Genomic DNA, 144,179 nt, shown 5'->3' with positions numbered 1-144,179 from the left:
GGCGAGACTCAAATAAGTTTACATTCTTCCACTGTTTGTTGGAATGCTTTCAGACAGGTTTACAAGTGTCTCTCTCTCTCTCTCTTTCACTCGCCTCGCTCGGCTTCTCCCCTCTCCCCTCCCTTCACTTCTCTCTCCTGCCGTCTCTCTCTTTCTCTCCCCTGTTTCTGTTCAGTGGCATGTTTTATTATACTCTTTTGTAGAGTGTTTTACTTTGTGCATTGGTGGCCCCCAAGTTGAACCATAGGAGGCAGTGCTTTGGAGCCTGATGTGGGGGGAAACAACACCACTAATAGAGGTAAACAAGACCTTCTCAATAGACACTGATTAATCAGCCTGAACTCCGCGAATACCATAAATGAACAGAAGAGAAGTTACTAAGTTATGTCTGAATTTCTTAGGACATTATTATAGTCATAAGAGAGTTTTATAATACACACATTATTATAATATAATTTTTATAATAGAATAAATTATATGATTTATTTGAATATTCATATTGCAAAAGAGGTTTAACATTCTAATGTTTACCTGAAGGGCATTTCAACTGCTAAAAAAAAATACAAAGAGAAGCATTTCAAACATTGTCTCATATAGTTGTGAAATAGTCACTACAAACATCATTTAGGACCATGAAAAAGGGAACCTCCCCTTCCCTAAATATCCAGACTTACTTTGTAGTGCTGCCAGCACCCAACCCCTGGATTTTAGTTCTGAGGAGTGAGGAAGGCAGAAGGGACCAGGCATAGGTGAAAACCAGCATCAAATAGCCAGTGAAACATCCCATTGCAATGACATCGCTTCTGCTTTTGTCCTGGCTTTTTTTGTCTTACAACCACACACATAAAACATGTGTCACTCTACATAGGCAAAACATTGGACGTCAGGCACATCAGAAAAAGAGCTCTCGGCTACTCCGAGATTGATATCACAAGGTCTGTTTCTCCAAAAATGTGTCCCCCCCACCCTCCTTTCCCCCCCTCCTGGGAAAACAGCGACAACAAATTAGCCTTCTTTTATGTCAGAGCCTAAGGACGACACTTGGACAGCCCTGAGATTGTCCGCCCGAGTTCCCATGAACCTCACTAACCTTCTCTTTCAGTGCAGAAGGAAGCGGCCATTGTGCCAGCACCTGTTTCTGTGGAAATTGGTGAAATGATGGCTTTGTTAGGCATTGCCCAGGCAACCAGGAGAAAAGAGCATGAGGGTGAGCGAGGAGGAGGTGGGGCAGCGGAGGTTTGGGTGGGGGGAGGGGCCACTGGACCTGGAGGGCCCACTCTTGAGGAGAGGACTGGAGGGGACGTAAGAGCTAAGTTATAATTAGGCTTATCAGGTTGTTCCACTATATACTATGGCCTTAACTATGTTACAATAAGTGGCGCATTCAAGATATCAAAGAAAATATCTTCTTCTTTTTTTCTTTTTTTTGAAAGAAATTTATACTTTTATTTATGAAGGAAGCATTCAATTTATCAAAAGTGATGATAAAGACATTTATAATGTTACAAAAGATGTCTACTTCAAATAAAGGCTGTTCTTTTGAATTTTCTATTCATCAAAGAATCCTGAAAATATTTCCACAAAATATTAAACAGCACAAACTGTTTTCAACACTGTAAAAAGTAATACGCTCTATCTACTCCATAAAAGTTTGGCAACAGGTTACAAGCAATATTATTAATTAAATTCAACAAATAGAATTGAGTTAGAATTAATCAAATTAATCAAGTCAACCATTAAAAAGGAGTAAAATTTAAACAAAAATACCTGAATAACAGACAAACGTCAAAGATGAATTAAGAACTCTTTTTTTATTGCCAACATTGAAGACACCTGATGATAACAAGCAGAATCACTAAAGAAAAGAGAAACACACAAATTAACAGAGGTTAAGATTTTATTGAAACTGTTTGGTCACCATTATGGTGATCAGTGTTTCGTGTAGTTGGGCAGTTTGACTCTGCTTTTTATGTCAGTTTGGGGTTTTTGTAGTGGTGTTTGCAAATTTTACACATTTTAAATGGTTGACTTTTAAGGAATTAATTTGATTATTTCTAACTCAGTTCTTATATGTTGAATTTAATTAATAATATTGCTTGTAATCTGTTGCCACAATTTTATTGAGTAGATAGAGCGTATTACTTTTTACAGTGAACACTGATAATAAGAATTGTTTATTGAGCAGCAAATCATCATATTAGAATGATTTCTGAAGGATCATGTGACACTGAAGACTGGAGTAACGATGCAAAAAATTCAGCTTTGATCACAGGATTAAATTATATTTTAAAACGGGGGAAAAAAGTTATTATAAATTGTAATTTTTCACAATATTACTGTATTATTGTATTTTTGATAAAATAAACGCAGCCCTGGTGCGTTTATTTGATCAAAAAATACAATAACATAAAAAAAAATTTACAGACCCCAAACTTACAAATGAAAGTGTGTGTACAGGCCTATATGAATTATTTATCCATTATTTACTTAAAAGTTTAATATTTTGGTGGAGTCAATCAAACAAGGCTGAAGTGAGCACTTCACACTGCTGCTGGCTTCAGAGCCAGAGGAGATGTAAAAAACAATGAATGTTAAATGAATAAATAGTTTAAATAAATATGAAGTATATCAATAAAAAGAAAACAAATAAATAAATAATTACATTATATTACATTACCACTACTATATGTTCATTCAAATAGTTAAAATGCCATAAAATGTGTTACAGAAATTTTATATTAATATTTCTTTAGTATGCCTCTGTGCATTTCCCTGGATCCTGGTTGAAAACCCATGGATTTACTGTAGATCATAATAACAGAGAGAAGAGATGATCATTTCTTGTCAAGGCACCATATGAGTGGAGCTTCTGGAGGCATCGCCTGAGTCTCCCACCAGAGGGCAATCATTAATCAAGAGTCACAGCGCTGAATGGAGCAATGATGTGAACTGATGTGACCAGGCTCATTATGCTGAATGCCAGAGGATCTTCAAGCTTTAAAGCTCTCTCTCTGTCTCCATATATATAATGTATATCCATATATGTATGTGTATTCCTGTGATGCCTAAATTTTCAGCATCATTACTCCAGTCTTCAGTGTCACACAATCCTTCAGAAATCATTTTAATATGCTGATTGGGTGCTAAATAAACATTTCTTATTATTATCAGTGTTGAAAACAGTTGTGCTGCTTAATATTTTTATGGAAAGTGTGTTTTGTTTTCAGAATTCTTTGAAATTGAACTCTTTTGTAACTTTATAAATGTCTTTATGTAGCGGTTGTGTTGATTTTTGACTGTCACTTTTGATCAATTTAATGCATTCTTGCTTAAATGAAAGTATTATTTTCTTTCAAAAAAAAAAATCATACTGACCCCAGACTTAGTAGAATGGTAGTGCATATTTATATAAATAAACAATAACTGTTAACATATTTTATAACACACAATTTACTATGGCCTTATGTCAACAACCATGCTGAATAACTTGCCTTTAATTCTGAATACATTTACTTTTAATAAGCCAAAGATATGGTCAGGCAGAGAGAACAGCGTCAGTGCAGTACAGTCAGGTCTGGAAAGTCCCGACCGCTTCACTCAATCCGAGCAAATCCACCTTCTTGAACTGACCGCATCTGAGCCATTGATTGGTTGACCATTTCCACTAATGACAGCCCTCAGTCTGAGCATAATCAGAAAGCTCTATCTGTTGCTCCAGTTTGAAAAAGGAAACTGGACATGATTCGTTGAATTTTCAGGAACCATTTAGTAACCCACAAAAAGTATATTTAACTTGTCCAAAAATATAAACGCAGTCCTAGGTGGACAATAACATGCATATATACTGTATGATACCTCATATCTTTCTCTTGGGGACGATTTGTGAATTGTAAATGTGGTCAGTTAAAGCAAATAATATATTTTACAGACTCACTCTGGTGTTTATATTGCCTAAAACTTGGCATTTCTCAGCTAAGCAAATATTAAAATGAAAGTCTTGGGGTTAGTAAAATAATACAAGTCTTTGAATTATATTATATGCGTGTTTATACACAACTGTTTAAAAGTTTGGAGTTGTTGGGATTTTTTAATGTGTTTGAAAGAAGATCTTTATACCAAAGCTGCATTTATTAGATTAAAAAATATGGTAAAAACAGTAATATTTTGAAATATTATTACAATTTAACTGAGAGAGAGAGAGAGAGTCAATCATTGTTTCAGTTTCAATCATTTGCTACTGTAATCCAGTGGGTTGATGAGCACAGGGGATGGTGCACTGAATTGGGGTGGTCTTTGTGTCACTCCCACTGGCATTAAGTCAACGAGGTGATGGGAGTGCTGTTGGCATGCCAGCTGCCAAGCAAACCCACTGCACCCTGCTCTTGTCTCATTCCCATGCGTCCATTCAAGAAAGAGAGAGAGAGAAACTGAGACAAACAGAGCGAGGCCGAGATGGACAGACCGTCCAGACAGAGATTTCACAGATCCAAGCAGAGACAAATAAGGAAACCTTTTTGAAAATATTTCCATTTAGTGACACTATAAACACAAAAATTACACATTTTATCAAAAATGTTTGATTATGACATGATGTTTTTGTTTAATCAGGTAATAAGATCATATTGAGGTAAAAAGTTAAAATTCAAAAATTAAAATTCTGTCATTAATTACTCACCATCATGTCGTTCCAAACCCGTAAGACCTTCGTTCATCTTCGGAACACAAATTAAGTTATTTTTGATAAAATCCGATGGCTCAGTGAGACCTGCATTGACAGCAAGATAATTAACACTTTCAGATGTCCAGAAAGCTACTAAAGACGTATTTAAAACAGTTCATGTGACTACAGTGGTTCAACCTTTTCAACCTTTTTGTGACTACAGTGGTTCAACCAGCTGAAAAACATTTTCAGCGGGTTAAACTTAGAAATGTAAGTTCACCTGCTGCCTTAAAAATGTGAGTTAACTCAACTAAACATGTTTACTCAACTTGAAGATAAGCTTTGTTTCAACTCACAAATAGTCAAGACAATGCATTTCTTTAAAGAGATAGTTCACCCAAAAATTAAAATTTGATGTTTATCTGCTTACCCCCAGTGCATCCAAGATGTAGGTGACTTTTGTTTCTTCAGTAGAACACAAATGATGATTTTTAACTCCAACCGTTGCCGTCTGTCAGTCAAATAATGGGAGTGAATGGGAACTTCTACTATAAGAGTAAATAAAACTTGCATAGACAAATCCAAATTAAACCCTTCGGCTCGTGGCGACACATTGATGTCCTAAGACACGAAACGATCAGTTTGTGCGAGAAACTGAACAGTATTTATATCATTTTTTACCTCTAATACACCACTATTTCCAACTGCGTTCAGCACTCGCTTAGTGAGGTCTGATCGCGCTCTGACAACGGAAGTAATGTCTGGCACTCATTGAAGTATAAGCGCGAGACATCACTGCCGTTGTCAGAGCGCGATCAGAAGCGTGAGTTGGAAATAGTGGTGTATTAGAGGTAAAAAATGATATAAATACTGTTCAGTTTCTCGCACAAACTGATCGTTTCGTGTCTTAGGACATCAATGTGTCGTCACGAGCCGCAGGGTTTAATTTGGATTTGTCTATGCAAGTTTTTTCGACTCTTATTCATCGAGTTCCCATTCACTCCCATTATTTGACTGACAGACGGCAACGGTTGGAGTTAAAAATCATCATTTGTGTTCTACTGAAGAAACAAAGTCACCTACATCTTGGATGTGCTGGGGGTAAGCAGATAAACATCAAAATTTCATTTTTGGGTGAACTATCCCTTTAAGTTTAAATTTTAACTTAAAGTAATGTGTTGTCTTAACTATTTTTGAGTTGAAACAAAGTTTATCTTCAAGTTGAGTTAACTCACATTTTCAAGGCAGCAGGTGAACTTACATTTCTAAGTTTAACCAGCTGAAATGTTTTAAAAGCGACTAGAATACTTTTTGTGCGGCAAAAAAACAAAATAACGACTTGATTCAACAATATCTAGTGATGGGCGATTTCAAAACACTGCTTCATGAAGCTTTCTTTACTAACCTTTTGTTTTGAATCAGTGGTTCGGAGAGCGTATCTAACTGCCAAAGTCACATGATTTCAGTAAACGAGGCTTCGTTACATCATAAGTGTTTCGAAACGTTTCGAAATTTCAATAGTTCACGTGACTTTGGCAGTTTGATTCACGCTCCGAACCACTGAATCAAAACAAAAGATTCATTAAGCTTTGAAGCTTCATGAAGCAGTGTTTCGAAATCGCCCATCACAAGATATTGTTGAATAAAGTCATTATTTTGTTTTTTTGGCACATAAAAAGTATTCTCGCCGCTTCATAACATTAAGGTTGAACCACTGTAGCCACATGAACTGTTATAAATATGTCTTTTCTGGGCATCTGAAAGTGTAAATTATCTTGTTGTCAATGCAGGCCTCACTGAGCCATCGGATTTTATCAAAAATATCTTAATTTGTGTTCTGAAGATGAACGAAGGTCTTACGGGTGTGGAACGACATGAGGGTGAGTAATTTTTGGGTGAACTAATCCTTTAAGAAAAGTCTCACTTTTTTGTGCATACAATGAAAGTCAATGGTAACCAAAAATATTTGGTTCCTGCCTTCTTTCAAAATGTCTTGGTTTGGAAAGACATGAGAGCAAGTAAATAAATAAAGTAAATAGTTTTCATTTTTGGGTGAACTATCCCTTTAAGCTAAATCGGAATGCTACTATTACTATGTCAAAATCAGTCAAGTACATTTACTCTTACAATCTTACAATCTAACAGTCACCCTACAGGTTTCCATGTATGTGTGCTTCCCATTGACTGAGAGAAGGAGGAACTTTTCAAATGACTGCATGCTTATGAAAGCTACTAAAAGTGTCCTCACCACTGTCATGCATGTGTTATTTATAAGTGTATTGCACTACCTTCTTTTAAGCCCAAGACAGATGGAAAAAGACTATATGGGGTAGAAGTCGTCAGACATACAGTAGGCTATCGTTTGTACAGACTCTTCATTCAGACACAGCATAAAGCACCCCATGCGTAGGAGAGGACCATTATTCCAGGGAGTGGAATAAAAGACAGATCCAGCTGCGTACACACACCTACACTCACAGACACTGCTACACATGTAGACCCAGAACATATGTGCACATTCACACACACCAACAGGGCTGAAACACATGCCTGATTCTGTGCCGCAGTATGGTGTGTGAGGGGGCTAGTTAAGAATGATTTATTTCCGCGTGGGGACTCACAGGATGGCTCCAGTTCAACCGATTTCCCAGAATGAGCGGAAGCTGCTACCAGCCATAGCAGGCAGGAATTCTCATCCCCGGACCCCCCTCTTTGGGCCCTCCTCAGTCCCAAGGCCCCTCGGACCCTGTGCAAGCAGACCCTTGAACCTGGACACAGCCTGGTGGAAATCACAACCTGTCTGCTTCTGACGCAATACGCGAACTGACCACAAAGTGGCGCTGTGCAAAAAGAAAATATCAAAATTGCTACAGAAGCAAAGTTGTACAAGATGCATCATTGGAACTTGGCAATTTCTCCTCTTTTTTATATAATAAAAGTCTCCTAATTCACACAATTGCTTCCACACATTTTATGGTGTTGCTTTTACAGTCTCAATGGAACCTTCTTACTTTTCCATACATGCAAGCACATGTGCTATCTGTTTGTATGAATGAATAGACATTGAAAATATATTCTTCCTAAAATTAACGTAACAAGGTTCTCAGTGAAAAAGCAGTCTTTTTTTTCTTTCTTGTAAAACAGAGTATTTAAAATATCTAAAGTGCACAATTGTACAGTAAGTGCTAAAACAGATGTTTTGTCCCCCCATTTTTTAATTGCATGTGTGTGTGTGTGTGTGTGTGTGTAAACTTTGGTTAAATAGTTATGAGACTCACATGTGCAGACATCCTCCCACACACATAGACTCAGACATAGTTCTCTCTCCCTCTCCCGAATACATATGCGTAACCACACACAGGTAAAACAAGCAGGCGCACAGAAACACACCTTTACAAGACATCACCTCTCACTAGGTGCCGACAGGACCACACATACTGTCTCACACAAAATGTTTGGAATGCTGTAAACATTTATTTCAACAGAAACCTAAATGGTTCCATCTCAAAAAGTCTTCCGGGGACATCTTACTGCACCTGAACTCAATAATAAACACAAAGGTGCACGACCACAGTGAAAACATGAAAACATTGCTTGGGTGGCTTTACTACAGTTTGGGTATGATTATTTTAAGATGTGCGTCATCCTGAGATGCTTTTCAAACATCACCCTGTGCGTTTACACTAAAGGAGAAGTCGCATAAAAATAGACCCCGAATCTAATGTTTGCTCAGGTATATGTATAATAAAGAGTTCTTTATTGAAGTATGAATTCAAATATCATTTTTTTTAAGTTCTGCATTGCTGACCCATTCGCAGCTCATTTTACTTCCATGATGTGAAGCATTTTGAAGTAAAACAGGATATTCAGTAGGGCCGATAAACATAATCAAAGACATCTACACTGTGAAAATGAGACTTTATTCCAAAATAAAGTTACAGTGATTATTTATTGGTATATTGTTAACCAAAGGATTAATCAGAAAATAATCAATAGATTTATCAAGAATAATAACTGATATGTTATCGAGATTAATTTGACAGATTAATTGATTGAAAAATAATGTTCGTTGGGACATTGGAATTGATTGGATTGTGAAAAGTGGCAGCTACTTATCAGAATGGAGCTAAAACTGAATGCTAATGGTAAACATTAGCCATGTGGCTATTCATTAACATTATCTAATAATCTGCTTGCCCTGAGTGTAGGATAATGTCATTGGAAGGTCATTTCAGAGGAATGCAAGTTTAATAAAAAGGAAGAGCAAGTTACATTTCGATTAAATAATACAAAGCTATTTGGAATAGATAAATAGCTTTTCCTACAGCTCAAACAGTAGAGCTTGGTGCTGCATCATTTGATTGAATGCATTAGTTGATAAAATGTAAACTTTGAATGCACTGTAGCTTGTTTTGGATAAAAAAGTCTGGCAACACTTTAGTTTAGGGTCCAATTTTCACTATTAACGAGTTGCTTATTAGCATGCATATTACTAGGATCTTGGCTGTTTATTATAAAGTATGTGCTTATAAAGTATGTTTCTTATAAAATAAGGCATTAATATGTGCTTTACTTATAACGCCTTATTCTGCATGACCATATTCTATATCCCTTAATCCTACCCAATACCTAAGCTTAACAACTACCTTACTTACTATTAATAAGCAGTAATAGGAGTTCATTGAGGCAAATGTCATAGTTAATAGTTAGTTAAAGGGATAGTTCACCCAAAAATGAAAATGATCCTATGATTTACTCCTAGGTGTATATGACTATCTTCTCTCAGACAAACACAATCTGAGATTTATTTAAAAATATCCCAGCTCTCCCAAGCTTTATAATGATAGTGAGTATGCATACTGTGCAAGTCTAGTTGCGCCACAACCGTGACGCAATGTATGATGTAGAATGTATGAGTATTGTAAGCTTATATGCCTCTTGCGGTTCAAACAAATAGGGCTGGGCAACAAACTCAAGCTCCTCTTTTCTTATATCGAAATCCTTGGACATTTCTCTTTAAAAATGATCGTTTTAGACTTATAATTTGTGATCTTCTGCGCTTCAGCATTCATCATTATGTCATGCGTCGGGTCAGGGGTTACTCTTCCACTGCAAATCGATGCGTACACTCTAAAAAATGCTGGGTTAAAAACAACCCAAGTTGGGTTGAAAATGGACAAACCCAGCGATTGGGTTAAATGTTTGCCCAACCTGCTGGGTAGTTTTATTTAAACCAACTATTGTTTAAAAATTGCTATATGGCTAGCTTAAAATGAACCCAAAATAGTTGGGAAATTAAAAACCAGATGCAATTAGAAGCAACAATAATAGACAAAAGGTGAATGTTTATTAATAAGCTTTAATATTTTATTAATATAAATTTAATAGTTTAATAGTATATTCATATAAATGTATTAATAAGCAATTTAATAAATGTTTATTGTTTAATAATTATTCGTTGAACATTAATAAATGTTCATTTCCAACATACTTTGGGTTAATTTTAATTAAGCAATACAGTCATTTTTAAACAATAGTTGAGTTAAATAAAACTACCCAGCAGGTTGGGCAAACATTTAACCCAATTGCTGGGTTTGTCCATTTTCAACACAACTTGGGTTGTTTTTAACCCAGCATTTTTTAGAGTGTATGGCCGTCTCTCGGAAGCTAGTTATTATAGTTAATCAAGTTTTAAACAGGGGTTAAATTGGGCCGTGGCCATCCGGGGCTGAGCCCCGGCACATCAGGGTTTGACATTAACGCTTAATGTTTTGAAGGGGCAAGAGAAAGAGTTTTACTTGTCCTGATTAAAACATCAATAGCAAAAATAGCTGGGGAATCACCAAAATGCAAGCAAGATTCTATTACATTTAGTGTAAGTGGTGATTGATTGGATAATAATAATAATATATAATGTATAATGTGTTAACAGTAACAAGGGTTGCACTGTTGAGGCTCGCGCTGCCTCTCGAGGAGAAATAGAAACAAATGAGTGCAGCACAAAGAAAAGATGCTGCTGTAAAAATTCAAAATGTGGAGGTTTTTTACATTTATAACATATAATAGCCTACAGTTTACGTAACATCACACGACAAGAGTGCTGTTTTCTGCGTTATTGGAATCACAATTAAAAATGTGACACTACTTTTATACATTCAATAATAAGTTAATTAAGTAAATTCAATGCAAGTTAATAAAGTCACTTACATTTTAGACGTATTACTGACAGTTTTTGTTCTATTTCAGCAGCGAAAATAGTTCCAAACAAAGATCACAGCAGAACTATAGCGCATCTCTCTCTCATTTATTACTGAATGATTCAGTGTTTTGAATGAATCGGTTGAGTCAAAGATTCAATGGCCCAATGAATCAGCCGTTTGAACGAATTGTTTGAATGAATGACTAGGACAGTTACTTGCCGCCACCTACTGGCGGTTCAGTTTCATGTTTAAATTTTCCTAACATTTCTTATTTGTATATTCAAAAATATTAAAAAAATCATAATATTATTTAATGCAGTTGTAATTTTTCAGTGTAAATTATTTAATTTGATTCGTAACAGTCCTGCTTTATTTTTCTTATTGAATTTATTGATCAAATGTAAAAAAAAAAAAAAAAAAAAAATGAAATAAAAGATGAAGCATGTAATAAGATTAGGGGGAAAAATGCCCTTGAGATAAATATCACAAATATGCAGATATAAATATGCAAAAGCTGATGGAACATTGTTGAGATTATAGCTTCAGAATATATTATATTTACACCAAAAAGACAAGCAACTTTTTTGCTCGGACAAGTGACCAATTTACTTGTCCAAAGGACAAGCACATGACAAGGCTTAATGTCGAACCGTGTATTTTGTATTGATATGCTCTCCTTTAGGCCTACAGAAAGATATTATTGTTATCAGATGTAGCTTTGCACACTGCCAGCATCTAGAATGATTTTGATCTGTATTTTAGTGTTCATATCAGAGGGCTCTGTCGACTTATTTTTTACAGTTTGACAATTGATAAGATTTTGTAGGCTTTGCATACACATGTGCACTCCTCGAAAGCCTGAAACCACAGAGCCCCCCACATAACAAATCCAGTTTAACCCCTGGTTTTAAATATGGATATTTTTCTTAGAAAAACCCATCGCTTCGCTTCAGAAGGCCTTTATTAACCCCCTGGAGCCAGGATTACTTTTATGATGGATGGATGAATTTTTTTTCTTTGCTTCAAAATGTGGCCCCCCCCTTTACAACCGTTATAAAGCTTAAGAGGAGCAAGTGATTGTGTTCGTCTGAAAGAAGAAAGTCATATACACCTAGGATGGCTTGAGGGTGAGTAAATCATGGGATCATTTTCATTTTGGGTGAACTAACCCTTTAAAGTTGCCCTAGAACTTTTTTTTAAAAGATGTAATATAAGTCTAAGGTGTCCCCTGAATGTGTCTGTGAAGTTTCAGCTCAAAATACCCCATAGATTTTTTTAATTCATTTTTTTAAGTGCCTATTTTGGGGCATAATTAGAAATGAGCCGATTCAGGGTGTGTGGCCCTTTAAATCTCGTGCTCCACGCCCCAAGAGCTCGCGCTTGCCTTAAACAACATAAAAAAAGTTCAAACAGCTAATATAACCCTCAAAATGAATCTTTACAAAGTGTTCGTCATGCAGCATGTCTAATCGCGTAAGTACAGTGTTTATTTTGATGTTTACATTGATTCTGAATGAGTTTGAGGCTGTGCTCCGTGGCTAACGGCTAATGCTACACTGTTGGAGAGATTTATAAATGAAGTTGTTTATGAATTATACAGACTGCAAGTGTTTAAAAATGAAAATAGCGACGGCTCTTGTCTCTGTGAATACACTAAGAAACGATGGTAACTTTAACCACATTTAACAGTACATTAGCAACATGCTAACGAAACATTTAGAAAGACAATTTACAAATATCACTAAAAATATCATGTTATCATGGATCATGTCAGTTATTATTGCTCTATCTGCCATTTTTTGCTATTGTCCTTGCTTGCTTACCTAGTCTGATCACATCAGCTGTGCACATCCAGACGTCCTGCCCTTGTCTAATGCCTTTCATAATGTTGGGAACATGGGCTGGTATATGCAAATATTGGGGGCGTACACCCCGACTGTTATGTAACAGTCGGTGTTATGTTGAGATTCGCCTGTTCTTCGGAGGTCTTTTAAACAAATTAGATTTATATAAGAAGGAGGAAACAATGGAGTTTGAGACTCACTGTATGTCATTTCCATGTACTGAACTCTTGTTATTCAACTATGCCGGGGTAAATTCAATTTTTGAATCTAGGGCACCTTTAATAGTGAGAATTGGACCCTAATTTAAAGTGTAACCAAAAGTCTGAAAAATATAAATGTAAATGACCAGTAATTGACAATAAGCTGGGGGTCATAAAGTTGCAATGAAATGGAAGTATTTTTTCTTCTGTATTGTGACGTAGCATGAATGTAACAGATTATCAAGAAAGAAAAAAAAAGTGTAGGGTGGGGACTTTGTATGCATTGGTTGTTGATTGTCTTGTGAGATGTGGTCATCGAATTCAAAAGTAGAGGAAGATGATTGCGAGCTTTCGGGGGCGGGGTTATGTGGACTAAATTATTGGAGAAAGTCCGGCATATGTCACCAGAGAGAAGTATGCCGTGTTCACCTTAAAGGTGCCCTAGAACCAGTTTTAACAAGATGTAATATAAGTCTAAGGTGTCCCCTGAACGTATCTGTGAAGTTTCAGCTCAAAATACCCCATAGATTTTTTTTAATTATTTTTTTTAACTGCCTATTTTGAGCCATAATTATATATGCACCGATTCAGCACGCGGCCCCTTTATATCTCGCGCATATTAAAGATCCCGACTGTTACGTAACAGTCGGTGTTATGTTGAGATTCGCCTGTTTTTCAGAGGTCTTTTAAACAAATGAGATTTACATAAGAAAGGAAACAATGGAGTTTGAGACTCACTGTATGTCATTTCCATGTACTGAACTCTTGTTATTTAACTATGCCGAGGTAAATTCAATTTTTCATTCGATGGCACCTTTAAGGTCCAGTTATGATATTTTGTAACCATTAGAGGTCATATTAAACATATCTACAGATGTGTTACTGTTTTGTTTTTGTTTCTTACAATAAGATCTATAACATGCATTTAGAATATGGACTTTGTGGATTTTCATTTCATGGAGACTTTAAGAAAGTTTTTATCAATTTTGATTTAATGTTGAAAATTGTGTCAATTTTGACTAATGTTGATTTAATGTTGGCTAAAATTATTAGACTACATGTTACCTCTAAAATTCATAATCTACAATCAAAAGAAGAACTGAACACATGTTCAACGGTAATAGGAAGAAAAGCGCTTGGTTCACTTTGGAGCGTAGAAAAAGAGACGGTTTAGCCATGACTCAATCTGAGCCCTGGCCTCATTAGCCTAGTAAATGAAATCCTAAAGTGTGATTTGAGAAAGCCTCTGTGTGTGTGGGATGTGTGTCCGTGTGTGTGTGTGTGTGTGGCAAGAAGTCCCACCCATATTTGTTCTGCCAGCAGACTGCTCACACAGTGAAGGTGGACCTCACACAGCGCTCAGCCAAAGCCGCAGCGTTTCCGACAGTGTTCCGAGCCTGGCAGCCGCTGCAGGGAGAATGAGGAATTCTCTGAGAATGGAAGAGATGCTGCCAGATATCAGCCCAGAGGCCGCAGAGTAAATTTCTCAGGACAGCCAGCTGGGTGTCTGAGTCTGACAGCTCGCTCACAGTGCCCGCAGAAGAAATCTCCATCAAACCACAACGAGACACTGAGGACTTTTCTGACACTCTTCGGTCTAATTACGACGAGAGAGAATCAAAAGCCCTTCAGTGTGTTTGGGACAAAATGCCAGCGTTTTGCCCGGAGGCATTAGACATTCAAAAATACAGAACGGCAAATATATAATTATTGTCGTTGAGGGGCGTCATTATACCTGTCATCATTACACAGTGTCTTCCCTCATTCATCTTCTACGTTCAGATCCAAGCATGTTGAGTAATTCATTACAGACACATTAGAGTATTACTCAGGCAGGTGAAAGATGCTCTATTGATACAACAAAACTCAAACCACACATCGAAAATTCATCACAAAACCACACTGGTATTATGTCCGTTGTGTTTGGCGTGGAATCCGCAAGCTATTCCCTGTCTTGTCGTCCAAGGATAAATCAAACCTTTATAAATCTCCTCAAAGCTTTATAGATTTTTTCTTTCTTCCAGATTTAGCCCAGTCTAAAAGATGGATCGAGTCCAGCTGGATAAAACGGGCACAAATACGCATAGACGTGAGTCAACCACCACTGAACTGTCTCATCAGCCACTGTGGGAGGAAGATATCACAGGATGCCTCAACTATGACAAGTCGGCCATAAAATAGTGATTAAACACTGCTTAGATGCGCCTCGATCATAATTAACAGAAAATTCCCCAACCGTAATGAGCCACTGCAAGATATAACGCTCGTTTTTCTTAAGAAAGTCCCGGTGTTCGGTGCCTGGAGGCAGGCTCCCCACGTGCAGAGAGATAGTGTGGGCACGGCGTTGGAGACAGCAGGGATGTTTGAAGCGGCGTGGGGAGCATGTGTGGTCACAGACCTCACAGACCGATGGGTTTGGGGTGGACACAGGCAAAGCAGACACACACAGAGATCACAGGAACCGGGCGGACTGATGTGTGCAGTGAAAAACATTATTTTTAGATCAAGTAAATAATGTTGAAAACAAATATTAAAGATTTTTTTTTTTGTATTAAAAATTAAGCACATGATGTGCAGGAGAAAGTATAGTATAATGTAAAATAAAATAAAGGATGAGAGTTTTTGCCTCATGAGTATTCATGTGATGTTTTCAATAGTTTGAGACAACATGTACCCAATGACGTAAATTTCTCATAGAAGACATGATCTTGTAATATTAACAACTTAAAATAAATATAAATTTAATACGAATGCTCAAAACAATTAATTGGTTTGAGTAGGGTAAACTTAAATTAAACAAATTAGTTCAATCGAATGAACTTTTATGAGTATTTAGAACTTTCTTTTTCTTTTGAGTTCACAAAACTGACACATTTCAAGTAATTGTTTCATTGTTTTGTGTTTTATGACTTATTTCTTTTAATTTAGACAAACTTAAATTTACCTGAAACTGGGCTGGCATTTCTATTTCCCAGCATGCTTTGCCCATGGCACTCGAAAAGGATAGTAAACACTAAAATTAAGTGTTATATAATGTTTTTTTAATGTTTTTTTGTTGTTGTTACCTTCATAAATAATTTTCTAAGTCCTTACGATGGTTAATTGACTTGTAGTGATGTGTTTGAGGCGTGCACTAACCCCCTCTGGCACGTCTATGCCAGAAAACAGCACTTGCAAGTTGAGCTGCGCCGACCCGACACAATCTCGCCTCATGTTCACGTTCACGCGAGAGTGACGAAATGATTTACGGTAATTCAAAAACAATGTATATATTATGACTTTATAAGACAATTTTGAAAATTACCCTCCATCGAGTTTACTGTATTTGCAAATTACCCACCTCCTCTTTCTTGTACTGTATTTGCAAAACTACTGCTCTGGTGAGCGTTGTAGTCGTTGTAGTCCAGAGCTGCGCTTGGAGTATTTACGACAGTGTGATTCATTGAAGGAACCTGTAGGGGGAGCTTCGCAAATCTTACTGAGTTCCGCTTTAAATGTTCTTTATTGCCGTACTCATTCAGCAATTGCTGTGCTATGCGATGCTATCAAAGCATTGTGCTACCAATTAGCAAGTTAGCATTTACTGAATTAGCTATTACCTACTAAAATATTTAAGTTGAGATTACATGATAATTTTAATATGAGATATGGATAAGCTTACTCAAACGTTTAAAGTTAAAATCAATTAAAATGTATGAGTACAAAATAAAAATCTGCCAGTTCTGCTCACTTAAATTTGGAATTTGTTAACAATTATTTAAAAAAAAATACTTTAACTTTTTTTACATTTAAATTAATGGAAAAAAGGAGACATTTTAAGACAAAAAAATAAACGAATGAATTTAACAAAAAAAAAAAAAAAGCCATGTAAAATCCATTCTCAACCTGGGGGCCTCAGCAAACTACTAAGGGGGCAGCAGGATGACTTAAAATTATTTAAATAAAATAAGAATTTTATTGTATTGACTATTCACTACTATATTACTATTCACTACTAATGCGGCGCCAGTTCCGTTTTTTCCGTAAGTAGAATAGGGAAGGTATATGACATACAGCGTAAGCTTTTTGAAGAATACAGAAGGTCTGGCGGAAGCACTTGCAAGGCGATCATTTGTGTTTATAAAGCATATAAATTTTTTTTTTTTTTTAGAAAATGACCGATCGTTTCGCTAGATAAGACCCTTATTCCTCGTCTGGTATCGTTTAAAGCCCTTTGAAGCTGCACTGAAATTGTAATTTTGACCTTCAACCGTTTGGTGTCCACTGAAGTCCACTATAAGGAGAATAATCCTGGAATGTTTTCATCAAAACCTTAATTTCTTTTTGAATGAAAAAAGAAGGACATGGACATCTTGGATGACATGGGGGTGAGTAAATTATCAGGACATTTTAATTTGAAAGTGAACTACTTTAATAACTTTATTATACTTTTTTTTCTCTCTCTCCCTATGCCCTCCTCTCCTCCCTTTCATTACCCAAGTCTGGCCCTTGACTCTCTGCCTGGACCCTGGCCACAATTAGGAATTATAGCAATCATTAACCAAGTGGGATATGAGGCAAGCCAAGTCCAGACAGCATGTAAAACAGTCAAAACCCTGCCACAGACACTCACCTAGCACAGGGAGCCTGGCACTTTCAGGGCCCAAACTCCGGAAGGGAGCAGCCTTCCAGACTGGCCTGTAGCTTGGGACAACTGGGATGTGTCTTACCACTGCCCCTATATAGCGCCAGAGTGGAGAATGGTCTACATAAGCTTTACAAGGAATCTGAAGGGTTTTATGAAGTGTCACCCTGCAAAGTCTGTGTTTAAAGCCAGCGAGTTAATGACGACTGTCGGTGCCGTTATCACAAATTACAAATCTCTGGGGAGCACAGTCTTTCAGCATGTGATACCAGCATTAATGAAGTCCTTAAAGAGCAATAGAGCTACTGGACGGATTGCTTCAATTCAACAAATAACTCCAAAACCATTTAAAACTGCAGGAGTAATACAGTGTACGGGATTTTTACAGTAAAATAATGCTATTTCATGGGAAGTTAGCTGGGGTATTAGTCAATGAAGGACACAACTCTTTATTGCAACAAAACCTGCCCAATTGCTACTCAAAACTAGCCCAAAATGGGTTTCAGATAGGGTCCCCAGGTCGCTTTGACCCGTGGACATGAAAAACAACCAGCGACAGCAGTGTTAAAGTAGCCCAACTGACCCTTCGCAAAGACCCGACCCCCCTTAGTTACTGTTGCTTTGTCCGACAAGCCATAGAGTGAAAAATATATCACGAAGAAGAGGACACTGACAACACGTCTACAGACAAGACAGAGCAGGTTACTTATGATATTAAACAAAGTCCAAGCTTTCAAATTGTGTAATTTTTTAAAAAAAATTGAACAATAAAAAACTTTTTGTGGGTCTTTAACGTGACGTGACAGATTGCTGTAGCACCTCGGCTCAAGCGGCTCGTGAACCGATCATCTCTTCCTACTAGTTAATTTATAGCATCAAATAAACACAAATGAACATCAGAAGGTATGTTGTTTCAAACGCGGAAAGACGTCAGTACACACCATTTTTCAAGTTCAAGTCCACCAAGGTCCTGACTGCTTTGTCGGACAAAATGGCGGATTCAGAATTATGATTGGTTAGATTGCTTGTCAATCAAACTCCCGGCGAAGGGTCAATCCCTGACAGCAACATAGTGTCGACCCAGATCCGGCCCGCATCTGGTCCGTGTGTAATCCACATGTACCAGATGTGGGCCGGGTCTGGGCCACACTATGTTGCTGTCTGGAAAACCATGGACTTGGCAACACTGACACACAGCAGCACAATACAGTTGCCATTCCTGTATTTGAGTGCTTCATATGTTTACTTTCACACCAAATTCGGTTATTTATATGAGACTGAAAACTGCATTCAACATTTTCTCACAACCGCGAACATCTGCTGTGTGAATGGACAATGGACAGCAAGTTCTGTCACTTCTTATAATAATGAGAGAGTCACTCTTGTTTGTCGCGTGTTTTCATGAGTGGTGTCAATAACCGATGAGATGTAGTATGTCTGAAGGATTGATTTAGATCCAGTCACTGTCTTGCACTGGAGCTGCTCCTGTTAGTTAAGTTCCATCACATTTGCAAAATTTCGCGAGCTAAAAAAGGTAACATTAGCGCAGTGATGAATGAATCACAGCTCACATAGAATTCGTCAACTTTAAACTGTTGCGAAATCTAAATGGGAAATCTTAATGGGAAATTCCCAATTGCATGGATTCCTATTGAAATAACTGAATTTTGGTAAATGTAACCGCACAATGATGAACTCGCGCATCGCATCTAGGCTGTCACCATCTTTGAAATTTCCTTTAGTCACTGCTACTTACAGGTGACAAAAATGGGAATGGCGTTGGTTATTCGTTAGATTCGAATAGCTACTCAAATACGTATGTAACGGTATGTTTTGTGAATGGGACAGAGATCACACCTATCAATCCTAAACAATGACGAAAGAATTTTCAGAATTTTACATTGTAAAATTATCAAATTATGACTTCAAAAACGTGATTGGCATTTTTTACTGCAAGGTGCACTTTCATTCCAGATAAAGCGTTACTTTCCTCCCCATTTGTTTCCTTTTTTCTGCTCGTTATCACCATCATACATTGTAAAAATTGTGAATATTATACTATTCCAAAAGAGCTAGGTATTTTAAAAGCTGTGTGATAATATCTTCGGGGCAACACTAAAAAGCTGCCAATAATGTCATTCTGTTGTGTAAAAGAGTGTAAGATTAGATCATCCCTTTTAAAATGGTTTCATATTCCTTTTGCAGCTGGAAGGTCATAAAAGCTGCTGTGTGAGACAAAACACAAGCACCAATAATGCATGCATATTGCATACTGTAAATTAAATCCTGGATTTGTTACGTCGCAAACAGATCCACACCATTTGTACCTACAAGTATTTTTGCTCGTCATGATTTAGAAATTAACAATTATTCTGCATGTTCTGCATGGAACCAAGCGAGCGTTTGTGTGGTCATGATTTATGCACCATTATCAGTTGCTAATGGGACTGTGAATGTGTATTCTCACAGTTCAACCTCCATGTCAACTAGCACTCACTGGGAGACCTGCTACAGCAGAGTCCAATTGTGCATTAATGAAAACCATGTGCCCAGACTCTGTCAAACTCTAGGCTAATTCCTCAGTTCTTTTAACCCAATACTTTTGAGTCAAGCAATGCCTCACTTGCACACTATACTCAAGACCACACCAACGTAATCCTTAATCTCTCAAGTAAACAACACAAAATGTTTTTCTGTTCCTTCGCTTGTCATAACAAGAATCCTTTTCTGTTTCCACATGCATTATTGTGTCTTTGAAGCCATCCTGTAAAGCCTTGTGAATGGCACATTTCTTTTTTTCCACAGGAGCAGTGAATGAAAAAGGGCTTTCTGAAATGCACAGGACAGAGGAGTATGGAGCCCGTGGAGCCCAGTGTGTTTATCTATGTCACAGTCTATCGGTGGCTGACCGTGAATAAGTTGGTGGGGTGGGGGGGTGTTTTTGTTTCCATGGCAGATGGGGCCCTCTCTCTCACTCTCTCTCTCTCTCTGTCGCTCTTTCTCTCTCTCTGTGTCCAGGAAGTGCCGCAAACACAAACCACACTGAGCGTGTTGTGCTTTCGGCCTGGCCATGGCTTGCAGCGAGGCAGCGGTCAGGCCTGAGTCTCACTCCCTGGGTGGTCTGGCCCTGCAAATGTTTATGATCTAAACCAACCTAATCCAACTGGCTTGTTTAAGGGAATTGAGAATGATTTACAAGATCTGCAATGGCCAGGAATAGGAAATCAGAGGAAATCGAGGCAGAGCTTCAAGTCTGTGGTAGCCTTATGGCTCTGCTTTGCTTCTATCTATCTGGCCTCATTATCCCATGCTGGAACATCTTTATGTTGCCTACTCCATTGGCAAATTGTCTGGCTTAGTTGTCTTGATAACATAAGGCTCACTGGATTTGCCACAAATTTAGCAGTTTTACACCTAAATGCATATTTAAACTGCATAAGACAAGTCATGCAGTTTTACAAGTCATGCTGCATTTTAGAGATAGAATAGTGGAATTTTCAATCATGCTGATAAAAATTATACTGTATGCATATATATATATATATATATATATATATATATATATATATATATATATATATATATATAGTATATATATATATATATATATATATATATATATATATATATATATATAAGTATATAAGTAAATATATATATATATATATATATATATATATTACAGATGGGGCCCTCTCTCTCTCTCTCTCTCTCTCTCTATATATATATATATATATATATATATCAGTGTGTGTGTATATATATATATATCACTAGTGCTGTAGGTACACACATATGATACACATATATAGAAACGTTTATGTTAAATGTGATTAATCGTGATTTATCGATTTGACAGCACTAATATATACACATTCAATTACATGTATATATATATATATATACACACAAATGTGATTAACCATGATTATTCGATTTGACAGCACTAATATATAGCACTAATATATACACATTCAATTATATATATATATATATATACACACACACACACACACACACACACACACACACACACATATACACACACACTAGTGCTGTCAAATTGATTAATCACAATTAATAGCATCTAACATAAACTTTTGTAAATGTGTGTGTGTGTGTATATATATATATATATATATATATATATATATATGTACACATACATACACACATATATACAAACGTTAATGGTAGACATCATTAGTTGTGATTAGTTGATTTGACAGCACTAGTATATATACATTCATATATATATATATATATATATATATATATATATATATATACACACACACACACACACACACACACACACACACACACTAGTGCTGTCAAATTGATTAATCGTGATTAATCGCATCTAACATAAGTTTGTAAACATGTATATATGTGTGTGTATATATATATATATGTGTGTACACATATATACACAAAAAAATTGTTAGATGCGATTAATCACGATTAATCGATTTCACAGCACTAATATAAACACATTCAATTATATATAAAATAATATTTTTATTTTATGCTTGATTATTTCATGATTATTTTAACATTATTCTGAACCTTTCTAAAGTATTTTAATTGTTTGAGTTACTGAGGTTGAATTTTGAATCAGATTGCATCACTCTAAGGTTTTATGAAAGTTTTTGTGCATGTTCATCTCAAATAGCACTCATCAAGGACTTTGTTCCACAGTGCAACACCTGTGCCACATTTCCTTTCTGTGCCCCATCCCTCCATGCCATCATTAGCACAATCATGTCTGCCTTTAGTCTTAAGCCCTCCATAGTTTGTTATGGTCACAGGTTAGTGCTGTAAAAGAGCAGATAATCACTAGAGAAGTGTCAGTGGCCTGGACTGACTTTTATTACCTCCTATTCTTGAACCAGAGCCCACTGCTGTAATGACAAAAATATTGCCATCTGTATGTAGTGAACAGCTTGTAAATAAAGATGAATCGCAGGTATTAGAACATAAAAACTCTTATTGCTGGATTGCAGAGATGATGGTTGCCAGATTGCATGGATGTTAAAATGGACCCCCTGACCTTCACTTTGAAATTTGAAGAAGTGAGAAATTATGGTCAAATACAGAAATTCATGCAAACATTTGTGTAGGAACGTTTTTGAGCTTTCAAAGTTTTATTACCGATACAGATGATTTTATAAATACAATGTCAAAATTAGGTGTTCAAGTAGTGCTGAAACCCTATTGTAATTGTAAGGATTTTTATTATTTTTCTTGCGCCATAAAACTGATCATGCAGACCAAACCATAAGGCCTAGAGTCTTGAAACATGGTAGGTCTCAAATTGGAGAGAGACTGACAAGGTATGACCCCGATCCTACACAATAGGTGGCGCTACAGTGATCAAGAATGCGAAACTGCTCATAACTCCTAGACTGTTTGTCTTGGACTCAAGTGCCTTATATCATTGGAATCTCCTATTTCATTTGCCCCATTTTGAATTTTATCCAAAACCTACTTTTGTGAACTAGTCCTAGGTTTTTTGCCTGGTCAGAACCAAACCAGTGCAGAAATGTTCAAAATCAAAATGGGTGGGGCCACTTTTACTAAAATGGCTATAACTCTTGAACAGAATGAGAAAATCAGGACACATGTGTATGGCTCAACCTTTGGTCACAGTGAAAAAAAATCACGTCGATTGGACACTTGGTGGTACTATAACAGGAAAAAACAGGAAAACAGCTATAACTATGCAACCGTAAGTCCGACTGAATTGAAATTTGTTAATTGATTCATAATTGTCTATGAGGACATTGGCATATGTCAAAACATGGCTGCCATTGGCCAATGAATTTTGAGCACCTATTAGAAAAGGTTAATGAATGCCGATCGGAACTAAACTCTAGAGGTCTGTAAGAATTGTGAAAGAAATCAGCCACTAGATTGCGCTAATGAGTTTTATGCCTCTAATCGCACAATATGCATATCTTTTGATAGATCTTCTCCTACTGAACAACTTTGCCTCATGAAACACTGCTGTCAATCAAACCGTTCATTAAACATTCGTGATTTTGTAAAAAAACCTACTTTTGTAAAGTCCTAGGTTTTTCACTCAATCTAAATAAAACCAATGTAGTACAATTCTTTGGAATCTCTAGATCAATAATTATCAAAAAGAAATTGTACTTTACCCTTTGGATAGCTATAACAGGATCATTTAGAAAATGGATGTGTCAAAAGATACTCAAAAGCCTATAAAACATCAGAACTTCATGAAAATAGGTGAGCACATGCCACATGATTCTAAACAAGCATGCAAACTTTTATGGATATTGGACTATAGGTGGCGCTATAACTGTTAAAAAGCTTTAAAAGCTATATTTCCAAAGTTAATTTGCCTGTATTGGCTGTAAATGGTCTTTTCCTTTTATAATTTAAGTGGTTACATGCTTGCTAAATAAAACATAAAATCTTTTTGCGCAAATGCTCAAAGACCTTAAAGCACTTGAACCCCGATATTTGCTGCTTGCAGCTATATTTATTATTATTATTACTGCCATTTTATATCAGCAATTAAGCACTCAATGGTTTATTGTCCCTGTTATTTTATATGCGTATACATTCAACAGAACATCTGAAGAGGTTTCAAAAGAGTTAAATAACAATGGTTGAATATCTAGGCTCATTTTGTAATGCACACATCTGTTTTAACCAATCTAGTTTCAATGATGCACATCACCAACTTATCATTTCCCTCACTGAGCCCAAACAAAAAGCAGATTTGCTTGTTTAGCTGGACATAAAAATGTAAATGAGAATGCTTGTTTTTGCTCTCTGTTTGTGATCATTTAACATGACCCCACAGCAATTGCAGCGGTCCGTTCAGGCAGTACACCAGATGTTAAACTTGGGTCATGTAATCCATATGAGATTTCTCGGGTTATCCTTTAAAAATATTGCTTCGCCTTACAAAAGAAGAAAAGATAAGGTGGCCAAAGTTTTTGGAGAGTGTGAATCACAAACAGTTGGTGTTAAGGAACATAGCAAAGGTGTGAATTCAGCACACAAACACTCAGTGCTTTAACATCAATATTTCCTTTGCTTTAACTTTTCTTTCTGCTTTTTTTGTAATAGAGGCAGCCTGCCCTGTTATTCCAATGTTTCTTCTGCAGGCAGCGACCAATGAAGCTCATCTCCTGTCCAGAGAAAACAAAGCTAAGCCACATTCCCAGAGTTCAATTTGCTGTTACATCGGAGGTCTGTGAATTGGGGTTTGGGCCATGTCTGTTGACTGAGGGGATCTGGGTGCGGGAACTGGGCTTGAGAAAAGACTTTAAATTTTGACTGTGAAACTGGACAATTTCTTAATACACTTAGGAAGCCGGTGAACTTTAGGACAGGAAAGCATTGTTGATGTGGGAAGGAAAAATCTATTATAAAAATGTACCATTTATATTCTTCCAAAATAGTTAGCTAAAGTTATTGTTACTGCTGTAAAACCATAATAAATTTAATGTAGGGCAGGCAATTTTATCTTTTTATAATCACTTTTTGTTATACTGCTTGAAACTCTTCACATCCTGATAGCAATCAATAATAGAAGTGGTCTAAATATTAAAACAAGTACATATATCTTCTGTGGAAGTCTCTAAAGGGAGGGTGGGATCTACAGGCTGATTTGTTTAATGCTTTAAATGTAATTTAACTGATTATTTAATGCTTTCAAATAGGGCTGGGCGATATAACGCATGCGATTCTCACGCGCATTTCGTCAGTAAAGCCGGTTCCCTGATTACCGCTAAATCGCCATCACCTGCTTTCAAATGGAGCGCCATTTAACAGACAGAGCCGTAGTTCACTGATAAGCCACGCAAATATCGCGTTCATTATCGAAGGCGATTCATCTGCGATATGAACGTGATATTGCGTGGCTTATCAGTGAACTACAGCTCTGTCTGTTAAATGGCGCTCCATTTGAAAGCAGGTGATGGCGATTTAGCAGTAATCGGGGAACCGGCTTTACTGACGAAATGCGCGTGAGAATCGCATGCGATATATCGCCCAGCCCTACTTTCAAAGCTAGCTTGCTATCGCTAGCCTGTCTGAAATTGCCTACCCTACCTTTAATATTTGTCATTTAAACACTCTAAGCATTCAATAGTCTTTCTGCCAGTTTATGTCATCATGGTTAAAGTAATAGGGGTGTTAGATGCTATGAAACTGGAAAATGAATGTTAAATGCAGTAGGCTATCTATTACATGACATATTGCATTATGTGTAAAAGTTTTGTATTGCTATAATCCGTAGGCTATTTTTAATTTTCAGCACTTGTTTTCTTATTAATTTTAACATAAATAGCCTATACGTATTACAACCCCTTCTCAAATTATGCAAAAAAGTAGGCCTAATAATAAAAAATCATTCACTGTATAACGCATACACTAAAACAATAATATTATGCTATAAGCGCCTCTCTTTTTTTAGCTTTTACATTTATACAAACATATAAATCCAAAAATCAATTCAAATAATCTTTGCATATATAAAAACTAAAATAAACAAATAAAACTGACTATTTTCACGCTCTCCTCTCATTCTTTTTCAAAAAGAGGAACTGATTCTTTATGCGGAACCAAAGTTTCTGGTCGTGATTTCTGTACGACCCATTTGAAAGTTACAGTCTTATGTCATTATCTCGAAATACCTTGTTAGTTATTGTAGACTGTTATATACTAAACATTCAGGGGATTTTTAGTTATTTGTATTCTTTGTGTTTAAATAGTTGGATTCTCTCGGTTTTAGCAGTAAGTGTTTGACGATAGCGAGTCGATAGTGACAGACTGACCCACATGAGCGTCTGCTACAGTGCTGCAGATTTTCACGTGCCCGGACTCAATACTTTACAAATCATAAACATTTGGACGCCCAATAGAGGTAAGTCGAATGTGTGTGTTTCTAAACCGTTATAAACGTTAATAAATAGCGTCAGAAGCCGTTATTGTTTGCATTACGTCTCAGTAAACATAGTGTGGATGATGAAACAAGAGTCCTGTCAGGAGTAATGTCTTGAAAAGCATGTTACATAAAAGATGGTTCAGTCTGATTCAGTGCTTTCTGAGTGCTGCTGTAGGAAGACTGAATGTGTTGTTTGTTTTGTCCTGCAGGTATTTGGGATGGAGCTGCAGGCGGTGCTAATGGCAGCAGGTGGAGGATCCAGGATGATGGATCTCACCTATAACACCCCTAAACCTCTGCTACCTGTGGGAAACAGACCCCTCATCTGGTACCCCCTCAACCTGCTGGAGAGAGTGGGCTTTGAAGGTAAACATGCTGTCATAGTCATAGCAGAAAACAAAGTTCATTAGAAAGTGATATTATAGTATCTATCTAGCTAACAATGCAGATTGTTTAACAGCTGTTCATAACATTTTTTTTTTTTGGTCTGTTTTAAAATAAGACACTGTGGCTTGAAATTACATTTACATTTACATTTATTCATTTGGCAGACACTTTTATCCAAAGCGACTTACAAGTGAGGAATACAACAAGCGAGTCGTCATGACGAGGCAAATAGACAAGAAGTGCTCATAATACAAGTTATAGGCAGTGCTCAGATTATCCTAAGCTACAATAGAGAGGAAGTGAAAAGATAGGTATAAGAATTTTGTTTTGTTTTTTTTTTGTTTTTTTTTTAAGATGAGGTTAAGTGCTCACGAAAGAGATGGGTTTTCAGCTGTCTTTTGAATATTGGCAGGGATTCCGCATTCCGGATGAAGGCAGGAAGATCATTCCACCAGCAAGGGACAGTGAATGAGAATGTTCTGGAAAGTGATTTCGTGCCTCTCTGTGATGGTACCACAAGCCTTCGCTCCTTTAATGAGCGCAGGTTTCTGGTAGGAGTGTAGACTCGTAAGAGTTAGTGGAAGTAGGAGGGTGCTGAGCCTGTGGTAGATCTGTAAGCAAGCGTCAACGCCTTGAATTTGATGCGAGCAGCAAGTGGTAGCCAGTGAAGAGAGATGAAGAGAGGCGTGACGTGGGCTCTTTTGGGCTCGTTGAAGACGAGACGTGCTGCTGCGTTCTGAATCATTTGTAGAGGCTTGATTGTGCATGATGGCAGTCCAGCCAGAAGAGCATTGCAGTAATCAAGCCTAGAAATGACCAGAGCCTGGACCAGAAGTTGTGTTGCATGTTCTGTTAGAAAGGGCCTGATTTTCCTGATGTTGTAAAGTGCAAATCTGCATGACCGAGCTGTCTTTGCAATGTGGTCTTTGAAGGTCAGTTGGTCATCAAGGATTACTCCAAGATTTCTGGCCGAATTTGATGGGGTAATTGAGGATGTGCCTAGCTGAATGCTGAAATCGTGATTTAGAGTCGGATTGGCAGGGAAGACGAGAAGCTCAGTCTTAGCCAGGTTGAGCTGTAGATGATGTTCTTTCATCCATGCCGAGATGTCCGCCAGACAGCTTGAGATTCGTGCAGCTACTGTGGGATCATCTGGTTGGAATGAAAGGAAGAGTTGTGTGTCATCAGCATAGCAGTGGTAGGAGAAACCATGTGCCTGAATGATGGGACCAAGTGATGTAGTGTAAATGGAGAAGAGGAGGGGTCCAAGAACTGAACCCTGAGTAACACCTGTGGTCAGTTGATGAGCTTTGGATACCTCCCCTCTCCAGGCAACCCTGAAAGACCTACCTGTGAGATAGGATTCAAACCAGAGAAGTTGAGTACCTGTGATGCCCAGTGACGAGAGGGTGGACAGGAGGATCTGATGATTCACCATGTCAAAGGCAGCAGATAGATCGAGCAGAATGAGAACTGATGATTTGGAATTAGCTTTTGCAATCCGCAGGGATTCAGTGACCGACAGCAGTGCAGTCTCAGTCGAGTGGCCACTCTTGAAACCAGATTGATTGACATCCAATTGGTTGCTCTGTGAGAGGAAAGATGACACCTGGTTGAAAACAACTCGTTCAAGTGTTTTTCCTATGAATGGTAGGAGAGAAACAGGTCTGTAGCTGTCTACATGTGTAAATTACTTTTAAAATATTTTTTAAAGGGGAATTCTTGAGATATTGTATGTCATTTTAATTTTTATTTTATCAAGGCCCACAATTAATGTTTGTCTAGTGCCAAATGGGAGTAGAAATAGGTTTTCTCAGATAAAAAAAATCTATATTCTTTAATGAAAAACTGCAAAATGCAGTTTCTTAGCATACATGATGTCAGCTAGTTCAGTTTCTGAAGTATTTGGTCTATTTTACATTGTCTTCTATTATTAAAGGGGGTAAATGCTATTTCATGCATTCTGACTTATTTACACTGTTAAAGAGTTGCATTCTGATGATAAACATGGCCAAAGTTTCAAAACACGAGTTGGACGTATGACGGAGTATTTCTGTGCCAAATCCACTACTTCCGGTTTTGGTACGGGATTCGGAGAGTTTTTTCGAGTGTGTCTGTATGACGTCAAAAGAGAGCGGAAATGCTTGTATAGGCACTTCTCCCTGATAAGCGTGCGCACACACATCACCCAGAGCAAGAGCAAGAGCACGCCCATCAACGCGTTTCATTTGGGATACGGAAGCCCAGAGATTTTTCAACAATGGCTGTGTCCCAATTCAGGGGCTGCACCCTTTGAAGGCTGCATACATCAGAGGCAGTCTCATTTAAGAAAAATAACCGTTAGATTGCAACATAAGAAAGAAATTAGAGTGTTTTACACCTCACAATGAATATCAGTCAATTTTATTACAGTTACTTTTCTTAAAAATGAAAGTTCTGTCATTTATTACTTACCCTCATGCCGTTCCACATGTGTAAGACCTTCGTTCAATCTTTCCCTCACAACCAAAAACACACTCCTTTGGTGACAGGAGCTGCGTCTCATTTCGGAGGTTGTGTCCTTCGAAGATCGTATTTGAAGGCTGAATACTTCATCAAGGATGTCATTTAAGACGTCATACTTAAAGGGTTAGTTCACCCAATAATGACAGAATTTTCATTTATTACTCACCCTCATGTCGTTCCACACCCGTAAGACCTTATATGCATAGGGAGCAATGACATTTCCTCTCTCAAGATCCATTAATGTGGATATTAATATTATAAAGCGATGAGAATATTTTTGGTGCGCCAAAAAAAACAAAATAACTTATTTAGTGATGGCCAATTTCAAAACAATGCTTCAGGAAGCTTCGGAGCATTATGAATCAGCGTATTATGATTCGGATCGTGTGTGAAACAGCCAAACTACTGAAATCACGTAACTTTGGTGCTCTGAACAGCTGATTCGACACGCTGATTCATAACGCTCTGAAGCTTCCTGAAGCAGTGTTTTGAAATCGGCCATCACTATATAAGTCGTTATTTTGTTTTTTTGGCGCACCAAAAATATTCTCGTCGCTTTATAATATTAATATTGAACCACTGTACTCACATGAACTGATTTAAATATGTTTTTAGTACCTTTATAGATCTTGAGAGAGGAAATGTCATTGCCCCCTATGAAGGCCTCACTGAGCCATCGGATTTCAAATAAAATATCTTAATTTGTGTTCCGAAGATGAATGAAAGTCTTACGGGTGTGGAACGACATGAGAATGAGTAATTAATGACAGAATTTTCATTTTTGGGTGAACTAACCCTTTAAGTATGACGTCTTAAATGACATCCTTGATGAAGTATTTAGCCTTCAAATGCAATCTTCGAAGGACACAGCCTTCGAAATGAGACACAGCTCCTGTCACCAAAGGAGTGTGTTTTTGGTTGTGAGGGAAAGATTACCTTTTTCAGCTTCCCAAAGAACCCAGCATTAAGGGAACAGAGGATGAAGATTATTTTTCCGGGGCAGCAACAGAGTTGTGCACGTATGTTTGTTTGTTCCTTGGAATTTGGTGATGAATACTTTGCAAACAAGTCCCAGTTCGGCGCAGAGTAAAGCTGCGTCAGATATCTGTGTTTTGTTGACAATCGGCGCGCAAGTGCATATAATGTGAACAACACGAACGTTTTTGTTCCCTTGTTATTTATAATGATGTCACAGCTAGCATGCGATCTCTGCGCAGAAGCTGTGCGCTCGTGACTCTTTAGCTCCGCCCACGGCACTGTCAGCAGACACGGCTTCAGGATCTTGTGGGTTTTTTTTCGGAAAGACTTTAGGTTTAGCATATCTATACAAAATTAAAAACTTTTTGGAGATATGAAGGATGCATTGTTACTCTATATGTACTCAAGATTAACATGAGATTGGCAGAAACTGTGAGTGATACCCCCCCCTTTAAATGACAATGTAATGTCTTTTACTATTGCTTGGTTTTAATTTCCATTTTTTTGTTTTGTTTTTTGGTTATATTCATTTTATCATCTCTTATTATCATAAAGTAGGTTTTATCTTTAATCTTATGCTTTATTAATTTTTATTTTTACTTGTTTTTATGTGAAATAGTAAGGCGCAATATGTAAGATTTTTGGATTAAAATATTCAAAAACCACTAGAACAATGTTATATATTTTTGTTGACTTGTGTACTTGCATTATCCCAAATGTTTCCAAGAATTTTGAAATCCAGAGAAATAAGCAATTTTAACCAGGACACGGATCGTGTCCGTGTGTCGCCTATCAGTGACATCATACGTTACCCTCGATTTCTGGTTTTATTTTGTAGAAACGATGGAAACACCAAAGACGCTTTAATATATTATGTGTTATATTAGACGGGTGAGCAACTGTTTGGATACATTCATCACAGAAAACTAATCATTGTTATATTGTTTAAATCTCATTGTCTTGATTTACAGCGAGTACCATGCTTTACCATGCCTAATTTCGATCTAGCTTCCTGCAGTCTGCAACAAGTGTCTCATAGTAGCCGTAGAATGATCGCAGAGTAGCACTATAACAACTTTCAACATACAAATGTATCCAATATGATAAAACAGCGATGTGTTACCCCACATACATACGCTTGGACCGGAAGAAGCGGAAGCAGTGACTGCGGCATAATAAAAGCTCCACTGCTCTCGAAACGTGTCGCGCTCGTCTCTCATTAGCAATCACTCCAGTGGTCTCGTTTCTGCTCGCACAGCACTCGGCCCTGCTCTGTTTCTTACTATAGTAACGTTACTAAATTCTGTTAATGATTTCTGCCTAAGTCCTGTCCTGATTCTTTTCCACCGGCTGTAGATGTGAAGACTACACCTCCCATGATTCCGCGAAATCAAGGCGTCATCAAGCTATACCTTTGTTTTGAATAAGTGACCTCTGGTGGTGAAAATTTACATAGTGTGCCTTTAAGGCTTTCTTTTTATAAAGTATTTTGAGCTGCATTTCTTATATGAAAATAAAGTTTTTATTATTTCTAATTTTTGAATTAACAAGTAATTCAGGATAATAACCTGTCAGTGTCTTGAGAGTTCTGGACTCTGTAATATAGCCAGAAACAGAAACTCTCTGTCTGTGAGTTGCTTTGCATATAGGTTTGCTGACATCGGATTGGATGACATGTTTGGAGGTGGATTTGGGAGAGTGGGTGTGTGTGTTGGAAGTTAACAAAATGCTGAAATTGCTTACAACACATTTAAGCTGCAGGTGGTAATAATTTGCACAGGCTGCTTAAATTGAACTAATAAAGTCCTTATTTCCTAAATAGGAAAGGTAGGGCAGTTTTAACAACTGGCATGCTATAATGGCATGGTTTCCACGTTACACCCACCCGCACAGACCAGCACCCATGTTGCTTCTCATTTTTAGTGTTGAGACTCTTTTTGTCAGAGAACAGAAGCTTGATAAAACTTTTTATGTTTTGTGTGTGCTAAATTCATGCATTCAAATGGAAAGTTTGTGGAGGTGGATGTTTTGCCTTGTTGACATTATATCTATACAACTAACCTAGTAAAAGACAAATTAAATGAAGCCAAGTTACTGTGGTCTTTTCAGTCAACACAACTGCTATAGGCTGGAAGGACACTGAATGACAAGATACAATTACACAGTCAAATACACCTCAGACAACTGTAGGATAATTTCAACTCTAATAATTAACTGCAGTCTAGTACTTGAGGATAACGGCCTGCTTTCCTACAGATATCTTAGGAATAGGAGACCTTCAGCAGGCCCATGCAACTTAAAACTGTTTTGGGCTAACATAGCAATATGCAATTTAATAGTGTTAGTATGTTGAATTGAATAATTCAAACATAAAAATGGAAATGTGCTTTAAAAAAAAAAAAAAAACTTTGGTAACACTTTACTTGAAGGGGTGTGCATAAGACTGACATGACACCTTCATAATCTTGACATGACACGTGTCATGAATATGAAGGAGGTTTTATGCATGTTTATGACAACTGTTATTAAATGTCATTCGCTCAATTATGTCATTTTTAATGCAAAGATGACATTGTTTGAGATGTCTTTGTTACGACAACTTGACATAAACCAATACATCATAACCTGTCAGTGTCTTTGTCATGACAACTTGACATTAGCAAAACATCATAACCTGTCATAAACATGACATAGCAGATTAATTATCAAACTTAAAAAAACTACTTAGCTTTATGGGTTAACATTACATTACATTATTTTGGTAACACTTCAGTATAGGGAACACATATATAAACGATTAACTATGACTTTTCCCTCAATAAACTCTTAATTTACTGCTTATTATAGTTAATTGTTAGGTTTAGGTATTGGGTAGAATTAAGAATGTAGAATAAGGTCATGCAGAATAAGGCATTAATATGTGCTTTATAAGTACTAATAAATAGCCAATATTTTAGCCATATGAATGCTAATAGTAATAAGCAACTAGTTAAAAGACCCTAAAATAAAGTGTTACCATTATTTTATAACAGTGTCATCTTTTTTACGAAATTTGAAATTGTCTATTATCTGACCTTCTGTTAGAGGAAACTTAAAAAAACAAAAAACAAAAACAAAAAAAACATGAAATGAAAAATAGTCATGACGCTGTTATAAAATTATTTGTCAGAGTATTGTCACTTAAGCCGAGTTCAGACTGCACGATTTTAGCCCCGATTTTGGCTCGCCGACAGGTTTTGAGAAATCGCCGACAAATGCCTGAAATCACAGGCAAATCGGTGCTCGTTCACGCGAGTGACAATCACGCAGTGTGAATGAGCAAAGACGTGATCTGAGAGAATCGCCAGACGAGTCGCCGACACCCGTGAGATATTTGGCATGCTAAATATCTGGACCTGTCGGCGATTCAAAATCCTGCAGTGTGAAAAGTGTTCTGACTGAAAACTGCATCGGCGATGACCGACAGCCAATGAGAGAGCAAGATACAGAGCAGCGGAGAGTTCGGGGAGGAGTTATAGACCAAAATATCAGCAAGCATGGCTTCGTTTCAGATAAACATTACAATTTTATCATACAGAAGCAAAGCACAAACATTTGCTTGACCATCAACAGCAGCACGTTGAAAAGTTATGTATTTTGCTCCAACTGTCGTTGCAGAACACACAATCCTTGTTCTTCGCGTGCGTCTCCCCAAACATTTCCTTCTCCATATTCTTCTTTTCTTTATGTTGTTTTCGCTGCAAATCAGCGCACAGGCAATTCATATTTCAAGCTTCTTGCGGGCTACTATTTTTAATAATAATCCCACCGTGTGTCTCAATCAGCTCCCTAGTTCAGCAGTCAGGGCACTGATCAGGGTATCAGCCACATTCGCTTACATTATATACTGATTCACGACCTAGGGAGCTGATTGAGACACAGGGCCAGTCTCACGTGAGAACTCTGGTCTTGCGCGCGTTGTTTCCTTGTCATGTCTCGCGTGTGTTTGGTTGTGAAACGTAGTTTGCGTGCCAGACAGAGTTGTCGGCGATTCTTCCTATTGTAAAGTCATGCAGTGTGAAACCTTCTGTCGCCGATCCATCGTGCAGTATGAACATAGCAGCGACTGAATGCTGGCCAAGATAGTCATGCAGTGTGAAAAGAACAGTGACCCGACTACTTTGAAAATCGTGCAGTCTGAACTCGGCATTAATGACATTTTAATGACAAGTTCAATTTGTACCACTGTACTTGAGCTCAAGATACATATTCATGACACTATTATAATGGCCTCATGACAGCCAATGTCAAAACCAACCACATGACAGTTTAATGCAATGTTAACCCATAAAGCTAAATGATGTCAAGTTGTCATGACAAAGACACTGACAGGTTATGATGTATTGGTTTATGTCAAGTTGTCATAACTCGGACATCTCAAACAATGTCATCTTTGCATTAAAAATGACATAATTGAGTGAATGACACTTAATGACAGTTGTCATAAACATTCATAAAACCTCCTTCATATTCATGACATGTGTCATGTCATGATTATGAAGGTGTCATGTCAGTCTTATGCACACCCCTTCAAGTAAAGTGTTACCCAAACGTTTTATTTATGCAGTTTTAAATATGTCTATTAATTTGTACATTTAGAATGGGGTTTATTTCCATTTTTATGTCTAAATTATTAAAGGGTTAGTTCACCCAAAAATGAAAATTGTCATTTACTCACCCTTATGTCGTTCCAAACCTGTAAGACTTTCGTTCAACTTAGAAATACAAACAAAGATATTTTTAATGAAATCTGAGCGATTTCTGTTCCTCCATTGAGTCTACGCAACTACCACTTTGACATTTCAAAAAGTGATCGTAAAACTAATGAATTGAGTGGTTTAGTCGAAATTTTCTGAAGAGACTCAATCACTTTATACGATGAACAGTTTTAATTTAAGCTTTTATTCACATACAAACAATTCATCAACTCACACATCAGTTGTGGTAAACGAAAGCTCAAGCATGTTTTCTTGATGCGCGAGAACCAATGAGGTTCATTCTCATGTGTTACTCATCACGTTTATGCTTCCACAAGAACCAATGAGATTCATTCTTGTTGGTTAAAGCATGTACGGTTGAGCTTCTGTGTATATTTGCTGATCAGTGTTTATATGTGAATAAAAGCCTAAATTCAGTCTGCTGTTTCAAATAACGTGATCAAATCTCCAGAAAATTTGGACTAAACCACTCAATTCATTTGGATTAGTTTTATGATCTCTTTATGAACTTTTTGAAGCATCAACGTGGTAGTTGCGTAGACTGTCAATGGAGGAAAAGAAATCTCTCAGGTTTCATTAAAAATATCTTCATTTGTGTTCCGAAGATGAACGGGTGAACTAACCCTTTAAGTGTCATTCCTGATGCTCCATACTAATGGTTAAAAAATTAGTTTTAGGCCTAATGCCACATATATTTGAATTTATAGAATTTTATGCTAGAATACAAGAAAAAAAATGGAAATAAATCCAAACCACTAAACTTAGAACCCTCTGTTCACTTCATTGCTTTAGCACATTTGAGAACCAGTAGAGGAGGCATACCTTCTTGAGTATCTGTATTTAATGCCTTCATGATGATTAAATGTTTATTGTTCACACCTAGCTGTATTGACTAACCGTGCGATCCAGCTGCAATGGAGTTTGTGGGTATGGCCCTTTGCCTGCCTAGCAGTACAGTATGCACCTTTATGTGTGGCACAGTCTGTCCTGTTAACAGCCAGAGTGCAGCCAACAAGGCCCTGCAATTAGCTTTTACAAGTTTTAGCACAAACTATGGTAAGTAAGCTGCTTCGTTAGAAAATATTTATGCAGTAAAACAGGATTTTGGGACAAACTTCTTCCAGTTGGCCGAAAGTCTGTCTCACTGGGTATACGGTGAATAATTCACAAAGACTCGATTGAAGGTGTCTTGTCTAATATATTTTTTACAAGTCTGAGGTGTCACAGGTAAAATGTATGCTGTGTTCAACCAATGGTGTCATTGGAAAAAGATCTCCTCTATTTTCCCCATAAAATCCCACAGTGAAAACTTTTGTCATGTACGTAGTTTGTTTACAGTGTATTGTTTATAGTGAAGTAATTGTATTACTCACCGTGTCCTTATTATGTTATTGTCATTTTTCTAAACTGCGCTACACTCCTAGTGAAATGTTTTGTTCCACTGTATATGGCTGGAATTACAATAAACTTTCTCTAATCTGAAGTTTATAAATTACACTACTGTTCAAAAGTTTGGGTCAGTAAGATATAAAAAAAAAAAAAAAAAAGAAATGAACACATTGTTCAGCAAGGACGCGTGAAATTGATCAAAAGTGACAGTAAATGCATTCGTAATGTCTTCTGTTTCTTATAAATTATTCTTTTGAACCTTCTATTCATCAAAGAATCCTGAAAAAATTTAATGGCTTCCACAAAATGTATTTAAGAAATGTTTCTAAATCAGCATATTGGATTTCTTAAGGATCATGTGACACTGTAGAGTGGAGTAATGATGCTAAAAATTCAGCTTTGCCATCACTGGAATAAATTACACTTTAAAATATTTTAAAATAGAAAACAGTTCTTTGAAATTGTAATAATATTTCACAATATTAAGTTTGTTTTTTTTGTTTTTACCCTTGTATTTTTAATCGAATAAATGTAGCCTTGGTGAGCACTCGACATTTATTTTCAAAAACATTAAAGAAAACAAAAATCCTACTGGCCCTAATTTTTTGAATGGTAGTGTACATAAAACACGTTTTTATGCTCCTGATTTAATCCTTGATTCACCAAAGTGTTATCATTGTTCTTTTCCAGAGGTGATTATCATCACTACTAAAGAGGTTCAAAAGGCCCTGAGCACCGATCAGCGGCTGAAGACAGACGTGAAGATGAGGTTGGATGTGGTGTGTATTCAGGAGGAAGCTGACATGGGCACCGCAGACGCCCTTCGACACATCCAGCAAAAGATCAAGGTGCGTCAAGTGTCAATATCGTAAGATAACACTGAGGCATAACATTTCTTACATTGATAATTACATAGACTTTCCAAAAACAGGATACAAAAAAGGCCTGAATTAGGAAAAAGGAACAATAATTGGATTTTAAAGGAGTGGGAAGAGATAAACATTTATGTTTAAAACTAGCTACTTTTCATACTTGTTTATTCGTATGTGATAGATTATCTAAAATATCCAATCGTTATCACAGCTAAAATGATGGGATTCGTGCCTCTAATTCTTTAAACATGCTTCCACTAGTGATTGTGTTGTAGTGATAGTGTTGTCACACCAGACAGTAACATAAGTGCTACATTGTGTAATTTTGAAATTGAGAAGTACAAGCTGTGATTTTGCTTAGTAAGTGGATCAAAATCTTTTGTTTGTATTGGAACAACATTCCTCTCAAACTGACATAGTTTATAGTTAGGGTTGGGGTTAAGGATATGGATAGGTCTATCTAAAATTGGGAAATGATATGAAGCCCCTAACCCTAAGATCTGATTTGTTGTAAGAATAATCAACAAGGATGTTGTCTTTGCAAAATCATTGAGATTATGAGATTTTATTTTTTTCTTTCTGGAGAAACAACATTTAGGGCCAGATTTACTAACAACTTGCGCCAGAGCAAACCCTATTTTGGTGTTAAAAAAAACAACTGTCAGGATTTACTAAAGACATGCAGTGAAAAATTAGTGCTGAAAAGGGGTTAAATGAATCATCCAAGGCGATTTACTAAGCTTTGCGCTAGTCAATTTATTGGTATTTGTGCCATTATTTACCACCCAAATAAAACTTGCACTGCTCTATTGCGTTGGGCATTATGTAAATCATCAGATTGACAGAGGGGCGGCGCCAAAATCAAAAGTGCATTATGTGTGTTGAAGTTTTAGTCATCTACAGTAGCACTGTTTCAATAAATGTTTCACTTATCTACTGCATAGACAGCCCAGTAATATTAAAAACCCATATAACCAGCAGTGAAATTCCCCTTTTTCTCCATTGCCAATGTGAGGCATTTCTGGAAGATTGAGAGAACTTTTCTGGTTTGCATTTTGAAAGATTGTTCCACCACCATGGAACAGTGAGTGTGAATGCTCTGGAAAGCTATTGATTTGACATGTGAGGTGTGCTCATTGATGAAGGAGGGTCATAAAAGAGTTAGCAACACAATGATGTGATAAATTTTCATCACTGTAAATCATTGTGCTCGGAGTTAACCATAGCATGGTGACTAAATGGAAGAAACATAATTGCAGCATGAGCATGCACGTCCATGTAAGCATGAGCGTGTGCCCAGAAGCGTGTAAAAGCCTGGCAGGCATACACAGCCTCACCTGTCTCCCATGTGAGCTGGCCTGGGGTCAGTGGAATGATGTGAGGGGCAGATCCTGTGTTCCACAGGGGGATCTTGGATCCGTGCTGCCCCGCACTGATAGGTCCAACTCCACAGAGTGCCTCATTTCTCCTGCTGAAAGCCCAGCGGCCAGAGACCACTAACTTCACAAACACATGATGTCAGAACCCTTTCTCAACCCTTACTGACGTTCATGGGCCTGCTGGTCATGTGTGAGAGTTGTTGTGTAGATGGAATGGGGCGGTAAGTTGAATAACATCCTGGTGATTTTTTTTTTTTTTTTGGGGGGGGATTTGCTGTTCCTTGGGTGTGCTTTAATTTAGTGGTCATTTAAAACCAGAAATTTCCATTTAAACTCGGAAATAAACTACATTTTTGGATTTTGAATTTTTTTAGACAAAGAAGCATTTATAATAAAATGTAGAAGAAATATTTAGGCAGTTTATGTGACCATAGTTTTAACTTTCATTGTCACATTAAATTATTTAAACAGATACACTTCAGTTCAAAAGTTTTTCTAGATTTTGAATTAACTATATTCTATTTAATGTATTTAAATATTTTTAGTATTTTAATGTAACTTATTCCAGTGACGGCAAAGCTGAATTTTCAGCAGCTATTACTCCGGTCTTCAGTGTCACATGATCCTTCAGAAATCATTCTAATATGATGATTTGGTGCTCAAGAAACATTTCTTCATAATAGTTAAAAACTGCTGTGCTGCTTAATATTTTTGTGGATATCATGATACTTTTTTTCAGGGTTCAAAATGGAAATCTTTTGTGACATTTATAAATGTCTTTGTTGTCACGTTTGATCAATTCATTGCCTCCTTGCTGAATAAAAGTATTCATTTCTTTTTAAAAAAATCTTACTGACCCCAAACTTTGAAACGGTAGTGTTAGTATTTTTGGAATTTCATAAAAAAAGAAAGTTTTTTTTAAAATGTATTTATCAATTATTGGCTTTCTCAATGTGTCTCAATTTCATGATGTAATTTTGAGAGAAATATGAAAATAAACATTTCCTTGATCTGTACTTATAGCACAGTCTCATTAAATTTATAATTTAGATAAAAAATTACATCTGTCTAAATATGATTCATTCATACATAAATAAATGAAATATTAGTTTATTTAAAATTGTCCCCAAAATTTTCTCATTTGAACTGAAATGCCTTGAATGTGTTTTTTTTGACGGGCATTTTTTCCGGCACAAATACTTAATTTTATCTAAGAAATCCATTGCAACCTTAAAAAAGGTGTTTCTTTTATTATTTTTAAATTGTAAAATATGTAATGTCATTGTATGTTTTTCAGGACAACTTTCGACCAATTTGTCATGCTGATAATATGATTTGCAATGAAAGTAGGTGTATTAAATTAGAAAAATGCAAAATAAAAGTTTTGCACCCCACTATACACTCAAGTCACTTTGGATAGAAGCAGCTGCTTAAAGATTACTTTCTTTCTGAGCTCAAAATATTATGTCTATCAGATGCATTAGTGCATTTGTTCATTTGTATCATACCTTTGCACACTTATGAAAGTGTAAAATCTCTGAGAGTGGGATGTCTTAAACATGTGCAAACGCTCATCACAGGAGATTAACTCTCAATACATATCAATGCAGTGGAAAGGGAATGTTGAGGAGGATGGCTTGCTGGAGCACGCTAACGGCACAGATGCGTTTATATCTAATCCTAGAGAGAAATGAGAGATTAAAAGCATTGAGTTGCAGAGCCCTCCAGTGCACGAACAGCCCTACTACGTGTTGAGAGATGAGCGCTGGCAATAGGGGCCCTAAATCCCCGTTTATTGTACAGCGTAAACACATAGTCTACTCCCTTGCTTCAGCAAACAACGCGGACATAATGGAAGCATCTGACAGAGTGCCCAACTCTTAAAGCTCTCTTTCATTAGCCTGTGTTTGAGTTCATACTGATGCATTGAGTCAATGTTTGTACAGAAACTGAATAATCTTCGTGTTGTGTAGCGTTCTGCCGGCTTTTGTTAGTAATAAGGCTCCAAGTTCACTGGGATCAAGTCATTCCCGATCGACTTGTGTACTCATTTTTCCTGAAAAATGCATGCATACATCTTTGTTTGCACCAGGTGGTCTGGAAAAAGTAAATATGAATGGAATTACTTTATTTTTGGCTTTTCATGATGATGGCTTTATGTCTCAATTTCAGCATGTATTTTTGAGAGAAATATGGAAATGTACATTTCCTATGTACATGTTCTTGGTGTTGAACAGCACAAGTCTCATTAAATTAATCTGACAATATTTCATAGAGTTTTTTCACAGTATATAAAATTCATAATGTAAATGTGTATTGTACTCAAACACAGTCATGGCAGACAATTGTGAGATTAACAAGTGTCTGTAGTGGCAGATGAGTGTGAGCCGCGTTTCTCCTTCCTTCTTATTCCCTCTTATCCTGTCCTCCTCTCTCCACCCTCTTTTTCCCGTCTCTTCCTCTGCTCTCCTCTTGGGTGGTCTCACCTGGCTGGCCCAGGGGGCAGCCAAGCAGAACTGGAAGTGTCTGTGGGTGGCCTGACCTCCCTGTGCCTCTCCTCCAGTGCAGCGTAGAACCAAGGCCTACTGAAAGGCCCAGCGTCAGCAGCAGCGGCGCTCAGATGATCCAACAGCTGACGCCCACTCCAGACCTTCAGAGGCTCTGCAACTAAGACAGACCGCTGATCCAGCCTTCCTGCCTCCCTCCCCTCTTGGTAGCCAAGAGGGCACAGCCGTTGTCAGGCCTCAGGCATTTGGCCACTTGTCGAGTCCCCTCAAAAATAGAAACCCCGGCTATGAAATGTTAAGTGGTTAGAGCTGCAGCGAAGGATCGATTTACTTGGGTGGTTTACGATGGGTGGGCTGGCATTGGTCGCATTTTTTGCGTTTCATCCATGTACATTCCTGGTTGACTGTGAAGTCATGGTAAATGTTTGAATGTTTTGGCGATAGCCATTATGTGGTTGCTTTGACTTCAGTCCCAGAGTAAATAAAAGAAGCACAGAGCGGAGTACACATTTCCAGACGTCCCCTGCCCATTGGCTACTTCGAACCAAAGCAGTGACCAATCTTAAAGGGATAGTTTACACAAGATTAAAAAAAAAAAACCTCAGGTTGTTCCAAACTTGTATGTCTTTCATTTTCTGTTGGATTTCAAAAAGATATTTTGAAAAAATGTATCATTGTTATTTTTTGCAAACTGTGAAAGTCCAGTGTTTTTTGGACCCCAGTGACTTTCAATATATGATCAAAATATCTTCTGTAAAAGAACAAAAGTCATACAAGATTGAAAACATGAACATGAGTCATTTTGTTTTTGTGTGAACTACCCCTTTAATTCAGTGAATGGGAAAAGTGTGTGTTTAAAATGTGTGTACAATTTTTCCATTTTGTTCTACTTCTGGAATATGAGGGATGGATTTTGGCTTTTTAGGATCAACAAAATCTCACATTTGCCACCATTGATCTTTGTTTCTGTCAGACAGGTGGTTTGTTTCCTTTACTCAACACTTGCTGTCCTCCTTTCAACTTTTCCATGAAATGTGCACCCACAGAAAAGAGTCATTATTTACAAAATAAAACAGTAAGTCGTGACGGACCATTGGTTCTCAACCAGGGGACCAAATGTCCAAGGGGGCCTCAAGATGACATAAAATTATTAAAAACAACTTTTTATCAAACACAATTTATTTTTGTCTTTGTAGAACCATGATTCTTATGGTTTTGGTAAACCTGGTATATGAAGTATGCCAAGTTTAAAAGTGTGATTTCTAAACCTGTAAAATGTATGTTTAAAAAAAAAAAAAAAAAATCATATAACTCTATGGGCATTGTTTATAATGAATATACATTTTTCTTCCTCTAACTTAAAAAAATACTTATACTAAATCTGTAACCAGTAAACTATGAACTGGAAAATTATAGGGCCTTCGAATATTTTCGTGGACAATTGGGGGTCTTGTAGTCAAAGTGATGAGACATGGTTATTGTAGTAGTTAATCATAAAAAAATTGTGAAATAAATTAAACGTTAACTGAAATAAAAGTAAAATACTTAACCTTTAACTTGTTTTATTTCAGCTTGTTGCCAAGGCAACATTTCTCATTTTCATTTAACTAAAACTAAAATAAATATTTTTAAAACTAGATAAACGTTTAAAAAAACAAAAACAAATACACAACAAAATTACTTTTTAATTACTTTTAAAAGTAATTTTTGGCCCTCTGTTCAATAAAATACCTTACGCCATGACCACATCGCTTTTACACTTCAAATCCAGTTCTCAGCATCTCTGAAAAGCCAAGCCCATGTTGATTCTTGTTTTATTACGAGCTCTGTCACACTCTCTTTTTGCCAGCAGACTCTTCTCGGCTCTGCATTTTTTTTTTTTTATTAAACGGGTGATTCCCAGAGGTTCGACCCAGAGGTTTGGCTGCTCCATGTCAATCTGTCATGTTTAACCTACTGTGTTTGGTTGGATACTCATCAAGACGGGCATGTTGACATAATTTTTGTGTGAATTTGTCCATTCAAGCTCAAGACTTGAAAGGGAACTCGATATTTGCGCACTGTCTGAGACACGGCTTCCATGTGAAGTCGCATCTTGCCAATTTAAACATTCAAGCGCAAGGCTTAAATGAGTTTAGTTTAAACACTGTGTGCTGTGCTCACCTGTGCTTGCGCGCTATCAACCCCTGGGTGATGACTGCGTAAATGACTGCTCATATTACAGCACACAGCACTCGCATTGAACAAAGTTTAGGGGAAGCCAGAATGTGTATCCATCGACCGAAACATACATTAGCCTAACTCTGTCTGCCTGTTTTGCGCATTATTTTCAACAAACGATATTATAGATACGTATGCGGCGTCAGATTTGAGATGAACCGCTGTGCAAGTGCGTGCCGAACCGTGGGTGGAGAACGGTACGGTTTTTATTTATTTAAAAAAAAAAAAAAAAAAAATTCTGAGAACATTTATACCCCTAATATGTACTTATAATAGGCTTACCATAGTGAATTAGGGTAAGACACAAACATGCTTTAGAAAAAGAATTGATGTATTGACTTTTTTAAACAAAAAAGTTACAGTGTACCTTTAACGAAAATGAAAATGGAAAATATAAAAATAAAAAACAATCCAATGTATTAATAAAAACTATAATAATATCTCAATGATACTAAAATAACACAGGCGTGAGAACCACCGTGATAGACTTCGCTGAAAGGCACAGTCCCTCGGGTCTGATTACTTTAATTAAATGCCGGCAACAGTATTATGATATGCTCAATATAAATAATTAGAATAAACAATTCTTCTGCCAAGTAGTGTAGTTCATTATTCTAACTGTAGACAGTTTATGGTTGGCAAACGATGTAGTAATTTAAGTAGATGTGTGATCAGAGGTCTGCGTGTTTCGGCTGTTGTACAGCTGCTTTGAATGCTGCTTTGAATTGCTCATCAGATTTTTGAGTTTGAACTGTCTTTTATAATTCTAAATATATTATTAAATTAATTGCATTTAAATGATATGGACATTATTTGTGTATTTTTGTATGATTTTGAACAAAGAATGTCTTAAGTACTAATACATTTTACAATATTTGAAGTCTGAAGCGTCTCATAGATATGTAAACATTAGTGCGGAATGTGTGTGGCTCTGGCGTTGCTGTTGGTTTGTGAGAATTTATATGTGCATTAGCTTGAAGTCATTCTTGGTTTTCAGTGTTCAATGGTGAGGGATTGTTCTCCTTCCTCAGTAGCACAGTTAGCTCATTCTAAACAGACAGCGCTGTGCACCCTGTTATCTTTTGAGCATGTGTGCTCCTGTGGCTCCAGGGCCTTCTGCCCCAGGGCCAGAACTAGAGAACCGGAACTGTATCGGAGCAGAGCGTCACGGCAGGGCCTCTCCCTGGGCCTCCCCAATGAGGCATGCAGCTTTCCCTGAGCCAGGCACGCTGTAACGGGCTGTTCCCCACTCCCGCTTCCATGTTTATTTATCCACAGGCCTTAGATGGACAGACCAGATGGGAACCAGACAACTCAAACAGAAACAATGGCAAAGGAGAGCAGGATTTATCACTGGGTTCCCCTCCATGCCTGTGCTCACTCATACAAACTCTTACGCATGTGTGCACGCAAACTGTGACAGAGCACAGTGCTTATTCGAGAGATTGTGTCTCTCGTTTTCTCACATCATTTTCTCCTGACATATCATATTCTAAACTTTTCTTTTGTAGTTTTGACCATCGCCATGATTCTTTATACATGAAGTTGAACTTCTTAGTCTATGGAAGTGTCTGTTTGGTCTGAAGCATTGTAACAGTGTTTTGCATGGGCAAGCACCTCTTACATTTTCTTAAAATATGTGAAAACCTGATTGTTGTTTTAATGTACCAGCCAGTTTTAAGAGAACAACATAACAGTAAGTAGTCAATAGTATGTTGGGCTACAATAGTATACGTATTATAGCCTAACAACTTGAGGTAATATGTCTGATGTGCGAAATATTGACCTGGGCCATGGCAAGATAAACTTAACATGATGTTAATGTGCTGATGGCAGACTATTCAGATTAAACCGACCCAAACCGACTATAAAAATAACATTTACTGAGCTTAATTTGACCACACAGAACAAGCTGTGCTCCAGGATCACTGGCACTTTTTTGAATTCTTTGATTTCTGTTCTCTAGTGCCATGTATCTTCCATTTTACTAGAGCAGTTAAAGACCTTTAGAATTAGGCAGGTAGGTTTTGCTACTTTATTACTCGGATCCTACTTAAGTAGCAGGGAATACTACGTTACACTGGATACCTGCACCTCCAGGCTTTACGTCATATCTTATGGTGTTCCTCAAGGCTCAATTTTGGGTCCTCTGTTATTTAACCTATGCATGCTTCCTTTAGCTGGTGTAATTAATTACTACAATATTTTGTTTCACCAGTATGCAGATGACATGCAACTATCTTTTACTTGCACCAGATGCCCACAATTCAGTTTCCACCCTGCTGGACTGCATAGAGAGCATAAAATTGTGGAAGTCTCAGAACTTTCTACAGCTAAACAAAGATAAGACAGAGGTACTTGTTATCGGTAATGACGCATGGAGAACATCTATTGCTCCATATCTTGACTCTCTATCACTAAAATCCAGTAATCAGGTCAAGAACTTGGGGATCATGTTTGACAGTGACCTCAGTTTTAAAAAAACATATTAGCAATGTTTCTAAAACAGCATGTCATCGCCTCAGAAACATCTCCAAAGTACATGACATTCTCTCCCTTTCTGACAGTGATAAACTTGTTCATGCATTTGTTACATCTAGACTTGACAATTGCAATATCATTTTTGCTGGGTTACTAAAGAGCTCTATTAAACACTTATAAAGAGTTCAGAATGCAGCTGCACGAATGCTAACTTACTCTAAAATGAGAAATCACATTACTCCGATCCCTTCACTGACTGCCTGTATAAATCAGAATTTAATTCAAGATCCTCTTTAAATGTTTAAAATGTTTTTATGCTATTGCCCCAATATACCTTATATATATATACCTAAATAAACTCCTGCAAGATTGCTCCAAACATCCAATAGTAACTTGTTGGTTATACCAAAAACATGGCTAAAAATTGAGTCAGCCTTTAGTCATTTCGGTCCTCTCTTCCTGACAACCTACGAGCAATCGACTCACAATGCACTTTTAAAAAGTATCTCAAAACACATTTGTTCACTAGGGCCTTCCCTTGATTTATTTTATTTTTGTATTTCATGTTATTCTTATTTAAGTTGTGTGTATGTATGTTTTTCTTTTCTGTGAGTGCACACATGTATTTGTCTTCTGTAAAGCACCTTGTAAACACTATTTTTAAAAGGTGCCGTATAAATAAAGCTTTACTTAATTACTTACTGTACTTTTAAGACTCCTGTATGTAAATGGCCTCTGGTTTGATCGGCTAATCTCTGTGTACTGGCATTATTCATACTGCCGTTTAACAGTCATTCTATGTTTCTGAAGATTAAATTGCTATTGATATAAATGTTGGCGGTCATATGTCATGACGAGTAATGAATGGCTAGTTTGGGCAGAATGGACCTGTTGTTGGAGATTTATGTTCTGATCGAGTATGTCTGCATAGTATATTGAAATATTTGATGCTGTTTTTCAGTGTCTGTTGCGAATACTTGGGAAAAACTTGCCCACTGGCACGAAAGAACAAAATTTTTAAAAAGTATTTCAACCCAACTGGTGATTTCAAAACCTGAAAGTAATCTTTCTAATTATGTGTTGGAAACATATTGTCCTTCCAGTGGACATTATAATCAAATTGTGGGTGGAAAAGCTGGATTGTTCTGTCTTGATGGTGGTTTAAATAGGATTTGTCTTTTTTTTTTTTCTCTCCCACAGACAGACATCGTGGTGGTGAGCTGTGATTTGATAACAGATGTGGCCCTGCACGAGGTTGTGGACCTCTTTCGTGCGCACAACGCCACCCTTTCGATGCTCATGAGCAAAGTGCATGAATTCACAGAGACTGTCCCTGGCCAAAAGGGCAAGAAGAAAGGAGGTACTATCACTTACACAGATGTGATTGACAAGGAAATAGATGGTCTGGTTTTGAAAGAGTGCTGTTGTTGCACTGTTTCCAAACTACTATTTATTGACCATTTCACTTTTACTAATATGAACTGAAAAATGTATCCCAGTGTACTGTATACTTTTGCATTCCTAAAGGTCTTTCAGGTTGTTGACTGTCTGTCTGTCTTAAGCCAAAATACAGTTTGATTGTACTATATCTCACAGTAGTATTTTACAAGTTCACTATGACAGATTGAAATTGTGCCTTGTGGCAGGAGAACAGAGGGACTTTGTGGGTGTGGACGTCACAGGGAAACGGCTTCTGTTCATGGCCAATGAGGCAGACCTGGAAGAAGGCCTTGTTCTCCGGAAGTCAATCATGCGGAAGTAAGTGTCAACATCACTTCAGGGCTGCGCTTAAGTCCAATTTTTCATGCCTTTCCCTCGTTAACCGTCTTGTTTACTCAAATGCACATCATTGCTTATGTTGCCCACTACTGGCTGAACCCTTGCAATGGGTCTAAATGGAACGCCCTAAGCCCTTGATCACTTGCATTCCGCTATGGAGCTGATTTATTATTTACATTTTTCCCCCCTTATGAATTGTTTTATGCAACATTCTATAGGCCTGTGTGCATGCTTGGGCTGTTGGAGAAAAAATTAAAAAATTAAAATAATACAATTAACTACTAAGGTAGCTACAAGTATTATGCAGTTAAATGTCAATATAACTCCAATAATCATACATTAGATTGGTCTGTGGATCTGCCTGAACTGTACAGAATGAGTAGACCTGGGGCCTGTACCATGAAGCTGGATTAGCTGGCTAGCCAGGTAAGTTTCAGATTAGTTTGCGCCAATCCTGAGTTTTAGGTACCATGAAAGTAACTTGACTTTTAGCAGTGTTCATCACCATGGTAACTTAGGCTCCACGGCTAACCTGCTCCAGGGCAGGTTATGTTCTGGTTCAGAGATCAAACTGAAATTGGACCAATCAGATGTGAGCAAAGTGACACTGACACACCCAACGCAATAAAGTCACTCCCCCAGTTTCTCTTCCTCCAAATTAAAGGTCATTATGTAGTAAAAACAAATATTTAATGATGAAATTGTCTGGTTTTAATGATAATTACCTAGAATTATTTTATGATTTATATATGATTTGTATAATTATATGATCTATATTTTTATTAATCCATTACACAAGTTTAGTTTAACAGTTGTTGTTTAGCATTTAGTTTCAATGAATATTAATATATATATGTAATATAAATAAGCTGTAAATAAACTTTAAATATGACTACATGTGACCTTGTATGTTTAAGTCTCTATCGCTATATATTATCAACTATATAAACTAACTTCACAACTTTCACTTGCAATGATAGAGAAAGATCATTTCTTTTATTTGTCCTCTTTCACAGACAAGTATTTTCCATTAGTGTGAATGCATCTAAATTCTTCATTTTCAGCAAAAGAGTTTTGAATCGCGCTGGCTCTCTCGCGAGAAGTGAATCAGAGTTTATCTCTGCTGCAAGGCATGTGATTGGCTGTTCACCACTGATGTCATGGATTCATGTGCACGCGCTCCCCAAACTCAGGATCAAAGCCTGAGTTGACAGAGAAAGTTGATGATCAGCATCATGGTACCAACAAAGCCAGATTGGAGTGGTTTGGTTTTGTCAACTCGAAACTAATCCTATAACCCTGAGTTTGTTCATCTACCATCATGGTACAGGCCCCTGCTCCCTCTTTTAAAGGTGCCCTCGAATTAAAAATTGAATTTATCTTGGCATAGTTGAATAACAAGAGTTCAGTACATGGAGATGACATACAGTGAGTCTCAAACTCCATTGTTTCCTCCTTCTTATATAAATCTCATTTGTTTAAAAGACCTCCGAAGAATAGGCGAATCTCAACATAACACCGACTGTTACGTAACAGTCGGGATCATTAATATGTACGCCCCCAATATTTGCATATGCCAGCCCATGTTTCCAACATTATGAAAGGCATTAGACAAGGGCAGCCATGAACGTCTGGATGTGCACAGCTGAATCATCAGATTAGGTAAGCAAGCAAGAACAACAGCGAAAAATGGCAGATGGAGCAATAATAACTGACATGATCCATGATATCATGATATTTTTGGTAATATTTGTAAACTGTCTTCCTAAATGTTTTGTTAGCATGTTGCTAATGTACTGTTAAATGTGGTTAAAGTTACCATCGTTTCTTACTGTATTCACAGAGACAAGAGCCGTCGCTATTTTCATTTTAAACACTTGCAGTCTGTATAATTCATAAACAACTTCATTCTTTATAAATCTCTCCAACAGTGTAGCATTAGCCATTAGCCACGGAGCATAGCCTCAAATTCATTCAGAATCAAATGTAAACAATATTACAGTATACAATACTCACATAATCCGACGCATGCATGACGAACACTTTGTAAAGATCCATTTGAGGGTTATATTAGCTGTGTAAACTTTGTTTATGCACTGTTTAAGGCAAGCGCGAGCTCCGTGGGCGGGGGAGCGCCAGATTTAAAGGGGCTGCAGAGCATAAATCGGCTCATATTTAATGATACCCCAAAATAGGCAGTTAAAAAAAATTAATAAAAAAAAATCTATGAGGTATTTTGGGCTGAAACTTCAGACACATTCAGGGGACACCTTAGACTTATATTACATCTTGTAAAAAAACGTTCGATGGCACCTTTAAAGTTGAGGGTCTGTCCAAAAAAACTTCTCTCGCTCCCCTGCACTTGATGAAGTTGAACGTGCTTCAAAATGGCAATGGGGATTCCCCAGAGGGGAAAAGCTTAGGAAAGTTTGCGTGTGAATGTCTAAAAGCGTTAAATGCATCCTATTCCGCTCGCGGTATACCTCATAAACAGAACAATTTGAGATATTGAGAAATGGTCATTAATGTACAATACTTTGGATTTTTTGTGTGGGGGAAATGCGTTGGGGCATTTTGTTGTCTTGTTGTGTGTAGTTTTCACACTGAAAATGGACTTGGTCCGTCTAAGTACAGTTTAAAGCTCGTACCCTCAGAGAGGTGCCGCTTCCTCAAGCGGCCTCACCGGGTGATGACCTGCTGTTTTTGCTGCTGGCTAGTTAAACTGTGGCCTCCTCCACACTGGCCTTAAGTGCTGCCTGTCAACCCTGCCTTAGCAGGCGGCAACCTTTCTTAACTGTTGACCCAATCCTTCTTTCCTTCCCAACTCAATCTGTCCTGTCTTTCTTTCGCGTTTTCTCTTTTCTTTGGATTTTCTCCCTTGGAGGTTTTAGAGCTATGTGTATTATTTCCCAGAACTATGGAAAATATTAGACTTTATTTTATTTTTACTAGACATCTATCTAATGAGTATTTAATGTATGAGTATTTAATTTAATTTTCTCATCTGTGGATGTTTTATTCATGTTTAGGTGCAGATATATTCTCATATTTTAAAATAGCATAATTTAATAGCTTGCTTTTACTAATGATCCATAATACACTGCTGACTAGATCACATGACTGCATATATGTACGCTACTATTCAAAATATTTTTAAAATGTTTTTGAAAAGTCTTTTATACTCACCAAAGCTGCATTTATTTGATGAAAAATACAGTAAATACAATAATATTGTGAAATATTTAATTTAATTTAATTTCAATTTTATTATTATTTTTTTTTAAATAGAATTGATTACTGTGATGGTAAAGCTGAATTTTCAGCAGCATTATTCCATTCTTCAGTGTCACATGGTCCTTCAGAAATCATTCTAATCAGCTTATTTGGTGCTCAAGGAACATGTCTTATTTTCAGTGTTAAACAGTTGTGCTGCTTCATATTTTTGCAAAAAACAATAAATTTTTTCAGGATTTATTTAAAATAGAACATTTTTTCTTTTGTTACTTTACTATCACTTTTGATCAGATGAATAAAATTCATTAGGGTGTATTAGGGTGTCCACAGTTGTTCAGTTTTCTTTTTTTCTTTTTTTTTTTTGGTCCGGACCAAAAAAGAAAACAGAACATTTAGTCCTGGTTTGCTTAGCATTCACACTGTCATTTTTAAGACCGAACCTAAAGATAAAAAACTTACCGAACATCAAAAACAATGCAGTGTGCTGGGCTAAATGTGCTTGTTATATGTGCGTACTTGTGATGCCATTTTGACCAGCTGAGAACTCGTGAAAAGTTTATCAAATGTGTAAAGGAGTCAAAACAGCACCAGGAAGTCCTCTGTTGCACAAAAACGAAGATCGGCTACAAGGAGACGTGTTTCTGACACGTGTACCAAACTGTAATATGCAACCTTGCTCATATGACGAGAAAAAACGGGTATGCTTCAACATTCTGTCCTTTTTAAGGTCACATCTGGTGACATCACATTCTGTTTTTGGTTAGTTTAGATGTCTTTGGTCCTTGTTGCGTTCATATTTCTGTCGAACCGCACCAGAGTTTGTTTTGTTTGGTGCGTACCAGGGTTTGGGTGGCAGCATTCACACTTAATAAAATGAACCACACTAACACAGTTCGTTTTAATCTAACCAAAACTGCCAAGTGTGAACGCCCTTAAAAGAATAAAAGTATTAATAAAAGTATTTTCCATCCTTTATTAATGTATTCTGCATTTAAATATGTTGACTTATCTGACTAAAGTGTATAGGTTTTAAAGAGATTAATTAAGTAATATTTGGCTGGTCATATGATTTCAATATGGAAGCCACCATGAGGGGGACCATTGATAATAAAATAAAATGGCTCTTTTTATGCCACTGATATGACTGGAGACTTGTTTTAGTTATAACTGCCCTAGTTATGCCCCCATCTTTCCTCCCAGCCTTTTAAATGTTTTAATGTTATCTGACGCTGTCATTTCCTGATGTTGGCAAGACTCCTCAGATTGTCAGCACCTTGCGTGGGGCCTGTACTTTGGGTTCTGGAGGCCAAACGCCCTGCTTTTCCTGGTTGTGGGGGTGATCATTGGTCTGGGAGTAGGAGAGCTGTGATAGGGCTCTGTATGCGGCTGTGTTGGGAGCTCATAAATAATTTGGGGAGTCGTTGCCACTGTAAATCCTGTGCAGTAATAGTAGGGTTGCAGCAGCTGTTAGCGTGTTGTCCAATGAGTGGGATACTGAACACACACTACCTAATCTGACATTAAGTAATGTATTGCACCAGTCAAATACACTTATATTCATATTGAGTCAAATCTTACCCCAAAATCAAAAGAAAGAAACAAGAAATTATATTTTATTTACAATAAAGCTATAAGCTTTTTTTAACCCTTACCTGTAGTACAGTGAAAAAAAAACTAATCTAATAAAAAATAACCATTGGCAATTACAAAAAAAAAAGTGCATAGTTGTTTGTCAGAATTCCAAAAGGAATGTCCTAAAAAGCTTTTAGCAAAAATATAATTTTCTTTCATTTTGATGTAGGGCTTGGAATATGACCTGGCCATTTCTTTTTGGCCCACTCTCAAGGACACAGGATTTCTCAGTGTGGTTTAAGAGATGTCTGCTAATGTTTAACATTACTTCAGATACTTTTGTCTTTGTCTGTGTTGTCTCAGAGCCTTGCCATTGTCTGCATGTGTGTTTATACAGGCACGGAGAAGCCTATATGTACAGTCCACATGTGTTAAGCCAGTCCTTTTTATTTATAAGACCTGTAAAAACACTGTCTTCTCTGTATCATTATGTCTTAAAGGGATAGTTCACCCAAAATTTAAATGACTCGTTCCAAACCTGTATGACTTTTTGTGTGTGTGTGTGTGTGTGTGTGTGTGTGTGTGTGTGTGTGTGTGTGTGTGTGTGTGTGTGTGTGTGTGTGTGTGTGTGTGTGTGTGTGTGTGTGTGTGTGTGTATATTTTTTGTCTATTTGTCTATTTATCAGTCAGTGGGGTCCCTGTGTTCTTCGAAATATCTTTTTTTGTTTTTCCACAGAGGAAAGTAAGTCACATTTCATGTTTGAACAGTATGCGGGTGAGTAAATTATGACAGAATTTTTTATCTTGGGGTGAACTATCCCTTTAAAAAAATGTTTGCTTCAACATTATTGGAAGTATCTCAGAAATCTGGTTGTATATGTGATGGTGACCAGGGTTGGAGTGATTATACTGGAGCTGGTGCAATCTGTTGGATGGCCATCCTAAGTTAGAAACAGAGAAGCAAAAAAAAAAAGAGTTAGCATAGCTGCTGTTAATAGCATTTTAGGCAAAAGATGATCATGTGATGATTGTACCATTTGATCAGATATATTTGTAGTAAGTTTGAGAAGCATCATGTGAATGCTTGGCTAAAGGAGTTAGACCGTTTATGGTTTTATAGGTAAGAAGCAGTATTTTATAATCGGTATGGATCTTAACATGTAACTGGTTGTTTAAATGCTTAAGCCTAATGTTGTACTAATGCACTTTTTAGAAACTGTTCCTGTAAACTTTACATACCATATATGCTGGCTTACTAGCTAATATTACAATCCAGTCAGATTTCTTAATGACTAATTTATTTAAAAAAAAAAAAAAAAAAAAAAAAAAATTTTTGTACCGTTATAGGCCTGGTTTCATAGACAGGGCTTAGATTAAGCAAGGCGTAGGCCTTATTTAAATAAGGACATTTAGGGTGTGTTTACACTTGTCACGTTTGGTTCAATTAAAACGAACCCTGGTGCGATTGCTCTGTTAGTGCGGTTCATTTGAACGTGTGAACGCTGCCATCTGAAACCTGGTGCGCACCAAACAAGTGGACCGAAACCGCTGAAAAGATGGGTCTCGGTCCGCTTCCAAATGAACTCTGGTGCGGTTCGAATGATATATGAAGAGACATGTAAACGAACCAAAAACAGGAAGATGAGACCCTAAAAAGGACAGAATCCTCACGCATATCGGTTTTTCTTGTCATAGTCGTGAGTTTGCCCATCACAGGCATCAGACGTGCGTCTCCACGCAGCAGATCGTTTGTATGTGTGACGGAGGGATTTCCGCCGCTGTTTTGACACATTTAATAAGCTCTTCAGGAGTTCCCAGCTGGCCAAAATACCGTCATATGCAGTCTACTCCCACACAACAAGCGCATTTATCTCAGCACACAGCATTGTTTTGGATCTTCAGTAAGTTCCTTCTCAAAATAGGCAATACATCATAAAATCCGACCAATCAGGTTGTGAACGTATTCTTATGCCTTTAGGTTCAGTATCTTTTGGTTCGGTGATAAAATTGCCAATCTGAATGCTAATTAGACCAGGACTAAATGTTTTTTTTTTTGGTTCGGACCAAATGAACCGAACTACAAGTGTGAATGCACCCTTAAGTAGCTTTTCTAAATGTGTCTTAGAATAAAACATTACTGGTGTGTGTCTTGAGACAAAACAGTGCCACTGACATAGTTTAAAAGTGCCCAAGAATGCTTTTTCACAAGATGTAATATAAGTCTAAGGTGACCCCTGAATGTGTCTGTGAAGTTTCAGCTCAAAATACCCCCCATAGATTTTTTTTAAATTAATTTTTTTAACTGCCTATTTTGGGGCATCATTAACTATGCACTGATTTTTTTCAGCGCGCCGCCCCTTTAATTTGCGTGCTCCCTGCCACACGAGCTCTCGATTATATTACAACACGTTTACAAAGTTCACACAGCTAATATAACCCTCAAATGGGTCTTTACAAGATGTTCGTCATGCATGCTTTATGCATGCTTTGAATTATGTGAGTAAAGTATTTATTTTGATGTTTATATTTGATTCTCTATGAGTTTGAGGCTGTGCTCCGTGGCTAACGGCTAATGCTACACTTTTGGAGAGATTTATAAAGAATGAAGTTGTGTTTATGAATTATACAGACTGCAAGTGTTTAAAAATGAAAATAGCGACAGCTAAGAAACGATGGTAACTTTAACCTCATTTAACAGTACATTAGCAACATGCTAACGAAACATTTAGATAGACAATTTACAAATATCACTAAAAATATCATGCTATCATGGATCATGTCAGTTATTATTGCTCCATCTGCCATTTTTGCTGTTGTTCTTGTTTGCTTACCTAGTCTGTTGATTCACCTGTGCAGATCCAGACGTTACTGGCTGCCCTTGTCTAATGCCTTTCATAATGTTGGAAACGTGGGCTGGCATATGCAAATATTGGGGCGTACACCCCCACTGTTACGTAACAGTCGGTGTTATGTTGAGATCCGCGTGTTTTCCGGAAGTCTTCTAAACAAATGAGATTTACATAAGAAAGAGAAAGCAATGGAGTTTGAAACTCAATGTATGTCTTTTCCATGTACTGAACTCTTGTTATTCAACTATGCCAAGGTAAATTCAAAATTTGAATCTAGGGCACCTTTAAGATATGTCTGTGCAAGTTGTGATGTAAGTTATGCACTGAGGACCAGTTAAAGCACTCTTTCGTTACTTAAATGGCTCAAATTAAACTTATGAATATAAGTCTCTTTGAAGTTCAAGACAATTTGGGTCATGTTCTTTTCTCAGTGTGATTTGCTCTGTGGCCTCTGTCATTTTTAAAAGCATCCTATCTTGCGAACATGTTGTTCACTTCTGTAAGTTACGTTACAGACAGAAGTTATCATGCCACAGCGCACACTTTCACATAATCCACAATTAAAATGCCAAAATTAACCGGTCAAATAGAATATTTACACACCACAAACAATCTTCATGTTCTTTGTTCGACTGTTGACCACTAGGTATGTAGTAAAGAATATCTGTGTTAGACCAAACAGGTCCTGTTCTGGTCGGAATATCCTATCTATGAGTGTTATGAGAGCGAGAGCCAGAGCCAGAAAGCATGTGTCTCATGCCAAATGCAAGAGAGTTGTCAACTCTGCGATGGCCGACAGATATTTAGCATTGGATTATCATAAGAGGCAGTAACAATGTTAAAGTACATCTTGGTGGTGGTCCTTTTGTGTTTCTAGGGTTGAGGAAATCATTTTGGAGATCGGTTTCTCCCTCTTTATTTGTGGTCTAGAAGTAGAACACAGCAAAACAGTTACACATGTGACATTAGTTGACACTGGAATTGATTTTACAGATTCAAATCTCATACATCTTGCTTAATTTTCCACCTCATATTGTTGACAGGTGAGGTCTCATTCTCTGTGGGATAGTTGCAGTGTTGTTTAGTATTATTTAATTTATTTATTGATTAACTTTAGTAATTTAGTACTTTAGAATTTATTTCAGTTAGTATTCAAGGCAACATTTCTTATTTTTAAAGGGTTAGTTCACCCAAAAATGAAAATTCTGTCATTAATGACTCACCCTCATGCCGTTCCAAACCCGTAAGACTTTCGTTCATCTTCGAAACACAAATGAAGATCTTTTTGAAATCTGGGAGCTTTCTGTCCCTCCATAGACAGCTACGCAAAAGGGCTTTTGCACCAGAGGAACCATTTCATAGTTCCTAGAACTATTGGCTGAAGTACCAGGATTTTGCTGTGTTTGCTCCGCAGGAACTAGGAATGATTTTAGTTCTAGGAACTCCTTTTGGGGGAACTAAATGAGCTCCTACTTCTGAGTCGGGTCTAAACCAGCACTATAGGAACTACCAGTGGCGAAAGTGTATGTTGATTGGCCAAACGCATGTGAAATACAGGCACCCGTCATTTTTAAAAAAAGTTGTGTAGACACACAGTTATATCCCATATATTTACTCCACAAACTAACTCTACGAACATGGAAAACATTGATAGATGGACCTCTCGAGTTAGGAGAAAATCCATCGCGACTTTGAGAGGACCAAGCGAAACGTGAATTATATTTCTGCTCAGCTAGTGACATTGGACATCAACCACACTGTAAACACTAATACTTTTTCTTTCCTTGTGATAACAGTTCTAACTAATAACATATTAGACAGGCTGTTAAACAAATTATAAACTAATGAGTGTGAGCGCTGTGTGCTTTGGCATTCTCAGCGCCGTCACAATAAAGGTCCAGCATGCCATCAAAATAAAAGTCACAATAACAAGCGCAGCTTACGACACTTCATAGTTCCTACTGGCGGTGCGAATGCAACCAGGAAAACAGCCCTAGGGGAATTCAAAAGCTTCAAAAAGCTTGTAAAGAGATCATAAAACTAATCAATATGAATTGATGAATATCAATATGAATTTTCTAAAGAAACTTGATTGCTTTATATGATGAACAGATTTAATTTAGGTTTTTATTCACACATAAACGGAGGCTCAACCAAACCTGAATGACACGCGAGAACAAACCTCTCGCGGAAGCTCAAACATACTGCATAACACAGGATAATGAACCTCATTGGTTCTTGCTGAAGCTCAAACATGCTGCGTAATGCACAAGAATGAACCTAATTGGTTCTCACATGTCAAGAAATCATGTTTGAGCATCTGTTTACCACAACTGATGTGTGAGTTGATGAATATTTATTTGTGAATAAAAGCCTAAATTAAATCTGTTCATCATATAAAGCGATCATTCCTCTTCACCATTAGTTCACCATTTTCTTGCAATAACTTGCTGTAGCCCAAATGTTAGAAATCTAGAAAGAATAGATGGACAGGAAACATGTATGTATTTTAGTCTGACCGCCAAAGAAGCGGTAAACTTCCTCAGACAGCTCACTGAAAAGGCATGTTAACATTGCTCTTGATTTGCTTTGTTAAAGCTGCGAGTGTTTAATAGTGTTTAACATTGTTCGCAATCCAGCTCTCCCTCCTAAACACACTGCTCAAACATTACACTCTCCAGACCGGGTGAGGATGTTTGAGAGGAAGGTGTGTGCCATATGTCCTGTGCTAAGATTTACCAACCCATCAAATCCAGAGTCAGCTGTTGTCTTTCTCATCCAATGTCAGTCTGGTACTTATTTAACATGCCGATTCAGACAAACGACCGCAGAACAAAGGCCTCGTGTCTTGCGGGGCATCCGGGCTCAAAGAGGTCTGGATAAATTTGCTTGGACTCCATCGACGGCGCACTGTGTAACGTATGACCTCATTGTGCTGTAACGCGGATCTTTGTGCTGGGCTTTATAGTAGTAAGCCATTAAAAATAATAGTGTGAGTCACTCACAACCCTGAAGGCTTTCCCAGATTTTTGTCATCCTTGTCAGCTTGAGGATGAAGCAGACAGTTTTAACTCAGTAGCGCATTACGCTATAAGACATTTCATGACAATTGCTTCAAGATTACCATTATTCAAGCAATATTTTTTTGCTTTTTTGTTTGTCTATTTATTAGTCACACAGTAAGAAAAGTGGGGGAAACTGGTTTGCAGAATGTTGCGAGCTGGATTCAAACCTGTGGCACCCACACAAGCTTTTTTTCCTTCCCCAGAAGAGTCAAAACAATCCCATTGACCAGTGGTTCTCAAATTTGTAGAACACAATATTCGAAGCTTCCCCTTCATATATGCCAAAATATTTCTGCTGCAATTAAAAAAATATATTTTTTTAACTTCATATACTGAATTAATTCATGTGGTTAATTTAATATATTAAATAAATGAGCCGTGATTAATTTTTTTGTACTGTTATGTACTGTATTTCAGAACAGTAGTTATTGTGGGAAATTTAAAAAGAGATGTGATTTCACTTTACATCTTCATTTTATGTATTCTTTTTTTATCATTTTAATTTAATTAGAGTTGGATATTTTTTAATTTAATAATAATTAGTTCATTCATTTATTTAAATTCTTTACAATTATCCAGATGCCCCCTAGTGTGCCCCGGCCCCTGGTTGAGAACCGCTGCCATAGAATTGCATTGAAGGAGGGACTATATCTTGGGTTCTGTATATCATGAAGACATTGCAGCGTGCTTAAAAGGATAGTTCACCCAAAAATGAAAATTATCTCATAATTTACTCACCCTTAAGCCATCCTAGGTGTACAGTCAAACCAAAATTAATTCAGACACCTTGAACATTTCATTTATTAATACAGTTTATTCACTATACTTTAAAAAAAAATGGTAATACAATTGAGTTAAACTGTGTCAGAAAAAAATTATCTTAATTATGTCAGATAACACTTAAGCAAAACATGGTCAGGTCAAAGTGTCTGAATAATTTTTGCTTCCAAATTTTTATAAATTTTACTGATAGTCCACTGTATGAAGTATATTTGGGTATAATATGTCACAGTTTACTTTATTTTGCTATCCTCACTTACATAAATGAACTATAGTGTCCTGCACCCACTAGTAAAAATATATCAAAAAATATAAAAAATGTCTGAATAATTTTTGGTTTGACTGTATATGACTTTCTTCTTTCAGCCAAACACAATCAGAGTTATATTAAAAGATATCCTGGCTCTTTCAAGATTTATAAGATTAATCCAATCTTCAACCAGATGTAACTGGAATAAATATTTGAATGTTCCAGTCCAATCTGACTTCTGACCTGTAATGCTGCCTGAATCATAAATGCACTGTTCATTTGTTGGCCAGAGGAAAACTGGCCTCCCGACCGAGCCTGGGTTCTTCCAAGGTTTTTTTCCCCCTCCATTCTGTCATAAAAGCACATCTATCCATCGTAAAATTAATCCATACATCTCCAGAGGGTCCTGAAGCAAAGCGATGCAATTTGTAAGAAAAATATCCATATTTATGACTTTATAAACTATAATAACTGGTTTCCGGTAACAATCGTACGTGAGTCTAGTTCTGGCGGAAGAGTGACCTCTGACCCAACGCATGATGTGTTGACAAACACGGAAGCGCAGAGGATAGAGCAAAACAAAACACGGGTCATGAATTAGAAGTCTGAAACAAGATTTTTTTTTAAGAGAAATGTTGGAGGACCTTGAGTTTGTTGTCCAGCCCTATTTGTTTGAACCACGAGTGGCGTCTACTTTCACCTAAGCTTACGCTACTCCTACATCCTGCGTCATACGCCGGAACTCGACTCTCTCGTGAACGAGTGGATGGCCATTACTGGAAGCTAGTGATTACAGTTTATAAAGTTATTACTATGGATATTTTTCTTTTAAAAACTCATCACTTCACTTCAGAAGGACTTTATTAACCCACTGGAGCTGTATGGATTACTTTTATGATGGATGGATGTGCTTTTTTGGGCTTTTAAAAAATGGCACCATTGACTCCTATTAAAAAGCTTGGAAGAGCCAGGATATTTTTTAATATAACTGTGTGTTTGGCTGAAAAAGAAAGTCATATACATCTAGAATGGCTTAAGGGTGAGTCAATTATGGGATAATTTTCATTTTTGGGTAAACTATCCCTTTAAACCACCCAGAACAGCTTAAAAATGTCGATACAAGCAAGTAGTTTGATTTGAAAAGTTATTCCTAGTTATGTTTTGCACTGTGAGCCTTATATTGTCTGCACTTCATAAACAGCACCTGTTGCTCATCATTTGGCAGTCTTGTCATCTTCCTGACCCTCTATTCCCCGCTCTTTAAAACTCATTCCTCATTCAAAACCACAAGGATCTGTATCCGTTACTCATCATTCCTTCATTTGGCCCATCATTCTCTCTGATTCACTCATTCTCCTGCCCGCAGGTGCCAGACCATGATGTCACATGTTGGGTGTTCCCATAAATCAGCATGTCATGCCTTTGTTCATTCCTCACCTCCTCTGGATCTCTTGCTGCTGTCTATGTGTGTGAGCCGAGCACATTGGTGCCATATGTAGCTGAAAACATCTGAACGTTCCTCAGTCTCTGCACGCACTTTTCCTGCTTTTCAGGAATCCAGCCACTGCTGGCTAATGGAAAGACTTAGTGTCATCATAATTTATTTCTCATGTATCCACACACATACACGCTCTGATTTACACATGGTGAGTCTGTTTTTGAGATTTGGGGATGTAAACACGGCAGCGTTTCAGGCTCTCAGTGTGTCATCCACTGGAGGGAAACAGTAAAGCTCTAGAGATGATATGGTTTTCTTACGTTCTCGCTTCGTAAATGTCATGGGGGTGGGAGGGTCCTCATTTTCTGTGTTTACTACAGGTCGCCCAGCATAAAGCCTGCATGTGGTGTAGCACAGTAGCTGGAAAGGTGGGGAGTGTACAGTGGGATATATATATATATATATATATATATATATATATATATATATATATATATATATATATATATATATATATATATATATATATATATATATATATATATATACTCTAAAAAATGCTGGGTTAAAAACAACCCAAGTTGGGTTGAAAATGGACAAACCCAGCAGTTGGGTTGTTTTAACCCAGCGGTAGGGTTAAATGTTTGCCCAACCTGCTGGGTAGTTTTATTTAACTCAACAATTGTTTAAAAATTACTGTATTGCTTAATTAAAATGAACCCAAAGTATGTTGGAAATAAACATTTATTAATGTTCAATGAATAATTATTAAACAATAAACATTTATTAAATTGCTTATTAATAAATGTATATTAATAAACTATTAAACTATTAAATTTATATTAATAAAATATTAAAGCTTATTAATAAACATTCACCTTTTGTCTATTATTGTTGCCTCTAATTGCATCTGGTTTTTAATTTCCCAACTATTTTGGGTTCATTTTAAGCTAGCCATATAGCAATTTTTAAACAATAGTTGGTTTAAATAAAACTACCCAGCAGGTTGGGCAAACATTTAACCCAACCACTGGGTTAAAACAACCCAATTGCTGGGTTTGTCCATTTTCAACCCAACTTGGGTTGTTTTTAACCCAGCATTTTTTAGAGTGTATATACACTACCGTTCAAAATGTTTTTGAAAGAAGTCTCTTTTGCTTACCAAACTGTTTTATATATATATATATATATATATATATATATATATATATATATATATATATATATATATATATATATATATATATATATATATATATATGTTTTTTTTTTATATATTTTATATATATATAAAATATATTATATATATATATATAAATTATTTATATTAATTAAAAATGGATTTTGAATTTGAAAGTTTAATTAATTTCATAATTTCTTAGTATACTTTTTTGCAGTTTTTCCCCTTTATTTATTTATTTATTTATTTATTTATTTATTTATTTATTTATTTATTTATTGAAACCCTGAACATTTATTTCCAGGTTTAATTGAAATATTCAATTCCAGATGTTAAAGTCTCTTTTGAACCTTGCTGTTTGTACTTTGCACTGTCCCTTGATAGACTCGAATCATCATGAATTGAGGCCATTGAGCAAAACCTTGACTCTGCAATCTTGACACAAAGACTATTCTCTCCAGACATATGTGCGTGTGTATGTAACTGGAAGTCCTCATGTACATCTGACAGCTTAACTTGCATTGCTGTCCAGTCTGCTTTACCTTTAGTAACACTTCGTGTTGCCCGTCAGGATGCACTGGACTCTTTCACCACGTGAATTGCTGTGGCCCCGGGGCAGCCATTTTGTGGGACTCTTGTGGCACTGTGGAGGGGCTCCGGGAGCATTTTCATGTCAATGGCAGGCTATAAAACAGTCTGGGGGGTCCGTCGGTGCTCCTGACATCTCACTACTCGCAAGCTGTGGAATCACTTAATCCGGCTGGAGTTGCCATGGGATTTTTTTTTTTTTTTTAATTTTTGGATTTTATAGAGATACTACATCATTTCTTCTCTTTCATATCACTTGACTTGTCTTTCACTTGTTATTCCAATTTTGGGGGTCATTATAGTTCTCTTGAACTATACAGTGCCTCGAAGAGACCAATTAGGTTGGGAGTGAGACAGGAAAATGAAAGACTCCATGGGACGTAAAGGCAAGCTATATAGTCTAATTATAAAACATCTGAGGAAACAAGGGTAGCAGGGTGCCTTACAGTGTTTTTGTCAGAGCTGTTATGTATTTACTTTGTTTCGCCATCAAGCATGTTCCATGTTTCCCCTGCGTGTTATTCTGGAGCAAGCCGCAGCCTCCTTCCGCACATTTACTGTCATTATTTTTTATTTGCACTCCAAGATGCCAGTCTTCACTGCTCTCCCTTTCTCTGACACTTTTTTTTATATATATATATATATCTCACTCTTTCAGACATCCCAGAATGCTCATCAAGACTGGCCTTCTAGATGCCCACCTGTACTGCCTGAAGAGATCTGTGGTTGATTTCTTAGTACACAACAAGTAAGTTAGCATTTCCCAATAAAAGAAGAGTTTCACAGCTTTTTCGGTCAATTTTTGCCAGCTGCGTTTTGTGCCAAATAATTCACACGCACTTTTATGATGATAAAACAGAAGATGTTCTGAGTGGTGCAGTGAAGCAAAAGGAATGATATCAAAATTGTTAATTTTTCAATTTAACTTTTCACTCAAATGATAGTTTAATTTGACTAATTACGTATTAAATCAGAAGTGTGCAAAAACTGACCAGTTTTTCCCCTGAAAGCTGTTTGACAATGTGCCACCTGAAAGCACAATATTTGTCTGCACATCCTGTAAATTTGAATCTGACACATTAGCATCTATTGAATCTAGTTTTACCATCTGACAAACTGATGTCAGGATGGACAGAGGACATTGCATTTGAATGAAATGCAAAGAAAAATTTTGAAGGTGTGCATGTTCTTGGTGTAGTAAATAAATAAATATATGTATATTTAATATGCATTTTTTATATTTATTTTCTTCACTATAATTAATATCACTTTAATTTGAATTCGCTTTACTATAAAAGCCTAAACTGAAAAACAAAAATTGCTCCTTGCACTTCATTGCAAGCATATTTTCAGCACCACTTTCACATAACCAGTTTTCTCTTCATCTAGTCGTTCCGCTGTGTCTCTAATCCTGGAGTGTCCCTGTGTCCTCTACAGTCCACCCCTCCGTTGCTCCCTCAGCTCTCCATTCATCCTCTCCAATAGCCCTCCGTTCGCCTGCCCCTCCAGTCCCCTTTGTGCTCCTGTAACTGACATTGTGAGGCCGGGGAGCCCGCTGTAAAGTGGTGCCGTGCATGGCCTCTCTTAGGTCCTCTCCCTCTCACAGACTTCAGAAAAGCGTGAGGCTTCTCTCCGCTTTGACATTTTAATTCGCTCTCCCCCTGATATAAATATCATTTCATCTAATCTGCCCCCCCAGCCCTCCTCCTCTCCCCACTTTCCCTCATCAAAGTAGTTTGACTTTTTTTTTATGCTGCCTTTTCTCTCTCTCGTTCACATTCTCTCCCCCCCATCCCTCCCTCCCTCCGTCTCGCTCTCTCTCTGTCGCCCTTGAGCCTGCAGTGCCATGGAGTACTAAAGGAGAAAATGGACATAGTAACTGTTGTTTCTCTCTCTGCATTCAGATGGAAATTCTAATCTTGCCTAAAAGAAAATAAAGAGAGGGAGAGAGAGACTGGTTTAAGGAGGTGGTGGAGATTTTGAATTGCTCCTCAAGCACACATGATTTTTTTCAAACCATGATTCAACTCTATACCTTCAGGCGACCATAAATTCAATTGTTCGTTAAAATAATAATATTCCTCTGTGAATGCTGTTTAATGTTGGATTTAAGTACTGTTGATCACATTCATATAGTACATTTATTAATAATTAAAATAATTTTCTTAATTTTTTTTAAATAATTAATTTATGAAATTAATTTTATTTTGTAATATCTACTCAGTGCTTTACTCTTCTGCCACAATAATGTCTTTAAATTAGTTAAATGATTAATCAAATTGTTTGAATAATTGCATATGAGTCTTTTTTTTTTTTTTTGTCCAAAGGCCTTAATAATAATAAAAACAAAGATATGACATCCAAAGAATGTAAGGTAGTACATCTAGATCTCTTTTATCAAATCCAAAAGGTTTTAATCATATTTTACTATATATAAAGGTATTTTAAAGATTTTGAAGTGTCAAAAGGTCATTCGGTTTAACCGTCTAAAGGCCAATACAGCCATTTCATTAGTGATTAAAATATCTTAAAATGTAATAAATGTATATATTTTTTATTCTGGCATGATTTTATAACATCATATATCAACATAGTGCAAATATGGTATTAAAATTATGTGTAGAAGTCGGTGCTTTATGATAAAGAATGTCCGGGAAAATGAATTTTATTGATGTAATTTGGAGTAACCAATATAAAGGGACCATTTTGGATCAAGTCATGCGGTCAGTATCATGTGACAGGATGTGACATCATTCAGACACCTGCAAAGGATCACGTTTTCACTTGCTTATACTTAAACATCAGGTCATTCGCCACAACCGCTATAAAACATGGAAAATGTTGTAATATTTTATAAACTTGTACTAAATATAAAATGTTTGATTGTCCTTTTGCTAGCTAGCAAGATATCAACCTGTTAACATTTTTTGAAAATATCGTCATTCAGTATAACAAAAAATGTCATTCGGTAAAATCAAAATTTTGGTTAAACCGAATGATTTTTTTCTGGTGACAAATTTTGTCCATCTTGTAAAAAATGACAAAAGCAGCGTTAATTGATTATAAAATCCCCACAATCTCATTGTTAACACTTGATAAAACTTCAAAATTAATTATATCTCCATTGTTTGTTTGTTTTACACTTTTAAAAACCTTATTCGTCAGTGACCCAGATACATGATCAGCATTTACTGAGAAAATGTAAAAAAAAAAAAATACAATCACATTTTAAATCTCAAAAAAATGTTCTTTTCATATGCTTTTATTTACAGGTCTGTCACTTCAATCAGAGGAGAATTAGTGCCGTATTTGGTGCGTAAGCAGTTCTCAAAGTCTTTAAACTGTCAAAATGCCACAGAGGATTCAGAGAAGAATCAAAAACAACATGATGCTCACAACAATTTGGGTAAGCTTCCTCTTGTAATGACTCGCATTTGCAATTCACATTTGTCATCCTTTTTAAGAGAGTTTTAAGTGTACATAATAAAAGATGACCTTTCTCAAACTCATACATGTCTTCACAGAACTCCTCAGCACCAGTAAAGACGACGCGCTGCTCCAACTTGCCCGGGATAGGTCGTGTTGGAACGATCATCGTGGAGACATGAGCGAGGCCTACCACGGCGGAAAGCTACGCTGCTATGTTCACATCATGGAGGAGGGCATGTGTTACCGTGTGAACACGCTCGCGGCTTACATAGAGGCCAATCGTGTGGTGAGAACAAGCCGAAAGAACGGTTTTAATAAATAAGATTATCTGTCCAAGGTTAAAACAGTTGTTTGAGACACTGGTGGAGCTGTAATGGCTGCATTGAATTGTGGGATGGTTTCAATTTTCCCTTAGGTTCCAAAGCTGTTTGAGGACCCTCCAATCCATCCGACTGCTGTGGTCACGGATCGCTCTTTGGTGAGTCCCATAGGCACGTCACTATGGTGGATGTACAGTATGATTAAATTAGGGCTGTCACCAATGATTATTTTGGTAATGGAGTAACTGGTCGATTTTTTTTTTGACGATTAATCGAGTATTTGGATATTTTTGTGGTAATAAAAAAAGCCTTTAAAATGACTTAAAATACATATATAAGTACAATGAGGCAATAATATTTGGTATAAATAAAGTATCAAATGCAATTAATCATATGGTTTTATAGAACAACAACTTTCCAGCAAATCAAATGTTTAAGATTGGCCAAATGACATTTAATTTACTTAATCTTTAATGTTTGGTCACTTCTTATGATAGAAATGCTACAGCCACTGTACTTTTTTGAACAAGAATATGTGGACATCAAATCATGCAAACTCAGAGCGAGGATTTAAACTTTTATTTTGAAATCGCGATGAACAACCGTTTGCATATTTAGAAACATATTGACGTATTCTCCTGTGTTGGCGTAGATTTATAAATGATTTACAATACAAATCTGATGAAATGGCACACATTGTGTTTCCAGATGAACGTTATAAGCAACCCAAACTCGCAGAATAATAAATATAAAACCCACAGGGCATATATTTATTTAACTAAATCACAGCCTTTGTGAATTCACAATAACACTATGCTATAGTATAATTTTGAAATGGTTTTAATACATTGTGCAGCCTTTGAAAAAGGTCTAATAAAATAATTCATGGATTCTCGTCCGTGGAATGTGCCACTTCCAGTATTTTGCCGGTTATTCGACACGCAATCAAGGTTTTTTTTTTTTTTTTTTGAGGATTTAAATTAAATCGAGGACTTGTGACAGCCCTATTAAAAATGCATATTTCATATTATACCTCGTAAAAAATTAGCAAAGAGCATGTTCTGCTATTGGAATAGAGTGCAACAGTGCCTGCTCCCTTTTTCAGCAGTGCTGGTTCCAAAAGTATTTTTTTCCATACATTTCTCCGATAGGGATTTTTAAAAAGTCTTCATTTAAAGAGTTATAAGCCATGAACCAAGCCAATCAGCTATGAGGTGAATTGCAACACTACAAACTTGGATTGTAAGCAAAAAATAATTTGAAAATCGGACAAAAAGAGAAAGGTACAAGACTGCGTACTTAACAGCTTTAGTGAGGGAAAGAACTACAATCCCATGAAGCATTGCGAACAGCATAATCGAATTAAAAATTATGGAGAAATATAAAACTACTCATTTACAAATATATATACATATAAAACAATATATATTTTAAGTTTATCGCAAAATATGCTTATAAAAGATCATCTCGATTTAAGTCATGCGGAGTGGGCGGAGCTAAAAGGTCTTTTTTTTTGTGCGTTTTTTTTTTTTTTTTTTTCGATTCTGATTGGTGGAATTTTTTTGTACAGCATCATGGGTAATGCAGTTTTTCACCAGGAATTCCACTGTTAAACACATTATTTTAAAAATAAGCTGAAATAATGCAGGCTGACACTTTCAGCAGAAGCAAATACCATGGAATAACCATGGTCTATCTTTAAAGGTTTGTAAGTTATCATTCAAAATCAGTTTTGTTTTGTTTTGTTTTTTTACTTCCTGAACCAGGCTGTTGCACTCATACATTACTCCTAAAATAAAGTATTGCTATCTCTTTTATTAGGTTGGAAGTGACAGCATTATTGGGCCACATTGTCAGATATTAGACAAGACCTCAATCAAGCGTTCAAATATTGGCACATCAACCACGATCAAGGAGAAGGTGAAGATTATCAACTCCATCATCATGAACGGAGTCACTATTGAAGAAGGGTAAGTGATTCTGACTGTTTATGAGAAAATGATGCAGAAATGGCCTCTTTATGGGTAATTTATTTTGTAAATCAAACCCAGACAGGATGTTTAACACAAGTAATGTCGTTTGCTTTCTTTAAATGGTGAAATTTAATAATATTTGAAAACATACTAATAAACAGCAGTATTTAACTAAATAAATTAGGGAAAAAAGCTAAATTATGTAGCTGCAATAATAATGTCGTCGAATGCATTGCAGAGACTTCTGGAAACATTTTTCGAATGAAGAATCAATGAATTTTTAATCATTTTATTAACCAGTTCTGTTAAAAATTTGGTCATGGGATAGAAATGGATAGAAAAGTCAGAGAAATTAATCAAATCTGATAAAAAGTCATGGAAATGTACATGTTGAATATAATACATTCTCAGATCTAAAATAATTTTTCAGCAATAAATTGCTTTGTGAATGCAGTTTCCATAATCCTTATCCAGTAATCACAACTGACTATAAATTAATATGGAAATATGAACTTGATATGAATTACATTAATGAATCAGACTTCAGATAAGGTGTATTTGCGAGATTGGTTTATCGATTTTAAATTTAGATTAAGTAAAACGTATACTGCCGTTCAAAAGTTTGGGGTTGGTAAGATTTTTGTCTCCTTGTACTCCATTACTCTAGTCTGTTGTGCCACATGATCTTTTAAAAATCTTTCTAAAGCCTCATTTCCACTGAAATTACCTGGAACAATTTGTCCCAGGAACTTTTTCCCCCCAGACCTGTTGCTGTCTGTGTTACCATCATGGTCTAAAGTACTGTGAAGATTAGTCCGTTGACGTAGGACTGTGCACGACTTTCCAGTTCCCACTGGATTTCGTTCTTTGCCTATAAGCTTAATAAAGCCTGAACCTCGTTGTCGGCCCATCTCCCTTATTTTTTAAACTCGAATAGTAAGCAACTCTTACTGCACGCACCGCAACAGACTTTTAAAAATGGTGGTTAAAATAAAATGCCGAGTGGAGTGAACCAATCAAAATGCTGCGTGAACTCAACCAATCAGCATGTTCAGCGCCCAAGTCCCAAAAAGTTCCTGAACTTTGAAAAAGTACTACCTCGTGAGCAGGGACTTTCTGAGGGGAAATTTTACCTGAAACTTTATTTAGACCCTGGTTCCTGCAATTGAAACACACCAAGTACCACCTCGAAGTCCCAAGTTCCTGCGGTGGAAACAGGTTTAATATGCTGATTGGTGCTCCAGAAACATTTTGAAAGTGATTCTTGTAGCAATATTTGATGAATAGAACAGCATTTAATTGAGATAGAACTTGGTGAATAAAAAAAATAAAAAAAGGCTGACCCCGAACATTTGAAGAGTAGTGTACATAATGCACAGAGCTTTGCAATTTCATGCACCCCTGTGTTGTATTGTACCATCCACAGTCTAAGGATGACAGACAGATAGGCTGCCTCCAGCGTATTTAGTGGTCTGGATCAGATGTTCAGCATGTAGAAACAAAAGATCAGATTTTGTCTGTTAGGTTAAAAGTGGGCTTGACGTAGACATAATGCGCAGAGAGTCTGACCTGCTTCTGCCTGCGGGTGGTGTTGGGGTGGATGCTGCTGCTTTTTGTTGCGTTGAGAAAAAGCAGAAACTTGCGTTGTCAGACCCCTAAAGGTGTTCGCTGACCCTGAACAGCCCCCCGGTACAACAAATTAACAGAAAAGTGATGAATGTAGATGTAATGATTCCCAAAGAAACAAGTGTTACATTCGCGAAGTAAAAGAAGCCTCAGCAAACATTCACATCTCGCTAAACTCGGCCGACTCTTGTTCAAGAGTTTTACTCGCATGCTTCTTTTCTGAGATCATAGACTTGTGAATGAACAATGGATTTTTTTTTTTTGCATTCAAAACAATTTAGATTTAAGCTGATTTGGGATAATGGGGTTCCCGCTTGCCATTGAACGCAGACTGTCCCAAATCAGGACCCTGTTAGGTAGAGACAGGAGGAGCTTTGGTTTAAACCAGTTTTTTCCCTTCAAAAAAAAAAAAAAAACGAGCTAGGAGCCAATGTGGCGGCCCTCATGTACGAATTAGCCTGTGCATGAAGAGTGGAGTGAAAGAATATAGAGGAAGGAAAGAAAGGAACAGCAACTCTTTCAAAACATAAAGTAAGAAGGGATTAGGAAATCCCTGGCATTTAAAAGCGCCACTTGCATTTTTCGGCCCTTTGTTTGCATGTAGGAGTGGTTGTTTACAAAGCTCGGGAGGTCGGGGTTGATTTGGAGGGGGGGGTCCTGATGGTGGCTTGTGGGGGTGGAGGGGGGGTCACAGCAAGGAGGAGCATAGTGTCAGTAATTAGTGGTATTTCAGAAACGACATCTTTGGTGGTCTCTCTGTTCAAAACTCCAATCCTTGTAATCTCCCATCTACCCCCTCTGTCTCACCCGCTCCCTCTCTTTCTTCAAACCTCGCTCGCTCTCGCTCTTGTACACACCCGTGCACCTGAATAGAGCGCCCTGTGTAGCTGCCAATAGAAACCTGCCTCCGTCAGCTAAACACGGCCGCACTGTCCGACGCTCCTTGATCTGGAAAACGGGACGTGCTGTCCGCTGTCCCTGTTCCGTGAGGGAAAAATCTTGGAGTATGTTTAGTAAAAAGTTGCGGTTGTAAATTTTGCATCGTTTTATGGTTGGGGGAGAGTGTGAAATGGCACTTCCTGTAGGTCCTGTGACATTCGGACACTAAACCGCAGAAAGCAGCACTAAAACGCTTTTGTACGTCAGACGACGATGTTGTTTTTAATATATATGCTAATGCCACCTAAAGAAAAATAAACTAAGCCTGGTGAAAACATTGAGGTATCAGGTTTCAGATTGGCGTGGCGGTGATGGGGACGTAATTGGGTCGGGTGAGGAAAGGACAAGACCCTCAGCTGTGCAATTAGCAAAAAGACATGAAAGCTGAACACTCGTGGTAAATATGCTTCACCGCAAGAGAGTGCAGAAAAAGTTAAGAGTTGGCCCAGGCAAACCAAGTAAACATAAAACTGTGCAAATAAAGTTTTATGGTGCCAAAGCGATCCCAGGAAAATATTATTCTTTGTTTGGTGTAAACAGACAGCAGCACAGGGATGTGTGTGTGCGTGTGTGTTCGTGTGTGCGTGCGTGCGTGTTTTTGTGACATGTCAGGACACAAATTTGTATAATGACATGGGTAATGCATAGGTATTACAAGGAGAGGGTGACTTGTGAGGACATTACCCCATGTCCCCATTTTTCAAAAGGCTTATAAATCATACGGAATGAGTTTTTGTGAGAAAGTAAAAATGTGCAGAGTTTCCTGTGATGGGTAGCTTTAGGTGTAGGGGGATAGAATATACAGTCTGTACAGTATAAAAACCATTACACCTATGGAATGTCCCCACAATTCACAAAAACAAACCTGTGTGTGTGTGTGCATCCAAGTACACTCAGTTCAAAGCCTAGCTCCCAAGCACTTCGCTGTCTACAACTCATATACACAAATATCAGCCCTTCATTATGCTCAAAGATTCCAGATGTAAACATTTATTTTTTTTAAAGAAGCCATGTTACATATAAGTACTGTCAGTGGATCTTTACTAATGCACTTCCTGTATGTATTCCTGTTTTATGTAGAAAGGTATTTACTGCTTGATATCTAGTGTAAGGAATGGGGAAGTTTACACAAGATGTGTTCTTTAGTTTAAAAAATGCTAGATGGAGTGCAGTGCAATAGAGTTGAAGAGATCTTGATCCCCTTTTAAAATTTTGACATATATGTGCATAGACCAGCAGTTAAATTCATCAAAATCAAATTTGACTTTCTAAACGAATGTTCCTTGTCTTATTGTGAATGATTCATTGGTCTGAGTTATTCCAAAGAAATCATTGTAATATTTAATCAAAATGTAATGGCTTGCTCTTCCTCTCAGACAACTTTCATTTTACGCAAATAGCTATATGGTCATTGTTTTAGCAAACTCGCATTCGGTCTGGCTCCATTCTGGTATGTAGTGTCCACATTTCACCCTTCATGCATGACTTCTTGTTGAATATTCTGAATTATGGAATTAAAATGGGTTATTAACAGTGAACTGGAATGCGTGAAGTCAAACTGTGTGAATAGCCCCATAAGAATGGTTTGTTTAGGACTGGTGGTAAGGCGATATGGGCTTTGAAATATCCAGTCAATGTCTGAATGGAAAAATATAGCCAAAGTTAAATGGTCATTTATTTAACACAATATGTATTCAGAATTCACTTAAAAATATTTGAAAATTTGAAGAAAAAAAACACTTTTGTTAACTGGCTAACACCGTTTCTACACCAGACACAAGCGGCGTGACGCAACGCGTCAAAAGACAATATAACCCATTATAATCATTGATATTGTCTACAGTGGATGTGGCGCGAAGCAACACGGATTCCCGGATTCCCCATTCTATTTCTGATGTAGTCCAAGTGCTTTCAACGTTCGTTTGTCGCGTTCAGTGTTAGACAGCTTTTAGCTGTTGCGGCACGGCGCGATGCGACATGACAATGGTCACGTCTGGTATAGACACGGTGTAAGTAGAAGTGGTTATCAACCAATATGACAGTATATATAATATATACAATATATACAACCAATATCTCAAAATGTAGTTTGGACATTTTAGATGGATGGATGGATAGAATTTTCTTCAATTGTAGTCTTTTAAAAAGGCATCTGAAATAATAAACTAGGTGCAATGTAGTGTTGTCAGGAAATATCGATTTTTTTTTTTCAATACATATCTATACTGAATATCTGAAACACTCATTTTCCACAGAATAGATATGATACCAGAATAGATACTCTCTCTCATCTCTCCGACAGCGCGTTGACACACAAACCCACCTCCCCTCACTCATTCGTTTCATTTGCTCCAGATGGATATTTTTGGTGTTACAGCGCTTGATTTCGGAGTGGGATTGTGTGTATTGAGCATAATTTTACTCATTCCTGCAGATTTTGTGCTCACACCCAAAGTGCACACACATAAATCAGCCTCTCAGTACTAAATTGAGTTATTTTTCACTGCTTAATGTGCATAAACAGAAAAATATACACAAAATAATGTCAAAATGTCAGTCTTGGCAAGTATTCATGTAAAGACAGTCATGTTTTAAGTGAAGGTAAACAGTTGAGAAAGAAAACTAATGTGTAACAGTATAATGGACGTGTGCGTCAGGTCTTAAAGTGACAGCAGCCTAATATACCTGCTGCATAATATTACTATATGGCACTTTTTCCCCATTGTATCGATGGCAAAATTGTGGCCAGTGAATGAAAATATATCATGTGAAGGATCATGACTGAAGACTGGAGTAATGATGCTGAAAATTCAACTTTGACATTACAGGAATAAATCATATATTAAAATAAAAAAAAAGTTTTTTTTAATTCGTAGTAATATTTCACAATATTATTATTTTTTTCTGTATTTTTGACCAAACAAATTTGTTGTATGGTCATTGAAATGACACTCATCCCACTCTGTTCTCTTCCCCCAGGTGTAACATTCAAGGTAGCGTGATCTGCAACAACGCGGTGATTGGACGCGGAGCCGACATCAAGTACTGTCTCGTGGGCAGCGGCCAGCGCATGGAGCCAGAGGGTGAGAACTCCGCGGTCTGGCGCTCTGCGCGTTACACTACACGCACAAAAACACACACTCTAAACTTCTGTAGTTCCGCTGTGTTCGTATTAAATCCAGCCTTTTGTGTTTGTGTTTATGTGTGCACTCTCACGCCCATGTCTGCCTTTTCGTTTGTGTGATCTTGTGTGTGTATATGCGTTTTAATCTGTTTTAATAGCGTATTAAAACCTAAGCTTGTGTGTACAATTGAGCTTTATTTTTTAATATGCTTAATCCTCGCAGTCTTAGATCACTGCGAGGTTTGTGTGCGTCTGTTTGTGTGTGTGTGTGTGTGGCTTCAGGCTCTTGTATTCCGGGTGGTCCGCGCCTGGTCTCTAACCTCTCCATCAATGACAGTGCCTTAAGGCGGCCCTAAGATGTCCAGAGGCTGCACAGTCTAATTGACTGAACAACAGGGTGTTGCTGCCTCGACTGACCCCCTCTAACGCCCCCCTGAAACATTTCTACATCTCCATCCCCCACCCCTCCATCATCACTCTTGAGCTGGACTCGATTAGTTGGCCATAACCTCTAAAAATGCTTAGGCTTATTGAAGTGCTCCCAGAAATCCCAAATTACAAGCTAGACCCCCTGTACTTCCCCCGACACACACCCGCCCTCAGGCTTCAGTGCTTTAAGCGCAGCGAGAAACCACAATTCAAAGTTATCCCAGAGCAGAGGTTAATGTAACCTATTATTTAAAAAACATTTCTTATAATAACTGCAATAAATTCCCTCCAGTAGCTGAGGTTGACACTGGCTCCTTTGTACACACGTTAAGTCAAAAAAAGAAATTAAGTTCATTAAAGAGTCGCTGCTTGTTTTTGATGTGTCTACTCTTTTGAAATAAAAAGGCTGATTTTCCTTTGAGGTTGAGCTAGAAAATTGAAAGATTCTCTGTGATGGTTATAGAGTAGAGATTAAATGTTATGGCAGATTAAAATTTGTGCAGCTATTCGAGGGTAATGTTTAAAATTTGGAAGCAAAATTGATATTGGAGACTTTATGTATACTATGATTGTCTATGAGATATTTTTAAGAATGCATGATTTATTAGTTACTGTATCGACAATATCAGTCTGACCAATATTGGAAGGAGACATATATAATAATAGTTTAAACTGTGTGCTTTTTTTCTATTATGGGTTACAAAAGTGCTGCAAGGTTGAATCTTATGAAAACTTTAAAGAAATGTCTGTCATATGTCACCCTAAAATCAAGAAAAATTATATATTACATTAGAAAAATAATATTTTTAGTACCATTCATGGGGGGGGAAATAATGTAAAAAATATTTCATTTTAAATTATTACATTGTTAATGTGACAGCTTTTATATTTTTATATATATATATATATATATATATATATATATATAATATTATTTATTTCCCCATTGTCTATATATATATATATATATATATATATAAATTCATTTATTTATTTACTCATTTTGGTATTTCATACATATTTACATTTACAAAAGTCAGCATGTTTTTTGAGTCTCATATGCTCACCAAGGCTGTATTTATTTGATCAAAAATACAGTAAAAGCAGTGAAATATTATTACAAATTAATTTAAACATTTAATTCTTGTTGTTTAATATTTTTCTGGAAACTAACAGCATTTATTTAAAAAAAGAAATTAGTATTATATATATATATATACACACACACATATATATATATATATATATATATATATATATATATATATATATATACACACATATATATATATATATATGTATATATGTATATGTATGTGTGTATATATATATATATATATCAGTATATTCACCAGTTTTCCGTCTACTCTGTACAGTTTATTTTAATGTCTGATTATACTTATACTAGTTATCCAGATTATACAATTCTAGATTAAGAGCTTTTGAATAAACTTGTATTACAAACAAATCAGTGTAGATTTATCAATCAAAAGTATTGTCAGTATTGTTAGCATAAAAATTGTCTGGATCAGCCATAATCAGTTCATACAAAGAATTGTATTGACTCGTAGTTTATATGTTCTCCCCACACTGGACTCTTTTTAAACAGCTGCTGAGTGATTAGACGACTCTTAGTAGACTTTATAGCTGTTCCACTATGGTGGTCTAATACAGTCAACTTCACACACTCTCTTTCTTTCTCTTCCGTCTCAGTGTCTTTCTCTCATTCACTCTCACTCTTTCTGTTCCCGCGCCTGTTTACCACTACTGGCTGTTCGCGTGTGTTAGCCACAAAGGAGTGATAGACATCTCATAAACTCTAGCCGAACACTCTCTCTATAAGGTCCTGTGTTCCCAGCATCCTTGTCCTTAGGGGATTGAGCGTGTTGGGTTATGGTTGCTAAAAGCGTCACAGGTCCTGGAGACGGGCTTGTACATCCAAGACCACCCGGCCTGCCGCTCGGCACAGTGTTCTAAGGTGCGATAGATTTGCAGGTGCTACAGAGGCTGATGACATGTACCTTTCCTCAGACTGTTTAGACTCCCTTGTTCCAACCTTCTCTCTTTGTGTTCGTCCCTCTCGCTCTCTCTCTGGCATAGCACACTCTATTTGTCTTTCCCCAAACTCAAACACAAAAACAGTCTTTTGTGCAGATTCCTTCACACTAAAATATATCTTTATATGGATCATTAATCTTGCTCTCTAACGTTTAGTTTGGAATAGCCACGTTAGGCAAGAGGATATCATCCTTCCTAAGCGAGTGTGTATAAGCCTGACACATTTGTAAACTGTTTGCTTGTCAGTATGTGATGGAATGGCCCACAAAGGTAAACTCCAGATACAATTTTTTTTTTTTAAGCTTAAACTTGTTTTCCTATCATTTGATTCATTGAAATGGTCATATCAATACCATACTGAAGCAACTTGTGTGAATTAAGCCAGAGTTTTGAATCTTAACAGAACACACAGCTCATCTCCTTTGAGGCACGGCAGACGCCTGACAACTCTTGTTCTCTCCCCTCACAGCTGAAAGAACCAATGAGGTCATCGTTGGATCAGACCAACTCATGGAGATCTAGAACCCCGGTGGAGATGGATCACAGGCACCGAAGACGCCCAGATCAACCTGCTTCCATGTGCATAACCCCTGCACAGGATCCATTTTTTATATGTCCAAATAAAAATGGATTTATTTATCTCAAGATTTCTGTTTTTGTTTTTTCTCATCAGTTTGGAATGTGCAGTCGCGAGTAAAGTACCATTGAAATTTTACCACTTAAAAAGTGTTGAAATAAAAATGTTTCAATCAATTTAATGTGTTTTTTTTAATAATAATAGTTATTATTATTATTAGTATTAGTATAATTTTTCTTCTTCTTATTATTATTATTAAAATGCAATGATCAATAATAATAATATTAATAATAATAATAAAAATAGGGTTATTCATATGTTATTAATTTTTTATTAATGTTAATTATTTTTAATTTAGTACTGTTGATGTTATTAGTGCTAATGTTAATAATAATGATTACACTTTTTAACTTAAATTCATATTATTAAAATAATTTATCAAATATTTTTGAAAGTGATTATAAAATAAACTGGCATAATAAGGATTTTCCTTCATTTTAAATCATTTGACAGCTCTGAAAAATATATTGTAAATAATAATATGTATTTCTGTGTTCTTTGATTTAACTTATTGTGTGTGTGTGTGTGTGTGTGTGTGTGTATATATATATATATATATATATATATATATATATATATATATATATATATATATATATATATATATATATATATATATATATATATATTAGGGCTGTCAATAGATTTTTTTTTTTTTTTTTTTTTCACTTATCATGAAATTAAGCATACACCATTTATCTTGTTTAACATGTCCATTTTGCCATCATTGCCTATATCCAGAAAGTAAACCATCAGATTGAAGTATGATTCTCACAAAACTGTATTTTTCAGCTTTTTTCAAGGTAAATTTAGATGTCTTTCCAAAATAGGACATCAAATAACCAAGAGATATTTTTTCATATAATTCATACATTTATGTACACCAAAGCACCCATAAAAAAAAAAACGTTTCAGAATTCACAGTGTATGGTATGTGCAACAGCAAAGAGCTTGTTTACATTTTAGACAAGTCAAGTTGCGATACTGAACAGGACCACATGGAGATGCCAAAAAAACCCTAAACCAACCGCCTTGACCTGCATATACTAAAGCACACAGCAACATACACAGGACAAATCCAAACATTATCCTGAATGTGTGTGAAAACAACGTGAATGTACTGAAATGTGTCTGTGCATAAAGACAATGTGCGATCAGTGCGTCAAGAGCGCTCATACATTATTTGTTTGCACATCATTATAAAGGACTCACGCGTGCTTCTGTACGTCACATCCTCATCCATCAAAACTTCATAGCGAGACGCTGGTTTGCTTTATCCAGCCGAGAAACATAGTTTTCATATCATCTGGCCATACAGCGGTGGGATGTTTCGACGTTCCGTTCAGACAGGAACAGCTCGAGGCGGGAGGGCTCGCGCTCTTCAGAAACAATGACAGAATATGACAGAGAGTTCGTGTTTTAAAGCGAAACAGACACAGGAATGAATAATTCTCTCTGCCATCTCTGATATAATCAGCATGGACTTTAAGATCATCTAACTGCGTGACGTAAATTACGTTATGACGCAATTTCACATGCTTCCGTATTATTTTAACGCGTTAAGGATTTTAAATTAATCACATGCGTTGACACGTTGACAGCTATATATATATATATATATGTGTGTGTGTGTGTGTGTGTGTGTGTGTATATATATATATATATATATATATATATATATATATATATATATATATATATATATATATATAATGTGTGTATATATATAGTTAGTAATGTAATTTATTACATTATACATTTTATTGGCCCAAATAATCCACTTTTAGATTACTTTTGACCTAACTTGTTTATAACATTGATTTTAATAGTATAATCTTGTAACATAAAAAGAAAAATTATTAAATTAAATTTTTAATCAACAAAATGAAGTGTATTAAATATTACATTACATCAGAGTTTTTTTATAACTAGGTTTTGGAAAGGAACTGCAAGGGGTTCATAAATTTATTAATCATAAATTAATTTTATTATTTGTTTTTATAATTTTCTATGTGATTATAGTTGCCTAAGTAGTAACCAGTCTGTGTATGCAAATTGCACAAAAATTAAAATGAATCGAACATTTAAAAGATCAAAAAGAATAAGGGAGAATCAACAAATTCTGAATAATTTGTAATTACCATTGTAATTACTAATAAATTACCATTTTGTGAATATCAAGTAATCATGTAATCAATAAGTAACTGAATGAGTATTTTAAAATGTAATATATTGTAATTATAAGTATTTATTTTTTGGAATCTAGATTACATATAATCAGTTACTACTGCACTGTATATATATATATATATATATATATATATATATATATATATCAAAGAATCATCTGATGATGGTATTGCGTCACGGATTCATAATGTAAGTGTAAATGCTTATAAAGTGTTATATATATATCGAAAGTGAGCTCATAAAATGGTTTTGGTTGCAGGTGTTGATCTTGGTGGGTGTCTGTGTAGTTTGCCATTCGGTTGTGGTTGTTTGTCCAGTGGATATCCCATCACCCATCTGCGTGACCACCGTGACTGGGACTGCATGCTCTGGTGCTGAAAGGAACAGATAACCACAATGGGGATAAGTTTATTTGTACACAAAAAGACTGAAAGAAATGGACCACCCAGTCAGACAGCGACTACTAACAGTCTCTTTTACTCTCCAATACTTGCAGGCTTTCACGAAATACCTAAAAGGAACACTTCCTAAAGATTTTCCTCTTTGCTGTCAACGATTTATAGCATTCCAGCACTTGTGCATCTCTTAAATTACAGGTCCTCAGTTCCCTGGTGACGATGGATTCAGAGCCTGAGGAAGAAGCTCTGACTCTCTGTGATTTATAACTATTCCAACTTATTGTTTTTAGGGCCAATCTGAGTCATTTAGTGTCACCGGTGGAATGATTGCATGTTCAATGTCTTCAAGCGCAAGCTTTGTTTTGGGGCGTGTAGAAATATTTCACAGTGACATCTCTCTCATGTTTCCCTGTCTTTAAATCCATAAAATAATATGTGCATTTATGAGATTGTCACTGTTCCATTCGTCCTCCCTTTTCTCTTCATTATGATTCAAGACTTTTGGCAGATTAAGCTTTTTGGGATCCGCAGTAGTGTTGCGTTTTTTTTCTCCCAAGCGGCTTAATAATATATATTTTTTTAATAATAACAACACATTTTTCCCTGGAGACACATAATGTTTATAAGATTGTTTGGCGCTATGATGAATTGCACACGTTAAGTAGAAATGAAACGATTAAAATCCCCAAATGCCCCAGGTCCTCTCTGAATTCTTGTCGTCTACTAATTCGAAACATGTGTCCTCCATTTTGTCAGTGTGATAACTAATCAGATGTCGTGCCCTTTGCCCCCGCTCGCCGCAGTGTCCGCACTCGGACCACCAGACCTGGCTCAGGAGATGTGGCAGCAGTTGTTTTTCAAAGGTTTGTATATTTAGACAAAGCCTCCCAGAGCTGGAGTCCCCATGGCTGTGTTGGTTTGGAGCTCTGCGGAGCTGTGTTCAGTGTCATTCCCCACCCTTTGGGCCAAATGTGACAGATGCTTGTGTTTTCCTGGGCCTGGGATCAGATGTCAACTGACAGATCATATATCAGGCCCACCTCGCTGTCTCTGTGTAGCTTCCAGCCCGGTTTTCTAGGCCTGTTCGGAAGCGAGATGAGGCTCGAGATGTGCCAAACTAAGTCAAACACGCCTTGATGATTAAACAGGTAGTCTATATGTATGCATACACACACTACCAGGGCTTTTTTTTGTAAAGAAATCAATACTTTTATTCAGCAAAGATGCATGCAAATATACAGTTCTTTATAATGTTCTATTTCAATATTGAAAATCATCATATTAGAATGACTTCTGAAGGATCATGTGACACTGAAGATTGAAGATTGGCTGCTCACAGATCAAAGGAATAAATTACATTTTGAAATGAATTAAACTAAAAAATAGTTATCTAAACTGTAATATTTCACTAAACAAACTTACTGACCCCAAAATTTTGAACGGTACTGTTTATATTGTAGATCCCTTACAAACGTGATGACACATCTGAAATATCTCTGTGTGTACATATTTCAGATGTATCACGTTTTCTAATTGCTTTCTTACATTTAAAAATATTCAATTTAAATGGATAGTTCACCTAAAAATTATCCCATGATTTACTCACCCTCAAGCCATTCTAGGTATATATACTTCAGACAAACACAATCGGAGATATATTTACAAATATCTTCCAAGCTTTCCCAGACAGCAACAGAGTGTGGGCCAGATCTGGGGCGACACTATGTTGCTGTCACGGGTTATAATGGCAGTGAATGGGGTTTTTGAAGCCATAAAAGTGCATCCATCCATCGTAAAAGTAATCCACACGGCTTCCGGCGGGTTAATAAAGGCCTTCTGAAGCGAATCGATTGGTTTTTGTATAAAAAAGTAATAAATAATATATTTAAAACCTTATTAACTATAATAACTAGCTTCTAGCAGACGGCCGTACGCATCGGTTTGCGGCGTTAGAGTGACCTCTGACATGATGCAATGACGAACACGGAAGCGCAGAGGATAGAGCCAAACAAAACAATGGTCATGAATTAGAAGTCTAAAACGAGAAATTTTAAAGAGAAGGTTTTCGATATAAGAGAAGAGGAGCTTGAGTTTGTTGCCCAGCCCTATTTGTTTAAACCGCAAGAGGCATCTATGCTTACAATACTCCTACATCCTCTGTCAAACATCTCGTCAGGGGTTACTCTTGTGGTGCAAGTCGACTTGCGGAGTATGCGTACGGTCGTCTGCCAGAAGCTAGCTTCTAGCAGACGGCCGTATGCACCGGTTTGCGGCAGAAGAGTGACCTCTGACATGACGCAATGACGAACACTGAAGCGCAGAGGATAGAGCCAAACAAAACAATGGTCATGAATTAGAAGTCTAAAACAAGAATTGAGTATAGAACGAGTAGATAGACAAGTATTTCAGATTATATATTTTTATATAATCTGAAATAGTGTCCAAAGTTGCCCTGACACACCAAACCGACGCTCGACACCCGACGGCCAAGTAGCACATCCGTTCTGCGCCTGCACAAGAAGAAATGCCTTTCCGTACCAGCAGGTGGCAGTAGCTGAACAGCCAATCAGAATGATCAAATGGCCCGACTGACCAACGAGCTCCGACGCCGATTCAACATGTCAAATTGGCCCAAAAAAAGCAGACGAGGACCAAATTCAGCCAACGGTGCGGAACACTCTGAGAAAACTTAGTTGGCCGACCGTCGGCTTGGTGTGTTCCGGGCTTTACAAAAACGCATGGCTTCGCTTCAGAAGGACTTTATTAACTCCCTGGAGCCACGTGGAGTACTTTTACGATGGTTGGATGCACTTTTTTCTGGCTTCAAAATCTCGCCCCGCCCTGGATAGCTTGTGGATGAGTAAATCATGGGGTAATTTTCATTTTTGGGTGAACTATCCCTTTAAATTGACTACACTTTATTTGAATTGCTTCTTTGAAATGCTTTTTTGTCATTATGAAAAATTTTACCACTGAGAGTATTTGTCACTATAGCAATGCCAAAAAATAAAAGAGTAAATTTAAATGTTATCATGGAAGTTTCTGTTTGAGTAGTTTAGATGCAAGCTGCATTGTAAATGGAGACACAGGCCTGTGAATAAATGGGTGCGAGTGGTATTACAGTAAGTGCTGTAAGGCACTTGTGAGTTGTCATAAATCATAGAAACTCGGATATAATACGCAATTTGTTACATCCAGCAGTCTTCAAGAAGTATTGTGTAGCTGGTCTCCTCATCCCACGAGAGCCAGTGACCTGATTGACCAAATGACAGGCACAGTTGATGCCTTTGCTCTGAGGGACTGTATGAATATATGTGTGTGTGTGTGTGTGTGTGTGTGTTTGGGGGTAGGCGGTGTGTATAGTCGGTGGGGAGGGGTGGAGAGATGCTAGGCTGAAGGCTTGAGCACGGTGGAGGGTGGTGAGAAGCTCGCTGGCCACCCAAGTGGCAGAAAACCTGCATGTTTTCTGCTGACCCCTACACATTAACAGAACACTTCCTCAATTTGTCTTCTGTGTTCTTGAGGCACAAACGAAATTTCCTCTCTTTTTCGCCGCCTTTTAAGACGCCGCATCCCCCACAAGCCTCCTGCAAACCCTCACGCCCACCTTCAGTGCACACACACTTAACAATTAGTACTTTCTTACTGCTGAACAAAGACAGTATGGAAGCTGTGTGGCCTGTAAAGGCCAATAACCTCTATGACATGCGAGGGACTGCGCGCTCTTTGAAATGAACATACTGGCTGCTTTACAACGCTCCCCAGGACGCTCGCTAAATAACGTCGGAGCTTGTTTATCTCGCATGATGTTTCACCCCTGTGACTGGTGGCTCTGTTCCTCCTGTAAGAAAGCCACAGACTAATCAAAACACTTTTCAGACTCTCTTATAAGCAAGATGAGTTGTGATGATCCAAAATGGTTTAAGCATTGTGCTTGTTGAATCAAATTTGGAGCAATGATATCAGAGAGCAGATTTCTGTGTCATGCACCTGTACCCAAATGTTTGGGATGGATGTGCAGAATTTCTGCAATTTCATCACTGAATTGAGTATGTTTGGAGTTTTAATTATATCGAATACATGCACGCACTCCAACGGGGATTAAATAAGTAGAGAGAGATCAGTAAAAAAACAAAGGGGTCTGATTTCATCTTGCCACCTGCTAGTTTTGTCCCAACAATACCCCTGTTAAAGGGCCACAAACAAAGACGGCTGAAAAAGTTTTTTAAGCGAGCCATTCATTACGATGACAAAGGGCAAAGAAATACATTATCATAATTAATCTTATCTGTGGCTGTGGGTGGCGGGTCTTTTCCTTTTGAGACTGACGGACCCTTACAATGCCAACATGTACACATCAGTGTGTCACAAAGCACTTTGGGGGCTAAGAATATTTTAAGCTTTGTAAACATTCGCCAAACAAGTCCTGAATGTTAGCTGGAGGCTAGTGTCTCCCCATGCCTTTATCCACATCAAAACAGTCAGCCACTGCCAATTTGAATACAAATTTTGACTTCCTTTCTTAAGGATATTTCCAGACCACAATGGCACAGGTTTCTAGTATCTGTAGTTGTGAGGGAAAATTCCACATTGCTGATTTCATGTGAATGGCTGTGCCAGAGACATTTTTGTCAAATATTAATATTAATGCTTAAACATATATATCATATTAATTTTTTTTTTTTTTTTTTTTTTTGGGGGGGGGGGGGTAATTCATTTTCTAAATTAGTCAAGTTCCTGGTTTTGAAATATGATAATTGTCACTTATAAAACATGTATTTTTTTCCTATTAGATTAATGGCTTGGCAATATTGTAGTACAACTGTCATGTGTGCATGTGTATACAGGGCCTAAAATTAACACTCGCCAAGCGCCAAATGCAAGTAAAAATCGACATTGGCGAGTGAATGAAATGGTGTCAGTCGCCAGTTGGTCAGTCACAATTTTTGAATTCAAACAACGCAATGTTGTGACAACATGAACCTGAACTACGCTCTGTACAATTGATGGGTCAGTAGTTCATCCTCATGAAAGTTTCAGCCTTTCCAATGTAAATACTCAAGCGCTGGAACATGCAAAAGGGAATGTTACTCATGCGCTATGTGGGAAGTTTAACATCCGAAGCGCCTAAAAGCCACGTTTCTCAGTCAGTTAGACAACACACGAAGATGAGCTCTATTTCATGCCTTCCTGTGCTTCAGTGGACAAATTCACTCAAAATTATGTAAAAAAAAAACCTGCATGTCTCGGCGAGACATAGTCATAGTCGGTTATGTCTTAAGTGAACGCAAACACAAACCGCATGATCCATGTGTGCATTCGGTCTTAAAGTGACAGCATCCTAATAATCCTGCTACTGACTGCGTTTTTAATGTTACAATTTTTGTGTCATAACTGCCTGTTTTTGTGTCATGGCTGGTAAAAAATATTTTTGGCTGGTAAATTTTCTTAAAGGTCCCGTTTTTCGTGGTTTTTTGAAGCTTTGATTGTGTTTATAGTGTGCAATATAACATGTGTTCATGTTTCGCGTGTAAAAAAAAACAGTATTTTTCACATAATTTACTTATCTGTATACCGCTGTTTCCACTGTCATAAAAACGGGCTGATGACTTCCTTGTTCTATGAAGTCCCTCCTTCAGAAATACGTAACGAGTTCTGATTGTGCCAGCGGTTCCTGTGTTGTGATTGGACAGCAGTTTAGCGCATCTTGCCCGGAAAGGTCACGCCTCTTACCATAACGTGGAGATGCACGCGCTCAGTGTTATTGTAAACATGTCTTTAATTTTACCCTATCAATTTGAGCCGGAATCAGACCCGGTGATTGGACTGCGGGATGAAAATAACAGCGTTTCGACGACATGGCGACAAACACACTCTACAAACGCAACTCTTGTGTATTCCTGTGGGCGGAGGTTAGTCAAAAAACTGTTTTAGTGATGTCATTAAAGAAGGAAGTAGAGGGATGTAGTCCAAATTTTACAGATTTTATTTATACTCTAACAACAACATTACACACTAACTAAAGTTTGAAACATGGGATCACGAAGAACGGGACCTTTAAGTCACCAGCCATTGGCAGGTGTGGCAAAAAAACAGGCCCTGTGTGTGTGTGTGTGTGTGTGGGTGTGTGTGTGTGTAAATATATATATATATACACACACACACACACACACACACATATACATATATCACTAATCACTCGCTCATGCTCACAGGCGTCAACTACCCTTAGAACCTACTTGTCTGTTAGTTTCAAAGCAATTCGTTCACGGTGCCGATGCCTTCGGAAGATAAATAAATTCAGCCCTGAAGCTTTTGGGGAAAATAAACACGTCTTCGCCTGCGGAGCCTCTCAGCTGTCGTTTGATAGCCGTGCTTCGTTCTTCTGGAGCTTACCTTTACACAGGCAGGGACGGGCTGTGGCCGTTTATGTTTAGGGGCTGTGTGATGGCAGATTTCTGGACAGCGCATGGTCATCTCCCCAGTTTATTTATCCAAGGCCTCTAGACCTCGGCCCGGACCTCCCTCAGTTTGTTAGGCTTAAAGGGGCCCCCTACCGCATGGAGCAATTCCTCAGATTCCACATTAGCTCCCATTCCCAGCTGCCCTTACCCTCATCAAATTAAACAATTTCGAGAAATGCGCTCAGTGTTGCCATAGTATACATGCATGCGTGCCCTTATGTCAAATAGATCTTTATACTAAAAAAACGAAAATCTGTTTGAAGTAATATCTTGACTACAGCAGTATTAAAGTAGCCTAAATAATCATGTAATGACAGGTGGAACAGATTGTGCATATGGTGATTATAGTTTGCACAAAAGCAAGGGCCCTTGAACTCTGTACAACTTCTTATCAACCTCTGTATAACACATTTAAATTCTCTGTGTATGTACATGCTGAGTTTGCATATAATTTGTCTTTAATGAACTTTTTCTTGCTGATAGAAATGAATAGGATTACTGTGGTTGCTTTAAGTTAAGTTCGCCAAATCTGTGCGTTGCTGTACAACTGAATTAATTGAATGCTTTAAATGAATGAATGATCTATTTATAATTAGACCAATCATCACAAACGATCTTGATAAGTTTATCACTAGGAGTAGCCTTGGAATTGACTTGACCCTGCCATTATGCAATATCTAAAAACCATTATCCTAAACCTTAGGTCATGTACTAATGGTAGATATTTGAAAGAAGTTGCCCTAAATATAGTCAAAGTGGTCACAATGTGCATTGTTTGTTGTTGAGCAGAAATTGCGACAAATTAAATGTTAAGTTAAACAGAGCCAAGTCCTGAGTGCATCATATAGAAGACAAGGAAAATGTGCATTTTGACACTGATTGCTTTGTATAGATAAATACATTCACAGAGCCTTTTTTTTTTTTTTTTTTGTTCATCAAAATCACAGAATCAGTGCATTGTTCATCTTTATGATGGTATATTTATTGTTGTATTTTATTTGATTATAAATAACACTATTTTATTAACTTGTTTATATTATTTTCTTGCTTTTTGAAAGCATAAATGAGGCCAGAGCAGATTAATTTGTAAAGTCTCCCTCTGCATCCGACTGTCAGCATAAAAGAAATGTGTGGCTGTAGTATCAATAGATGGCCTGTGTGATAGCGTGTTAAAATACGAGCTGAGGCTATTGGGAATGTGCAGAGCGGAGCAGCAGTGCAGTGAAAGAGCTCCTCTAGCACTTCCCCCTCCCGGCGCTGATGTGAGGGGCTGCCTGCCTGGGTGGTCTCCCTCTCTCTCCACTTTGGTGAGCTGTTGCTTAGCAGCTAATAATAGGAGATGTTTGCAAAGTAATTTGCCTCTTCCTCGGCCAATGAGAACCAGAGCACTTTTCCATCAAACCACCCTTTTCAGGGTTTGCAAAGGGGCTACCTCTCCAAATGTTACTGCAACAGGATCAGAGGTAGACTGGCGGAATCCGCTCGCGACTTTCTTGTGCTTTAAAACGAGTTACGCGCTATAGCTGGACGAATGAAGACCGAAGGATCTATACGGATTCGCGCACATAATGTTGGGATGGAGTTGGAAGACTTTGGCTCAAGGAAAGACTAGAGAATATTTCTTAAAGTTGTACCCGGTGGATGCGCGTGTCGCGAATCTTGGATTATTACTATTATCGCCTCTGCCTAACGCAGCGCGTTTGCCTTTAACTTTCTTCAGCGCTTCTTCTGCCTCCCGTTTGGACTATGGCCTCGGATCCCAGAGACCCGGGACCGGCCGGTGGTGTTTTTGGAGATTTACCCCCAAGTTACACACGCTCTCCGCCGCCTGTGAACTCAGATCTCCTCCGAAGACCCAGTTACTGCCACGCCGCTTTTGCGTTAAAACAGATTTCTAAGGTGACAAACGCTTTCCCGGTGGAATATAGACACACAAATACACCACGGTGTTGTTGTTCTTCGTGTCCGTGATAACATTTTCGCATTTCAGGGAGCCAGGGAACTGTTAATGACTTTCTTTAGCGTTGTTTTGGAAGTGTCTTTTTCAAGCTAGTGAGAAGGAAATGATTAACAGGCAACATTTACACCTCAGAACCTAGTTTGGTGGAAAGTGTTTTTGAGGGAGAGTAAACGACGCTAAATATGAAAGTGTGAATGTGGACAGCGACTTCTATGAATGAGAGCCTAGTCTCCATTCATTTAGCTCTTCTATCCCCGCGTTTTTAGTCGTTTTCACGTTTAACTCGTCTCTAATGCTGCCTCAGTGTTCAGTCCGGTTGGTCTAGATACAATATAGCGTGTTTGTTTGACAATGCGCGCGTCCTGCTGAGGAATTCACTGATTAAGTTTGATCTGACAAAGCATCAGTGAAGCGCATGAACGCTTGGCTATGTGTCAAAACTTCCATGAGTGAAACCAAAACATGTCCAGTTATACTGCAGGCAGGACTGCCAGTTACAGGACACTTGTGAGGTTGTTGCAAAGCCTGGATTCACGCTTTTTAAACGCAATATTAAATGTTTGACTATTTAATAGCCTGCAAGAAAATGCTTACTTGCTTTGTTATAACAGATGAACCAAGTATTTTGAAGCAGTTATGCTTTATAGAAACGCATGTTTGACAGCTTTAAGTTGAGGTTATATGATCCAGCATTCTACCTTTTAAGAAGCTTTAATATGTTATATGATATATTGTTAAATATTATAAAGTTAGCCATCTTTCTTAGCAAAAAGATGAGCACTGAATCCAGACCAGATGAGAAACCTCAGGCCTTGGAGAAAGTTCTTTAATACATTAAGCAACTTTTTAGAAGTTTTTAATTTAATTGTGACAGATAAAATTGACAGAAATTACTGCAACAAGTTAGAAACAGATATATAACAAAAACAGTTTTACAGGCCAGTGAAGTTCTCCAACTCATGGCAGTTGCCATGTTATATAGTAGCACATGAAATTGGTGAGATTTTAGTGTTTACTACAGGTTAGGGTGGATTAATGAGAAAACAGTTCTGATATTGTCACACTGGTATTCAAACTGAATTTGGTAACACTTTATTTTGCAGTGTCATTGTTACAAATATTACATGTAGTTACTAGCAGTAAATTATGCACAGTTACATGCAACTAACCCTAAACCAAACCAAACCCTAATAGTAAGTACATGAAGTTACTTAATATTCCTCAGTACTTAAATGTATAATTACACTGTAAATAAAGTGTAACCCTGAATTTTAACATATTGTTTTTTTATTTGAGTTTTTGTAGTCAAACATCTTTTACATTCTCTACTTGACAACAAATAGAGCGTCTCATTTAGAAATGTCTTTAAAAAAAAAAAACCAATGTAACCTCTCTTCTAAATATTGATTTGTGTGTTGTCAGGACGGTTCACTATCCTAGCAGGGCACCGTGTGTTACAACTGATCTAAAATAGCATCACTGTACATGTGAATAAGTGTTCCTCTCTTGTGTCTCAGGGGAAAGCTGTGGGACAGAAAGCACCACTGTGGATTCGGGCGAGGTTCCAGGCTTTTCTCTTTTCTCTGGGCTGTCACATCCAGCGACACTGTGGAAAAGTCCTTTTCATTGGACTGCTTGTGTTCGGAGCCCTGTCTGTTGGTTTGCGGGTCGCTGCCATTGAAACGGACATTGAGAAACTATGGGTGGAAGGTGAGTCCATGCTTTCATGTTTCGCTGTGTGGGTGGGTTTTTGGGGCTGATCGGTGTGGTGATCTCCTGGAACAAGTTATTTGTGAGCTGTATGCTTGTGACTTCGCATAGGGTCTGAACAGACACCGTTTTAAATAGTCCTTAAATTTTGATCTCTCTCCCAAACAATTTGACTGTCTTTGCTTAGCTTAACTAAGCTTAACTGATTGAAAATGTGATTGTGGTGCAGTTGTCAGGCGATATCGACACAGACCTTGTGTGGGCTTCTGATATGAAGTCTTGGGATCTTTGAGCGGACATAGACCGTGGCCTCTGGAATTCCATATCTCCTGTCACGCACACGTAGCATTCTTTTTCCTAGTGCATGCAAGCCTTCTCTTGTTCTCTCCCCATCAGGCTATATTGTTTGCGGTGGGTGCTGCGCTTGATGTTTTGCTTTTTCTCCCCTTTCCCGTTTGACGTCCTTTCCGTGCACCTCACTTATCTGTGCATTTTCAGGCAGCTTTATTTGGTTTTCACACTGCCAAATTCCTTCTAAGCCCCCTAGGCTTTCGCCACACTGCTGATCCCCTGCACAGATGGGCTGTGTGTGAATCGTTAGCCATCTTTGAGGTGCTGACCCTCCCCCTCACGCTCGCTGTGTGGTCCTTCACTATTCTTGGATTCCATTCAACAATAAAGGCACCCCCCTTTACCAAAAAAAAAAAAAAGTGAATACAGCTGAAGTTTACCCACCTGTTTCACACTCGCACACACAACATGCACACGCTCATGCACACGCACAAGGGAAGTCGTTATTTTGTACTTTTACTTGAAAATAAAACATAAGCATTGGTTTGCTTATATAAAAAATGGTGGGACGTTTAATATATATAACGATATATGCTTTTTTATTTTTTACAACATCATAGTCAAAAAAATATGGCTTTCAGCAAGTCAGAAGGCAAACAAGTTTATAATCACTTTTGAAATATGCAGAACTGTAAATGCCTTGATATATGAACTAATGCTCTCTGGTGGGAACATTAGATGGAGTTTAAAGCAGAGGGAGTTGTCAGATGTTGGCAGTGAAATTTGTGTTTTAATGTAAAGCAGGCATAAAGCATGGGGCTCCTGGAGTGAAACGCCAAAGTGCTGAAAAGGAACGCTGTGCCTTTAAGAGGCAGTGCCTGTGTTTCTAAAGTTTCTGCCTGTGTTGTTTCCCCCAATAGCCCATTGACAAAGCTGCTCTGGGCTGAATGGGGAGTAAGTGGTATGGTAACAAGGAGAGGTTAGTTCTCACACACAGGCACACACATTCACTTCTGCACACATCCACATAAAAAGTCACAGGGACAAACAAAAGAGTTTTATAATAGGTCTTGTGATTGGGAATTGAATTTAAAAGGGTCTCTGGTGCTGTTAGCGATTGCTAAATAGTTGCATATATCAAGAGGGTGACTTTCCAAGCCAAAACATTTTATCTCAAAATGAATTTGGCAAAGGCATTGCTCCATTTCAAAGATTTGAAAGGATAGATCAGTTACATTTTAAATGTTGCAACCTTTTTGTCACAAAAATTCAAATCTTTTGTGTGTGTGTGAGAGCTATAAGGAATAGTAAAGCAGATCTCACACTTGCCCAGCTGTGCATTTTGGAGCATATGCCTCCTCATTACTTACCCCTGAGGCGGTGACTGTCCCTCTTTCACCTCTGCTCTAGCCCCCACCCAAATGACAGACAGGCCACCAAGTGTCCATGTCCTCAGGGACCACCCGGACCACCCGTAATTGCTTCCGCCTTCCATTAAATGATGTGCAAAAAGCAGCAACCTTGTGTTTAGATGTCTTAAATGTAGTAATCAGGTTTAGACATCCTGTTAAGACTACTGTTTTGTCCATAAAAAAACTTTTTTTTTTTAAAGTATGAGCGATTTGAAGAAGTCAGAATGTTGAGATATTTATCCAACCTAAAATATATCAGGCTGTTAATAAATTTTTGTATGGTTTATTAAGATTATTATCTCTATGTGTGACCAAGTTATGGCATTCTAAACCAAGAATGATGATTTGTTGTTTTAGTATAGTTGAAGTCTTAAAGGAGATGAGAGAATTCTGTCATCATTTCCCTTTGTGTTGTTCCAAATCTATGACTTTGTTTCTTCAATATTTTGAAGAATGTTCTGTTGTTTTTTGTAGATTCAATGAAAGACAGTTGAGACGTTCTTCAGAATATCTTATTTTGTGTTCCAGTTAACAATGCAAGTCATAAAGTCATTTTTGGTTGAGTTTTCCCTTTAAATCATTGGTTGATTCTTGGGAAAGTGTGATTTCGTTTGCTGTGTGAGGCGGGAGAAAGAGGTGATAAAATGAAATGTAGGGTGACGGTTTGGGGGCTGGTGAGAGAAGAAACATTCTACAATCTACACCCTTAAATTACTCTGGATTTCATGTTTGCTTCTTATGTGGAGTGTCGGATTGCAGAGGGGAATTTGTTTGGAGAATAAGAGAGGGGGAGAAAAGATTGAGAAAGTTGTGTTTTCAAAGGAGCTCTAGTTATTTCATCTGGTTTCTGACACCAAACCGAGAAGTACTACATCTTGTTTTAATTGTGTGGATTTTAATATTTGATAGAGTAAAAGGATGAGGAAAGCTTTGTTAGTGACAAGTTGCCCATCGGTGTGGGGCGAAAAAAGCAGACTTTGATATGTGATTATATGCTTGAGTAATGCTGGCCTCCCAAAAGGATTGTTGGCATTTAACGGTCATTGCAAAAATGTGTGTCGGGCTAAACAAACGGCAAACTTTTTCAAACAGACGGACATGTTTATGTACTCATACACAGTCGTAACTTAATTTTTCTCATCCGTTTTGACACGATTTCGGTGTGCCTGACAGACGTGTACACATAGACAAGCTGTACAAACATTACTCGAATGTGTGCAGGGATATCTGGGTAGCAGGCCCGCTTGAGTTTTATGAAGCCACCAGGCATCAGAAGAGAGGAATAAAGAACATATACACATTGCATGAATGACCTTGTCCACATGCATGTAGACGGATGGAACCAGCACAAGCCCAGGATTTACGCAGACACATGTGGACCGTTCAGTGTTAAGAGCAGTTATCTAAACAAAGAAGAAATGCGAGGTAAATGCAATAATTCATTAGAAAATACACAGTCTTCCAGTCCTGGTGCTGGATTCAAGAGAAAGAAAGCTCTATGAAGCATTATTGGAGGTGAATGGCAAGCCACAGTACCCCAGCTACATAAATAAACTCTAACCGCTGAGACTTAGACCTCACCAGTAGAAAGTACAAACAAGGCCAGAGTCAACCTGGGTCAGTTGAAAATGTTTACTTCAGCCCCCCCGTTTCCACCCCCACCCCACACAGGCTAGCCTTCCAGCCCCCATTACTCAAGAACAGCCATAAGAACTGAATGCATCCCTTCTCAGAGTTTAGCAACTTTCTACCCCAAATCAGAGCGTTGCCAGTTAAGGCTTCACTCACTCTGCCAGGGTTTTTTATTCTCTCAACCCAATCAGTTCGTTTGGCATTTCACTTGTTTTTTAACCACCGCAGTTCCAGAGGTTCCAGAGGATGTCAGTGCAGCTAAAGAACACATTTCATATCTAGGGTAGAGAGGCAAATCGAGGTCTCTCTCCATGGCAGAAGTTCTAGGGTACACCTTTCTGTTTATATTCTTCAGCTAATGTTACTAGAACAACACCAGCCGAGGCAGGAGGGGGTCCAGACCCCCAAGAAGCTGCCCCTCTAGCTGCCTGATTCAGACAGTATTTCTTACATTCAGTCCAATGAGGATCATTCTCTTTGATCCATGCTAAAAAAAAGAAAAAAGAAACTGGTCACTTTTTGGGAAAGAAGTCTCCTTTTTGTCCTCCTCAACACTTTGTCCTTTTGGTTAGGGTAAAAAAAAACATTTTCTTGGTACGTGGTGGAAAAGAAATGGTTTCTAGGCTCAATAAATTCATTTCCAGTTTGAATGAAACCAGCAACGTGGAAAAATTTTGCCTTTCACCATGGGATGAATGTATGTTTCAACCACACATTAAGCTGCATTAGCAGCCAGTGGAGTGCCTAATGTGGGTATTTTTCACAGCAGCCAACACTAGGGCTGATTAGCATAATTAGTACAGGGAAGGCTATACATATGGAAATGGCCAGGACCTAAATGCCAGAACCGGTGGAAATTTATGTCAGTGCTGACAGAAGTATCAGGTCTGAATAGGTGCTAGCTCAAGCATAGTTTTAGCCATCTTGATTTGTTTTTAATATTTTTACCTGCCATCTGGAGAGTTACAGTGCATTATGTGTGTTTCGTTTTATCCTCAAGGCCAAAAGTTATGCCAGAGAGATGCACAAGAGGACATGCATGTGTGCTTATGAATTTCACACACATAGATAAGCTATGAAGCCAGCTCTTCCTCCCTCTCTTTTGCATTGTTTTATCTGCTGGGAAAAAAAACAAGGTCCAGCTGCTTTTGTAGTGAGTTTCTCTCTTAATTTTTTTTTTCTGTTTGTTGGGAAACAACTGAATGTGACTGAAAATTAGGTTGACAAAGACCTGCATTGAGTCTCTTGGTGGTCTTGAGTAAGCACTCATAGAGGCAGAGGTGGACCAGTCTCCATCTGCCACTGTATTCGGGCGAAATGGGGTGGTTCTCTCAGTCATGGTCAAGCCATTGAGACTCCTTGTGATTAAGAGTTGCAGTGAAGCTGAAATGTTTAAAAAGATTTGCACTTGAGCCAAATCTATCCTTCTTGTCTATATAATGTGTCTGGAAAGAAGAGGAAGAAAAAATCAAACAAAGGGCTTGGAATGGACATTATGGGGGCTTGACAGGACCAAGGCGAAAGAGCTGGACCGGCTTGTTTTGTTCTTGGTGGTTTCATATACTAATGTGTGTGGGAGAAAAGGGGAAAACAGAAAGAGAGAATGAATTTGTGTATGGGAGAGTGTGTGCGTGGGCACGCACTGGCACCCGACTGTGTATCTGTGCTCTTGGGTTTACTTGGGTGGTGAAAACAGGTAAAAATGTCTCTTTCAGCAGTCTTCCTTGTGGGACTTCCTCCAGAACAGCATGAGTCCTTTCAGAAGCCTCTTAATCCCTCTAATCTGGCCCACAACACTTTGAAGGTGGCCTGTCCTAATGGAGAAAGCAGTGGGTTTCAAACCTTGCTGCCTATTGCTACTGCGCCATATTCAAATGCTCAAATCGTAGACAGTAAAGGCATATTTTTGCATAATCTTTAAATTAAGTTAATTTTAACATGATCTTTGTTTTTTATGTTTTAATAAGCGATTTTTGTTCTTCACCTTTCTCAGTCAAACCACATTTTCTTGCATCAGTATGTTAACCGTAACTTTATTTTAGGTCAATGTTAGCAAGCAGTTGTGGGTGATATGTTGCAGAGCACTGGATAGGCCGAGCCAGGGTGGACATGAGTGAGATTGGAGCTGACAGGGTCCACTGGCAGGGTGACACCGGGGAGCAAGGGGCTTCTTCTCCATAGTTAATTACATGTCACTTTCCATACTGCCCACTGGGAGGGAACCCCCTCACACCAGCTCATTTTGCTGGTTCGCTCCTGGGTGGGACCTTGAGACAAGCTTGCTGAAGCTTGCCACCATTGTGTCCCAGGCAGACTGTAGATTAGCTTCAGCTTTTACCATTTTATGTGCTAGAGAGTATTTACAGGATCCGCTGCATAACTATCTAATCTGTGAGACATTGGTTTCCTTTCCGGCTATGTTGGGGAACATTGGTCAGACCCTCCTCATAGATAATTGGCCTGTGATGGTGATGTCACCCCCAAGGCTGTGAAAAATGAAAGTAACAAAGGAAGGAGGGGCTCTGCTTGGGAGACAGTAAGCTCTCTATGGGAGTATTGCTGATCGATATCACACAACACCTTTATGCTGCCCTCACTTTGGCGTCTATTGACTTTTTTTTTTCCGATTTACATAAAAGCTTTCATAACCATGGACCCCTGTTCCAGTCCCAGCAACTCAAAGCAAAGATTAATACTTTAAAATCCCTCTAGGCGTCTGTGTTTGACAGTTCTAGCTGTTCAAATCTTAAATGTACATCCCAGATCACTCTTGTGCATCACAGTTCTTTTTCCACTCTCCTGCGGCGTGTTTCTGGCTGTGAAAGTATTTGCATGCCTGTCTCTTTAAGTGTACAGCAGCAGTGAGCCGAGAGAACAGAGCAAAGCTCCCATCTGGAGGGTGGCTGAGTGGAGCGGTGACTGAGCGGCGGGGCCCACTCGGGCCTCTAGCTGGGTGGTCCAGATGGGAGGAACCAGACACAAATAGCTATAATTTACTTCAGGAGCCCCTGTAATTACAGGCCCAAGGATTGGAGCTCAATTCCTGCAGATGCCTGAATGCATTAAATATGAACATGCTGTCCGTATATCGACACAAATGTGTGTTTGCGTTTGCAAATGGACACGGCCTTCAGATTTAGGCCGCCACATTTTTTGAAGTAATGTGTTTATGTAACCTGCAAGTCAGATAGCTGCATGAATGGAACCAGGAGGTTGAATGTTTGCATGCTTAAAGTTGTAAGCTTCAGGGCAAATCACATGGAATTTATATTTGTGGTGCAATTCTTTGTTTCTGTTCAATTCTAAGCCACTTACAAAGCTGCGGGCTACCCTGACAACAACAGTACCACTCTCTCTGTCTCTCTCTCTTTCCATTTTCTTCTGTTTCTCTATGTCTCTTTCTCTTCCACTCCATCTCTCAATTAACCGAGGCAGGCAGCGAGATGTGCCGGGGAGAAAAAGTGGCTTGGTGGGCTCAGCCAGGCACTGCAGGCTTGTCATCATGTATTGGGAAGCGGAGGGGCAGACGGGCAGGCTCTGATCTGGGCCGGTGCGTTTCATGTGTATTTGGCATGGCCACAGATACCCCGCGTCCTCTTTTTACCACTGCCTCCGTTAATTAGGAGGCTGGACTCTGGAGTCTCCTCTGCACTCTTTGATGCTTTTCATTCCGACTAAACATACCACACAAACAGCATTTCTGCCTGTACTCTTCTGCCTTGCTCCCTCTTTCCATTTACTGCTCACATCTTGGATCCAGGCATTGTGACCTGTAGATCAAGAAAGACCTAAAATCTTGACAGACCTTCCTATCAGGAACCACAGTCCGTCCTAAGCAGTGTAGAGTCAGCCATTAGTTAAACCAGTTGTGGCAAGATTAGCCTGCGAAAGAGGTTCTGTCATTTTTTAGACAACCACATTGGAGAATTTATGAGGGGTTTTGTGCAAAAGCTGGTTTGTTAGCCTTGTGTGAAATTGTGGCCATGTCTTAAGGAGTACTTTCACTCTTTAGTGTGCTAGAGACCCACATCTGTTTTCTGGGGTTAGTTGGAGAGTACACAGGGGAATGAGAACTGTAGCGTGTTTAATTTCAGTTTAATTTGGGTTTAATTATGACATTAACCTCTCACTGAGGATCATGGTTGTTTCTTTGTTGAAACAATTGTTGTAGTGTGATCATTAACATAGAACTATATTGTTCCTCTGGCTTGTTTTTATCCCTACAGTCAAAAAGAATAAAAACATCATGACTGCAAAGGTGTCTCCTTTCTGAATGTTTGAAAATAACAAACCATGTTGTCTCTCTGTTACAGCTGGCAGTCGAGTGAGTAAGGAGCTACGCTACACAAAAGAGAAGCAGGGAGAGGAGTCAGTATTCACCTCACAGATGCTCATACAGACACCCAAACAGGAAGGAACTAATATTCTTACCCAGGAGGCTTTGCTGCTCCACCTGGAGGCTGCTTTGTCAGCCAGCAAAGTTCAAGTGTCCCTTTATGGAAAGTGAGTACAACCCCCAGAAGGATTACAGGGAATTGCAAACACTTACAAACATGAGGGCCAATCTTTTAATATGCGGTTGTATGATTTCTTCCCACAGATCTTGGGATCTTAATAAAATTTGCTTCAAATCTGGAGTCCCAATTATTGAAAATGTCATGATTGAGAGGGTGAGCATGTTTTTGTTATGTGTTATTTGACTTTCTCCGTAATCATTGTATTTCTTTTTTGCTTAGTGCTTCAGACAGCTATTATAGTGCTTATTTAAATTAACTTGATATTTTTTCTGTGCCATGAAATCTGCCTTACCAAAGATTATATGCTATTTTTCCCAGATGATTGACAAGCTTTTCCCCTGTATGATCGTGACTCCTTTGGACTGCTTTTGGGAAGGATCCAAGTTGCAGGGAGGCTCTGCCTACTTACCGTAAGCATTCTGCTTATTCTTAATTAATATATAATGACTCTAATTAAGTCATGTATAGCTTAACTAGACTATTATTAATATATCTAAGCTCAAGAGATCAGAACCATGGAACAAGGGACTGTGCCTGAACTGTAGTTCTGAAACATTTGTGGCCCCCCCTTTGCCAATATAACACATGCTCCGATAACAATTGGGCTTTACCTTCAACCAAAACGGCGCTGGGTGTGACAAACTCTAACATCAAGCCCCTAGCAAAAGCTCTATTTAGTCTGTTGATAAGCTGAAGCCTGGTTCCGTCGTCACTGGGGCTTGAGTTGTCATCAGTGTGGTGAGGGGGCTTTACAGGACAATCTCTGATCCTGCACCCCTGTCCCACCACCCATTCCCCCCAGCCTGAAGAAGCCCTTATGGAAAGGGGAGAGAGAGGGAGGGAGGGAGATGACTGCTACTGGGTGGGTAGGAGGGAAGGGTGGGGGGGCAGGGGAGCTTTTGGGTCAGACAATGGTAAGCATTCTTTCAGTTTACGAGTGAGTGTCCATCAGTGAGGGGGCCCTGGAGGGGGCCCGGCTTTGTCAGCACTGGGTAACACTGTGCATTCTCATGGTAATCGCCCAGGCTTGGAGCTGTAAGTTGTCCAACAAATAAAATGGGCATTATTCAAGTCGTGGGCCCTAAGAGAAAAAGAGGGAGGAAAAAGTGGGAGAAATTAACTGTGGATGTTGGACATTGTAGTTTACACTTCCACCCAAAACATCTCTTTAATATTTTGTTAAAAGAAAACCAATAATTGTATTCCATTACATGCTGGACCAAAAAAAAGAAAAGAAAAGAAGTTTCAATTGGCTGAGACTGATTCTGTCAGTTTACATTGACTTTTTTCCCTTATTCGTCAGCCTAAGTTCACTAATACCCGGATTTTCAGAGAAGGATGAGTGGCCTTTAAAAATATTATTTATTGTCTTCATTTCTCTATTTGGCCATGTATGAAGAGGGCTTGAGTTAGCCACTGAGGCTAATGTCCTCTCAGGCTTCCGCTTCAGTTCAGCTGTTTTTTTTTTCTAAAGGGAAAAGAGCGAGAGAGAGAGAGAGAGAGAGAGAGAGAGAGAGAGAGAGAGAGAGAGAGAGATCGAGAGAGAAAGGGAGGGAGAGAGTGAGTGAGGGAGAAAAAAACTTGAGGGAACAAAGAGCAGCAATCTATGGAAAAACAAAAGGGCCCAGGCCGGTTCACTCAAGCAAAAAATAGGAGATAAAGGAGACTCTCTTTGCAAGCAGGAGCAAAGGCGCTTGGTATGTGGGAATGGGAGAGGACCAGCTTTATTTGAAGCTGCTCTTCATGAGTTATTAGAGTGAGATTGGGCCTGGAGTTAGGACACTATTCACTTTTATTCTTCTTTACCCACAAATTCTCATCACAGTGAAAGGCCCCTCTCTCACTCAGTGGGTATCACTCTGGGTTCTGACTGAGGCATTTTTTTAGCCACATAGGTGTTGACTGAGAGGGTTGTTTCTTTTTCTTGTGATGTATAATAGATTAAGGCCTTGATAATGCAATATTGTTAAAATTTGCAATCTTCTGGTTATTAGTGTTTCCCAGAACCAACCTCCCAAATTAGAATGTCCAACTGTAACTTTACTACACCTAGAAAATTAGTCCTTGGCACATCAATAGACAACAGTCCACTCTCTCAATACCCACCGACTGAGAGAAGATAGATTAAAACCTGCAGACTGAGGGGTTGAGAACACTGAGCTCAAAGCAGCATTCAAGACAGTCGGCACAGCCCTTCCCAGCATTCTCACTGCCCGCCTTCATCCTTATCAAGATGTTTTAGAGGCAGAGGTAATCGTTATGACTCGATGCACAAAGTTAAGAGACAGCAGCCTGTAGACCGCCGGCACATTATGCCCCTCCGTGTAACAGGATAATAAACGCTACTTTATGCTGCATCTGTAGTCCACCACCACCAGGGAGGGACTGGTGCCAGCAGGCTCGGAGAAGCAGCAGCAGGGAAGGGGAAAGGGGTTTGCTTGGAAAAAGCATGCTATCTTTTGAAAAAGTTGTAGTATTGATTTAGTCTGCTTACTTAATTAAAATGTGTCTCAATTTTGTTGTCGATTGTTGTAGGGGCATGCCTGACATTCAGTGGATGAATCTGGACCCCCTCAAGCTAATGGAAGAGTTGAGCCAGTTTACATCTTTAGAGGGCTTTCGAGAGATGCTGGATAAGGCTCAGGTTGGCCATGCCTATATGAACCGCCCATGCTTGGATCCCAACGACACAGACTGCCCTTACAGTGCCCCTAATAAGGACCCATGGCAGGTGGGCACAGCGTTGTAATGCAAATGACAATGTCTTATTAATATGAGTCTGTAGATTTTAAATGTGCGGTCTGTTTTATTTAGGTTCCCGACATTGCTGCTGAACTTCAGGGCGGTTGCCATGGTTTCTCCAAGAAGTTCATGCACTGGCAGGAGGAGTTGATCCTGGGTGAAAGAGTAAAGGACTCCCAGAATGCCTTGCAGAGGTGAGAAAGGGGGAAAGAAAGAAGGAGAGGCATGAGGAGGGGGTATGTGGGTGGGCCTCTCTTAGGAGGCCCTGACAAGAGAGAAAGTGAGAAAGAAAATCAGAAAGAGACAGAGGTGGAGAGAGAGGGAGGAATCGTTCTGACTCCTAATAACCTCACACATCCAAGGAATTCCTTACATGAAGAGGGATCAGTTTCCACCTCTGACCCCAGTATAGGAAAGACCAATTAAACATGATGGACAGCCACATAACCTATGGACAGATCTGAAATGCAGAGCGGAGGAAAATGAAAACACACCGAACAGAAAAAAATAGCATATGATACAAAGTAAACAAACTGCGGGTAAACTAAAAGCAAAAGCAAATGTATTTGACACCTGTAATTTAATCTCAAATGTGTATGTGTATTTTCAATGCAGAGTTTAATCTGCAATAAATGAAAGTCTCCGCAGAGAGCGGTACATTGGCCTTCTGCCCAGCATTTGAGCATTGTTCTAATCTCAGTGGAAGTGTTAGAGTGATTTACAGCAGCCCGAGAGGGACCACACGCATCATTCCAGCCTTTATTATAACGTGTCTGCCTATTAACACTCACCTTGCTACACAATGGTATTTGCACATGCATATTTGTACATTCCGATCTCACTCAGACCTCTGTATTTCCCCTTACAGTGCGGAGGCTCTTCAAACCATGTTCCTCCTCATGAGTCCTAAACAGCTCTATGAGCACTTTAAAGACGACTATGAGATCCATGACATCAACTGGAATGAGGACAAAGCCACTGCCATCTTGGAGTCTTGGCAGAGGAAGTTTGTTGAGGTAATTTCCTGTTTCATAACACACCCAAATGGTCACTTTGTGAGGTCTAAATGGTCAGTGACCACGAAGGGATCCCGGCTAAGGTGGAAAGGTAAAAAGAGTGTAGGAGGTCACAACTGGTGCAAGAGGGTTGTTTTCTTTAGACCAGAGGATGGCAATGTCTGCCTGAATTCCATCAATCCTCAGCTGCCTAGTAAACGGAGTCTTCCTAGGAGGCCACTGACAAACTCTCAGTTATAGGAACAAGCTGTTTTTGTGATAACTGACACCCAGCATGCTGACTGAAAGAGAGAGAATATTAGAGAGAGAAGAGCCTTCAATAATGTCTACTGCCTCAGAAAGAGAGCAAGAGAAAGGGAAGCGAAGTCAGGGGAGGTTGGGGGGATAGGGCACTGTAAAAACAAAGTGCAGGGGTATTCCTTTCCCCTTAAGTTTGTCGGCCATTCATGGTGCTGATGGAGTAGCCTGAGAGACCATGTGATCTCATCTGATCCATCTGACCTCTGCCCTCTGGCATCTGTGCTCATTATTTCTTGCTTGTCAAGCTTCATAGGGTCTCGTGCTATCTTGTTTGTGTGTTATTAGGATAAAATAAGAAGTGGATGAGGGTACAGCCCACATCCTAATGTTTGTGTGGCTTGTCGGGAAAAAGTCATTTGTTCTGTAAGATTTGTTCTGTGTTCCGCAATGAGTGCACAAGTTCATTCAAAACACAATGTTAGGTTAAGCAACTTTGCTCATGCTGAAATTTATTAAATCGCAGTCAGTCACAAGAGGTATCTTTGATTTGACACATACATATGCTGTTTCCAATACAAATACTGAAAATCATGTTGTTACATTCTCTGGATTGATGTTTAAAATTGTGATTTTGTTTCTAGGTTGTCCATGGGAGCATTCCTCAGAACTCTTCCTCCAATGTTTACGCCTTCTCTACCACCACTCTTAATGACATCATGAAGTCTTTCTCTGACGTCAGCGTAATCAGGGTGGCAGGTGGTTATCTGCTCATGGTAAGACATCCATTACTGTGGAAACTCTAGTTAAGGCTAATGGAAATGTGACGAGTGTGTCTCCATATGTGTGGAGCTATTCCCTTACATGTGTCTCTCTATGCACAGCTGGCATACGCATGCGTGACCATGCTCCGCTGGGACTGTGCTAAGTCTCAGGGTGCTGTAGGGCTGGCAGGAGTGCTGCTAGTCGCTCTATCTGTTGCTGCAGGACTTGGACTGTGCTCACTGTTGGGGCTGTCCTTCAATGCCGCCACCACACAGGTAAATACACACCTAAACGTCTTAAATTCACACTCACCCTCAGGGCTTGGCTGTAATTTAGAGCTCTGTGTTCCTCCACAGGTGCTGCCATTCTTGGCCCTGGGCATTGGAGTTGATGACATGTTCTTGCTGGCTCATTCCTTCACTGAGACCAGATCCAACATCCCATTCAAGGCATGTATATCATGAACACACTGGATGGATCATGGCTTCTAGGGGATGAAAGTGTTGCCTAGACTTTCTGTCGTTGTTGAAAATCACAGCTCTTTTTTTTTTTGCCATTTCTCTCCATAGGAGCGGACAGGTGACTGCCTGAGAAGAACTGGCACCAGTGTGGCTCTCACCTCCATCAATAACATGCTTGCTTTCTTCATGGCTGCCCTAGTGCCTATTCCTGCTCTCCGTGCCTTCTCACTTCAGGTACGAGTGTGTATTTTGTGTGTGCGTTCATGTCATAAACCATTGCGCCCTGTGATGCCCATTCGTAAAGACTGGCAGCAGTGGTTACCATCTGAAAAGGGCAGTGAAACGTGGCTTTAATAAATGAGCAGTCAAAGTTAATTCAAAGTGAGGATGGCCTTTGTTCTCTTTCTCACATTCTTTGTCTCTATTTTATGGTCAAACCCCTTCATCCAACTAATGTCATAGCCTGTTTTTCAGATTGGGAGGGGATACAGATAGAGAGAGGGGTAATGAGATGAGTGAATATATCAGTATATCACCCAGCCATCAGACTGTGCTTCTCTGATCTCCCCAGGCTAACCCTGGGTGGTCTGTGCTGTAATGATACGGAATGTAATGTCTGTCTAAGGTTGGCGGAGTTGGGGGGTTGGTTCTGCTCAGACTCGCTGTGACCTTGGGAGTCCCCTTTCCTTGGATTGTTGACTATTTGTGGAGTGATGGGGGAGGGGGTTGCTGGTTGATTTAGGGTGCATATTTTACTTTCTGGGATTCAATCCGAGGCACTAAAACAGCGAGGGATCCTGAATGCAGAGTTTTTTCTCAAGTTCAGACAGCAGCTGTGGAGTCGGGTGGCAGAGTAGAACTCATGAACGAAAAGACTTGGCCTCTATCCTAAAGTCTCTCTTTCTCTCTCACTCTTTATTTCAGGCAGCTATTGTGGTGGTCTTTAACTTTGCCATGGTTCTGCTGATCTTCCCTGCCATTCTGAGCTTGGACCTGCAGAGGCGGGAAGACAAAAGACTGGACATCCTGTGCTGTTTCTACAGGTAACTAATATGCACTGTCCTCTTACTTAATCTCAGATTATTTTATTATGCCAAAGCCTGTGGTACTCAAGATGTTTATTGATGTTTCTTTCTCCAGTCCCTGTTCCTCTCGGGTGATTCAGATCCAGCCTCAGGAGTTCTCTGACGCTAATGACAATCACCAGCATGCTCCGGCCACCCCGACCTACACTGGCTCCACTATAACCACCAGCACCCACATCACCACCACTGTGCAGGCCTTCACCCAGTGTGATGCAGCTGGTCAACATATTGTCACCATACTGCCACCCACCTCCCAGATCTCCACCAGTCCTCCATCCATGGTCCTATCCACACCCACTCCCACCGCTGACCCTTATGGCTCCCAGCTGTTCACCACGTCCAGCTCCACCCGAGACCTTCTAGCTCAGGTGGAGGAGCCCAAAGAGGGACGAGAGTGTGTGCCTCTTCCCTTCTTTCGCTGGAATCTGTCAAACTTTGCACGGGAAAAGTATGCCCCTCTGTTGCTGAAGCCCGAAACTAAGACTGTAGTGGTCGTTGTTTTCGTGGCTCTTCTGAGCCTCAGCCTCTATGGTACCACAATGGTTCATGATGGACTTTACTTGACTGATATTGTCCCCAGGGACACAAAGGAGTATGACTTCATCACTGCCCAGTTTAAATACTTCTCCTTCTATAACATGTACCTGGTTACCATGGATGGCTTCGACTATGCCCGTTCTCAAAGACAGCTTCTACAACTTCACAATGCTTTCAACTCTGTAAAATATGTAGTTAAAGACAGCAATCACAGACTCCCCAGAATGTGGCTGCACTACTTCCAGGATTGGCTCAAGGGTAAGCCTTCATTTCACAATGAATTATTTTTCATTAGTGGTGTTTGCTGAGGCTACTGGTTGACTACTATGACTGTTTATCAAAATGCTCAACCCTATACCCTAAAGTATTTTAGTTCATAACTTGTCATGCACTTTTGTTTTAGTCATAGATTAGGATATATCAGAATCTACAAAATATTAGTAAATAAATTTGCATAGCTATGGTGAAAGATGCCACATAAAGTAGCATTTTTAGTTTTGTTCATTCATTGTGTGCGAAATGCTCTTATCTCTGAAGGTGAGAGAAAGAGTTCAGTGAAAGTTCATTTCTGTCATCTGCTTTTGTGTTCCTCCAACCTGGGCATAGAGAGGATTATGGGAGGGTCAGGGGTTATCTCAGACTGTTTGTGACCCCTCTGCTCACATTAGTTTGTATTGAGAGCTTAACAGTGAGTGAGGTGAATCCACAATAGTTAAAACCCAACGAATTGAAAAGAAGCTATTTATTTTGAAAGGCTGTGGAAACTGGAGTTAGTTGAAAGACTCTCTATTTCTCTCCATTGCTATTTCCTTTTCTTGTGAGGAGATCTCTGTAATTACAGAATGGTTGTGGAAACTGTTTTTCAGCTGTTGCCAGACTTTGTAATTTGGAGAGCACGAAAGGCTTTCTCTGGTTAGTTTATTCAGCCCACACACATTTATTCAGCACCAGGCAGAAAGATTGAGAACCCAGCAAGGGGAGGGGGGCTTTTGGTTTATACGCCTGTTTGTGTGTGTGGATTGGCATTAAATCTGACCCAAGTTTTTTACCCCATATCTAAGGGAGGAGTGATTTTAACAATCTTCTGCTATAGCTTACTGAGTTGTGAATATAAAAGTAGGAAGGTTTGAACGTCTTTCTCACAGTTGGTATATTTGTTCATTATCCATGTAGGTCTTCAGGCTACATTTGATGCTGATTGGGAAGCTGGCAGGATCACCTCTGACAGCTATCGCAATGGCACAGAAGATGGAGCACTGGCCTACAAGCTTCTTATACAAACTGGCTCTAAGAAAGACCCTTTCAACTACAGCCAGGTGTGTGGTCTACTATTGGTGCATTCAGTTTAAAAACTGCTTCAAAACTTTGCAGTCTATCCCAAAACTTACATTTTCACATTTCATTTCTTTTAAAGCTTACATCCCGTCGCCTAGTGGATGAGGATGGTCTCATTCCACCAGAGGTTTTTTACATCTACCTGACAGTATGGGTCAGTAATGATCCACTGGGCTATGCTGCCTCCCAAGCCAACTTTTACCCCCATCCTCGGGAGTGGATCCATGATAAGTACGACACCACTGGGGAGAACCTTCGCAGTAAGTAAACCCAGACAATGACATTAGACAGGTGGTCATATTTATGACCACCTTTAAAAGTCATATTTATGGATATATGTTTTAGAAGTAGCATGTGTTTGTGTCTAAGAGCATTACCTCTCTTCTCTTTCAGTCCCTGCGGCAGAGCCTCTAGAATTTGCTCAGTTTCCTTTCTACCTAAATGGCCTCAGACAAGCCTCAGACTTCATTGAAGCCATTGAGAGTGTGCGCACAATCTGCGAGGAGTTCATGCGGCAGGGAATCCAGAACTATCCCAACGGCTACCCCTTTTTATTTTGGGAACAGTACATTGGTCTGCGCCACTGGTTCTTGCTGTCTATCAGCGTAGTGCTTGCCTGCACCTTCCTGGTGTGCGCCATCCTTCTGCTCAACCCCTGGACCGCAGGCGTCATTGTAAGTTTGCCTTCCTCTCACCCTAATCCATTTCTAACTCCCTTCTTTTCTAGCCTTTTCTTCTATTCTCTTATTTCTCTGGCTCCCCCTGATCCCCTCAACACAGCTCAATAACTTTGCCACCAGGGCAGTTTTCTGGGGAGGGTCTTGGCGGGTTGTCTAGAGGGTGCTGCTTGCATAAACACATATATAAACACACAGTCACACACATACGTACTCTCCCCCTCGTCTCTTTTGTCATTCAAATGGGTGCAGCAAGACTTTCTAAAGAAGAAATGCACAGCTCTCCTGAAGGCTTTTACCTCCGACTGCCTTTGTCCAGAAATTTGGGGACAGGACGGATCTGCCCAGTCACGACCTTGGCCTGCTAAACCCATCCATCAGGGACTGGATGTAGTGGGGGTAGTGGGTGGGTGGGTTAGTTTAGGGGCTAGGAGGTGTTTCACACAGACTGGTGAGGACCTCAGATCAACATGAAGCAGCAAGAAAACTATAAGTAGCCATTGGCCTTGGTTGACATGTATTTCTGGTTTAGCTGTAATATGTCAAACTCATTTGAGTGTAAATGCCTATGGTATTTAGTTAAATTATAATGCAAGTTCTTTAGTGCACTTTTTAAACTCAAAATCGACTCTGTCGTCTTTAGTTTCACAGCCTATATGGAGCCACAGTAAAATGCATTTTACCATCTCCAATTTAAGCATGACCAAATTGGGACCCCTGCCAACATCAAAGGTTTTCAGGGCAAAGACTAAGTGCCCTATTTATTATATAAAAACAGTTTCTCGTGAGTAGGAAATCACTAAGGACTCTTATGCTCTTTTATCATATAGTGTCACTCAGATAACATGGGGAGTGGCCAGGACATGGCCATTAGGTAATCTGATACTTGGGGCAGATGACAGTGAAATGTAGAGTATATTGGCCCAGTGAGGCCCATTTCTGCATTGTGATTAATGTAGAGCTATTTCCATGCACAAAGTTCCTAGTGGTGTAGCTGCTAACATTCTAGTCTTTTCTTCTATTCCTCAGGTTTTTATTTTGGCCATGATGACAGTGGAACTTTTTGGTATCATGGGCCTAATTGGTATCAAGCTGAGTGCCATTCCTGTGGTCATCCTTATAGCCTCTGTTGGTATTGGAGTGGAGTTTACTGTGCACATTGCACTGGTAAGACCATCTTTCATAGTAATTCATCAGTATTTATATTTCTGCTAGTGAAATCAAATAGAGCATTTTCATTCTCTCTATTTTCTGTTGCAGGGTTTTCTGACTGCCATTGGGGACAGGAACACTCGTTCAGCCGTGGCTATGGAGCATATGTTCGCTCCTGTGATTGACGGCGCCATATCCACTCTGCTGGGAGTGCTCATGCTTGCTGGCTCAGAGTTTGACTTCATCATGAGGTGAGTGATTGACACTTCTCCAGACAGGTCTCTGAGGTCAGCCCATATGCTGCCTTTAAAAATGGTGGCAGGCCTTAGGTAGGGAGACAGTTGTCCATGTGGCTCTAGGGTACAGGTGGTAACGTTTGGCTCCCCATCACCTGGTGTTGTCAGTCTCTAACTCCCCTTAGACCACCACAGCACTCTTACAAACATTTTTGAGCTGCTTGAATGCACAACAAATGGAGGAAACATCAAGGGAGTGCAGCAGCTGCTTGTAAACATGTAAATATACAACCCACTGTGCGGTGACTCAACATGCACACACTTGCACCCTGATTGTGGGGAGGAGGTCAACTGCCCAATCATTTGGTTGTGAACTCCCTCTAGCATTTGGGCAGTTTTTCCGCCTGGTTTAATGCCTGCTTCACAGGAAGAAAAAAGTCAAATGGTATTTTTTTTCAACTGAATTTGGGCTCTGCTGAAAGCTAACCACAACCTTGAGAGCCGCCTAAAACAGACCCATGACATAAAAATTACTTAGTTAGAGGATCCAGCACAACATAGCTGCATGTTGAAAATAAAAATTGTCTCTTGATCATTTGTTTTCAAGCACCAAAGAGTAACTTGGATATGAGGAAGAGGTTTGGGTATCCAGGTAACTGCAGAGGGGTGTTAGAGCAGATTGCTTTAAGAAAGTGGTAAAACTGGAAAAAAAGATTGGGGGTTGGGGATTGGAGCAAGCCATTTGGTGCAAGCAGTGTGCCAGTGCTAGGGCATTCACAGTGGGAGGTCCTGTTTAGATGTAGAGAGAAAGAGAGAGAGAGCTCTGGCCCTCTAGCTGGGGAGTAGCATAAATACATTGCTGTAAACATCTCCTGGCTATGGGACACTGAATAAACAGGAGAACAAGCTCAGCGGCCCCTCTTAGAACGAGCCACCCTTTCCAACCCCTGACTTGGAATGGAAAAGATTACAGTTTATATAAACAACAGAATTCCTAACACTAGGTCTACTCTGGAGGTCTAACCCAGGCGGGGCCCATGGATGGTTTAGTCTTTTTTCCCCTTTTTTTCTTGGTCTTTTTTTTTTACTCCTTAAATAAATCATGCTCCACTTTCGGAATGTTGACTTATTAAAATAAACATGCACCCCTTTTCCAATCTTTCCATGTATACAGGGCTGTCAGACAGAATGAGCGCTTTTAACTAACAAAAGGTGGACATAAGTGCAGCCAGAGATGGTTGGCTGCTTTGTCTGATCTTTTCCATTCTTAAACAGCATTCATGTTTTCACTGAACATTACAAACTGTGTTGAAAGGATGATTGTGCCTTTCTCAAACTCCTATCAGTGTCACTCAAACTATGTGATTCTTCTAACTGCATTCAGCCATCACCGTAGAGAGAGATGACTGAAAAAGAAAATGGTTCACACTCAAGCTGTCTGATTCATCTATCATGTTAATGACACAGACATGAGAGAATTGGGAGGAAGGAGTGGAGGGAATGAAAGCAGTCTTGCTTGTCTCCGTCTGTGAAACCCATAGCATAGCTCAATCTCTGGTCTAAATGTGGCATATAATTCTGACCAGAGTCTCCGTTAGTTCTGTGTTTTATGCACAGACCCCGACAGGCCACCTTGGAAATTTGGGTTTTAGAGGTCAATTTAAATATTACCTCTCCCTGACTGTGCATAATGACTGAAAATAGGTAATTATAGTCTTTTAAAACTAGAGGTTCTGTGATACAGTATAGGTCTCAGTTCCTTAGGGAGCCACGATAGAGACAAAACCAAAATAGATCCAAAATGGAGGTTCAGTGGTGCGATGACCGTCAGACCTGTAATCTTTTTAACAGGGTTTTTTGATTCATTTGTTTGACGGTTCTCAGACAGCCAAAGTAAACACATGGCCTCATTGGAGGAGACGGGTCAGTGGACAGCAGTTTCCACTGTACGTCTGGAATGCTCCAAGCAGATATGCCAAAGATGAACTTTTCCCCCTCTGCCTTTCTTTCTTAAACCCAAGGTTCTTGTAGATGCGACAGAAGCAAAAATGGTCAGAGGGTGGGAGGTTAAAAGAACATTCCAGACTTTTTTCCAGATTCTGTTCCTCTTTTTCTTACCTCCAGAAGTCTGAACCACAGCTAAAACAGCTGAATTGTCTCTTTTTAGTGTAACCATTTAACTGAAGTGCTCTCTAATTTTCTCATGCACTGTCTTTCTTGTGGTGAATCAGAGCCCTCCCTCAATGCTCTGAGCTGAAGCACAGAGGAGCAGACACCCTCACAGCCCTGCAGTTTATTAGTGAGCCCTACATGTTAACACGCAAGCCAGTATACAGAGCAACACTACCAGTGCTCTTCTTAGCCTTATATCTTTAGCCTCTACTGCTAACATCTAACACTCACTCAGGAGCTAAAGACTGGGAAACCTCATTCACCACCCTCTCCCTAGGCCCCTTCGTTCAAACATACGTTTTCAGCCTTAAGCAACTCCACCACTTCACACTGCTCCAACAGACCCGCTAGCGCCTGTGCCAACCAGACCTCCATGTTCTTGGCTTTGGAGGTGAAGGGTGGTGTTTCCTGCTTGTCTTCAGCACTGGATTAAGGTTCCTGCATTAGTCACCTCCACTGAGAAAATAACTAGTCTTAGTATTAGTGTTACTCAGAACGGTTTGGACTAATAAGAGAAATGTTTGTCAGAACACAGAATACTTGTTGACTGCGGGAACTGTTGTTGATGGACTCTAGGGTCAGTTTTACAGGATTTGCACAGTACGGTTTATTGCACACGTGAAATAAATACTTTTTAGCAGATCTCCATGCTAGTGTTGCATGATCATCTCTTTAACCAACATGGCTGTTGAGGGCCAGGAGGAGGGAGAGAGCAACAGGAAGAAAAAGTTAGAAAGCAAAGGTCTGGCCTGGCCTTCCCAGTGTAAACACAAAGGTGGCGTGCCCTGGCCAGGGTGAAATAGGATCTTAATAAGAGAGGGTATTAAGTTGCTGAGGAGAAAATTACATTAACAGCAGTGGCAGCTTTTAGGCCAGAGGGAGGGAAGCAGAGGGGGAAAAGCAATGGAGAGGGGTGAGTGTTTCTGACACGTAGAATCTGCTCACTAATGTAAACACATCTCCTCAGGAAGTGGCAGGGCAGTGGTGATAGATGAGGGCTCCCAGAGGGAGAAAGAGCGAGCACTAACTACAAAGATGGAACCCAGGAATTTCTATCCAGCTTTGTCAGGTCGCCAGGACAGAGGAAGCAGGGAGAGGAAATGTAGGGGGGGGGGGGGGGAACGATGGATAAGAAGGGAAGCAGCATCCTACAAGAACTCTTGGATACAACCTTCCTCTCCTGGATGATGACCACATTGTCTCATATCTTGTTTGAACATGCTGTGGATGTTTGGTGGCTGCTTTAGCTTTAATATTCTCTTCATTTGTGTTCTCTTTTGCAGATACTTCTTCGCAGTGTTGGCCATACTGACATTGTTGGGGATCCTGAACGGTTTGGTGCTACTTCCGGTATTGCTTTCGCTCATGGGCCCCCCAGCTGAGGTCATACCCGCTAACAATGGTAATCATTTGCAAAGTCCCTCTCCTGAGCCCATGCCTCCTCCTATGAACCATCATGGGTACTACGCTGGGCACATCCCCAAGGGACCCCGTCAGGCATTCTCTGAGACCTCTGACTCAGAATACTATTCTGAAACTACGACAACCTCTGGCATCTGCGAGGAGGAGTACAAGTACTGTGACAGGAGCACATACATCACACCACCAGCTCAACCTCCAACCTCTCATATTCTGCTAGAAGCCAGCAAGAACCCCAGCTTCCCTAAGCTCACAGTAAGTCGACCTGACAGAAAACATTAGGAACCAAACTGCTTACGATGTAGCTGCCATTGAACACTTTTGTAATGTGCTTGTGCTTGTTCTTGTCTCCAAGGTGGTGAAACCTTTTAATGAAAGCAGCTCTAAAGGACAGAACAGTGAGTCTAAGCAGAATGCTGTCAACTCGGTCAGTTCACAGATCACACGGTGGGACAACAAACATGAGTACCAAGGGCAGAGGAGACAACATTTACCTAGCGACAGGACCCACTGTCCTCGTAGGACTACTCAGTGTGGCCCAGGGCCACAACCAGGGAGAGGGCAGCATCAAAACAGGACTACAGCCCCAGCCCACAGCCCTGGGGCATTGCAGCGCCCTAACAATGCCATTACCATGGTTACAGCAACAGCCTCTGTGACAGTGGCAGTGCACCCCAGTTTGCCGGGGTCGTACCAGGGTTACATGCACGAGGGTTTTGAGAATAACGAGTCAGACTCTTTAGACGACTCTAAGAGGACTTCTCAAACATATGGGAAAGCTACACATTATAAGAGGGACTCTTTGGAACTTCAAGATCTGGAATCCACAGAAAAAAGCCAGCATCAAGCTAACCAGACACTAGGTAAAGGCTTTAACCTTCTTATAGCCTAACATTGCAATTGATTTGTGTATTTTTGATGTGATATTATGAAAAAGCAGACAGCTGTCTGTACTGATCGTAACCATGTTCTATCTTTTGCATGTGTTACAGGTGGTGCATGGATTCAAGCAGCCAAAGATTGCTAGACTGCTCCCAGCCCCCACATCCCTTTGTCTGGAATCTCTGGCTGTTTTGGGAAGTTCCCAACCCCAGCCCAGTGTCTTTTATCTCTTTGAACTGTACATAGACCTCACACAGACAAGAGGATTTATTTTAAAATTATTAAAAAGGTCTTCTTAGACATTTATAAATATATATATATTTTAATACTAAAAAGAGGGAAACTATTTTAAAATGTGCTGTATAACTTGTGTATTCTCTTGTGTAAATGTCAGATGTATAGATTATAAAATGTGCTATATGTAAAAATAAGTGAAATGATATTGGTTATTGAAATGCAAGGTCAGTGTTCCTTTTTTTTTTTTTTTTTTTGCTGCTACTCTTCAAATTTAATATGACGTGTCTTGAAAATATGCAGTACCCCTTTCCCCAACATAAGCCAAGATTTAACTTTATATTAACATGTTCTTAAACTGCAGCCAATAGGAAGCTTATCTGTTTTGTTCAAAGATGTTGACTTATATTTGATTGCACTGTACAAAATCAAAACCTATATAGATAACAGTTTTTCTCAGTTGAAATTTCCAGGTTTTTTCCTTTATTTATTTTACTGCCAGCAACCATTGTGCCTTCTTAACTTTTAACCTTACAAAAAAATAATTTGTCAAACTGTTGCATCACTATACTGTTGTCATTGATATGGACTGTTAGCTTAATGTTATCATCTGTTTTATGACTTCTCATGGTTTTACACATCCTTGTTAGCATGAAATGCTCTGTCTAGTACAGTGTGCAGAAACAGCAGAACTATGGGTCTAATGTTTCCTGTTACATTATTCCGTTATATACTCATTTGCAGGCTACATTTTTATACTTGAAGGGGTGGTTAAATTACTTTTGTTTGTGCTTTTCCTCTATGGTTATTTTAGCCATACATGAGTAAGCTTCAGTTTGTCACTATATATGCCCCAGCAAAAGTTTGGGAGATATCAGGCAAACGTGTAGTTTACCCAAATATCATTCAGAAAGGGAATTTTGTGCGAGTGCAAAATGAGATTTTTGTTTGCTTGTTTTTGTCATCTTGTTGGCTGCTTTGTACATAGCAAAAGCCCTGCGCAATCGTTTACCTGGTAGTTGCCCTCTGGGCTTCTCCCATAAGGCCAGTGTAGGGATAGATAAATAGCTATGGTGCTAGTCTTCCTAGTGTTTTGTCTGCAATGCAATTCTTTCTTAGGTCCAATATTCAGCCAAAAGCTCACTCATTCAGTATTGGTCAAGTCACTGCCAGAATAAATGCAGGGAAAAGTGTTAATGTAAGTGGCAGCTTCTCTCACTCTCTATCTCTTTATTTAACAAAATATGTTTTAACAGAAACAAACCAAGTAGCTACTGTATCTGGAAGACAACGCAAAATAAGCAATCTAAAGCACATGTACAGCTTAAGGACAGGAGTGGCTTGGGCAGACAGGAGACAAGGGTAGGGGATGGGGGTCCTGCATAGGGGTTTTGTTTCAAATGTATGTCATGCCATATAAATTATTTATATTAAATTTTTATTTTTGTAGTTTGTACAGATGTTAGTCACTAGACTGAAGTTATATTTTTAAAGAGTAAATATATTATAAATATAAATATATAATTATATCTATTTGTTTCTGAGATTTTGTTTTTTTGTGGGAGGAGTATGGGTGGAGCAGGCTTTGAAATGTTCATATTGCTGTTGGAAATAATGAAGGAAAGGTGTGGCTACGGTTGTCCACCTTGTTTAGACTCATTGCCTTTCCTTCTTTATGTAAAGATTTGAAGAGTTTCTGGTTTTGTTGTTGACTAAAACACTGTGACTTCAGAAAACTTTGTGGAAAAAAAGAAAAGAAAAACCTTTTGTGACCATCATTTCCTTCACCCTTTATAGGAACTCAACTAACAAAATAAATGGGGGAAAAAAAAACACTGACTCTTATCGTTTTTTTTTTCTTCTTCCTCTCTGCTTTTATGAAACATTATCATATTTTTATGTTGTTTGTATCTACGAACAAATTGTGTCACTTAAAAAAACACTATTTTGGGTGACTAAATACTGTTAAGATGTGAGAGGTGATTAGGTGAGGGGAGGGAAGGCAGTTTAGATGTATCAGCTCCACACTTCCTGTTTTATTGTTGTGACTCCCCAGGCTAGTGTCCTCAGTACAATAAGCCCACCAATGGAGATGAAAGGCGTGTGCTGTAAATTCCTCTGCTTCCCACAACACGGGCTCATCTGTCAGCTTCCTCGGGCCTGTCTGAATCTGATACACCTCTGGCTTTTGAAGTTACTGTCGAGGCCCCTTAGTATCGGGACAGACAGAGAGCGGGTCAAGGGTTTTGCCTCGTGGAGTCACAGAGCAACAACTGAGGCCGTGGGGCATGATCTCGTTCTACATGTTAGAGTTTCAGTTTATCAAAAGGAACATGTTGAAAGCTTCTGCTTTGTCAAAATCGCTGATGTAAAACTAGAATACCTTGCTATGCATTTACAAAAGATACATTTACATGCACCCAAATAATCCGTTAATAATGGCTTTGAAAGCCTTTATGTAAACACCTCAATCGATCCGACTGAAGTTGATCTGAATTAAATTTTGATCGTATTAAAAGGGGTGGTGCAAACCTGAAATAATCTGATCAATTTACTCCGACTATCTTCTCAGATACAAAAATACCTTGTGCATACTATTAATTCATATAAACATAGGTTTCAGAATCTGAAATCAGATTGGATTCATTCACATTGACGCAAATTAGTGTATGTAAACGTATTGAGAAATGCATATAAAATGGGAAGTTTATGGGCCTATAAGCACTATCAATTATCATTCAAATGCCCATTCTAAAGTCAATTATGTTTTCCTTCATCATGCATGAAAAGTTTATGCAACCCCTACTTTAAAGTATATGATGGGAATTTATTCAGTGTAAAGATTTAATGTGACTTTAAACTGTATACTCCAGCACTTAACTACGGAAGCTTGTTTCTGCCACTGAATAAAATTTTTAAAAAGTAATTGTGACTTCTCACAATTCTGACTTTTTTCTCAGAATAGTGTGATATAAACACAACTGCGAGATATAAAGTCAGAACCGCGAGTTATGAAGTCAGAATTGTGAGATATAAACTCGCAATTCTGACTTTTATTCTCAGAATTGAGTTTATATCTTGCAATTCTGACTTTGTTCCCCTCACAATTCTGACTTTATAACTCGCAATTACAAGTTTAAGTATTGCAATTCTGAGAAAAAGTCAGAATTGCACTGTTGGCCATTTTTTCAACATGACAATGAGGATATGCATTCTCCCAAGGTGAAAAACCTTCTGTGGACATGTATTGCACTCAGTCTTAACACTCTTGAGCGTCTGTGGGGGATTCTGTAGAGATGAGTTGAGCAACACTCCCCATTAAAGATCAGGGCATTTAAGGAGCTCATCCTCCTTGAGTTAAACAGGACAGATGTGACAATTTGTCATGAACCTGTGCCAAGAAGGCTTTAAGCAGTGTATTCAAAATTATGGAGGGCATACTAAGTACTAGAATATTATACATTTGTTGAATTAAATCTAGGGTGCACTCATTTCATCCTTAATTTAAACAAAATTGGCTAATTCTCATAAAGAAAATACATCTTTTGTATTTGTTCAGAGGGGGTTTACTCATTTATGTTGTGCACAGAATGTGCCAAGATGCAGAGAGCTTGCATGAAAAATGCAAAAAAAAAAAAAAACTTTTAAAACAAGCAGTATCTTGATAAACAGCCAAAGATGCTCCAAATATCTTCACTGGAGGTCCAGAGTTATCAACAGCTTCCGCTGGGAAGCACTGAGATTAGGAGAGCTGACGTAGTTTAACTACATTTTCCTGAGAAGCTCTGTGACGTACCGAACTTGCTCCGAGTGAAGAAACTAGAGAGAGAGAGAGAGAGAGAGAGAGAGAGAGAGAGCTGATCGCAGGAGCGATAGGGCTGTCTCTCATTCATGTCTGGCTTTAGCAGCGTATCGTGAGCTGCGGGAGCCAAACGACACTGGCACTGTGCAAAACAAAATGGGGGGTCTGACTCTCTCCCTCCCATTCAGTTCTATAAACTTTATCAGAGCAGATTGAGAATGAGATTTAAAGAGAAAGACAGAGCTCTGTGTGTGTTTTAACTGTTAGAGCAGTTTAGAGAGAGCTGCGCCGCAGAAATAGAGGGCAGCAGTTGGCACAAACTGAAAGAATCTTTTAAATAGTCTGTAATATACGGGTGAGATAACAGCTGACACCTTTAACAACAGATTGCTGCGTCTGGATGGCAACAATCGGAGCAAAGCAGTGTCTATATGGGGTAGGCAAACAGGAGGAGGGAAAAAATTGGGTGAGAACAAAAGAAGGAACACATGATCTGCTGTGCTGCTTGGGTGGCCAGAGGATGAGCGCTCATTGTTGCTTGAATTCAATAGGGCTGATTAGTTAAAAGTGTGTGTGTGTGTGTGCGTGCTTTACATTTATGGTGACTGGCACGGGTCTCTCCCTCTCAGCATGACTGAAAATGGGTAAAAAGATTACATTTCTATTCACTGTTTATCTCTTTTAGCCAGTATTATAGTTTTTGGAGGGTTGATGTGGCTGGAAAGGGGTGGTAGTGATGAAAATATCATAACATAGCTGGCCTGTAACATAGTAGATGCCACTTTTTCTTTAGAAATGGGGCCAAAACAACTCCCACAAGTTTACCTCTACATTGAAATTAATAAGAGATTAATAAGAGATTAACGTTTGGCTTTAACTGCAGCCTTGGTAAGCGCTTCTTTCAAAAACATTAAAAATCTTACTTGGGGTCACCAAGATTTTAAATGTATAGTGTATATATGTGTGTATTATGTTTTAAATAAATAAAATATTTAACATGTTCACTGTGATAATCTTAATCATCCTAATCATAATTTTAACATTTTACATAATTTTTTATTAATATTTTGAAATGGAGTTTGAAACTCAATGTATGTCTTTTCCATGTACTGAACTCTTGTTATTCAACTATGCCGATGTAAATTCAATTTTTGATTCTAGGGCACCTTTAAGATCAGCCGAGAAGCCATATTAAGGAATTAGTAAGGATAGTAAGGAATTAGTCTGTGTCCATCTATAGGTCTTGTTTTTCCATCGAACTATCCTCATTAGTTCACTGACCTGATTATACAGAGCACAGATCAATATTTACAGAAATCGCTTCAAACTAACAAATGTGTTTGCAATTTCTAGGTCGTATTCCAGCGCAGAAACAATATGAATTTTCAGGCCGGCCCCTGCAGTGTAAACATGTTTTAAATAAACAGGAACTAACGTAATGCTCTTTTAATTGATTCATTCTGCCCAGCGATGTTTAGAGAAGGGCCTAAATACGAACTTATAATGCAAACCCAGTGTTTAGAAGTGGTTTGTTTGGTTAAAACAAAAACAGTTTGAATGCCAGCCATGTTAGAGTTGCATTGTGTGCTTCAAGGGCTTTATTTGGGGGATGTAAATCTTTCTAGACTGCTCTCTACAAATTGTACTGCAAATTCGCAGGGCAGAGCTGTCTACGTTCGAAATAGGAGAGGGAATAATCATAAAGCAGTTGTGCGCAGTATGGCACTCTGGGTAAAACACCATCAGATTATAATTAAACACATGTGAGAGGTAATAAAACGTAATGAACGTAGTGAGGAGACAGGCAAAGCCATTTTATGTGGCCAGCACAACATGTTGTGTAGTGCTGAAAGCCGCGCCATATGTGTCCTCGGGTGCTCTGGGTTTAAATGTCTGTCCATATATGGTATCCGTAGCACTTTTTTGAAACACATTCATAGTACTGACATGGAAGTGGCCTTGTGGGTAGTGAAGACAATCCAATGATTTTTTTCCTGAGCAAGTTAGAAGTTGATGTTCAGATTTTTTTTATTAAAATTGAGGTTACGTGTCATGTTTGCAACACTGGTGAAAAAAAAATGTCTCACCCAGTTTAATATGAAAAACATTTACTGTAAACTACAGGTTTGGAGATGTTGCCTGCTAATGCATGATGGACAGTTTTGTTAAAAGAGACTCTTTGTAGGCTGCTTACAGCTTGACACAAAGTTAAGCAATTTTGCGTAATTAAAATAAGCAATTGACTGACTGTTAGTATTAAACCACTTACTGTAATAGCAGTGTAGTTTTGCAGTGCAGTGTAGACGTTTACGCCTCTCTGGTCAGTAAGTGTAATGTTTATGAGGATCTAAAATAGTTCATGTTTTAGTGCAAAAAGTGCAAGAATTTACAAGCCCATGCATTAACTTGCAAGTGGAAATTTCAAATCTGGAGTTATGAAGGTGTTTAATCACTAGGTGGAGCTGTTCAAACTATAATAAAGACTGCAAAATAAAAAAAAACAGCAAGCCACAACAATCAGTTTCAGCTTTCATACAGTTTGAAAAACACTTTGTGTTTTAAGCTTTAATTATAGACATGTTAAACTGGATAAACACACTAAAAAATACTTGTAAATGAAGACACTTTAAATGGTGTTCTCAAGGCTGCAAGGGAGTTCTTGCCCTCATTCAGAGCTATGTATTCAGTCTGGCATGTTCGGCCCAAAGGGACAGGGCCAAGGCACGAGAAGGCCCAATATTCCAAACAAAATGCCTCTCATCGCCTAAATCCATCATTGCAGCGGAGACAGGCAAGTCCCTCTTTCTCTGCATGTTTAAATGAGAGAGTGTAAGCATGTATGTGTTGACTGCTCCTGAACTGGCTGAGTGAAAGTCCAGCAGACCTTTCTGGCCTCTGAGACGATCCACAAGAGAGCCAACTGGTTTATTTAAATCATTAATATTAATTAGGATTAAGTATTCCAGAGAGCCGTGCAATAAAATACATATTTGCCATGAAACTACAAAACTGATCTTTAGTGCAGAAAGACTAAAGCAGATGTCACATACATTGTACTTAACTAGTTAAAGGGTTAGTTCACCCAAAAATTGTTCGTCTTCAGAACACAAATTAAGATATTTTTGATGAAATCCGAGAGGTTTCTGTGAGTTTTGGCCGACGCTGTACACGTGAGCAGCACAACACATGTGTGATGCTGAGGCAGGAGCCGGACAATACTGAATCGCCGTTCTGACGTAGACCCTGGAAGCACTGCACTGTTTACGACGTAAACAGCATAGGAAACTGACACTGAAGAGAAGAAATTGTTGAATAAGGTTGTTATTTTTTTATTTTTTTTTTGCACACAAAAAGTATTTTCGTCGCTTTATAAAATTAAGTTTGAACCACTGCAGTCACGTCGACTGTTTTAACGATGTCTTTAATACCTTTCTGGACCTTGAAAGTGGTAATTAAATTGCTGTCTATGGAGGAGTCAGAGAGTTCTCGGATTTCATCAAAAATATCTTAATTTGTGTTCCGAAGATGAATGAAGGTCTTACGGGTGTGGAACGACATAAGTGGGTGACTAATTAAAGGATTAGTTCACTTTCAAATTAACCCCCATGTCATCCAAGATGTTTATGTCCTTCTTTCTTCAGTCGAAAAGAAATTAAGGTTTTTGATGAAAACATTCCAGGATTTTTCTTCATATAGTAGACTTCAATATCCTCCAAACGGCTGAAGGTCAAAATTACAGTTTCAGTGCAGCTTCAAAGCATTCTACGTGATCCCAGATAAGAAATAAGGGTCTTATCTAGAGAAACCATCACTCATTTTCTAAAAAAATTAAAATTTTATACATTTTAACCATAAATGCTCATCCTGAACTAGCTCTCTTCTTCTTCTTCTCCGGCAGTGTAGACACTGCTAAGTGTATTACTGCCCTCCTCAGGTCAAAGTTTGAACTAAATTGTCATATACAATATGCTAGTGCAAGTATATAACAATTAGTTCAAACTTTGACCTGTGGAGGGCAGTAATACACTTAGCAGTGTCTACACTGCCGGAATTCTAATAGAGAAGAAGACGAAGAGCGCTAGTTCAAGATGAGCATTTATGGTTAAAAAATGTATAAAATTTTTTTTTTTTTTTAGAAAATGAGTGATTGTTTCTCTAGATAAGACCCTCGTTTCTTGTCTGGGATCGTGCAGAACACTTTGAAGCTGCACTAAAACTGTAATTTTGACCTTCAACCGTTTGGGGTTCACTGAAGTCCACTATCTGGAGAAAAATCCTGTAATGTTTTCATCAAAAACCTTAATTTCTTTTCGACTGAAGAAAGAAGGACATGGACATTTTGGATGACATGGAGGTGAGTAAATTATCAGGAAATTTTCATTTGAAAGTGAACTAACTCTTTAACTGTCACACCCATTTTTGAGCACTGAGCAAAGTTCAAAACGATTTTCACAGGATGAATTTTGACCTTTCATACCTACTTTATGATGATTACTAAAATAGGCAATAAAAAGTGCGCACGGTAGCTGGACACTGACAGTTAACATGCTAAAAGATTATTGAAACCCCCCTCAAAATCTAATAACGTTACAATTTCTATTCCTTGCAGAGTGTATTTATATAAAAGCCAAAAGATGAACGTCTGCATGAGTTTTAATAATACACCCTCTTTGTTAGACTCTGTGGTTTGCACACCTGTGTTGACGGGCACGCTGTCCTCTAGACGCCTTGAAATGGAAGCATAAACAGGCATACCCAGCTGGGGAAACCCAGACTCACCACAGCCCTGCAGACAGGCCTGCCGCCAGCGCCTGTATCTTCTCACACAGAACACCACACAGACGTGCGCATTTGATCATTCCACCTGGAAAAGAATGGCAAAAGCATCTCAAAAGACATGGTCGAACATTCTAAATTACCGTTAGGAATATTCAACAATTCCTTGAAAACAGTGTAGCATTCATGAACAAAATCAAATATTAAAACACCTCTGTGAATACATTACATTCAGACGCCCAGTGACGGTGCCAATGAGCATGGCAGGCGATGCCAAACTGCATGCAAAATAAGCAAGCGCCAATGTGGCTGACTCTGAAACTGTTCTGATACATCAGGGACAAATAAGATGCTGGGAATTTCCTGGTGTGTCACATTGATTTTTAAATGAGTAAACATGCTAAAGCAAATAAATAAAAGTGCACATGAATTCCTCAACACTATTACAACAGAAGGAAATTAGATTTCTAACGCAATACATTCACATGTGAGATCAGTTAAAGGTCTGTGTGTATAGTTTGACTGCCCTCTATTGGTAGGAAATTGTCATGTGCAGGACAACAAATTCAGCATAGAAACATGCACCCCTGTGACATCTATAAAAATATCTAAATCTAGAACAGTTAACAGCTAAAGTTATAACGATAAGAATGGCACCATAATATTTGATACACAAGCTGAATAAAGACTCGGTAGGCTATGAAACTACTAGTTAATTTCATTGCATATTGTTCAAAAATAAGGATGTTCAAGGTGAAGAAGACAAAACGTGCGTCAAGTTCATTGAAATGTAATGTAATGCAGATCTTTTCTATAAAAGAAACATGACAAAATACGCGCCACATACTCAAGCCAAGCGATATATTTGTGTGAGGAATTGAAAATTGAGCCATTATATTCACTGTTTTATAAGCTGAAATCGATAACGAATCTTTGTTTTGAACCGTTTCTTTGCAATGAATTAAATGGTTAGTTCAACAAAACATGAAATTTCTGTCATTAAAGGACTAGTTCACTATCAAAGTGGGCTACTCACCCTCATGTCGTTCCAATCTGTGAGTTTCGTCCATTTTCGGAACACAAATTAAAATGTTTTTGATGAAATCCATAGAAAGCAACATAATTACCATCATTCATGGTCCAGAAAAGTAAGACATTGTTAATAGTCAACGTGACTATGGTGGTTCAACATTAATGTAATGAAAATAAAAACAATAATAACGACAATAATGGTATTCAACAAATTCGCTTCTGCATCAGCATCACACGCATGCGTCGTTCTGCTCACGTGAACAGCGTCGGCCAATACTGAGTCGGCGTTCTGACTTGAACTTGGAAGCGCTAAACGTAAACAGTGTATGAGAATGACAGGGGAGATACGAATTTGTCGAATAAAGTCGTTATTTTTATTTAGTTTTTTTGCGCACAAAAAGTATTCTCGTCGCTTCATAACATTAAAGGGTTAGTTCACCCAAAAATGAAAATTCTGTCATTTATTACTCACCCTCATGCCGTTCCACACCCGTAAGACCTTCGTTAATCTTCGGAACACAAATTAAGATATTTTTGTTGAAGTCCGATGGCTCTGTGAGGCCTGCATAGAGAGCAATGACATTTCCTCTCGCAAGATCCATTAATGTACTAAAAACACATTTAAATCAGTTCATGTGAGTACAGTGGTTCAATATTAATATTATAAAGCGACAAGAATATTTTTGGTGCGCCAAAAAAAAACAAAATAACGACTTATATAGTGATGGCCGATTTCAAAACACTGCTTCAGGAAGCTTCAGAGCACAAATGAATCAGTGTGTTGAATCAGCGGTTCGGAGCGTCAAAGTCACGTGATTTCAGCAGTTTGACACGTGATCCGAATCATGATTCGATACGCTGATTCATAACGCAGTGTTTTAAAATCGGCCATCACTAAATAAGTCGTTATTTTGTTTTTTCGGCGCACCAAAAATATTCTCGTTGATTTATAATATTAATATTGACCCACTGTACTCACTTTTTTGGGTGAACTAACCCTAACCACTGTAGTCACATTGACTATTTTAATAATGTCTTCTGGACCATGAATGATGGTAATTACGTTGCTTTCTATGGGGGATAAAAAAAAAATTAATCAAAAATATCGTAATTTGTGTTTTGAAGATGAACGAAGGTCTTACGGGTTTGGAACGACACAAGGGGAGTACTTAATGACAGAAACTTCTTAGTGGTTTTCGATTAACAGCTCTCTGAGGGGAAAGTAAAACATCGTAATACTCAATATTGTTTTTTCACAAATTTATCATATAGGGATTTTGCACCAGAGTCATGGGATACTTTATTTTATTTATTTATTTTTTTAATGTGTCACAACTCTAAAATATCAAACATTTTAAAGGTGAGCAAATCAGATTTTTAATATACATTTTATAGATATTGTGATAAACTTTTTTTTTTTTTTTTTGTAAAATACACAGCCTATATCACATTATAGACTGTGTATGCATGGAAAAAAATTGTGTAATATGTAGCATGTGTTTCTGGAAAGGCTTTTCTCCAAAGACCATAACACATTTAGGCATCCCTGCCACAGGCCTGGCGTTGATGGACACTTTCCCCATCCAGATCCATTCACAGACAATCCAGAGCCACAGAATGACAGAGAAGAAAGAAAGGGGTCAGGAGGAAAAGAAAAACAGAGGTTGTTCTGCATGCTCCTCCGATGGGCTCGCTGGGTGGTTTGTCTGTTTATTTAGTCTGTGAAGGTGATGGGAACTGAGCATCGGCCACTGCCAATTTTCTCCACACTGAGAAAATATTCATGTGGACAGCTGGAATCCAGAGAGCAGAGTCAAACACATTCAGGGCCAACAGATACAAGACTCGGCTCGCATGAAACACATTTCCAAATCGAAAATCCCAGCAAAAGCTCCTTCAGCTTGCCCGTCTTCTTTAAAATGCAAGGTTGGATAACCGAGGAAGAAACCGTGTTTGTAACAAGCCAGTGGTGTATTTTGCTATTCTAAGCATGTTGTTTCAGAAGCGAAGCTGGCTAGTTCGGTCCAAAGAAGATAACAAATTCCCAATGCTACACTGAATAAAAACTATTTCAGTCTGTTAAAACCAGTGAAGGATTCAATTATAATCAAGGTCTTAGTTTTTTTTTTTTTTTCTTGAGGTGAACCTCCAAGCGTCTAATCGTGCAACAGTGTGGGTAATATTAAACCAGACTAAAAAGGTTTGAACAAAAAGATTTATTACATAGAAAATATTCCAATAACATACTAACCAAATCTGTTCACCACATCACTATAGATGACATGTTAATATATACATTCAGATCTACAACATTTTTAATTGTTTCACACATGCACACAACCAAAAAAGCTGGACAACAATTAAACACTGATAATTAGATTTAGAAAATGACAATCGTTTATTAAGCACAAAACACTGAAAGGTCTTGTAAAAGGAGTACAAGAGAACGTGTACATCAAATGTAGTGCTAGAACAAGATACATGTTTAACTTATATTCACCATTTTGGTGCAATATATGCAGCACAGCTATATGCATTTACAGAGTATGGGGTAAATAGTTTGGGAGGGGGTGGGAAATGCCACCCAAAGAGCTCAGAGGAAGCTGTTGAGCTTCTAGGCCTCACACAGAGATGTGGGGCCACCCACTCGCAGGCCGATCTTGTTTATTTTTATCCTTTGAGGTAAACTGTTCAGTGTGAGCTGTTTATTAGGCCTTTGATTTGTCATGTGTCAGCTTGTGCTTGCAGGGCAAGCGTATACACTGTTTGTGGCTTGTATATAGTGGCGGTTTGGAGGTCAAGGCTGGCGGTGGTGGTTGGGGTTGATGGGAAGGGTCTCATTTTGGTGATCAGGAAAAAAAGAGAAAAAAAAAAGAGGAAGTTTCAAGGTGGAGATGTGAAAAGTTAGAATCCAAATGCACGAAAATGAACCAAGCTGATGATTCACGAAGATGGCTTTGAAAAACCAAGACGCGGCATTCAAGATGAGGGAACCTTTATTCAGTATACAAAAAACAAACACTTGATATTTCTAGCAAGATAGCAGATAAGATTATTAAAAGAACATTTACATTGCTTTAGCTTTTCTAAGAGGTTTCTTTGCAGTTGTTCACAGCTCAATCTCATCTTAGATTAGTTTGGTGACATCCTGACCCTCTGTTCTGCTTCAATAGCTGATCTCAAAGCCTGGTAAGACTCTACAACAAGAAGAAAAACAATTTCAATGCTGTAATTATATCCGTTATATATCCTGTGAGCTGGTGCAGAATGCTCTGGTGACCTTCGTAGCAAATTAATTTACCTTAAAGGGTTAGTTCACCCAAAAATGAAAATTATGTCATTAATGACTCACCCTCATGTCATTCCAAACCCGTAAAACTGTGTTCCGAAGATGAACGGAGGTCTAAGATATTTTAGATTTAGTCCGAGAGCTTTCTGTCCCTCCATTGAAAGTGTATGTACGGTAGACTGTCCATGTCCAGAAAGGTAATAAAAACATCATCAAAGTAGTCCATGTGACATCAGTGGGTTAGTTAGAAGTTTTTGAAGCATCTAAAATACATTTTGGTCCAAAAATAAAAAAACTACGACTTTATTCAGCATTGTATTCTCTTCCAGGTCTGTTGTCAATCCGGGTTCACTACTCCGCAGTGACGCTGCTGACGTAAGACGCTGCTGACGTGTTATCCGGTGCGCCCGAGCTTCGTTTACAGTCTGAGGGAGACGCACGCTGTATTCAAGCTATTCTACATTGTTTGTATTTTGGTATTGCTATATTTTTTAAAATGGTGCGTAAGTGTGCATGTCGCGGATGTCCTAATCGCCAAAAACAACGACGTAAAAGTGCATTACCAACGCCGACAGATGAAAGGATTCAATGGAATCAATTCAATGGAAAGGATTCCGGAAGAGAATATAATGCTGAATAAAGTAGTAGTTTTTGTTATTTTTGGACCAAAATGTATTTGATGCTTCAAAAACTTCTAACTAACCCACTGATGTCACATGGACTACTTTGATGATATTTTTATTACCTTTCTGGACATGGACAGTCTACCGTACACACATTTTCAATGGAGGGACAGAAAGCTCTCGGACTAAATCTAAAGTATCTTAAACTGTGTTCTGAAGATGAACGGAGGTCTTACGGGTTTGGAACGACATGAGGGTGAGTCATTAATGACATAATTTTCATTTTTGGGTGAACTAACCCTTTAAATAAATCATTCATGTACACTTGCTTTCAAAATTCTTATATATATATATATATATATATATATATATATATATATATATATATATATATATATATATATATATATATATATATATATATATATATATATATATATATATTTTTTTTTTTTATAAAAGACTTTAATACTTTTATTCAGCGAGGTTGCATTAAATTAATCCATAGTGACAGTAAATACATTTATAATGTTACGAAAGACTTCAATCTCAAAGAAAAATTGTCACAAAAAGATTAAATCAGCACAACTGATGTTTTTAACATGGATAAGAAGGATTTCTTGAGCAGTAAATCAGCACATTAGAATGATTCACTGAAGACTGCAATATGTGGCTTTGCCATCACAAGAATAAATAACATACAAATAGAAAACAGTTATTTTAAATGAACAATGTTACACAACATTTCTGTTTTTACAATTTTTTTAAAAGAATAAATGCAGCTTTGGTCAGAGCAAAAAACATAAAAAAACCTTACTGACGGCAAACTTTTGAATGGTAGTGCATGTCTGAGTTTGGATTAAAATGAAATACCTTGTAGTTTCCTCATGAATGCGTCAATCTCTGGTAAATTTGCTACAATATCAAACGAGGGATATTCCATGGATCTGGCAACCTCATTGCACCCCTGGAAAAGGAATGAAAAACAGAAATGACTCCAAGGTCTCGGAGCAGTAAAAACAACAACTCATGTCTGATTCAAGAAATGCATTCAGGCATAAACAAATAGCAAATGACCGTTTTGTAATCTCATTGCTATGGGGAGTTCTGTAATTTTTTTGAGTGATCGTGAGGTTTAAAACAAAGCCGCCCACTCCGAGCAGGTGCGTTTACACAATAGACATCAGTAAAGCCAGAAAGCAACAAACCTTCAATTCTTCATAAAACCTCTCCTCCATCTCAGACACTTGTGATATAGCCTCAAATGCTGGGACAACAGACTCCTGAAAAAATAAGTATTTTGGGGGTTTGTGCAATTTTGTACCACATTTCTATAAAGAATTCAAATATATGCATGTATATACACATAAATGTCAAGTTGTGACAGCAGTGACATGCTATAGTCAATCTAAAAGGAACATGCATTAGACGAGTCTCAAAAACATTAAAGGTGCCCTCGAATGAAAAATTGAATTTATCTTGGCATAGTTAAATAACAAGAGTTCAGTACATGGAAATGACATACAGTGAGTCTCAAACTCCATTGTTTCCTCCTTCTTATATAAACCTCATTTGTTTAAAAGACCTCCGAAGAACAGGCGAATCTCAACATAACACCGACTGTTACGTAACAGTCGGGGTGTACGCGCCCAATATTTGCATATGCCAGCCCATGTTTCCAACATTATAAAAGGCATTACACAAGGGCAGCCAGTATTAACGTCTGGATGTGCACAACCAAATCATCAGACTAGGTAAGCAAGCAAGAACAATAGCGAAAAATGGCAGATGGAGCAATAATAACTGACATGATCCATGATTACATGATATTTTTAGTGATATTTGTAAACTGTCTTTCTAAATGTTTCATTAGCATGTTGCTAATGTACTGTTAAATGTGGTTAAAGTTACCATCGGTTATTACTGTATTCACGGAGACAAGAGAGCCGTCGCTATTTTCATTTTTAAACACTTGCAGTCTGTATAATTCATAAACACAACTTCATTCTTTATAAATCTCTCCAACAGTGTAGCATTAGCCGTTAGCCACGGAGCACTATCAAACTCATTCAAAATCAGAAGTAAACAATATAACAGTATACAATACTCACATAATCCGACGCATGCATGCCGCATGCATGACGAACACTTTGTAAAGATCCATTTTGAGGGTTATATTAGCTGTGTAAACTTTGTTAAGGCACTGTTTAAGGCAAGCGCGAGCTCTGTGGGCGGAGAGCACGAGATTTAAAGGGGCCGCAGCATAAAATCGGCGCGTTTATAATGATGCCCCAAAATAGGCAGTTAAAAAAAATAAAAAATCTATGGGGTATTTTGAGCTGAAACTTCACAGACACATTCAGGGGACACCTTAGACTTATATTACATCTTTTAAAAACATAATCTAGGGCACCTTTAAACTCGGCATGAAATTCACCTATCTTTGAAATGCATCTTACTGTTCTTATTGTGAGTGATTCAGTCATGCACATAATTCAGTTTTTTGACCTTTTAAATAAAAAACATTTTAAATGATCCAGACATAACTTGATCTTTTCTGATAACTAAAGCCTTCTCCAGTCAATTTGTTTTCTCCGTCACTTTCTTAGAATTGACAGCAAACTCACATTCTGATCTGCCTCCTTCCAATCAAGAACCAACGGATGGAACCAAGCTCTCATCCTACATTTTTTTTCTTTTTCAATAATCCCTTTCATTTAGAAGTACGTCACAATATGGAAGATCAGATCTGTTGTGACTTCCATTTCATCACAACTTTACGACGAGTTATTTCAATTAGTTTGATTTATAAAACACAAAATAAATATTATGTTATAATGACTTGCTGAAATACAATTAACTGGTTCAAAATGATTGGTCAAATTCAGTGACTTGACTTTTGTCTTGACTAAGTGGTTGAATAGAATTGTAGATGAAATTTCAATTTAATATGCACGGCCTGATTCACTCACCTCCTCGGAGGAGGAGTTTCCCTCAGAAAGCTCTAGGTTTGTACCATTCTCCACTGAAGCTCCCTTGGACATGCCGTTCAATTCTTTTACCCTGTCAGAAACACACAAAACTGACTGTAATACCTACATCACACCACCAGAGGGCGTCCTCGGCCAATCAGAAGGAACACAAGTTGAAGATAAAATGAAGATAAAAAAAAAAAAAAAAAAAGCACCTGTTTGCATAACGTAGTGTATTCAGAGTGTATTCACAAGAGCCCATACCGGGTGATATCATTGCAATCTAAAACAGGCAAAATGGAAAAACACAAGGAGATTAATGTTATAATAAATAACAGTATTAAAGGTAAGCTCTAAAAAAAAGGGTTACCCTAACCCACTCTTCTTACCATACAGGTCCTTGAATTTTCTCCAATGAAGGAGTCCCGAAGCACCTGGGTGAGTTTGCTCATCCTGAATGGGATGTGCTCGCTGTTTTGACCCAGAGACCGGATACATTCCTGAGGAGTCAGGTGAGACATGAAAAAGCTATTGCATTATAATTCTGTAACATTTGTGTTTGTAGGAACGGTGAAACAATTTACAAATTAGTTTCTTGCAATATAATTGAGCAGCAAACATAAGCTATAATCAGAGGCCTGTTGCATGAAACCAGTTTCAGTTCCTTCCCAGGTGAGTTTGAAATTAGTTTGAGCAAACTTTTTAGGGCTCAAGAAGGTGGATTGTTTTTTTTTTTGTAAGGTTCATCACCAAGGTAACTTATGTTACATGGCTTACCTGATCTGGAGCAGGTTTTATTGTGGGTTAGAGATCGCACACCAAAACTGGACCAATTAGCTGTGAGCACTGTGACATATCTGATGCAATAAAGCCACTCCCCCTGCATCTCTTGCTCCAATTAAAAGAGTTAGTTCACCCAAAATTGAGATTTCTGTCAGGTACTCGCCCTCGTGTCGTTTCAAACACGTAGGACCTTCATTCATCTTCGGAACACAAATTAAAGGTGCCATCGAACGTTTTTTTTTTTTTTTTTTTTTTTTACAAGTCTAAGGTGTCCCCTGAATGTGTCTGTGAAGTTTCAGCTCAAAATACACCATAGATTTTTTTAATTTAATTTTGGGGCATAATTAGAAATGCGCTGATTCAGGCTGCGGCCCCTTTAATTGCTCGCGCTCTCCGCCCCCTCCCGAGCTCTCGACTCTATCATTGCATAAACAAAGTTCACAAAGCTAATATAACCATCAAAATGGATATTTACAAAGTGTTCGTCATGCATGCTGCATGCATACATCAGATTATGTGAGTATTGTATTTATTTGGATGTTTACATTTGATTTTGAATGAGTTTGATAGTGCTCCGTGGCTAACGGCTAATGCTACACTGTTGGAGAGATTTATAAAGAATGAAGTTGTGTTTATGAATTATACAGACTGCAAGTGTTTAATAATGAAAATAGCGACGGCTCTCGTCTCCATGAATACAGTAATAACCGATGGTAACTTTAACCACATTTAACAGTACATTAACAACATGCTAACGAAACATTTAGAAAGACAATTTACAAATATCACTAAAAATATCATGTTATCATGGATCATGTCAGTTATTATCGCTCCATCTGCCATTTTTCGCTATTGTTCTTGCTTGCTTACCTAGTCTGATGATTCAGCTGTGCACAGATCCAGACATTAATACTGGCTTGTGTAATGCCTTGAACATGAGCTGGCATATGCAAATATTGGGGGCGTACATATTAATGATCCCGACTGTTACGTAACAGTCGGTGTTATGTTGAGATTCACCTGCTCTTCGGAGGTCTTTTAAACAAATGAGATTTATATAAGAACTAGGAATCAATGGTGTTTGAGACTCACTGTATGTCATTTCCATGTACTGAACTCTTGTTATTCAACTATGCCAAGGTAAATTCAATTTTTGATTCTGGGGCACCTTTAAGAAATTTGTGATAATCTGCCAATGGCACATAGGCAGCAATTTCATTGCACCTTTCAAGGCCCAATGATTGGCTGTTCGCTGCACATCACACTTTCAAGTGCACACGCTCTACAGTTCATGACAAACTCCAGATCATCAAACCCCGAGTTGACAAAGAATGTTTGTACTGAATGCTGTGTGCTCGCTGAACCAGACTGAAACCAGTTTGGATTTGTATGGTTGTCAACTCTAAACCTAGAGTTTGTTCAACTAGCTTCATGCAACAGGCCTCAGTTGTATGAACACCACCTTTCAGATGGTTTACATAATTTAAAAGTTTGAAAAATAAAGTAATTTGATAAAGTATTCAATATTTCCAACCTTTCATATTGGCAATAATAGAATAAAAAAAAGAGTGTGTATTAAAACGCATTCACATGACCATCAGTCTGCAGTAGACAAGAAAGCACCTTCAAAGCCAGTAGGCTGCGGTTGATCTCCGCAGTCTCCACTATGGTGTGCCGATCATTACTGCTGACATCAGTCCCACGTTCATTCCCAGCAAGGTCCACCAGAGAGAACTTCCCATAGAGGAAATTCCGCCGCCTTAGGATTACTTGCAAAACTGCATGTGAACGCGACGAGCTGGCATTGGCAAACGTTTGGCCAGACGTTCTGGTACAAAGTGAGAGAGTGCATCCATTATTTCAGTTTCAGCTAATTAGTTCAACAATAACATTGCATAGACGTCACTTTCCCAACAGAACACACCCCCTCAGCTGGACTGAGTAGCAAAACATCCTGCAACATGGTTTAATTGGGGAACTGCAAAAATGGGAGTAAAACAAAATAATTTTCTTAAATTAAATTAAAGGAAGTTGGACTTGACGGTGTTCCTTACAACTTACCAAAAAACTAGTGGTCTTTGGACATTGGCATGTGGCCAGGAATCAAGTTTCCTGACATTTATTGATGCCGGGGAAATACATAAAGCAAAGCCTGTGAACGCTTTATTTGCTAGACAACACTATAAATACAGTATAGGTAGATATAAATCCGGATGATCACTTATACCATTGTTATATATCGTTACATCGGCCAGCCCTAAAACTTGTCAAGCACTAAGGCATTACAGACATAACATTATGACTTTCTGTAAAGCTGCTTGGAAACGATGTGTATTGTGAAGCACTCAAATTTGACTTGATGCTGCTTGGTTGTACTTCAAGATGGGATAAAATGATGAGGACATCAAATGATATTCTGGTTTTTTCAATACATTTTGTAGAAACTTTTAAAGTTATCTGGATAACTGTCTGTCAGCTGTTACCATGCAGAGATTGCAAACAATACAGAATTCCATGCTGTAAGCTGAATCCATTTAAGAACTCTTTTGTGCTCCTATCCATCTAAACTTGCTTTGTAAGGAAAACTGGGTCTGTCAAACATTATCCAAACATTCCCCTTTGTAGAACACAAAACTCATCATAATGGATGTTTTTTTTTGACTACATACATACTAAAATAACACTGGTGAGCTATTAGAATTAAAGGGATAGTTCACCCCAAAATGATAATTCCGTCAATACATTTCTCACCCTCATGGTGTTCCAAACATGTTCATCTTCGGAACACAAATTAAGATATTTTTGATGAAATCTGAGAGATTTCTATCCCTCTATAGACAACTACGTAACTACCACTTTGACGCTTCAAAAAGTTCATAAAGAGATTGGAAAACTAATCCATATGAATTGCGTGATTTAATCAACTTTCTGAAGAGACACGGTCGCTTTATATGATGAACAGATTTAATTTAGGCTTTTATTCACATATTAACTCACATCAGTTGTGGTAAATTGGAGCTCAAACACGTTTGCTTGACGTACGAGAACCAGTGAGGTTCATTCTCGTGTGTTACGCAGCACGTTTGAGCTTCCACAAGAGGTTTGTTCTCGCACATCAAGCCTGTTTGGTTGAATTTCTGTTTATGTTTGAATAAAAGCCTCAATTAAATCTGTTCATCATATAAAGCGATCATGTCTCTTCAGAAAACTTGGACAAAACCACTCAATTCTTATGGATTAGTTTTACGATCTCTTGATGAAAGCATCAAAGTTACAGTTGTGTAGCTGTCTATGGAGGGACAGAAATCTCAGATTTCATCAAAAAGATCTTCATTTGTGTTCCGAAGATGAACGACATGAGGGCGAGTAATGACAGAATTTTCATTTTTGGGTGAACTAACCCTTTTAAGTCAGAGCTACAGCATAAACATGGTAATTTAAGACAAAGCATTAAACTTAAAAAGGTTCTTAAAAGTAATTAGTTAATATTTACCTGCATGCACTTCCCTTCTCAATCATCTTGATGACGTCATCAACAGATAACACGGGCACTTCTTGCAGGCCAACAACATTGACCTGCTGCTTCTCATCCTCCAAAACACGCAACTTTGCTTTCTTATTTAGCAAGTCAAACACCTGCAGCGCACAGAAACATTTCATCATCATGCCTGAACAAGTTTATGCTTGCAACCACAATCAAAAATCAAATCAGCATAAAATCCAATAATAATAATATGACACTTGTTTAATTGAGCATAAAGAGTACATTAATCATTTGGGAATTTGAAGTTTATTTGCACTTAAATGACAGAAGAGAAAACACTCTCAGCCATACGTTTGACAAGACACCACAGAAATGTTTTGGAAACATGTAATACAATATATGCAAACCTTGCCATTGTAGATCTCAAAAAAGGTGACATATGGGCAAAGGTCCATATCAGCATATCGCTTTTGCTTCAGGAGGGTAAATACATCCTGTGCTGTGAAGTAGGCAGACAGATTAATACATGAGTGAATATGGATAAACGTAACAGCCCACTATGTAAAGTACATTAGACAGTTACAATCACCTGCCAGGGCGTAAATCCCTTTGGAGCTGTTTTGGCTCTTTCCAGAAAAGTCTCCACCCATAGTCTGTAAAGAATGCCTAAGATCAACAATATGGAAAGAGTTTTGTATTTTTTATTTTTTTTTGAAAGCACAAACAACAAAACTTACGTGAGTTTTTCCACTGCCTGTTTGGCCATATGCAAAGCATGTCGCCATACCACCTTCGAAAATGGTCTTAACCAGAGGTTTAGCGGTGAACCTAAAAAACCCCAAAACAAAACATTTTAATATTTTGTAGATTATACATTATAAATATTGGCATATTTATGGTAAAATTAAATATTCCATTATTTAGGAACAGTTCATTTAAAAATGTACATTCTTCCATTATTTATGTGGAATGTGAAGTACAATGTTTTAACTGATAATGGCTGCTCTATTCCATGTAAATACAAAGCATGGTTTGTGTTTCTTGGAAGAACAGTCATACAGGTTTGGAATGACATGGATGAGTTAGTGAACTAATTCTTGAACAAACAACGCCTGCTATAGGGCCTTTTGAAATGTTTATTTTTTTTTCCCAAAGTCCGTTTTAATCTTTCAGAATTTCGTTTTTTCTGTTTGGACTCCATTTTAATGGTTAAATTAAATTTTAGTAATCAAAAAGCATGTATAATTAATTGACATCATGAAACTTATATAAAATTTAACAACAATTGATTAAAAGCAAAAACAAAAATTACATTTTTAGGGCCTATGAAATAAGTTGTTTTTTCTTTAATTCTGGTTTTATTTCGACCAAATTCTGTTTTAAGTTTTTTGGATTCCATTTTAATGGTTTAATTAAATTTTATTAATCAAAAAGCATAATTAATTGAATTCATTAAAAAAAAGAAAAAAAGAAAAAGAAAAAAAGTATAAAAAAAATAATATCTATGAAATGTTTTTTTCAGAAATTCTGTATTTTAATTTTTCTGGCAATCAAATGAAGGCATAAAACATTAATTTTATCTTTTAATCATATGAAATTAAACAATCTTTTTGTCAAACAAACTGCTGCACAACAGATTTACTGTTAAAATTAAAACATAGAATATGTGTTTATACCTTAAATATAGTTTATTATTATTATTATTAATTATTATTATTATTATTAGTGTTAGTATTATTATTATTATTACTACATTGAGATGTAGCTAAATTCTACTGTACAACAGTAATATATTTAATCACAATTTCTCTAAGTTAAACCACACTTTATTTTGATGGGTTGCCTTGAAGACCTTTGAGTTTCTGTGTGTTTATGATTTGACAATAGTTTTTCTTAAATGAAATGGTAAAAGACTCTCAAAGCGGCTATGGAGATGAAGTTCATGCATTCATGTCCTCATATAGTGAGGTGCAGAGGATGAAAACACTGTGAGCATCAAGCATGCCTCAGTGTGTGTGTGTGGTAAATGAAACTGTGGGTCTGCGCCATTCATTCATACAGAGACACGTAGAACATACAGGATTCATATTTAAATCTTTTTGTGGTATAATATTCACAGACACTAATCTATATTGCAATTTGATTTTAAGTGTATGGACCTACTTTTTATTTATTCATTAAAACAAATTTGACAAATTCCATGACATTCCGAGTTACAGTAAAGTTGGTTTTTATGACCGGATTCTGCAATTCTGTACGCGTTTTCTGCATCATGGAAATCATAGGGCCCTACTTCTGCCATGTATACACATGGTAATTAACATGATAAATACTATACAAAAACTCAAAATACTCAGCTACCTGTAAACCAAGTCATTAGTGGCATCTTCATCGAACGAGTAATCAAAATGGAAGGTCTGATTCTCCAGGTACTTGGTCAGATCCACTTTCTGCTTGGGCTCGTGCAACAACAGGGCTCCATTACCAGGGATTGTGACGACATCAATCTCTTTCTTTGCCAACTCTGAACACAAATAAATGAGAAATGCATGAAAACTAGCCAAATAAACAATTCAATCCAATCAAGAGTCAATTGGAGAGGTCATATCAGCAACCAACCTTTTTTATTCAGCGGACGTTTGCGAACACAGACACATATTCGGTGAGGTTTGACCTAAAAAAATAAATAAAATAAAAAAATAAAAATATGCACCTTGTGTTAAAATAACATGAATGAATAAATGATGATATTAATATCATGCTCAGTAACTTACAGGATCGGACAAGGACATGGGTACTTTCTCCAGGGTCTCTCTGTATTCTTCAATCATCTGGTAAAACTGCTTATTAGGGCGACTTGCATCTCCAAACTAGAAATAAAAGTGAAAAGTTTTTGCACATTTCATCAGGAAACATCAGAAAAGTAAAAAAAAATAAAATAAAAATATACAGCAAGTTAATTATACAAATAAAAAAATAAAACTACACAATATTTTATATCCAAAAATAAAATAATATTGCATATCCTGAAGTAAATTAGCAAACAAATTCTCAATGCAAGTTGAATGCACAGGAAAAAAAAAAGAAAAGAAAAAAAATCAGAATGGTTCAGAACAATAATAATGACCACGAAATGGGTGAAAAAAATTCATAAAGAGCCTCAAAACTAAAGGTGTAATATCTGGATCAAATACGGTACCTTTCCTCTCTTCGTTGCTTCAGGAACTTTAGCTATCGACAACCGTTTGTTTGCCACCTTGTTCATTTCCGAGACATGAGACATGCGATGGCCTAAACGATTACAATTACAACAATTTAGGTAAGTGTTGTAGATGTTACAAGCCACCATATCCATGATGTCAAAGCATGCATGACCAATTCAAAACAGTACATACTTGGTGGACCCATGGGGGCACATTTGGAAGCCTCACTTTCACATATAGCCTCAACGGTTGGTAGCAGAGGAGAAGCTGGCTTTGAAACAAGTCTCCTCTGGTAGCCTGCCAACCCAAATTGTGAAACAGAAATATACGCAAGATGTTTGGACAAAGATTTGTAGAGTCTGACAGTTGAAAGCTGACAGCACAAGTGAGCAGTCCATTAACCTCACACAGATTACCAATCAATATCAGTTCATGCCAATCCAACACAACACAACCCATTACTTGACTGCATATCTTAATATCATGTTGATGTATGACAGACCTGAAGGTTTAGGGATCGTAGATGAGGGAAGATCCTGAGTGAGAACTTCTTCTGCAGCCGTTGCAGAGACCACAGGTGGAGGGGCAGGCTGTCGGAACAAGCACGTTTGACGTGTGGTCATCCTTCTAGAGGCTGAAAGGGGCAAAAATGTTTCATGAACTCTCTGCAATTCAGTGTGATTTATTATTAATGTTTAGTCTAGAGCTGCCCCCTAACAGTTGACTAATCGTTAGTCGACTAGAAGAAGCTTAGTCGACCAAAAATGTTATTAGTCGGTTAATCACAGAAGAAAACAAAAACTTGAGGCGAAGTCACGCAGTCTGTGAGGGACAGATCGTTAACTGCAGGTCCTTGTGGTAATTACAGTATGTCGGGCAGGAAATCCAAACGTTTGCCCATCATCCATCAAATATGGCTTATCATTTGAAACATGCAAGCTATTTTACATGGCTGCTTGCTCTAACGTTAACCTAGATAAATGTGCACTATTATTAGCAGCATATTCAAGTGTTTGTGCGGAGTATGGAAGCTAAAGTGTTAGCGTGCTTACTGCATGACATGGAGGCGCCGGCGCGATCGCAAGACTTTTTCCCGATAACAGCGAAAACAACTTAAAAATAGGCTACTCTGTAAGATAAGAGTAATACATCAATCGAAACGGTAAGAAAACGTTGTCAAAAACAATATCAAGAAAACGTTGTGCCTTTGTAAAATAAAGAAAACAAACAGGATCCGCATTCTGCCGTCTCGGTCTCTGCGAACTTGAGCGCGTCAAAAAAAGAAACCGAAACTCACTGTATACTTGCCACACAGACATGAGAAATATATCTATAGAAAGCTTGAAATGTCAAGTGATTGTCAATCAATTCAAGTGGAAAACAAATATTCTCCGATTATGTAATCCGTATGAAACGTGCATATAGACGCGTCCACTACTGCGGAGATGAGTCAGCATCGTCAACTTAATCTCTGCAGTCGAAAATATTATCAATTATTAAAACGTTTAGACAGACTACTTGCTGTTTTTTCATGACACATTCATAATCATTACTTTTGCTGGTGCACAAGTGTGCACGAGTGCTGATAAGGCTATGTACTATATATAGGCAATTAAAGGTTCATTATTATGATTTATATGGCTTATTAATATACACGTGTGATTAGTCGACTAATATAAAATATTTAGTCGAGGGCAGCCCTAGTTTAGACACATCAAGTTATAAATAAAGAGATTTCCAAAGGAGAATAAAGAGCTTCACATTGTCAACACTGCCACTAAATCTAAAGGCGATCCTATGGACAATACCAGAATCTCCAAAGGTTTGTCATGATTGCATTTATCAACAATGAAATTGGACAACAGTACCATCTCTTCAACCTCAGTGCCTGAAAATGTGCAGAAAGTACAGAAAGCAACTTCTAAACTGATTAAAAGAAAAATCATGGCCATATGAAACCCAAAAGTGAGAAGCCATTAGCCAGAGTGTTTTGATCGCTCCTAGAACTAAATGACTATCTCTCTGGACTGACAGAGACAGGGATTAATAACCTGTCCTTTTTTGATAAGTAGATAATTTGTAGAAAAGATCATGTGGACAAAAGTGGGAAGAGACACCCTGATTAAGTCTAATGATAAAAGTTCAATTCAGCCATGATTGAGTGTGATTGGAGGGCATGAAGAAAGCATGCACTTCATGCAAACCTGACTCTTCAGATGGACAATCCTGAGAAGCAGCTTCAAATAGGAAACACACCATAAGATTACACTGCTGCAGGTCAGGAGACCAAATATAAATTGGAGTAAACCTACTGGAAACAAACTTACGTTCTGAAGTAGGTATTCTTGATGACCTTGAAGGAAGCTCTGATGCTCTGATGTTCTGAAACATACATAAAGAACTGTGTAAATGGCTAAGCAGTCAATTGTGTATGGAACAACGAGTTATTTCAGACATAGCATGTGCATGAATGTGCGTAAAATACAGAAATGCATATGTTGTCCCATATGCCCGTGCATTCAGCACCACAGTGCGGTTCCTCGCTGGTCTTCCTCTCTTTCCAAACTGACAGCTTCACACAGATGTTGTAGAAGTGTCTAGACTGATAGCATTACTATGGCAACCAACATGCACATAAAATAAAAATAGATCCAATTTAATCCCCAAAGTGGATAGTCAATTCTTGAATCGAATTTGAAAAACAATTGTGAAACCCAAAGACACAGCTGTTTTATACAAGGATCTCAGAATAAAAATACAGAACTCACTTTTGCCGTTCTCGTCACAGGTGCAGCGATAGGGGCCGGGGAGGGCTCTGGTTCCTCTGGATGAGATGGTTGAAGGTGTTGCATGAGGTCAGAATTGAGTTGCTTAAGTTCATCCATGTCAACCTAGTGTGCAATCGATTTATTAGTCTAGTTAGCAAAGACATCCTAGAGCATTGGCTGTACAAGTGCAAATACCAACAACGCCTGAGGTCAACTTAGTAACTGCTCTATACAGTGAAAAAAAAAAAGCATTTGTTTTGACAAACCTCTTTTCCTTTAGTCATGCCCTTCTCAGCCCATTCCACATTCACTGTGGATTTGGTTACATTGACAGTTTTCACAGTGGCACTGTGTATTCTTCCTGCATTGATGGGAAACAGTGCCATAAACAACAACAACAACATTTGAACTTAGATAATTCATGCTGGACTTTCCTCAGTGGTGCAAAAAAAGGAGTTATTCACTTTTATTGCATTTTTTTTTCTCCTTCCAAACAAAACATTTGTTACAGAGGATGTCATTTAGCCTAACACCCCCTTTTGTTTCACAAAATAAACTAAATAATATTGGTAAAGGCTTGGAATAACATGAGTTATGACAACAAGAGTAAATTACAGATTTTTCCGGGGTTTTTTTTGGTGAATTATCCCTTTAAAAAAAATAATCCCTGCCAACTAGGATGTGTATGTTTCCTACAGGACAAGTAACATGCAATCCCACAGAACAAGAAATGACACGTTGTTGTTTGCATTATTTACACGTTAGTTGTTAGATTGCTTTAGCTTTTTTTTCTTTTAGCGTTGTTGTTTCTTTCTTTCAAACTTTAGAAATCACCACTAGACGTTGTATTGTTACGCATTATAGTAACTTTAATTTCACTTGGTTTGACATCAACAGATTTGATCATGCAGTTTGTACCTGTAAGAGATTAGCAGCTAGCAAACAAGCATCTTACCATCACTACGACTTATATTGACAGCGAGCCCAATAAGCAGTTTCGACAATGCAGGATCCATCTCAGGATATGTTTTGTTGTTTGCAGTTTTTGTGGACGTCTCTAAATCTCAGAATTGAAATAAGTATTTTTCTGACACTTTGCCCTTACGTATCGTAAACCAACATTAACCGCTCTGCATTCAAAAATCGTCAGCGGAAGTTATTGGATTATTTAAGTAGGTGGTGCTTCATTTGGACCAATCAGAGCACGCAAAAAATGACTGACATTTCAATGCACCAATAAGATCGAAGAGTAGCCTTTGCTCGCACACTCTGGCACCACATGAGAAGCTGCTATATTCAAAAAACGTCAAACGTACATTTATGGGTAAACTCATGGAAATGAGCCTTTAACACAGTGTTTCCCGACCCTGTTCCTGGAGGCACACCAACACTAGACATTTTCCAACTCTTCCTAATCAAACACGCCTGATTCAGCTCATCAGCTCACTAGTAGAGACTCCAAGACCAGAAATATATGGGCCAGATAAGGAAGACATGTTGGTGTTCCTCCAGGAACAGGGTTGGGAAACACTGCTTTAAAAGTCAGTGTCTTTGAGGGAAAATGGTGTCAAGTAAGTAATAAAATACAAACATGTCACTGAGGAAAGTCATAATATAAAAGAACTAATCAATTTCACACAAACATGCTACTGATACAGAGTGTAAACAGTGCAAAACAACCTTTAGATTATCTGAATTATTGTTTTCATTAAGAAACTGTTACTCCAAAAGTTTTAGATGGAGTTTGAAAGGCCACTATATCACTAATACAATAAATTTAATGTAAGTAGGCTACTCCTGACTGGAAAGTGCAAGACTCTGATGTGAATACTAATCTCCACAAGTTAATACATATTTTTAATATCAATGAAATACTACAAGCCTAATTTCCTGTGCTCTCAAGTTTTTATTGTAGTTGGAAAATAAATTAGTTATAGCTTAATTAAAGAAGATAAGTTTTTTTTTTTTCTGTGGAAATTAATTTATTTTGCGAGCTGCTTGAATTCTCATTGAAAAGTTATATAAAGAAATCTATGTGTACAACAATGTAGCCTTTCTACAATGGCTTTGGCAACTTTTGCTTTTTCCTTATCAGGTAGCCTAGTTCAATAAAAAAAATACTGAGCACACCTTTAAAAGCAAGTGAAAAATTTGTTCTTTAAATCACAATTGAGACATTATTTGAATTATTGTAAAATAAATTACATTTTGAGGTTGAAAAACAACACAATGAAAACCTTTTTATTTTTTTTAACTACATGCAGGTGACAGATGGATGGAAAACATATAGTATTGTTTCCTTACATTGAAGTCTTCTTGATGTATTCACTGTTTTGGCTGTTATTCTTGATTTCTTTATATAGTCATTGTTTAACTGTTTAAGACTAACACTAGATTTGTAAATACATTCTTATTGTTGGAGTTCATAAAAGAATCCTTGCCTTACAATGAAGTAGGAAACAAAAGTGCATGAACAAACACAATCTGTACCAGGAAAGGGTTTCATTAATAATATAATATAATATAATATAATATAATATAATATAATATAATATTATTATTTAATTAAAAATACAGTAAAAAACAGTAATATTGTGAAATATTATTACAATTTAAAATAACTGTTTTCTATTTGAATATATTTGACGAAGTAATTTATTCCTGTGATGCAAAGCTGAATTTTCAGCATCATTACTCCAGTCTTCAGTGTCACATGATCCTTCAGAAATCATTCTAATATGCTGATTTGCTGCTCAATAAACATTTATGATTATTTTCAATGTTGAAAACAGTTGTGTACTTTTTTTTTTCAGGATTCCTTGATGAATAGAAAGTTCAAAAGAACAGCATTTATCTGAAATACAAAGCTTCTGTAGCATTATACACTACCGTTCAAAAGTTTGGGGTCAGTAAGAATTTTTATTTTTATTTTTTTGAAAAGAAATGAAAGAAATGAATACTTTTATTCAGCAAGGATGCATTAAATCAATCAAAAGTGGCAGTAAAGACATTTATAATGTTACAAAAGATTAGATTTCAGATAAACACTGTTCTTTTGAACTTTCTATTCATCAAATAATCCTGAAAAAAAATATTGTACACAAATATTTTGTACAATTGTACACATTAAATGTTTCTTGAGCAGCAGATCAGCATATTAGAATGATTTCTGAAGGATCATGTGACACTGAAGACTGGAGTAATGATGCTGAAAATTCAGCTTTGCCATCACAGGAATAAATTACTTTGTGAAATATATTCAAATAGAAAACAGTTATTTTAAATTGTAATAATATTTCACAATATTACTGTTTTTTACTGTATTTTTAATTAAATAAATGTAGCCTTGGTGAGCAGACGAAACTTCTATTAAAAACATTAAAAATCTTAGTGGTTCCAAACTTTTGGACTGTACTGTATATGAAAAGAACATGTCACAAATGATCAAACAAAATTTTATTATGCCACCTAATTTTTTATATGTGGTAGCTCTTTTGAAATCGTGATAGTCTATTAAGCCGTGGCTTATCTTAAAGTGGTAATATTCCTTCAGAAGATGGAGGAAAATAGTTATTGTACTTTTTTCTTCTCTAAATTTTCCATTAACTTTTGATGTACATATAATATTTGAAATGGCTTTACTTTGAAGGTGCCTTTTATTATTTTTCTTAATTTATTATAGGGGGATATTGGTTTAATGTATATTAAAGGTCTTCAGTGTATAATGCGTATTAGAACTACCTCAACATGTTGTATGTTTAGTGTTAGATGTAATAGTTATTTAAATAGCCTATTTTATTACTCATTTAAAGTGTTTAAACACCACACATAGATCACAAACAGTAAAAGCAACTGCAGGTTTGAGAAAACATTTTATTTACAATGTGATATAAATAGAAATAAACATGAATGTTCAGTTATCCACATTTACTTGAAAATTACCACAAGAAAACCTGATAGGACATGTAAGACTTGAAGATTAAAAAATTATGTGTTTCTGCCTTTAACTGTTAAAATAACACTAATTAATACATAGCTACTGAATATTATTCAGATTTAATGAGAATGATGTGCTCTTAAATTAATCAGGTCAATTAATCAATACATCAAGTATATTATGTAAATTTTGCATATATTATAATTATAGAATAAAGAAAAAAAATAAATTGAAAATATGCATTTTTACACAATCGATGCATTTAAAAAGGCATAAAATAAAAGTCTCTCTTTATATTTGTGTATATTTTGATAGATGTTCATACAGATAAATGTATAGATAATTATGTCAGTTCACAGTTATTGCATTTTTTTAAAAATAATACCAGTAAATACCACTAGAGGGACTATTGAGCTAAACAGAAACAAATTTTGCCTGTGAAAGAAAGTGACCTGTAAACCACCTCATGCCATTGTCGTATACCTTTCCTAAAAATTCCCTGACTGGGATGGAAGACGGTGCTCTAACCAAACACAAAAGAATAATTACCTGTACCTCTTGCATATTGTGTAGGTGTATTTACCACCCATCCCTGATGAGATCATTGCAAACACTTAAAGTGATTAATCCTTCCCATATTCTTGTGAGCACAACCTCAAGTCCGCTCGTGTTAAATTTTATGAAGCACGGATAAAAGCCTGGCCGTGCCCTTTCACATTAGCCATGGAGGAAAGCAGGTTGTTCTTTCATAAAGATTTCACATCATTATAAGTGTTTTCATCTA

The 144,179-nt window shown here is 38.0% G+C and overlaps 3 protein-coding genes across 4 annotated transcripts; 2 read left to right on the top strand and 1 right to left on the bottom strand.

The window, feature by feature from the left end:
- The first annotated feature begins 26,143 nt into the window (after positions 1 to 26,143).
- Positions 26,144 to 77,210, top strand: eif2b3 (eukaryotic translation initiation factor 2B, subunit 3 gamma). Its single transcript, XM_048163330.1, has 12 exons — positions 26,144 to 26,436; positions 26,667 to 26,823; positions 37,164 to 37,321; positions 47,133 to 47,292; positions 47,579 to 47,690; positions 63,326 to 63,415; positions 65,940 to 66,073; positions 66,192 to 66,382; positions 66,512 to 66,574; positions 68,238 to 68,386; positions 73,934 to 74,037; positions 77,035 to 77,210. The coding sequence occupies exons 2-12, from the start codon at positions 26,676 to 26,678 to the stop codon at positions 77,085 to 77,087; spliced, it is 1,362 nt and encodes a 453-aa protein (XP_048019287.1). The 5' UTR covers positions 26,144 to 26,436; positions 26,667 to 26,675; the 3' UTR covers positions 77,088 to 77,210.
- Positions 77,211 to 87,484: 10,274 nt separating this feature from the next.
- ptch2 (patched 2) lies at positions 87,485 to 114,881 on the top strand. The gene is made up of 22 exons (XM_048162722.1): positions 87,485 to 88,153; positions 89,732 to 89,924; positions 97,573 to 97,762; positions 97,860 to 97,929; positions 98,095 to 98,186; positions 100,312 to 100,507; positions 100,591 to 100,712; positions 101,387 to 101,534; positions 102,416 to 102,547; positions 102,656 to 102,811; positions 102,893 to 102,985; positions 103,106 to 103,231; positions 103,922 to 104,040; positions 104,138 to 104,877; positions 105,793 to 105,935; positions 106,034 to 106,214; positions 106,348 to 106,628; positions 107,661 to 107,798; positions 107,892 to 108,034; positions 111,475 to 111,865; positions 111,966 to 112,473; positions 112,603 to 114,881. The coding sequence occupies exons 1-22, from the start codon at positions 88,001 to 88,003 to the stop codon at positions 112,635 to 112,637; spliced, it is 4,350 nt and encodes a 1,449-aa protein (XP_048018679.1). The 5' UTR covers positions 87,485 to 88,000; the 3' UTR covers positions 112,638 to 114,881.
- Positions 114,882 to 125,314: 10,433 nt separating this feature from the next.
- kif2c (kinesin family member 2C) lies at positions 125,315 to 140,617 on the bottom strand. Of its 2 annotated transcripts, XM_048162723.1 has the most exons (22): positions 140,414 to 140,617; positions 139,725 to 139,819; positions 139,459 to 139,581; positions 139,018 to 139,072; positions 138,895 to 138,927; positions 137,193 to 137,324; positions 136,883 to 136,987; positions 136,687 to 136,778; positions 136,262 to 136,357; positions 136,107 to 136,161; positions 135,849 to 136,011; positions 134,225 to 134,315; positions 134,077 to 134,140; positions 133,895 to 133,986; positions 133,497 to 133,639; positions 131,627 to 131,831; positions 129,610 to 129,720; positions 129,436 to 129,503; positions 129,221 to 129,311; positions 127,457 to 127,531; positions 127,122 to 127,215; positions 125,315 to 125,533 (listed from the first exon to the last, which is right to left on the bottom strand). In XM_048162723.1, exons 1-22 carry the CDS (start codon positions 140,472 to 140,474, stop codon positions 125,469 to 125,471), a joined length of 2,109 nt encoding a protein of 702 aa, XP_048018680.1. In that variant the 5' UTR covers positions 140,475 to 140,617; the 3' UTR covers positions 125,315 to 125,468. The 2 variants fall into 2 exon arrangements, with proteins under 2 accessions (XP_048018680.1, XP_048018681.1); XM_048162724.1 differs by lacking the exon at positions 138,895 to 138,927.
- Positions 140,618 to 144,179: the final 3,562 nt, after the last annotated feature.

The sequence above is a fragment of the Megalobrama amblycephala genome, linkage group LG17, assembly GCF_018812025.1.
Source record: "Megalobrama amblycephala isolate DHTTF-2021 linkage group LG17, ASM1881202v1, whole genome shotgun sequence".
Classification (NCBI taxonomy): domain Eukaryota; kingdom Metazoa; phylum Chordata; class Actinopteri; order Cypriniformes; family Xenocyprididae; genus Megalobrama; species Megalobrama amblycephala.
The sequence above is the reverse complement of the archived record's forward strand: the minus strand, read 5'-3'. Positions and strand labels throughout refer to the sequence as shown.

What these genes read in the sequence shown, in the direction of transcription:
- eif2b3 (XM_048163330.1), top strand. Translation starts at nt 26,676, where the DNA reads ATGGAGCTGCAGGCGGTGCTAATGGCAGCAGGTGGAGGATCCAGGATG. An exon ending in CGGAAGTCAATCATGCGGAA is followed by an intron (nt 47,691 to 63,325) that starts GTAAGTGTCAAC and finishes TCACTCTTTCAG; the next exon opens with ACATCCCAGAATGCTCATCA. An exon ending in GATTTCTTAGTACACAACAA is followed by an intron (nt 63,416 to 65,939) that starts GTAAGTTAGCAT and finishes TTTTATTTACAG; the next exon opens with GTCTGTCACTTCAATCAGAG.
- ptch2 (XM_048162722.1), top strand. Translation starts at nt 88,001, where the DNA reads ATGGCCTCGGATCCCAGAGACCCGGGACCGGCCGGTGGTGTTTTTGGA. An exon ending in GGCAGAGGAAGTTTGTTGAG is followed by an intron (nt 101,535 to 102,415) that starts GTAATTTCCTGT and finishes TTTTGTTTCTAG; the next exon opens with GTTGTCCATGGGAGCATTCC. An exon ending in ATCCTGTGCTGTTTCTACAG is followed by an intron (nt 104,041 to 104,137) that starts GTAACTAATATG and finishes TTCTTTCTCCAG; the next exon opens with TCCCTGTTCCTCTCGGGTGA.
- kif2c (XM_048162723.1), bottom strand. Translation starts at nt 140,474, where the DNA reads ATGGATCCTGCATTGTCGAAACTGCTTATTGGGCTCGCTGTCAATATA. An exon ending in AAGAATACCTACTTCAGAAC is followed by an intron (nt 138,928 to 139,017) that starts GTAAGTTTGTTT and finishes TCCTATTTGAAG; the next exon opens with CTGCTTCTCAGGATTGTCCA. An exon ending in ACGTCCGCTGAATAAAAAAG is followed by an intron (nt 136,012 to 136,106) that starts GTTGGTTGCTGA and finishes ATTTGTGTTCAG; the next exon opens with AGTTGGCAAAGAAAGAGATT.